This window comes from Muscardinus avellanarius, assembly GCF_963383645.1.
Source record: "Muscardinus avellanarius genome assembly, chromosome: 5".
Classification (NCBI taxonomy): domain Eukaryota; kingdom Metazoa; phylum Chordata; class Mammalia; order Rodentia; family Gliridae; genus Muscardinus; species Muscardinus avellanarius.
In genome coordinates this window covers 131,970,838-132,101,868 of record NC_137790.1, presented here as the reverse complement: position 1 = coordinate 132,101,868, position 131,031 = coordinate 131,970,838, and the positions used below count along the sequence as shown (strand labels likewise).

Genomic DNA, 131,031 nt, shown 5'->3' with positions numbered 1-131,031 from the left:
ACATTGCTGAGGCTGTCCTCGAACCTGTGATCCTCCTGTCTCAGTCTCCCAAGTACTGGGATTACAAGCGTGTGCCACTATGTCCGGCTCCCCTGTTTCTTCCAATGCTTATTTTCTTCTAGTATCTCTTGGCCTTGAACCTCCAACAGCTTCTGTTCTTCAGTCTACCTCAAGAGCCTCTATTATCTCCACCACTGCTCCTTCTCTTCCCTGGGTCAGTGTGAAGGAAAGGTCCACAGAAGTCACCAGTGTTCTCAGATCACTGCAATATCTTCTCCTGGGATGGGGGGGTACAATACACACATAGTTATTCATATAATCTGAAGACTCATGGAACCCATGAAGTGCCAAGCTGATAACGTAGAGTATTCAAATTCAGTAAACACTCCCAATTCAATAAACACTTCCAGGTTACCTATTATATACTAATAATCATGTAAAGTTCTTGGGGGTGGAGAGAGAGAGAGAGAGAGAGAGAGAGAGAGAGAGAGAGAGAGAGAAGGAGAGAGAGAGGGGGGGGGGAGAACTTGATTTGCTATATCTTAAAGGTACCTAAACTTACTGTGATGAAAAAATTACAAGAATACAATATTTGTCTTCACAAAACATATCTAGAGTGAACACCCTTTGAAAATCTTTATAAAATCATTCTACCTGTTTAAAAATAAAATCGGGAAGATCAAATGAGCTGCATTCCCACTGTAACTGTATTCCAACTGTAAAGGACATGGGAACTAGCTCCAGATTTTAGTGGCTGGCAGCCCCCTGGTCAGACAAGTGAAGAATGAAGGACACGGAGCAGTTGGACTGCAGGGGTCGCCAGTGCAGACCTGCGCAAGAGGCCCCTTCCCACACCCTGAAGGCTGCAGGCCACGTGCCCATAGAGCGTCCAGGGGACACCACGGAGAAATGGGAACTGCACACTGCCACGCGAGAGCCCTGGATAAGGAGGAACATCCCTCTTGCTTTTGGCTTTAGGGGAGAAGGCAGAAAGGCCAGAAAGTTAGCCACATCTTCCAGTCAAGACTGTAACAAAGATGGCTCTTGATACAGCTGCGGGAAGTTATTTACAGAACAAATACATCTGCTGTCTCATTCTCCACCACTCTCAGTTGCAATATGCTACAAAGCTCATGTAGACAACAAAACCGTGTGTAAAATTCACCAGTGAGACTGAGTGAGTGCCTTAGCCTGGGACTACAGAGAATTGTATCCATCATTTAAACTTAGACACACTCAGCCATTTGAGCTAAAAAAATTAAAAACAACCAGTTCCTCTCTATTTTAGGGTGAGAATAAGCAAGAGGAGACTTTATTTTTCCCTCCCAGTTGCGTGGACTTTCCATAATGTCAACCTGTTGCTTGACTGGATGAGATTTGGGGGCTTAAAAATAGTTCCTTTTCCTATCACATGACCTGAAAGGCAAAAATCGGCATTATCTAGAACTTAACCCAGGAAACAATAAAAATGCCCATGTTGAACTTATGACAAGATGATTGCATATCATTCTCCAGAATGGCCCATCCTAAGGACATTTTAAGGGTTTTTCTAAATTATAATTATGTACGATATGACAAATGTAGACCCCAAACTTTGGTCGTATGACTCTGATATAAATACAAAATATATCTTTTTGCTGTTGAGAAAGAACAATCTAGACAACTGAGTGCTAATTTAGGGCGTTAAATGGATAGCTTACCCGTGAAGAATCTTAGCTTGGCTGTTTCTCTTCAGTGACTACGGAGGACTTATTCTGGGCAAGGCGCTGTTAGACGCCCCATGGGTATGGTAAAGCTTCCTGCCACTCAAGAGCGCCCTCTGCCTGTGAGGAGCACTACAAAGATGATGTAGCCAGAGACAAAAGGGACACAGCGGAGGGAAGGAGGGAAGGATTCCGTCTGCCTCAGGAGAGAGAGGAAGGCTTCGTGAGGAAGAGGCTTAAGGAGTAGAAAGGTTTAGAAGACAGAAGAGCAGCCTTTGGTTATCATGTGTGTCAGAGTGTGATGCTCTCCCCTCAGCAACCCTGAGAGTACCCAGCGTTCACAGACAGGAAGTCTAGTAGTCACCAAGGTTACATAACTCGCCAAGGGCCACAGTGTGTGCTAGAGCTGGCCACAGACCCAGGTGGGCGTGGTAAGGCTATATGGGTAATGCCAAGTAGGCTCCCCAAAGGCTCCATCAGTACCAGCTCCCTTCCCGTCTTTCTATATTGTATCTCCTGTAGCACCTCACTCAGCCAGGAGTGTCTGATAAGAGGGCCAAGGAGAGGGCTAGAGGGTGGAGTTGAGGTGCTGAGGGCAGGGAACTGGGACAGATCACAGGCTCTGACGACCTGGCGGGGGACTGGGTACAAATCCCACGCAAAGGTTCTTAGCCTGTCTTCTATTGCCATGAAGTTGAAAATAAGGTCTTTACATGGACTCAAACTTACTCATGGTGCCCCTGACTGCTTACTGATGGATTTCCAGGAAGCACTAATTTTTCTTAGAATATATATTTCTTTTCTTTTTTTCTTTTCTCTTTCTTTCTTTCTTTCTTTCTTTCTTTCTTTCTTTCTTTCTTTCTTTTTTTTTTTGCAGTACTGGGGAATGGAACCCAGGGGCATTCTACCTCCGAGCTACACCCCCAGCCCTATTTTTATTCTTTATTTTGAAACCAGGTCTCACTGAGTTGCAAAGGGCCTCACTAAGTAGCTGAGGCTGATTGCGAACCGCGATCCTCCTGTCTCAGCCTCCCAAATGCTGGGATTACAAGTGTGCACCACCACGCCCGACTTTTCTTAGAATATATATTTCTTAGAACTATATGTATTCTTGTGTGTGTGCATTTATGTCATTACCACTATAAACTACATTATGATGTGAGGCTAGAAATATATATATATATATATATATATATATATTCTTAGAAACATATAGGAATATATGTACAGAATATATATACACACATATCCATACACATATATCTGCATGTGTATATAAAATAGAAATAGTATTATGTGGATACCCTATTATGTATAAAGTGAATTGGGTGTCACTGTGGGCGTTTTTTCCACCGTGCTAGGTGGAGTCCATTGCTTTGGCTGCCCGGCACACCTACCTGTTTAGAGAGTTCTCCATCCCTTGGCTTGAGAGTGGTTACAGCCCATAACACGCTTGCACCCGCCCGAGCTGGGGCTTGAGAGGCAGGCGAAGTGGCGGTGATGTGCACAGAGTCACAGCACCGGGCACGTGCGAGGCAGCAGTGAACAGCCACCAGAGGAGAGGCCCCGGGGTCACTGGCGCCCTCTCCCAGGGGCAGTGCTGAGCACACACACCACACAGTAGGATCATGGCTGTGTCTGACCCTCCAGCCAATGTACTGCTTTTCCAACATTTCTAATTGGTGCATTATCGGTAAGAGTGAGATTTGTTGTTATATATTCATACATGCATGTAACATAATTGTGGTCAATTTCATTCCCCGGTACAAGCTCGCTCCCTCCTCCTCTCCTTCCCTGGGGCCTCCGTCCTTTCCTCTCTGGATTTTTTTATATTTTCGTGGGATGCCCCCTTTCGGCCTTTTTTCTCTCTGGTTTTCACATATGACAGAAAGCATTCGACCCTTGACTGGTCTGGCTCATTTCTCTCAACATAGTGCTCTCGAGTTCCATCTATTTTCCTGAAAATGACATAATTTTATTCTTTATGGCCAAATAAAGCGCCATTGTGTATATAGACCACACTTTCTCTAGCCATTCACCTGTCAGTGGACACCTGGGCTGGTACCATTAACTTGACTCCTGGCATATACCTTTAAGGCTTAAGTTTTCCAGAGGGAGAGTTCACTGTTTTCAATCAAAAGCTCCCCACCTCCAGCGTAGCCCCCCGTGACCTGCCCACACAGAGGAAGATGTTATGGTGTTGTCAGCGGTGGTTTTGAAACCTGAAGGAAAACTCCCCAATCATACTGACTTTAATGCTAGCCAGAGCGAGGCTGGGATAGCCAGCAGCCACTCCAGGTTGGATTTGGGTTTGGTTATGGCGCACGGCAACGATGCTCCTTCTACTCTCTATATATGGGCAGCGAGAAAGCAGTCAGCATCAATCCTTACACCTCTCCTGACCCTCCACTCTGGGTGGCTCGGCTTGGTTTCCCGGCTCTTTTCTTATTTTATAGAAAGCCAGGTCAGACTCTCCAGGTGGAATGTTCATAAAAACCAAAGCTTTGGCGTGCACATTTCCTTTAAGGTCAGGCTAATTTACAGTCTGTCCATAGATGCTCTCAGAAATGTGGGACGTGCCCGCAATCCACAATGCGCTCCTATTACCCGTCCCTCCTATTAGAAATTGATTCTGGCACCATTGCTTCAGGTGCAAAGTGGCGCCGTCAGCAATCTCTGCTGCTTTATTTTCACACATTGGGGTCCCCTCCCCCCTGAAGTATTAAAGTCTCTTTAATGTTCCTTTAGGAGAGGTTAAATACAGTTATCACCAGCATTTGGAGTTTCATATCTGCCTGCTATTTCTACCTCGCTTTGCTCCCTGGGTAATTAGCGATCATGTGGAGTAGAAGATCTTTTCTCAAAATTATCTGAGCTTGGCTACTCTGTGTGCCAGGTGACCCCGAGGGAAACACTGCTAAGCAAGACACTTATTCCGGGCCGTGGTTGGCAGCCTGCGTCTTCCTTTCCTCCTCCCCTGTAGGTCTCTCATACTTTAGGGGCAGATAACGCTAACACCGTCACCAGATTATTTCTGATCCTTGGCAGGTTGACTCTGGACAGGCCCAGAGAACATGGCGCTCTTCCTTGGATAAGTCAGAGCTGACAAAGAGAAGAGACAGCTCATCTTTCTACTTGGCCGTCTGAGTTCCTGTAACTTTCGGGGTACTGAGTAGTGCCTCCTGATAGCACTCACGGTGCTGAATTCCTAATACAATGCTCTCCAATCCATTAAAATTTATGCCCCCTTCAGCTCACTATAAAAATTCTCCTGTCCCATACGTCGAACAAGTGCATCTTTCGTAGGCTCCCAAACATTAAGTAGCGGTTAAGCTTAATTTTCCTTAAACTTATCATTCACTTTGAAGTTTCCAAATATGAAAGCCTATTGAATATGCCTTTAAAAATGAAATGAAGCCAGGTGTGGTAGCACATGCCTGAAACCCCTAGTACTTGGGAGGGCAAGGCAGGAGCATTGTAGGTTTGAAGCCAGCTTCGGCCACTGAGTGAGACTCTGTTTCAGAGTAAAAAATTAAAAAGGCTAAGGGCATAGCTTGAAAGTAGAATGCCCCTGCCTGGGTTCAAACCTCAGTACAGAAAGAAAGAGAGAAAGAAAGAAAGAAAGAAAGAAAGAAAGAAAGAAAGAAAGAAAGGAAGGAAGGAGAAAGACAGAAAGAAAAAAAATAAAATAGAATCCCTGGAAATCTGGGTCGGCTTATAGAAGGACACCCTCACCCCACCCCGTGATTATGGCAAGCCTGCAGTGTGATGGCTCCAGCAGTCCTTCTTAGCCTTCTTTCCCTTATCATTATCTAAAGCCCACTAACTTTTCCATATTTCTTTGCAGTCAGGAGTGGGCTTAAGACATAATTGTTGTGGAACTGCTTTGCAAGTACACGTCTGCTGGTGGGGATTCTGGAAAACCTTTGCTTACCTTATAAAGAGGACCGACATAACTGGCTCTGCCTCTCATGCCTTCTGGACCTGAGGAAGTTCGCCATCTCTAGAACTGTGTATTTTCAACAAAAAAGGATGTTGATATTAAGTCATGGATTGCTGTAAGAGTTATAAAGATAATATACTTGAGATGAGGTTACCTTTTAAAAAGCATTATTAACCCCATTTTTTGGCACCTGGATTTTCCATTTACCCTTTTACTCCCCTCCCCCCACCTCATACCCTTACTCATGGCCAACTATTTTATAATTATTACCCTAGAGATGCAATATACTGATACAAACAGTTATATAAGGAATCCCTTGAAGTCACTCTAGGTGGGGGAAGAAGGGACTCAGGACATAGACTAGAGAATTCCCAATGGTTCAAGATGTTATAAACTTTGCAAAATCAGGACTTGACTTTCACTTACAGGACAATGGAGTAGATGTAACCTCCCCATTCCTCTCCCTAAGCATGCAAAACCAGCCAGGGGCCTCAGGAACCAAACTATGACATAATAATGAGTTATCTGGGTTTTCTTTCTTCATTATATATTGCAGACTCAGAACTGAAGAAGTTACCAATGACCACAAACAAAAATGGCTCAAAGACGACTCTCACTAACCAAGGGGCCACAAAAGGGGAAGCCTAGCAAAACAGAAACGTTTAGATAGTAGTTACTCTGATCCAGAGACGCATCATAGAAAACATGCTACCTTACCCCACTCATGCTAGCAAAGACCAGGTAGTTAGCCCAGATTTCCACCCTCACCAGACTGGGGTGTTTCAACCCTCCTTCTGGGGAGGTATCAAAGAAGGCCAAGTAGAGTGGGACCCAACCCCCATAGGATGACGGTGAGGCCCCTCTTTTTTGGGTGGTACTGGGGTTCCTGGAAGCCCTTCTACCTCCGGGCCACACTCCCAGACCTATTTTTTTTTAATTTTTGGAAACAGGGTCTCTTAAGCCAGTGCGGCTGGCTCAGAATCAGCGCGATCCTCCTGTCTCCACCTCCCAAGCGCGGGGATTACAAGCGTGCGCCACCACGCCCGTCGAGGCCCACTCTTAAACAGAGTCAGAGACCAAGCGGGAAGCCTGGGATTCTACCCCTATCTGTCAGTAATAAAATTCTGTATCCTACTAGGGCAGGATCAGAGAGGGTCTGGCAGTAAGAAGGCCACCCTCTTCAGTATCCCCATAGCACCAGTAGAGGCCACACAGATAATGAGGCACTCCTACCCATCCCATACCAACCAGGTAGGTATCAGTGGTGGCCTAATGGGAAGATGAGACTTATCTTCACCTGGTAAGTAATAAGAAACTCCCTCATCATGTCCTAAGGTGTTAATAGAGGCTGCGGGGGAACCAAGACTTCTACCTTCAATTGTCAATAATGAGATGCCCTTCCTCCTAACCTTCTACTGCTGGCGCGGCATGAGAGGAAGTCATCTAAGACAGATCGTTCAGATAGCGTAATAGAACACAGTGCCCCAAATGCGTAGGTTTCAACTGAAAAAAAAAAAAATCACTCATCATATCAAGAACTGGTAACATTTCAAATGGAATGGAAACAAAACATTAGTCAACAGACGTCAACAGCAAGATGGCAGGAATTCTAGAATTATATGACAAATATTTTAAAGCAGCCATCATAAAAGTTCTTCAGTGGAGATGATGAGTATACTCAAAATGAAAGGAAAGTCTCAGAAAAGTAAAAAAGAAAGCATCAGGAAAAAAAATATATGAAGAATCAAATGAAAATTTTACAACTGAAAAATTCTATAAGTAAAATTTCTAAAAAAAAAAAAAAACTTCAGTGGCTGGACTTAACAGTAAAATGGAGGCAGACAGAGGGAAAAAACACAAGTAAACTGTTAGAACATTATAGGTTACCCAGTCTAAATAGCAGAGAAGATAGGCCGAAAACAGAATGAACAGAGCCTCAGGGATCTCTGCAATTATAACAGAAGATCTAACGTTTATGCCTTTAGAGCTGTGGAGGGAGAAGAGAGAAAAGAAATGGCAGAAATTTCCCCAAATTTGACAAAATACATAAACCTACATAAAATACATAAACCTACATAAAATAAGCTGTGTGAACTACAGAATAAACCCAGTGAATCTCATGCCAAGACTACATTATAGTGAAACTTCTGAAAATTAAATTCAAAGAAAAGTCTTGAAATCAGCAAAAGAAAAATGATACTTTAAAGCAATTTGAGTTACACCAGATCTCCCGTCAGAAGCTGCAGGGACAGGAAATAACAAGTAGTAGTGAGCGCTGTTTTTATTTGTTTTTTTGTTTTTTGCGGTACTGGGAATGGTTTGTCAAGTGCTGAAGGTTTGAATTGTCAACACAGAATCCTATACCCAACAAAAATAAACTTCAGGGTTCTAGGAAAAGATCAAGACATTCTCAGATAATAGAAGTGTAACGAATTTTGTCACCATCAGAACTACTCTAAAAGAAACGCTAGTGGAAGTTCTCTAAACACAAAGAAAATAATAAGAGAAAAAAATCTTGAAACACTAGGAAAGAGAAACACGGTAAGCAAGTAAGCAAAAATATGGTCACACTGGAGATCACTAAATTATATTTGAAACTTGAAGCAAAAGCCATATCACTGTCTGATATAGTTCTAAATGTATGTGAAGGAAATATTTAAGACGATTATATTATGAGCAAAAGAGGAAAAATGTAAAGGGAGGTTTACAATCGCTTAGAAGTTAAATACTTAGGTGTAAATGTAAGAAAACATGTACCGGACTTGTGTGCTGCAAACTACATAATGCTATTAAAGAAAATCAAATAAGAGCTAAATATCCAGGCATGATGGCGTACGTTTGTAATCACAGGACTTGGGAGGCTGGGACAAGAGAATTATAGGTTCAAGTACAGCCTCAGCAAGTAGGGAGACTCTCGGCAATTTAGTGAGGTCCTGTTTCAAACTGAGAATAAAATAGGACTGGAGGTATAGCTCACAGGTAATATGTCCCTGAGTTCAATCCTCAGTACTACACACATGAACTGAAGACACACACTCACACACACACACACACACACACACACACACACACACTCACATACACACACCAAAAACAAAAGACCTAAATAAATGGAAAGACATACCATGTTAAGTAATGGATTGTAAGACTCAGTATAGTAAAGGTGTCAATTCTCCCTAAATTGATATATAGTTTGAGGGTCATTTTTATAAAAATTCCAGCTAAGTGTTATATAGATATAGACAAGATTATTCTAAAGTTTATATAAAAAGGAAAAGGAACTGGAATGGTTAGAACAGTTTTAAAATAAAGGCAATAAATCTTCCTGATTTTAAGGCTTACTATGTAGCTACAGCAGTCAAGATTATGTGATATTAAAAGAAGGATGTGCATATAGATTATTGGAAAGAATAGAAAACCCAGAAATCAATGAAGACAAATATGCCTGACCGATTTATTTTTATTTTTTATTTATTTTTTTGGTACTAGTAGTGATTCAACCCAGGTGCATTCTACCTATGAGCTTTACTCCAAGTTCTATTTTTTAATTCTTTATTTTGAAACAGGGTCTCACTAAGTAGGTGAGGCTGGTCACAAACCTGAGAGCCTCCTGTCTCAGCCTCCCAGGTATTAGGATTATAAACCAATACTTGGCTTGTGCCACCATGCCCGGTTTGCCTGACTGATTTTTGACAAGGCACATAATTAAGTGGGAAAAAAATCCCAGGTTTTAAAGGAAATGATACTGTAACCGTTGGCTATCCATAGGTTAAAAAAAAGCCACCTCACTCTAAGTCTCACACTTTGTTCAAAAATTATAATCATGAACTTAAATGTAAAATATAAATTTACAGCACTTTTAAAGAAACAAATATAAAATCTTCAGATCTAAGACCAAGTAGGAGGTCTTAAAAGCATAATCCATAAAGCATCAACCTAAAGCGTAATCCATAAAGAAAAAAATCAATACATTGGACTTCATCAAATTTTAAAACTATTGCTTTGTGAAAGACTTTGTTAAGAGGATAAAAAGATATGCAGCCAGGCGTGGCGGCACTTGCTTGTAATTAATCCCAGCGTTCAGGAGGCTGAGACCAGAGGATCGCGGTTCGCGGACAGCCTCAGCTACTTAGTGAGGCCTTCTGCGACTCAGTGGGACCCAGTTTCAAAATAAAGAATAAAAAGTAGGGCAGGGGGTGTAGCTCGGAGGTCGAATATTCCTGGGTTCCGTCCCCAGACCCACAAAAAAAAAAAAAAGGAGAGAAAGAAAGACATGCTATAGACTAGTAGACCACATATCTGAGCAAGGACTAGTAACCAGTGTGTACAAAGAATACTCAAAACTCAGTGATGAAACAACCCAGTTCTGAAACGGGGAAAGACACAGAGAGACAGTTTATCAGAGAGAGAACACAGAAGGCAGATAAACGCATGAACAGGCTCAGCATCATGGGCACTGGGGGAAGCCACCGCATTGTGTATTGATCAGAGTAGCTAGAATACCGACAAGGACATGGAGAATCTGGACTGCTCGCGTGTTGCTGGTGAGCATGCAAGCGTCGGCCGCTGTGGACAACGATCTGGCCACTTCATAAAAAACTGAAGACGCAGCTACTGTGGAACTTAGCACTTGTTCTTCTGGGTCTCCACCGCAGGGAAATGAAATGACGTCTGGACAATTCTCTGTACGTAAATGATAATATATAGATTGAAGGTCATTTTAATTAAAATCCCCTGGATACAATGAAATATTTTTATAATAGCAAAACCCTCCAGAAAACAAAAGCAAAAATGAAAAACCTTAGAAACCATCCAGATGTACTTCAGCGGGCGATTGTGCAACCCGCGCACGTCTGTACCTGTGCCAAAGGTTGCTCAGCATCATTACAAGGTGCTACCGTCGTGGGAGACTGAGTAAAGGAGCTCTGTGCTCTTTCTTAGAAGTGCATGTGAAATTACAAAAAGCAGATGTGTTAAAATACCAATGCTTTATCCAAATAGTGCATTTTACTCTATAGAAAGCAACTGATATTGTGAACAACTGCCCCGGGGGGTTAAGCAAGAGATTTAAAAAACCTTTTATTTTGAACTATTTTCAGACTTACAGAAAATGTGCAAAAAAGGTACCCTCCCAATTACTAACATCTTGAATAAACAAAGTACCACGACCAGAACTAGGAAATAAATATCGGCAGCACAGTGCCATCACCAAGTTCAAGATCCCACTCAAACTTTACCAGTTTTTTCACTAACTTAAAAAAAAAGGGGGGTCCAGGGTCCTGTCTACCACAAACACTGTATTTAGTGGTCACTTCTCCCTGATCTCCATCTCCAGTTATTCCTTGACACCTCTGAACATCAGGTGTTTTGTTGAATGTCCCTCATGACTGACCTGCCTAGGGTATTCTTAGGAGTGGACTGACCTCTTACATGCTGAAAGCCATCTGAAAGTTTCCAGCTCCTGAGATAAGTTTAGAAAGGACGTCCAGGAAGAGGTGTGGGGACGAAAGTCACAGCTGCCTCTGTGTTTTATCGCATGGGGATCTTTCTCTTCCGGAACTTCTATGTATACCCTGTAGGGAAAGACCGCAGGATCACCAAAGGAACCCAAATGTAACAGGGACCTCTTCCTGGGGGCAGGGAAAGCTCTGAATTACCCAGAGAGCAGTGTTTGTGGTAGACAGGACACCAGAGCTGGCACAAAGGACATGGGAGAATGATTTTCTTCGGGTCAGAGATGGGGCAAAAAGGTCTTTAAAAAAGCTCTTGAGCTGGGAACGCGGGGCGTTTCCATGGTGAGCTTCTGTACAGATGGGTCAAGGTCTCTCAGCTTGGACAGGAAACATCGAGAGCACTGGTCCTGCATCATTCTACCCCAGACTTTAGATGCAACCCAGAGTATGATGAGACCCTTTCATGGCTACCCCCCAGCAGGACAGGGGCTCAGACCAGAATCTATTTGGAATGGTAGAAAACTGTTATACCTCCTGTGCACCTGGGCTCTTGCCTGGGGTTCACACCTACGGGTGAGAATTGAATAAATGAGAGTAAGCATTATGAATAGAGCTGTGTGTACCTAGGAGTGTGTGCATGAGCATGAGTGTGTGTTTGCTCTTGGCAGAAATAGCTGCATGTTCAAAGCCTGGAGATTGGAGCGAGCACACGTGTTTATGGGGGGGACTGTGGAGCACTCACGGGAAAGCGCACCGATTGGCTGTATTTGTCAGGTTGGGTTCCCATTGATGCTGTTCTGTGCACCTTCTTTCTGCTACTCAGGGCCCATGAAAAGCATCTTTATATGAAACACCACGGCACCACATCCGTGACGGTGCCGTGTGACAGGTGCACAGCACAGGGCATTGCTGTTAGCCAGGGAGGGGAGGCCCCAGCCTGGATGGAAGCACGTGGCTCTCCATCCTCAGATGATGAACAGGCTTTGAACAGCTCAGCCACTCACCAGTAATACAACTCCCAGACACTCTGCAGTCCTTCGTAGGACCACATCTCTGGGTTTTCAGGTTCACTGCCTGGTGTATTGTGGACATTTCATTATGTTGTGTGGTCTTCTGAGAGAGCCCTCTCCCAGGAAAGCACGATCTGCCCCTCCAGCTCACCAAAATCTTACCTAACTTTCAAAGCCCCGCTCAAACACCTCCTGAATTGACCTCTCTCCATGGCCGTTCTTGTCAATACAAGTATTAAGCAAGTATTGTCTGCTATGATTCGGATCTGGAATGCCCCCTCCCCCGATGCCATGTGTTGAAAACCTGCAGCAAGAGTCAGGGTCACTGGAGGTGTGGCTTTGGGGACTATGTACATCTCCAGATCCTTCCTCTCTTTCTCTGCTTCCTGGCGACTATGCCGTGGATAGCATTCTTTCACCATACACCTGCCGCCACAGTGTCTCTGCCTTGGAGCCAGCTGACCGTGGACTGAACCTCCTAACCCATGAGCCAAAGAAACTTTTGCTTCCCTAAGTTTTTCTTATCAGGCATTTTGGTCACAGTGACAAAAAGCTGATTAACACATTGTCTAAACCCTTATTTTCAAAGATTCTTCTGTCAGCCCATTTTTTTTCTTTTGCAATTAATTCTCTTTTTTAAAAAAAAGACTTAAAAATTAAGTCTTTTTGTATAATATTACCAAAAAAATAACACCCCATGAAGTTCTTGAGAATAGGCATCGTGATCCGTGCCTGTGTTCCTCCAACAGTATCAGACACAGTGCCACGTACCTGGTAGATAGATAATAACTACTAGCTGATTTGACACCGCCGGTGCAAGGTCACCGCAGTGCTGTAACGCGGGAAGGCTACCAAGGCTGTGTGTCCATGGGCAAGGTGCTTAAGCTCTCGGTTTTCTCATCTGCAACATGGGATAATGATACTAGTGTCTTGTGGGACTGACAAAGGGATTATGTGTGTGTGTCTGTCAAATGAAATATATACACATATGTATGGAGAAATATATATGTATATATACATATATATGGAGAGAAGGGAGAGGGAGAGGGAGAGAGAGAGGAGAGGGAGAGGGAGAGGGAGAGGGAGAGAGAGAGAGAGAGAGAGAGAGAGAGAGAGAGAGAGAGAGAGAGAGAGAGAGAGAGAGAAACACACCATAAGTTCAGTTGATGGCAGCTACTACTACTACTAATGTGCTGTCAATTATTGAAGGTCTATTAAATTCTATAGCCTCCAAGGAAAACTTTAACAAATATAGCCATCTTGGCACTTCACAGAGAGTGTTAGAGCCTAGGCAGGATCGTGTGAGTAAATTCCACGGAAACTCACCTACTCTTGCCTCAACCCAACTCCCACACAAACAGCAGCAGAGACACAGGTCCTGTGTACCATGGTGACGTTTATTTGATGCACAAAGCTTATGTGCAGCTGTCTGTGTATGTATATGTATGGGCAGGGCACCCCCCCCCAACAAAACAAAACAAAACCAAACCCCTAAATCAAACAAGCATTTTGTCCCAATAGCTATTAGCTATATTCTCTCCTTGCAGAAACAATTTCAACCACGAGGCGGCGCCTTCATTCTTCCCTTGAGCAGCGTGCCTGCTAGTTAACACCAGGGAGTCAGCGCTAAGTCTTTAAGTGAATCTTTCTTTCCCAACCCACTGCAGAGTGTGCAAATCATTTCTTCAGCTGATTCAGATGTATTATGATGTGCTGGGAAACCTGAGCCTTCCCTCACCCTGTGGAGATTAATTACCTTGAAATATTCATTGGATTAAATGTATTTAAACATGCACTGTTTAAAGCTCAGTGCTGCAAAATGCCATCCTCAAGATATATATTATGGGCATTAAATAATTAACTTTGGTGAGTGGGATCGAGGGAGAGAGAGGGTGAGCGAGGGAGAGGGAGAGTGGAGGAAAGAGAGAGCATGCCCTGCTTATTGTGAGCTTAGCCGGGGGGAGGCGGAGAGCAGCCAAGTCTAAAGCTTTCCACAAATCAGCAGAATCCTGTCTTCACCCATTACCTGAACTCTGTGACCTTGGGCTGGATCTCTCTAAGCCTCTTCGTCTGTGGAATGGGAATCCTACTGTCTCAGGAGTCGGGATTTGAGACGGCAGATGCCCGGGAAACAGAGCAGGCACCTTCACAAAGCAACACTGAGTTTTGTTTTCTCTAACACAGAGATGGAATCTTGGTCCTGGCTCTGTGCCATCTTCTTCCCAGCACCAAGGGGCTATCACTCGGCTCTGGAAGAGGCAGCTGGAGCACGGGTATTAGGTACACAGACTCTGTAGCCTGGCTGCCTGGTCCAGTGGCCCAATTCCACTACACACCAGCTGTGTACTTGGGCTCCGCCCTTCCTTCCTTCCTTCCTTCCTTCCTTCCTTCCTTCCTTCCTTCCTTCCTGGTACCGAGGATTGAACCTAGGGGTATTGTCCCTCTGAGATACACTCCCAGTCCTTTTATTTTATTTTATTTTATTTTATTTGAAACAGGGTCTCACAGGTTGCTGAGGCCGGTCTTGAACCTGTGATCCTCTAGGGCGTAGGTAGGGTGTGTTGTATCCACGACCTGTCTACATTCCCGAGCAGTTGCCTGCACATAGGAAGTGCTCAGTAAATAACCGTGACTCTTTGAAACTTTGGAGACTCTAAACTTTAGTTGAAAGTCATGCACCTTGAATAGTGAGATTTAGAATTTTAGAATGCTGAAAGCAAGGGATTCCCAACTATGTCCCTGAGATCAGAGTGGCCAGGGGGAACTTCAACTCCACTTACACACACACACACACACACACACCACACACACACACACACACACACACACATTGCAGTACTGGGTACTTAACCAGGGCATTCTACCTCCAAGCTACACCCACAGCCCTATTTTTTTAAAATTCTTTATTTTGAAACAATCTTGCTATGTTGCAGAAGGCCTCATTAAGTAGCTGAGGCTGGCTGCAAACCTGTGATTCTCCTATCTCAGCCTTGCAAACACTCCCAAGCCTCCAAGTACAAGCGTGCGCCACCAGGCCCAGCCATAGAGCTATATTTTTTAACCTATTTTAAAATGACTTTTGACTTACAGAATCTTAAAATGCAGAGAGTAGTCAAAGACCTCTAGCTCAGTTTCTTTCTTAGCCGGGCGTGGTGGCACACATTTGTAATTTCAGTACTTGTGAAACTGAACTGTTTCAAAATAAAGAATTAAAATAGGGCTGGGGGGGGTGTAGTTCATCAGTAGAATGCCCTGGGTTCAATCCTTAGTACTACAACAAAAACCTTTTTTTCTTTTTCTTTTCTTTTTCTTTTTCTTTTTTTATTTTTGGTACTGGGGATGAAACCCAGGGGCATTCTTCTTCCGAGCTACACCCCCAGCCCTATTTTTTATTCTTTATTTTGAAACATGGTCTTACTGAATTGCAGAGGGCCTCACTAAGTAGTAGCTGAGACTGTTTGTGAACCGTGATCCTCCTGTCTCAGCCTCCCAAATGCTGGGATTACAAGAGTGCACTACCACGCCCAGCTCTTTTATTTTAATACTGGGGAATCTCACTAGGAGTTCTGCCACAGAACTGCATCCCCAGCCCTTTTATTTTTATTTATTTATTTTAAACTTTTTATTTTGAAACACAGCCTTCCTAAATTGCTGAGGCTGTTCTCCAGCTGGCGATCCTCCTGACTCAGCCTCCCGAATAGTTGGGATTAGAGCCCTGCACCACTGTGACCTCCCTGAACGTTAATATAACATCCTACGTTACCATAAAGCAGTGATGAGAACCATGAAATGAACACTGGTACTACTAATGTTATTATTAACGCTATTAATTGCCATCAATTAAACCCCAGGCCTCATTTGAATCTTTACCAATTCCTCTGCTGATGCGTATCTCGGATCACATTGGACGGCTCTGTCTCCTTAGTGAGCTCCAACCTGTCCCTGTTGCCTGGTCTTTTCTTGTTCATTATGACCTTGCCACACTTAAAGGAATGCTGGCCAGTTATGTTGCAGAATGACTGACTGTAAGTCAGGCTTTATTTGATGTTCGTTTGCTGCTGGACTGTGTTGTGGACAGAAACGCCACAGCCTCGTTGCTTCCACCTGTCCTTACTGGTGGCGGTCAGCCTTGGTTGCTTGGTGATGAAGCCTGGGTTTCTCTACAGTCACGATTTCTCCTTGTATAATTAATAAATACCTCGACGGAAATACTGTGAGACCACACAAATGTTCCATGTCTGCTCACACTCACTCACAGTAACTTGAGCATCCGTTGGTAGATTTTGCCTGCAATAACAAATGAACGCCACAGAGTTTGCCTAATAAGGATCTTCCAACCTTTTCTCATTCCATCGACATTTATTAACTGAAATCCCTCTGTAAGGAAAAAGCTGTCGGTCCTTCTGCATTCATATCAGTGAGGAATTGCTGTGGTCTAGAATGTTCCCCCCAAAGCCTCAGTCCCGCGTGCAGAAGTGTTCAGAAGTGGACTTGTAGACAGTGATGGGGTCGTGAATGCACCAGTGGGTTAAACCACTTGATGGCGTCAGCATATGAACAAACTCTTGGGCAGTGGAAACTGTGGATGGGGCCTTCTTGAAGGGACTGGGTCCTCGGGGGTGTGACCTTTTTGTATTTTATTTCTGTCTCTTTCTCTCCCCGTTTCCTGGTTACCATGAGATAAGCAAACCAAGCTAACCTTAACACTGTACTAAGGTTAAGCTCTGGTGTGCCAAGCCCTTCGACCATGATGCTCTGCCTCGCCACGGGCCCAGAAACGATACGGTCAGCTGACCACGGACTGAACCACTGCAGCTGGATCCCAGGTAAACCCTTCCCCCTCTGCACTGTTTTTCTCAGGTGTTTGGTCACAGTGCTGAAAAGCTGATTGACACAGGAGTCATGTCAGGTGTTTCCTGTGGCCCAGGCCCTGCACAGTTCCCCACCCAGCAGAGCTTTGTGTGCTAGGCGGGGGTGCTATCCTTTTTCAAAAGGAAATCGTTTCTTTGGACCCAGCTCCATGCTCTCTAAACTGGAGGTTTCAAACTCTGCCCAACCCCACATCAGTCTCAGCAGCAGCTTCCAATGAATGGTAACACTTGGCCACGTCCCATCTTCTTGAATTTCTGGTTCTCAAAGAATATTGCTCTGTGATTCCCATCAAATTCCAAAGCAATTTAAAAAAAAACCTAACTTTTTAACTTCTCTGTTGCCTCCTGGAGAGGTACCTGTTTCCACAGTGGGAAACGAGCCACTGGCCCCATAGGGCCCACCTTATGTCTCTGGGCCAGCAGCACATTGTCGGGGTGGTAAGCAAGGGCGGAGAAGCCACTGTCAATAAACACTGTGGCTTCAGCCTCCAACACAAACCTTTTTGTGCAGGAGACTGGGCAGGATCAGGGGAGAGAGCCAAAGAAGCCCTCACCTCCCAGGGTGGGTGGAGGGTGTTTGGTTTCAATCCGAGATACCCTTTCTCTTCCAACTGTGATGCACAGTAGTTTCTGAATTGTCCTGTTGCCTGAGCCCTAAGTTCTAGACTAGCATAAAGATATAGGCCAGGTCAAGATCATCGGTGCTACGGCTTATTTTCCTCTATTCAACTAAAATTTATTGGATAGGAAAATTAATTAATTGGCAGCTTGGTTGGTGCAGCTTCAACAAGTCTTTATTACAAAATCAGCAGGAAAGAGAAGAAAAAGCAGCATTCAGGCACCCTGGAGGGCCTGGAAATGAAGCCCTGATCCTTCCCCAACCCTGGCCTTTAAATAGATTTTGTATTGGTATGTTCTTATCAGCGTTACCAAGGCAATGGGCTAATAACTTATTTCTTAGCCAAGTGGCATCTCTTTGCCTCCAGACAGTGCACCCAAGAATCTACCTGGCTTCCACCTCTATTGTATTAGGCTGTATTGGTTGCTCATCAACTATGGGTGCTTTGAAGCAGCACAGAGAGTTTACCTTTCCTACACCCAGGCCAGGGCATACAGAAGAGGAGGTGGACAGAGGTGCGGATCGCCTCTACATATTTTAGGGCAAAAGGCTTCAGTTGTCTTTAAGGCTTAATTTCCTTCATCCTTACTATAATACTATAAGTTAGTCATTAATACAAAGGAGAGAGAGAGAGAGAGAGAGAGAGAGAGAGAGAGAGAGAAGCACTGCAATGTAACAGCTGCCACCCCTCCCTGCCAGAGTGCCCGCACAGCACCCAGGCTCTGACTGCATTTTTGCATTTTGGAAATTAATACCAGGGCAATTTTCCTAATACCGGCATCGTGGACACTCCTTAGATAATGATTCTTTCTACAATTGGTTTTAGGGTCTGCCACCCAGAAAAGGGTCACACATACCACACAGTTTTGGATACAAGGTTTATTTTACTAGGACCAGCAGTTCTCAAAGTGTGGTAAGCCTGCTGGCCATCAGTATCTGGAGCACAAAACTGTGATCTATACACACGGTGGAATTCTATTCAGCCATAAAGAAGACCAAAACGAGGTCATCTGCAGGAAAATGTATAGAGCGAGAGGATATTATGCTGAGGGCCATTAGTCATCTCAGAAAGCAACAGCTGTCTGTTTTCCCTCATATGTGAAAGCCAGAGAGAAATTGGGTAACAAGACAGATTTAAAGGCGTAGAGACTCCAGGAGCGATGGAGGGTGCTGGGGGAGGGAGGGGACGGATGGAGAGGTAATGAAGGCACACGTTTAAATAATCTATGTACACATAGGAAATCATCAGTACCAATCTCAGTGATATGTATGGGGAAGAGGAGGGCAGGGGTGGGCTAGGGAGGGAGACACACCTAGTGCCGTGTGCCTGTATACTCTCCTATCACTCCACATCTCATTATGATGCAGAATTACAACGCGCCAATAAAATATATACATAAGAAAAAATGCAAATTCTCAGGTGTTACCTTTGTTCTCCTAAATCAAAAACTCTAGGGTGCGGCTCCACTAGCTGTTTTTAATAAGGCCTCTAAGGTGATTCTGAGGCACACCGGAGCTTGGGAACAACTGTAGTTTTCTTGGTAAATTCGAGCTAAGAGAATTTAAGATTGTTTAGTATAATCTATTAATTGATCTCACTCTATGCACCAAATTTGACATACTGCAACTTTCTTCAAATATATATATATTCATGATTTGCATCATTTCAAAGCTGGTGAGATGAATATATTCTAAATAATATCTACAGTGTATCTACTCGGTTATACCTTCTTAGTCAGCATTAGGATGCTTTTAGCACCAGATAACCGAAGATTTGGACTGAAACTGGCTTGAAAAGTAGGAAAATATATTAGCTCTTATGCAAAAAATTCCCCAGGGGTGCATCGTGAGCAGTTCCTCGGGGCGCTGGGCTGCTCTGGGATTCTCTGTGTCTGCGTGCGTCTGTGTGCTGGCTTATCCTGGGCAGGGGCATGGTGGCTGCAGCTATTCTGATATCATACCCAGACTGGATAAAGCAGCTGATTTTTTTTGTGTGTGTGACTCTTTCAGTGTGTGTGTGTGTGTGTGTGTGTGTGTGTGTGTGTGTGTGTGTGTGAGAGAGAGAGAGAGAGAGAGAGAGAGAGAGAGAGAGAGAGAGACTGAGGATTGAACCCACTGGGATTACAGGCATGTCCCAGGCGTGATTCTGTCTTTAGGAACCAGGAAGCCTTTCCCATAGGATTCTAAAAAGCTCCCTATCAACCCTCATTGGCCTTTTATAAATGATCTCTCTCCCTCCAAACCACAGACCAGCAAAAGAGAAAGGCCACAATTGGTTCATATCAGTCTTTGGGGGTTTTATGGGTTGAACTGTCTCGTCCCTTCTGCGTGTGCAGAGTGTTATGTGAAGAGGTCCTAATCTCTGTGCCTCAGATTGGCCTCATTTGGAAACAGGACCATTGCAAGTAAGTGTGTAGGACGAGGGCATACTGGGTAGGGTGGACCCCAGATCTAATCTGAGGGGTGTCCTTATAAAAGGGGAAGGCTTGGCTTGGGTGTGTGGCACACATGTCTAATCCTAGTACTTGGCAGACAATAGGGTCGCAGGTTGCAAGCCAGCCTGCAACTCAATAATATCCTTAGCAACTTAGTAAGACCCTATTTCAAAATAAAGAATAAACTTAAAAGGGGGGCTAGGTTGTAGCCTCAAGGTAGAATGCCTCTGGGTTCAATCCCTAGTACCAAAAACAAAACAAAAAAAAGCAAAAACCCACAACAGCAAAAATATGGAAGAAAGGAAGGAAGGAAGGAAGGAAGAGGGAGGCTGGGATGCTGATACTCACAGGAGAAGATGTCATGTGCACATGAAGCCCAGCAATGTCAAATTCTGAGAGTGGCTTTTCCCCCAGAGCCCTTGGAAAGAACCAATCTGCCAGCACTTCTTGTCTCAGATGTCCAGCACCTAGAGTCCTGAGGCAATGATTTCTTCCTCTTTGTGGTTGCTTGTTATGTCATCCCCAGCAGATCAATAGTGCAAAAGTAGATTCTGTGCTGGAAAATCAGTCATCATGGCACTACGTCCATTGGATAGCGACTGTAGGAGTCTATCCACTGCGATGGATATGGAGAGGGCATCGGCCTTGTGCACTAGATGCCCAGGCATTGGAATCGGGGTTTGTGCCGCATCCCAGACTGGCCTTGGGACTCCCTGCAGGTCTCTGAACCACGCAACTGTGAGGTCCACCCCTGAACTACGAGACAGGACATCAGCGATTAGCATGGAGGTTTTCAGCGCTGCCCCCATCCCATCCCACCACAGAGGACACGCCCCGGTTCTCTGTTTTCCTTTCCATCCCTCCCTTACTCCTTCCCACCACACACCCACAGCAGGAAAGTTTGGGTTCATTTCTGTAGAATGAGTTGCATGGTGTAGAGAAGACCAGTTTAGCCCCTAGGGCAGGCGGTTATCACAGGGCAAACGTGAGAGGGAGGGAGGGAGGGAGGGAGGGAGGGAGGGAGGGAGGGAGGGAGGGGTGAAGCGAGAAGGCGTGGGGTAAGGGGAGGGATGTGGGGAGGCTTTTGGCTAGTGAGGGGCTTCAGAGACAGTGGAATAGAAGAGAATTAGGAAGGAGAGAAAATAGATTTCCAAGGAGACTTTGTAGGAATTGTGGGTCAAGACCCCTTTTACATTTTTTCCTTCCTTCCTTCCTTCCTTCCTTCCTTCCTTCCTTCCTTCCTTCCTTCCTTCCTTCCTTCCTTCTTACCTTTTGTCCTTCCTTTTCTTCCTCCCGTCTTCTCTCCTCTTCTCTTCTTTTCCTCCTCTCCTCTCTTCTTTCTTTTTCGATGCTGGAGATTGCGCTCAGGGCCATTCTATACCTCCAAGCTACACCCTCACCCCTTTTAATTTAAAAACAGTCTTGCAAAGCTGCTGAAGCCAGCCTAGAACCCAGGATCCTCTTGTCTCAGCCTCTCAAGTAATGAGACTCCGGGGGTGCACCAGGGCACCCAGCTCCCTTTTTTTTTATTTTCAAAAGGGTCCAGTGAAGAATGGAATTCCCTGAGCTCTGAATAGAGAATAAAATTAGATCACAAACTCATCCTCCTAGAATACTTAGTGAAAGAATAAATTAAAAAAATTTTTAATTAGAACCAGCACCCCACTCAAAAGCTGGAAATCCAACAGGTACAACTTACTGTTATAAAGTTCAAAAAGTAGTGGTCAGAGGATGGAACAAAGGAGTCTGGCACAACTTGTGAGCTTCCCAATATACCATCATGATGGAAGAAGGTAAGAAAAAAGAAAACTGGGAATTCCCATGACTAAGTCCTAGTCTGGAGAGCCAGGAACTAAGATGGGCTGTCAGCGTAAATTCAAGAGGACATAGTTAAATATTAAATTTCAGAACTGGGAGTGGTGGCGCACGCTTGTAATCCCAGCATTTGGGAGGCTGAGACAGGAGGATCGTGGTTTAAGGACAGCCTCAGCTTCTTAGTGAGGCCCTTTGCAACTCAGTGAGACCCTGTTTCAAAAGAAAGAATAAAAAACAGGGCTGAGGGTGTAGCTCCGAGGTAGAACCTGGTTTCCATTCCCGGTATCACAAAAAATATTAAATTTCAAATAACAGTTATCTAGAGGATGTCCTGTGCAATATTTGGGACATACTTATACTCAACAAAAATTATTTGTTGTTTATCTGAAATCTGAATTTACTGGAGAGTCCAAATATATTATTATTGTTGCTGTTATTTTGGTTGCATTTGGCGACACAGACTAACTTGCAGACATTCTGTAGACAGTGAAGAAGCACAACAGAAAGGCCACAGGTGAAATTCCCTCCCTACTCTTTAGAAAGGCCCTGTTAGAAGCTGGGCCTGGTGGTGCATGCCTGTCATCCCCGTACCTGGGAAGCTGAGACGGGATGCCTGCAGGTTTGGGTTCAGCTACTTAATGAGACTTGGTGGTGTAGCTTGGAGATAGAATGCCCTTGGGGTCAATCCCTAGTAACAGACAGACAGACACACACACAGACACACACACACACACACACACACACACACACACACACACACACGTTGGAAATGGGACTCCCCATTCCTCAGGTTGTTTTCTAAAGCCTCCAGAAAGCTGCCTGTGGGCTTTAATAAAACTAGTAGAGAGATGGCTAAAGCCCTTCAGACTTCATTACTTAGTAAGAGTTCTGCTCTCTACTGCACCCAGGGCTACAAAACATTGGGCAGATGTGAATTACCTCTGCCTCTAGGACCAGGGGAGAAACGCTGAACACAGCATGATGGAGCCCATAGAGCACTTTCAGAGCCATCATCTATAGCCTACAATGAGCAAAATGCAAAGGAATGTATCCCAATCATGAAGGCCAGCAGGTCGCAGGTCGCAGAAAGCAGGGGACTGGTGAAGGACCCCACCCGGGAGAAGACTCAAGGAGGGAAAGAAAATTCCCTCTGGCCCTTTTGAGGAAGCTGTTTTTGCCCCCAATTTTATAGCAGGGAAAGAAAGGAAAGAAAAATCCCCAGATCTCTGATGAATTCTCTACTTTGGGGAATTCACAGTTAAAGAAGTGATCACAGAAGTGCAAGAAACGAGCAAACAAAATCTACATATGTTCAGGGATGTTTGTTCTGTGGTTTGTAATAGGTAACAAAAATTGCATAGCCAGGACCGGTTGAATAAATGGTAGAAATTCATACAGTAGAATAGCATGCGACATTAAAAAAAGAAAGATTTAGATCTGCAGTCTCTATTTCTGAGTGAGAATAATTAGGGTCTGCAATAGCATGGAAGGGAAAACTCTTTAGATATTGACCTGCATACCTAGTTTTTGTCCTTATATATTTTTTTGTCTTCTAATTTTTTGCATTGAGTTTTTCTTTTATGACAAATATGTATTCTTAATTTTTTAAATTAAAAGCTGTGTGTGTGTGTGTGTGTGTGTGTGTGTGTGTGTGTGGTACTGGAGGTTGAACCCAGAGATATTCTACCACCTCTTAGCTACATCCTCAGCCTTATTTTATTTTTGCAAAACTGGGGATGGAACCCAGGGGCATTCTACCTCTGAGCTACACCCCCAGCCCTATTTTCCCATTCTTTATTTTGAAACAGGATCTCACTGAGTTGCAAAAAAAAAAAAAAATCAAACAAGAACCCTTACGTATCACTTACCTTCCTTGAGCTAGGGCACTTTTGTGTGTGTGTGTGTGTGTGTGTGTGTGTGTGTGTGTGTGTGTGGTACTGGGGTTCCTGGAAACCCTTCTACCTTTGGGTTACACTCCCAGACCTATTTTTATATATTTTTTTTATTTGGAAACAGAGTCTCTTAAGCTAGCGCGGCTGGCTTCGAACCAGTGCGATCCTCCTGTCTCCGCCTCCCAAGTGCGGGGATTACAAGCGTGCGCCACCACGCCTGGCGAGCCAGGACACTTTTGAAGAGCCTAAAGCATTCAAGGATGATAAAGACCACAAGGAACCAATATGAGCCACGTCTGCGTTGGTACGGAGTAGCCAGACACCTTGCCTGGCTTAGGGAAGTCTGAGGCCTGGAGCCTGGGAATATTTCCGCACTGGCTGCTTGGCCTGACCTGACCGTGACCAACTGGGCGGGCAGATGATGGGACATTGGAGTTGGGGCCGCTGATTGTCTTGAAAAGCACAACGGGGCCGCGGAAGAGAAAGAACCCAGCAGCTTGTCAGTTGGCCAGGAAGTCGTGGGTAATTATCTCTCTTCCCCGGCCTTAGCTCCCTTGCTCATAAGAATGGAGTTAATGGAACATGTATTATGGGGCCATTGTGGGGATCAGATAAAATAAGGGATGTGAAAGGCACTCAGTAAATACCACTTCTCTCTTCAGTGTCTTTCGTTTAAGATCACGCTTGCATTTTACGGATGATGGGGCCGTGGACGGAGGGCAGATTTATTTGGGTACCCGTCGTGTGCTGGAGGCTCTCTCTGTCCTCACCCTACCCACACGCCTAGCCTTCAGCAGCTGTGGGAGGGTTGGTGAAAGTCTCAGGAGTCCACTGTTTGTTTCTAGAACTTGATTCCCCTGCGCATTATCTCATTTGCTATGTAAGAAGCAAGAAAAGGCGACTGTAATTTCCATGAATAGGACATGATTAAAGAGGTGTGCAACTATGGGGAGGAAGGGAGTGCTTCGCGCCCCCCCCAGGGCAGCAATCAGCAAAGACAGGGCAGAATGGCATCTGTCGGCTGAGAAGGAAATACGGTTTCCATTTCTCTGTCGAGGTGACAGTTCCCAGCTTTTCAAAGAGTGGGGTCAGCCGGCTGCTCTGGAATAAACACAAACAGAGCACACGTGGTTGCTTCCGGTTTATTCAGAGCTGCGATTTAGATTTTAGAAAATAATTAGGATGAGTTAACCAACCGGGCCTCTCTGCTCTTTCTCGGAGGGACAGTTTGTCCTCGGGTCTGGTGAAATCATTCTCTCGGAGGCCAGTTCAACGTAGAAACCCAGCAATGTGGGATTGCGCAACAGATTAGAGTCTCCCAAACAGCATTTAACACAAAACATCTTTCGTGGCAAGGAGTTACCAAAGCGAGGGGTTTGGAGAGCTAGGTTCCAGCTCAGGCTCTAGGTTTGCGGCCGCGGGATCCGGGATTATATTAGAGCAAATAAGTGTCTATAAACAGTCCAGGTAATTATCCCTCAGGCGATTTTTGTGTTTCTTCTGGGGGATAATGTTGAAAACCAGTTGGCTATGCAAAGGGCATGTGCTAAGGCCCTGAGCTTCAGAATTTAATGATGAAGGAAGAAGCCAGGCATGGTGGTGTATGCCTATAATCCTGGTGTAACGTGTAACTCGTCCGACGCAGCACAAACACACGGGACGGTGGGTCCAATATGAGTGCCACTAACCTTTATTAGTATGGCCCCCATCCCCGGGGATGGAGCAGAAGAGACGGGGTCTTCCTTTTAAGGAGGGGAGGGGTTTACTCGTGAAAACGGCAATTCTCGCGGGGTACTTCTTGGGAGGCGGGCTCTTCCTGCCTCTGGGCTTCCGGCCCCTCCCCCTGCACTCGCCATGGGACCCAGACTTATCACCTAGTACTTGGGGGGCTAAGACAGGAGGATCACAGGTTTGAGGCCAGCCCCAGCAACTTAGCAAGACCCCGTTTCAAACTAAAAACAATTTTTACAAAAGGCTGGGCTCAGAGGTAGAATGCCCCTGGGTTTGATTCCGACCCCCCCTCACCCCCCAAAAAAGAAGAAAGAATCATATGTAACTTTCCCAAATCAGAGTCCCTTCTGTCAGAGGGGACATACAGGGAGTTGTCTCCTCTGTTAGAGTGGTTGTGTGTGGGCCCAGCTTGACAACATCTGGGCCCTCACAAGCATCCTCTGGTGAGAGAAGGAGACCGAGGAAGCGTCTAGAAGCCATGTCATGGGTTAAACACAACCAGGAAGCCACAACACAGGTGAATCAACCACCAAATGGTCCAGAATTGAGGCCAAGCTCTGCGCCATGTTGGTCCCGGTAACCATGGAATTAGCCACCTGGCCCACCTCTGGAGTGTCTGTGTACGCACACAGGCGCTCACACATATGCACACAGGAGCTCACGCGTACGCACATGAAGTGCAGTAAGAGCAGGAATGAAGAAGTCTGAACAATCGCCCAATTAGCTGTCCTCGCAATTACGGGAATGTGACATTCAGTTAAAAACGCAATGATCATTTACAGAAAAATTGCCCGTTTTGAAAGCATCCTCCTGGCTCCGTCGTCATGCCAACTGGCTCTTCGAGAGGTGAGCTACAATAGCCTCCCTACACCAAGCCCGGGCGGGCTTCCTTAAGTAACAAAGTTGAAACCAGGCAGGGGAAGGCTGGGAGCCTGGGGGGAAGTGGGGGTCTTGGCCAGAATTCCTTTTGCAGGGGTTTCTCAGGCTTGGGGGTGGCTGGCCTTGGGGTTGCATCTAAAGAAATACTGCAGGCAGGGGGTGGGGCCGGGCAGCGCTGGGGCCGCTGCCGGAGCTGGGACATAACCTGCAATTAGCTAAAGGTCTCTTGGCAGATTGGGCGCATTGGGGGTGGTGAGTGTGAAAGGACCCTTTTCAAAGCAGATTGATGCATGCAAGGAACGACCAGACCGACAGTGAATAGGGCGCAGTGGTAGGTTTCAGAGGTCCGACAGCATTATTAATTGAGGGCCATCTGGATTCCTACCAACATTTCTTGGTGGTGTCCCGAAACTGGAGAGGGGGACAGAACTTAAAAATATTCCCTCCTCTTTGTGTTCAAGTGTCTGATGGCAGGGACTGACCTGCCCGCCCACCCAGGGCCCATTTCCCGGACACACAGGAACCTCAGTTCTCTTTCTCTTACTCACTCCTGGCTCCGAGCCCACCCACTGCCCACCCATAAAGACACGACAAGCTTGGATACAGTGCGCCACTGTTCCCACGTGCGTCATTTGCACTTGCAGAGCTGAGGACGGAGGGGTTTCCAAGGGCCCTGGGGCTTGCTCTTGAATGGGCATCTGCCTCCAGCAACTTGTGGGTTGAGCCCTGAGAGCTCCAGAGAGCTGTGCCCCAGGGAATGTAATCCTAGTTCTTAGGAGACTGAGACAGGAGAATTTCAGGTTTGAGATCAGCTTCAGGCAATTAGTAAGACGCTCAGCAACCCAGTGAGACCCTGTTTCAGAAGCAAGAAGTAAAATAGGCCTGGGGGTATAAATCGGAGGTAGAATGCCTTTGGGTTCAATCCCTAGTACCATAAATAAATAAATACAAAATGCTCGAGAGCTTTATTGAGGTGTCACTGACGTGCAGGAGGTGAAACGCCAGGGCCTAGCACTGACTCCTGCCCGTCTTCTTCTGCTTCTTGGTTTAGAGAAGATGAAGCTGTTTTCCAGCTCATGTCTGCAGTTTACCAGACCTTTGCCCCAATTAGGGAAAACTGCACGATTTTTTCTAATTATCCTGACATTTCTGACAAGGTCACTGTTCCTTAATCCTAACAGGGTTTGCAATCACTCTAATCTGCCTGGGTTACATCATATGGCTTCCAGGGTTCCCGTTAGCTGCGAGGCCATTAACATTCCCCCTGAAGTTCATAATGGGGCTAAGAAGAGGCCTCCAGGCCTGTGATATGGGAGGGAAGGGACTTTGAAAGGACGATCATTAAATAATAGCAAGGCAATCTTTGGAACCCTGACATTTCCTGCAAAGAAGCAGGCTTGAGCCAGTGAGACTGGGGACCTGGGGGGGGCTGAGCTGAACAGGGGCAGCACCCCAAAGAGGATCTCTGAAGGAAACCTCATGGGCGACGGCGACTGCCCGAGTCTCTTAAATTGGGGTGAAGAAGATTTATCCTACATTTGGGTTACAGGGAAAAGTCTCCCCCCCCCCCATTTATTCCAGGAAGACATCAGCCGTGTGATCAATCATTCTGTACCCACTAAAAATAATGTTCTAAGAGAATAGCTAATGACCCAAGAAGAGTCCCCATTAGATCCATTTCTCATCCTTGGTACTACTGAAATCTGTGGCCCGAGAATTCCTCGTGATGGGGGGGCTGTGTCATAGGGGGCGTAGTAGCAGAATTCTTGGCGCTTACCCGCTAGATGCCAGTATCGCCCCACCCCCAGTTATGACCATCAAAAGAAAAAGAAAAAAAAAAAAAGACTCCAGACATTGTTGAATGTCCTCCGGGGACAAAACCACCCCTGGCTGAGAGACGCTACAGCCAGAGTACTATGGTCTCATTTTTTAAAAAGACTATTGTTGTTTTAGTCACTATTTATTATGTCACTGTTATACGCTAGGCATTGTGTTAAGAACATTACGGCTAAGCTCTCATTTATCTGTGGCTAGTGGATGACCAGGGCTTTTTATTTTCTTTTACGATGAGACACACCTACAGCAGAAGGGCTCTTGATTTCTCTAGTTAATTTGCAGGTTCTTCCTCTGCCTCTTGCCCTAGCCAAAAAAGAGGAGGGGCAGTGCATTAGTCAGTTGTACGTGACTGTAATGAACTATCCAGGGCAGGGTAACTTAATAAAGAAAAGAGGATGAGTTAGCTCACAGATCCGGGGGCTGAAAGTACAAAGGCATGGTGTGGGTCCTGGTGAGGGCCCCTGTTGGCCGTGTTACCTCATGGGGGGGTAAAGATGGTGTGAGCAGTAGAGCGCAGCACCAAATAGGAAGTCAGAGGCCAGAGTCCAAGGGCAGCTCCCAGTTATCCTCAGTGCCTCCAAATAGGCTCCACCCCTTTGTTTTGCTTTGTTTTGGGGGTACTTGGGATGGAACCACCTCTGAGTTATACTCCCAGCCCTATTTTACTTTTTTGTTTTGAGGCAGGGTCTAAGTTGCTGAGGGCTGTCTTCAAACCTGTTATCGTGCTCCTCTCTCAGACTCCCAAGTTCTGGGATCACAGAAGGACACCATCATGCCCAGCTAGTCCCTGCCTCTGCAAGGTCTCACCCCCAATATCACTACACCGAGGACCAAGCTTGCAACACATGAACCTATTGTAAAGTGGGGGCAGGGCCGAGAGCTAGGAGGTGGAGCCTGCGATTCCGGGGACCAGACCTCCCGGCCCGGAAGAAGAGAGTTCAGAGCAGAGTTCAGAGAGGACCGGGAGAGGGAGGGAGACACTCTCCTGCTGGCCACCGGCCCCCGCGGCCACGCGGGGGCTGGGGGGTTGACCCCCCACGAATAAAGCCTCTCGTAACTTATTATGGATCTCGGCGTGTCTCTATGCTAATGGGGCACAACCCGCTTTCACTTAATCTTACACCTATGGGGGACATACCGAAACCATATCCAAACCAGTCAGAGAAAAGTGTTTGATGTGCGGCTTTGGGTATTCTGCTCACTCTATGAGCCTAAATTTTCTCATTAATAAAATGAGGATAATGATTCCTGCCTTGCAGGGCTGTGAGGCTGAAAACCAAAATCTACGAGGAAAGAAAACGTGTCTGCTTTGTCCATCCCTGTCTCCCCAGTTCCTGGCAGCCAGGCCTGGCATTGTAGAAGATGATAAATAAAAGATCCTGGAATGGACAGGCTGATGATGCGTGGTCAGCAGGTCACTACCTTGGCTGTCTGGTGTCATCAGTGGGCATCGGACGCAATGGTAAGCAGGGCAGTCTGGCCCTTGTGGAACCCATGACTCAAGGGAACAGGGAAATAGTCGGCAGCTACGAAGCCATGAACAAATATAGGTCCTCAGAGTGGAAGTTCAGAGCCACCCACGTGCTCTCAGCTGGGGGCAAGCACACCCGGCCACTGTCAGGTGCATTCAGGCTTTGGGGTTGCGGTTAGGCCAAAGACCTGGCCTCCAGAGACATTTGCATTTAAAATAGTGCCTTTGAGGCTGAAAACCATGAACTTTAATAAAGGAAAACATTTCCATCGACCCTTTCAACACTTAATAAGAGTTAAAAGTAATTAGGCTAATAAAATAGTCTGTTTGGTTCCAACTCAATAAATGCTTTCTTTCATTAACTTCATTGTCCTTTAAGATTTGGACTAAGGTTTATCTGCATTTGGAAAAGGTCACATTTGCCCAGAGATGGATGGATGACTAAGAAGGCGGCCACTTGCATTGCCGGATACCGGCGAGAGATAAGACTCTGAAAACACGTTCCAGCTCCGCCCAGCCTGGTCCTGGCTGTCACCCCAGGCACGTGTGTCAGACCCTGCTATGTCTCAGTGTCCTCACTGTAAAGTGGGGATAGTACCACTGTGCAGATCGTGCTGAGGACCCAGAGAGCCAAGCTTATATGTAAACACCTTCAATATCATGTGGTACGGGAGGGAGGTGCCAACGGATGAGAAAGCCCTCCCTGATTTTTTTTACTACAGAGGCTGCTTCTCCAAACCACACATTCTTTTTCTTCTGTACCTCCCTCCCTTTTCTTTCTTTTGTACTGAGGATCGAACCCAAGGATGACATTTTACCTCCAAGCCACATCCCAGCACTTTTAATTTTTTCTTTATTTTTTTTTTAATATTTTTTGTGGTACTGGGGATGGAAACCAGGGGCATTCTACCTCTGAGAAATATCCCCAGGCCTATTTTATATTCTTTACTTTGAAACAGGGTCTCACTGAGTTGCAAAGGGCCTCACTAAGTAGCTGAGGCTGTCCTCGAACCACAATCCTCCTGTCTCAGCCTCCCAAATGCTGGGCGTTGCCACCCAGCCTGGATTTTTTTTTTCTTTATTTTGAAAGAGGGTCTCACTAAGTTGCTGAGATTCTTTCTCATTAAGTTACTGAGGCTGGCCTCAAACCTGTGATCCTCTTGTCTCAGCTGCCCAAGTACTGAGGTTACAGGTCACCATGTCCAGGCTTTCTTCTTTTACCTAAGGCCTCTAGGCAATTGCATACTAGACCAATGCTCTACCATCCAGGGACAGCCTCAGCCCCACTTGCACTCTTTCAGACTCAGGTGACGGTGCTAATGGAACACCTTCTCATTCTGAGCTGAGCAGGGGCCCCTCTGCCTTTAGATTCCCACAGTCCCCCTTATGCATCTTTGCTATGGTCTGTCTGGCACTCCTTGAGGGCAGGGGCGGGGCCCACTCACCTCTGTGCCCTTCGGTACCCATTTTCCAGCAGACATCTGCCCTTTCCTTTCCTGTTCTGCTCTATAATGCAGGAAGCTGTATTTCTGAGGATCCTGGGCAGCAGCAGGCTTCTGGGGGGGGGGAGGCTCCATTAGTGGGGGCAACAATAAGAGATTGGAGAGTGGGAAGAAAGGTGGAGCCAGGGTGTTTCTCTGACTCTTCCATTTTGGGAGCAATTTTTTTGCAGTGGTTGTGTTTCCTGAGAGCCCCTCGGCGTGGTCAGCCCTGCCTGGCAGCCCTGGCTTCTGGGTTCTGATAATATCATTTTCCTTCCCCATGTGCCTGAATCCCTAGTAGTATTGGTGGTTTCCTGTTGGCTTCTCAACACTTTCATATTCTGGAAGAACTTTCCAAACATATTTTTAGCTTACCATCTCCTTTTCAGAAAAAAATGTTACTCAGCACCCCCTGGAAAGATGCAGAAACAAATTTGTTTTCTTTTATGTATCTATTTTATTCCTGCACTCCAGGGGATAGTATCATACACTTTGGGAACCGACAGACCAATCCCCTGGATTAAATTCCTTCTGTGTGAAATGCCTGGCATGGTTTCTCTTTCCTTCTTTCAGGATTCAGACTAACACATTTGCTCTCTCCCAGCGTTGACATAGCACCCAGCCCATGGTAGGATCTCAGAAACTTTTTGAAAAAAAAAAGTAATTATTTAGTTAATTAATCTAATAAGTTAAAAATTTTGGCTGAGTATAATTTTGTCCACCTTTTCCAGGATTGTCCCTTGACCCCCCCCCACTTCATAACCTTAGCAATCTAGAGGCCTGAGGAGCAACTAACATGGAATCTAGCCTCAAAAGTCCATGACCAAATCTTTAACTTTCTTGAAAATTTCAGCTAGTTTATTTCTATTTCATTTTCTCAAGTCCCAGTTTCTAATTGTATCTGTCTATGTAACTAGTGTAATCAGTGAGCCAAAATTAAATATCTCCAACCTCTGCCCTTGACATCAATCACAAATCCTGAATGAAAAGAGTGGGTTTGAGTGGAGGAATCAGCTCTGGGAGGCCAGCTCTGTCAATCCAATCTGTTGGGCTCTGCACTGAGGTAGGACCTAAACCCCCAGTAAGAGAGAGAGAGGGAGAGGAAGAGAAAGGGAGAGGGGGAGAGAGAGAGAGAGAGAGAGAGAGAGAGAGAGAGAGAGAGAGAGAGAGAGAGCAGAAGAGAAGGGAAGGGAAGGGAAGGGAAGAGAAGAAAAGAGAAGAGAAGAGAAGAGAAGAGAAGAGAAGAGAAGAGGAGAGGAGAGGAGAGGAGAGGGAAGAGAGAGAGGAGAGAGAAAGAGAGAGAGAGAGGGAACATGAGTCATGTACAGTGCCATCCTGTCTGCTTTGGAGTCAGCCTTGAAGGAGACTTAGAGTGAATACCAGTGTAAGGAAAGTAAAGGCTGGTTTCAGATGGCTGGGAAGCAGTGGGATTAGAGGCTCTGAAGATGGGAGAGTCTGGAGGTTGCTGTGGAAGGTCCGCCTTCTCCCTATCACAGTAACCTCCTGTCTGGAGGGCCCCACGCTCCGGAGACAGACCCTCGGGGGTTCAAATTCTGCCTCTGCTACTTCACAGATATGGAGTCTGAGGTGAATGCACAAGTTTCAGTGTCCTTATCCGTAAAGTGGGCACCTGCATCATAGTCCTGGAAAGAACGCACATAAAGATAGAGGAGGTGCTTGAGAAAGGATGGAACCCATTACCTGGGTCTGTTCCTTGCTGGAAGACCAAGGCTCCTCAGAATCCAGAGCTCTCCCTTATTGCCCAGCTGTATTTACATGGAACGTCCTGTGCTTGGGGGAAGCCAACCATGAAGACTAGAGAAAGCCCCCCAGCCTTGCTCAGTTACCCTCGCGCCGGCTGTGGTCCCACGGGTCACCTCTGCTTCCCTTCTCTGCATTCGCTGGCGAGGAGCGGGCTTCTTTCCTAAGCCGCTGCTCCTCACCTGTCTCGCTCCTACCATTCTTTTCCTTTCCTCTTTCTCCTCTTCTGTCCATCCCTTGCCCCCATTCCTTCGCTCCTCTGTGCTTTCTCCTTCTCTCTTCTCTCACGGTCTCTGCCCTCTACCCTTCCTCTTTCCATCTCCTTCTCTTCCCTCTTCTCTTCCCTTCCCCTCCTTTCCTCTGCTCTCTTTTCTCTCTCCTCTCTCCCTACCTCCCCACCTTTCTCCTCCTGCTCTCTCTCCTCTCCTTCTTCCTTTAGTTTCTCGTTTCCTCTATTTTACTCTCCTTAGCCCTGGGCACATTGTATTGCTTGACCTCAAAATTACCAGTGGCTTCCTGACACCCTTCATCTCCAGCCTCTGCCTGGCCTCCTCCCTCCAATGGAGGCTGACGGGCTCCGGGGGGTGGTGGTGACATGTGGCCATTGGAAGGTGGAGGGTGGGGGAAAGGGACTGCTGGGCTCGGCAATCACCGCTTAGTCACCTCGATGCAACAGGCCTAAGCCAAACCCATGGTGGTCCCTCAGCATCCTGCTCACCTCAGCATCCTGAGATCTTCCCTCAGCATCCTGCTCACCTCAGCATCCTGAGATCTTCCCTCAGCATCCTGCTCACCTCAGCATCCTGAGATTGTCCCTCAGCGTCCTGCTCATCTCGGCATCCTGAGGCTGTCCCTCAACCTCCTGCTTACCCCTTGGAGCTGCGTTGAGGACCAGTCTTCACCTTCTCCAGACAGACCCGTGGCCACCTCTATTCCCGCCCTCCCATGCTAGTGCAGAGGCTCCTTCAAGCACCTCTGTCCTCTTTTTTTCTTGCGAACACTCCTGACATGGGCCCCTCACTACTTTCCCCCTGAACTGCTTGAACCTGAGTCTGTTGCCCACTTCCGTCTGCCCGCCCACAATGGCTGGACCGCTTTCCTGGTCCGTGTTTTGGATTACATCACTCTGCTTCAAAGCCTGCACAGGTTCCCAATGCCCTCCGACTGAGGCCCGGCAAGGTGTTCACAACCTGCTGACGTCCGTGATAACCTCGCTGGCCCGTGGCCCTCCTGTCTCCTGTCTCCTGCCTGGCGCTTTGCATGTGTGGGTTTCTTCTCCATTGTCTCCCGTCTCCATCACCTACTGCCATTCTCCGGGGCCTAACACTTCCCCTAGGACAAAGCTGATGCAAAATCAGCAACGTCACTTTTCTTACGGGACTCCGCTGGCTCAGCAGGGCTCGGGTACCACACCGGCAGAGAGACATTTGCCGGCCTTTGGGGACGGCATTGCTGATGGCTTTGCTGGAGGATGTGCCTGTGTGGATGAGGGCGAATCCATGTTCAACACGATCAGGTTCTAAATGAATGAGGAGGCTTTGTCAGGATGCCTGTCCAGACCTGCAGGGGACTCACCTGGACGTACCAATTCCCAGGTGTCATCTGTGCCTTTAGAACTAGAACCCAAGAGGGGCAGGAGCAGGAATCTGTTTATAATAAGTCCTCCTGGAGATCTTCAGGTTTGAAAATGTCTAGAGTGAAGGACCTCAGTGTTACAGCTTTCAGAAGGCAGAATTTTAACAAAGGGAATAACTATCTCATTATACATGAATGTAGCAATATGTGGGTTTACAGAGGACTGTGTATATGTGTAATTGACTCTCCTTGCAGGTACTATGCTAGGATACTGTTCAACCCTTACTGTCTCCCTTGAAGCAGGTTTTATAGTCCTTATTTTATAAACAAGGCTCAGAGAGGAGAAATAACCATCACATAACCTCAGTGATATCCACAGCCCTGTTGTGCCAGGGTAGTGGGGTAGGTTGTAGATAAGCCAAAGAAAGTGCCCAGAGACAGCACAGGAGACATACGGTTTATTGGGGAAAGCTTGTAAGAGATCAGTGACTGACCCAGGAAGAGCTCAGTGGTGACAGCTGACAGATGACACTTCTGTCCCTCATGGTGTTGTGTCCAGTGGCGGCTGGCTGGATGAGTGACACAGATCCTCTCTGCAGAGCCCTCAGTTCCCTGCCTGTCTCCACTCAGAGAGGGGTTCTACAGGTCAGGCTGTGGAAACACTGATGCCATCAGCACCAGCTCGCTGAGTTTGCTTGTATGACCAGCGTCCCAGAAAGCATTGGGCCTGGGGCACACGCAAGAAAGCAGCTTCCAGCTGGGCATGGTGGTGCACACTTGCAATCCCAGCATTTGGGAAGCTGAGACAGGAGGGTCGTGGTTCGCGGACAGCCTCAGCTACTTAGTGAGGCCCTTTGCAACTCAGTGAGACCCTGTTTTAAAATAAAGAATAAAACATAGGGCTGGGGGTGTAGCTCGGAGTGCCCTTAACTTGGCTAGGTCAAGAGATGATGTCCATATCTGGAGAGTGGTGGCAGGATCCATGCTTGGACAGGGGTTGATGTCATCGTCTGTGTTCTGGTTGCTTCCTGTTCATGAGCTGGGGTTTTCATGGGGCAAGTGTGCTTGAACTTTCAGGAACAGATCCCCACGGTTTAGAGCTTACCCCAACATATCTCATGACAGCCCTTGGAGGCAGGGGTTTTGAAGTCCTGAGAATCCCTCCTACTGTGTCCTCTGCTCCTCAGCAAAAACCCCACCTGGTATCAGAAGGTAACCACTCTTCCACTCTGTTCCTGCAAACCTTGCTGGGGCCACAGTGTGGTTTCGAATAGGCGGAGGGAACAGAAACAGGAGGCAAGGGACCTGCTCCATTCTTGGTGAATGCGGAGATAGAGGGGAAGCCCTGGCCACAAATATCTGACCTGACTTTGAAAGGGGACCACAAATCTACTTTTTTTTTTTTTGGTGGTACTGGGGGTGGAACCCAGGGGCTTTTCTACCTGTGGAGTTTACTCCCAGACCTATTTTATACTTTATTTGGAAACAGGGCCTCAGTAAGTTGCTGAGAGCCTCACTAAGTAGCTGAGGCTGGCTTCAAACCTGTGTGATCCTCCTGTCTCAGTCTCCCAAGCGCTGGGATTACAAGTGTGTGCCACCACGCCCGGCTCACAAATTCTACTCTTTTAAAGTTCAGACGCATCTTTTCTAGAAAAGAATCATCAGCAGAATGAACACAGCCACTATGACTCTTTTGAGCACGTGTATACAAATTCATCCGCTCGCTTTTCTTTTGTGGGGAGAATACGCTGAGAATATCCCATTTGGAAGATGACAGTTTTCCATTCTATTATTTGTTATCTGTCATTGAAAAGTGGTGCATGCCTTTAATAAATGAGCATCGTGCTTCTCCTTCTCCTTCTCTTCCTCCTCCTTCTTCTTCTTCTCGATACAGGGGATTGAACCCCGGGGCATTCTACCTCTGAGCCACACCTCCAGCCCTATTTTTTATTCTTTATTTTTAAACTGGGTCTCACTGAGTTGCAGAGGGCCTAAGTAGCTGAGGCTGACTGTGAACCGCGATCCTCCTGTCTCAGCCTCCCGAAAGCCGGGATTACAAGTGTGTGCCACCATGCCCGGCTATCCAGTCCTATTTTTTATTCTTTATTTGGAAACAGGGTCTCACAAAGTTGTGGAAGGCCTCACTAAGTAGCTGAAGTTGGCTATAACCCTGTGATCCTCCTGTCTCAGCCTCCCAAGTACTGGGATTACAAGTGTGCACCAGCATACCCGGCTCAGCACCACACTTTCAAGGTGTAGAGCAGAACTCTGTTGGGTGGCAGGAGTCCATGGCTCAAGGGCTCATGGCTGCAGGACTTCTCTGAGCTAATCCTCACTAAGAATCTCTTGGAAGGAGATACGGTTCCTCATATTTCTGGAGCTCATCTGACCTTGAACCTCTTACAGAATCTTGTAACATCCCTTAAAATATACTTTGCTGAACCCAGGATTAAAAAATATTTAATAAATACTGACCCTTTACCTATACAGAATACTTTATAGCTAGTCCCAGTGGACTTCAGACCCCATCTCATTCAATATTCTTCCTTCCTTCCTTCCTACCTTCCTTCCTTCTTCTTTCTTTCCTTCCTTATTTGTTCTGGCACTCAGAATTGAACTCAGGGATATTCTACCTCTGACCTACACCCCCATCCCTATTTAATTTTTTATTTTGAAACAGAGTCTCACTAAGTTGCTGACGGTCTTGCTAAGTTGCTGTGGTTGACCTCAAACCTGTCATCCTCCTGTCTCAGCCTTCCAAATACTGGGAATACAGGCATGCCCCACCATGCCCAACTTTAATAAAGTTTTCTTTAAAAATTGTTTTTGTATGTGTGTGGTACTGAGGATGGAACCCAGGAGTGTTCTACCTTGGAGTGATCACCCCCAGCACTATCTTATTTTTTTTAATTTTAAAATAGGGCCTCACTAAGTTACTGATAGTTTTGTTATATTACAGAGGCTGCCCTTGAACCTTTAATCCTCCTGTCTAAGGCCCACAAATACTCAGATTACAGGTGTATACCATCATACCCAACTTCAAAAGGATTTTCTTAAGGGGGAGCTTTGTGTGTAGGGGGGCAGGACTCCTGCAGCAGCTCTGGAAGTTGGGGACAAAGGATTCTCTGCAGTCCCTTCACCCAGTCCCCTTCTGCCCAGCAGATGGGCCCTGTATCTCCCTGGGAGGCTCACCTGCCTCCCTAGCACCTCTCATGGGCTTGACTGCAAGGGCTCCCATGGGCGGCGGGAGCCCTGCCTGCCTCTCTGGCTCCATGGTCCCAGCACAAGGCTCCAGCCAGGCCCTGTCTGGCTTCCTTGCTGCAGGTTGAGGGCAAGGTTTCTGGGAAGCACGGCTCACTAGGAAGCCTCTGCATGTTCAGAGCTTGAGCTCAGGCTGGTCCTGGGCTGCAGGGCTGGATCTTTAGCTTTCCTTTCCATCATCCAAATCCCAGGATACCCAGGATCAGTGCAAAGACTGGATCTCTAATGGTGGAATTCCAGGCTCTTTGCAGAGGATTGAAGATGGCTTCGACCCTCCATGGACCAAGCTCCTTATAAATGATGTACCATAAATCCATCATTCACTACCCTGTCCTTCCAGGTACACATGATTCCATTTGTATCTGGCAGGAAAGTACAGTTTTGCTCTGAGCCACGAGCCTAGTGTTATGTAGGCAGCAGGGGGCTTTAGAGGTATTGACCTATCGCTGCTGAGCAGCCACTCACCCGGCCTGAGGGAGCAGCTTAGATGAGCCCCAGAGTCAACGTGGATGGAGCTTGCCCCGCACCGAGGCCTGTGTGTATTACCTGGCTTAACTGGCACAGCAAGCCAGTGGAGAAGATGCTATTTCTGTCTTGTCCAGTGATAAAAGTGAGAGAGGAGGTCAGAAAGACCACATGATGTGCCCTCGGTCACCCAGCTAAGAAGTGGACTGATAGGACTTGAACTCAGGCCTCCTGTCATGGAGCCTGCAGTGCCCTGTGTGGGACAGTGGAGACCGGTGGTCACGTGCTGATCATGGCTGGAGGGCGGAGGGCCAAGGGCACCTGGCACCGCAGATCTGCCGGGCTTTTAGAGCAGCACTCAGAGGTAGAAACTAGAAGGCGTGTGTATCTGAAACAGAGGGTTGGAGAACTAAGGCATGCCCAAAGGAATGCCTTTCAAATGGGAGATGTTTAAGACTCGGTAGGGGATGTCGCTTTGGCCAGAAAGAGTCCCCTGCCACCCCGCAATGAGCAAACTAATGCCAGAGAAACAAAACGCACTAAAATGAAACAAATTAACAAACCACAAAAGGGCCATGCCAAAAAAAAAAAAAAAAAAATCACACGGTCACCTCTTCTGCCTGCAGGTAAAACTGCCGGCTCCAGCAATAAAGAGAAATGGGTATGCCGGTGTCGACGCATGGGAGTGATTTCCGTTTTTCCATTTAATGCCAGGTTTCAAAGGGGGAGGGATACACCTGTCATTCGGTTTAAAACCCATCCGGGTGTCTTGCTGGGGCTCCGTGAGAGGGTCCCAGTGCCGCTTGCGGAAGCCAGTAGAGAACTCCGTTCACTCAGGTCTGCGTCACTTCTTTTTGAACACCTGGCGGCACACCTGGTCACCGCAGGTCAGCTCCTGCAACATAAGAGAGGGTGTGAGTGCCTAGCAAGCCAGGGCTCCTGCTGCCCAGCGCCCCGCCCTCGTGGTGTGTGTGGGGGAGCAGGGGCTAGGGTTGGGATGGAGAGCGTACGTCGTCATTTTGGGCAGAGTGCATCTCCCAGACCCCATCATCTGGCATGCCCTGTGGGTAGCGGTAATTTGATTTTGACACTTGAATTGAGCTCCGACAACTCTAAAAATGAAAAGATGTAAAGAAATGACCCTCTTGGGTGGGATTGCTCCGACTCCCGTGATTAAAGCAACATCGTCTAGTTTATAAAAGGTAGAGGAGTCATGAGGAAGGCGAGGGTCTAGTGTGGAGAAGCTTCTGGAAGGTAAGGGCCTGGGAAGAGACTGTCTGCTGAGAGGCGTCTCCTGAGGGCTTTCTGGGCTGGCAGCGCTGGCTGGCAAGGGCATAGGAGATGCAGCAGGTACTGCTTTTCATCCAGATAGAGAGAGCCACCTGCCGACCCTACAGGAGGAGGCAAAACGAGCCTGAGGAAGACCACCACGCTCCTCAGCTGACCGCCAATCTGTCGTCCTAGCCACAGGCACCAATGGGGATGGTACTACAATTAAAAAAATCCATCATCCTAACCAGAGCAGGTAGGGGAAAGCCAGTGAATGCGTTTCATAGATCATCAGCCGACGCTGCCTCTGAAAATAAAGATCTCGGGTGAAGCCAGGCTGGCTCTGAAGGGCACCATGGTGACCTGAATACCAACACCGCAGCCCGCCCCAGCCTGACTCCGCAGGTGAATGGATGGATGCACGGAGACCCCCTTCATTTAACAAATGAGGGGCTGAATGCATGGAGGAGCGAAACATTTTTCACTCTTTCAGTGTGGGGCCCATAAATTGCCTTATTGAAGAATGAAAAATCAAGCTGTCTAGACAGATAGAGTTTATTTAAGGATATCAGCCAGTGTTCCTGCTATTCTATTCCAGTACCAAATTAACCCAAAGTATTTTGGGGTCAGGCAGATATACCTCATGGTGAGAGGTCAATGCCTGGGGCCTTTCCTAGACCCAGCTGCCCCTCCCCGTCACGGCACCCCATCCCTCTCCGTCCCAGGCTCCCGTAATGAGGGACGGCATGGTCCTTTTCTCCTCCAGGGCATCTTAATTCCACGCTTACATTTCTCCCCAGCTGGTCTTTAACAGGTTCCCTGCATTTCTCCTTGGATCTTGGCTTCCCTAACTCAGCATTTTAAACTTTCTCTTTAATTGCAGTCGTTCACAGAAAACAGCCATATAGATTTCTTCCTGGAGTCCCCTGAGCCAAATGGGAACGGCTTCCTGACTGTATGACCATATACACTTGGTCGGAGCTCAGGGGACAAGCACAGAGCCATTTTTCTTCTGAGAGCACCTGGCCAGGTGGCCAGGGGGGCTTGTGGAAGAGCAGCATGGGCTCCCGGACTCACCAAGTACAGCTTGTCTCCCTCCACCCACTGCTTCCAGCCCCGGTTCTCCTTCTCTCCCTTCTGCACAGCCACGAGGGTGCTGCCTTCCCATGTGATCAGCGTCTGCAATGACAAGTCCGGGGAAATTAAAGGTGTGGTCTGGAGAGGCCAAGGAAGCCTACAGCTAAATCTGCGATTCCCGACCGCCTGGCTCCTGCTCGCCACGGGGCCAAAGCCCGGACTCTGGGATCCAAGATCCTTCCAATCATTTTCCACACATACCCTCCATTCCAGCTAAACCATATATCCAGGTTCACTCTGTTCTCATAAGGAGCACTAGCCTACCATCTTGTCATATGGGAAAGACGGCATTTCAAGTCAGTGGGGGATGAGATAATAAATTTGACTGTTAACAACATAAAATTTCAGAAAGGGGAAATACCTAAAAGTCAACACATTAAAAAAAAACAAACACCTGGGAAAATGAGTTGTAGCATAGCAGTAGAGGCCTGATTTCCTTATATAAAGGGTTCCTGGAAATCAATAAGAAAAAGACCACTAAACTAATAGTTCATGTCAACATAGGACATGAACCAACAGAGGGGAAAACACCTAGCAGTATGGTTGTCAAACACAAGAAAGCTATTCAACCTCACTCATGATAAGAGAAATACTAGTAAGACCACTGTCCAGGTATAATTGGTCATGAGGTTAAAGGTCAAAGACTTTGGTAATCCACTGAGTTGGAGAAGGTGTGAAAATCAGATACCCTCACACATGGCAGTCAGGGTTATGTATCATTTTAGGAACAATGATATATTATCTTTCAAAATATAAAACTGCATATACTTTTTGACCTAATAATTCTCCTTCTGGGGATTTTTCCTACAGGAGTGACACTGTGAGGATAGTCCACTGTAGGATGATATGAAGACAGGGAAGTTCCCTAATTAATCAGGGAGCTGCCTGGTAGCTGCGCGCCAGCCTGCTTATCTGGAATCAGGAGGGAGCATCTTCTCCTGGTCCTTGGTTTCCTCCAGGCAGTGATGTTGGCCTGTCAGTGTCCCAGGGGCAGCAGCAGAACTCAAGACGGACAACCAAGCTGAGCCTACCAGCAGGTTGGAGAAGCCACAGGCTTGCTGAAACCAAGAGCACCACACCCCTGTGCACATACTTATGAATTATGCAATCACCTTCTCTTCTCCACTTCCCTCCTAACACCCGCCTTGGTATAGTCTGCAGGATCCCCAGGTGGTCCTCCAGGGCATCTGCACCTAGACTAGGCTTGCTCGTGCACCTGCTGGGGTGATTATGTTCTCCACCTAGGGAAGGGCTGCGTACCTGTGTTGTCCTTTGTCCTTCCTCAGGAATGACCCTAATGCTAGCTGGGTTTTTTCCAAGTATGTACAAGCCATCGAACGCCTCTCTGTACACTATTATGTAAAGGACCAGATGTTTGCTTTCCTTTATATCTTGTAAACCCAGTTGGTGATAAACTGACCTATGGGTTTTGTTCTTTTCTCCACCATCCTGTGCATTTGAGTCTGTTTTTTTTTTTTTTTTGGTACAAATCTGTTTTCTACACACTGTTAAATCTACCTATTTCTAAAATAATAGTTGACCTTGACCATGTTATATGCTTTATGTACAATTTTATTCCTCCTAGTTTCACTCCCCAATGCGTTGAAGCGTTGTTTGTTACAGCAAAGGATTGGAAGCTTCATAAATCCTGTCAGTGGGTGGCTGGTTAAATATGGTGTGCTTCTTCTCTGTTCTGTAGTCATTGAGAGGGTACAGCCACAGTGCATTATTTCCGTTTAAAAGAGCAAGGTGCAGAGCCACGCGCGTACCACAAGGGAGTTCATGGGGAGTGCGTAAGCATGCATGCTTTCTGCAGGGAGACATCCTTAGTAGTGATTTTCCCTGAGGATGGACTGAACCAGGGAGTTAGGGTAGGAAGAAAATTTAATGTTTTGCATGTATAATATTCAGAAAGAGAAGGGACATATGTTTCCTCTAATATGCCCAAACTAGGGAGCCTTGGGGATACCAGAGGGACTCCAGACAATGGAGGGGAAACCTCAGCAAAGCTAGAATGGAAGGAGAGGAGAGGAAGAAGGCTGAGGTTGATTAATGAAGGAGCTATATCCGAATATGTGTAAAAGTATGAATATAGCATGGTCAGCCTGGACACTCATTGTTGGGAGGGGAAGGGGAATGGGGGGGGGAGGGAGAGGGCACCAAGCACAGTCTGAATGTATGCCATTTTCAATATATTCCACATATAAATAAAATTTTAAAAAATTAAAAAAGTCCCTCCAAAGTAATTTAGACATAAAACTAGACATATTTTCTACAGGAAGAATAAACATGCCCCTTCTTCTGAGCCATCCTAAGCCTCCCGTCTTTAAAGTCTTAGAGAGTTCAAGTTGCAGGTGGCTCTCCTCACTCTTCAGGAAGGAGAGAAAAGTCTGAAATACCCATTTGCTGTTGTCCATCATTGGCCTTGGACTCTTGAGTTTCTTGCCAAATAGATGAGAGAGGACTCTAGTCTTTCATACAGGGTGAGGCTGTTTTTTCTATTCTCCCTACTCCCATATTGCCTTACAGCTGATCGACCCATGTTGGTAGAACTCATGTCTGTTTTTCTCCATAGGCAATGAGCTCCATGAAAGAAGAGACTACATCGCTGTTCATTTCTGCAGCGCCGGACTCAGCACAGTGGCCAGCATTGTTGAATAAATCTGTGATGGAGTAAATTGGTTGAAGAGACCCTTGGGGGCAAATCCACCTGCTTCTTTAACTTAGAGGAGGTCTCCAGAGCACACACATGCCCAGCAAGATGAACACTATTGATATACCCGATGTCCCTCTTTTTGACTGTCTTCCCCAGTAGGCTAGAGACCCCCGAGGGCAGGAAAAGGGGCTTTGATTCACCATTTTTATCTCTAGCCCCTGACAGAGGCCTGACATGTAGTAGGGGCTTAGTGAATCTTGCAAAAAGAAGAAAGGAGAAAAATGTTAGTGCAGGAGGGGCCTGTCCTAATATTTTATTTTAATAACTCATATTGGGCAGCGGGATTAAAAGTTATTCTGGCCCTAAAGTAAATTGGTTACCAATGAATCATGGCAATGCTTACAATATTATAGCCTAACTCCTACATAAAACAGATGATGAGAAGCAGAAAGAAGAGGGTGGCTAAAGTGGACTAAAATTCTCTAATTCAATTTGCTTTTAGTTGGTGTCCTTCATCCCAATGTCAGAGGAGGCTGTAAAAGCAAACTCACTTGCTTTAAAAGATCCTGAGGTTGCAGAGGAATGGAGTGAGGGCAGCCATTGCTTCTCAAGCAGGGGATGAAAAGAGGGAGGGAGGGAAGGAAAGAGAGAGATAGAGATAGAGATATATAGAGAGAGGGAGGGAGGGAGGGAGAGAGAGAAGAGAAAAGAGAGAAGAGAGAAGAGAGAGAGAGAAAGTGAGATCTCCAAGGACAGGCAGGTTTGCCCAGAATGATAGAAGGCAGCTGAGGCCTGCTGGAATTTTCCATCTCACAATGTCCAAAGTTAATATTAAAAACAGCCCCTTCTGGTAAATGAGATATAAGTAGTATATCAGTATGCAGTTTGTAGAAGCTGATAACTACGCTGTGGATATATAAGAGAATATCTTAATTCTTCATAAGTACCTACTGAATCATTTAGGGTGAATGCATCAGATTGTTCAGAAAACAATGTATATCCCAGGGAGAGAGACGTGCAAATGGCAAGGCAAACGGGGCGGGGTGCTAGCGACGGCTCACTCCTGGTAACGAGTAGCCAGGTGTTCCTTGTCATATTCTTGTAACTTTCCTGTAAATCCAAATCACTCTCCAATGAGTTCTTTAGGAAAGGAAAAGAAAGCTCTTTAAATTGAACACAGAAGGGTACTGTTAAGGAGCTCTGACGCGCACCAGTCCACCTGTGCTTGTGCAAACATTCCACCCACCATAGCAGGACCTGCCCTCCCCCAGCAGACCTGCCCGCCATGACCTGCTTCCCCCTTTCTGGGTGCCCCTGTCTCCCCAGCATCACCAAGGCCCTGTTGGCTCTAACCCTACTATACACTCCCTCTGTAGCCCTTACAACCCGCTCCAATTTCAACTCCTTATTGTAGTTAATCGAGATATAATCTCCCAGTCATAAAGAATTCACCCTCCTAGAATATACAATTCAATAGTTTCTTATAGGCACTATATTGTATAACTATCCCCAGTATTTAAACCTGGAATAATTTTTTTTTGGTGGTACTGGGGATGAAACCCTTCTACCTCCGGGCTACACTTCTAGACCTATTTTATATTTTATTTGGAAACAGGGTCTCTTAAGCCAGCGCGACTGGCTTCGAACCTGCACGATCCTCCTTTCTCCACCTCCCAAGCGTGGGGACTACAAGCTTGCACCATCATGCCTGGTATAAAATCCGGATTTTTTTTTTATCACCCTTCCAAAGAAAACTTGCACCTGTTAGCAGTCACTCCCCAGTCCCTCTGTTGGAGGTCACTGCTCAGTCCCTTTGTCCTCACTGTGACCATGTTCTGTCTCTGAATTCACCTTTGTTGGCTATTTCCATAAACCACACGATCGTTAGTTTTTTGTGCGTGACTTCTCTTACTCAGCGTGCTTTCCTAGCCCCTCCACATTGTAGCACCAGTCAGTATGCCTTTCTTCTCGTGACTGTGTGAGACTCCCTTGTATGGATATGTGACTCCTTTGTAGTTTATTTCTTTTAAGGCAGCTTCTGCATTTTTGAAAGGGGCTTTAAACCCTCTTAGAAACAAGTCAGAGTTGGGATGAAGGAACACACGTGGCCCACAGGAAGGAAGGCGGGGGTCGCCGTCTGCTCAGAAACGAATCCACCCAGGATGATTTTACTGCTTCTCCTCTGGCCTGAAGCGCTCCTGTTAGAACTCTCCCACCTCTTCTCCAGGGGTGGGGCACTTTTCAGAGGGTTCCTGGGAGGGATCAAAAGTTGTGAAGTGGAGCCCTGGAGAATATAAGCATGAGGAATACATGTACTTGCACACACATAGCTCATGTGTGTAACAGGCATGACACTGGAGATAAACGTCCCCATCCCTTGGAATCCCCCTCCAGCTGAATGGCTCCAGTCCAGTTATGGGAAGGAGATAGTGCTGTGATTCTCATGGGATGGACCCCTGTGACCTTAGCTCAGCAGTCTCGGGGTATGTGTGTGTATTTCTGTGTGTATATTTCTGTGTGTGTGTGTGTGTGTGTGTGTGTGTGTGTGTGCGCGCGCGCGCGCGCGTGTGCGCGCACGTGCATGTGCGTTAGCCATGCTTTCTGCTGCAGGGAAAGAGGAGACCAACCATGGAGAGTGAATGCGTTGATAGATATGGAACCCTTTAAGGGCCATGAAAGGCTGAAAGTACATCACTGGCTTCAGGAAGAGCCAGCTCTTCACAATCAAACGTGATAAAAGACAAGTCAGAGAGGACAGGCCTAATTCAAAGAGCCCATGCCCCAAACTTAAAATGGAAAACACAAATGATTTTGAACCCATTTGCTCGGGAATGCAGAGTGATGTCAAAATTCACAAATTTTCCTAGCAGTTCTGGCACCCGAGGAAGTGGCTTTTCAGCCATAGTTCAGAAGAGGCTTGTAGGTCCAGGTCTGTCATCCCCTCGGGGACAAGTGACATTCCAGGGCATATCCTCTCTTGTTCAGGACTGCTCTGATAGAAGGTTTTCCAAAATGCTTTCTGCCCCTGCCTTTCTTTAGCAAGAAGCACTAAATATAATTTGACTTGATGCCTGAGATCATCAGTGCTGCAGGACAATGCGATGAGATGTGTCCTCTCTCCTGGCTTTAGGCTCGTCACCAGGGAGCAACAGCTTCTCCTCCCACCCCAGATTAGGTCCCTTGCTTTGAAAAGAGCTCTTGGAAGCCCAGGGCGGCAGCCTGCCTCTGGAAATCGGGGTCTCATGGTGGAAGGGAAGGGAAAAGAGGAGGGTCCTGCATCGCTGGCTGTGGCATCCCGAGATGCTGGTTCTTTCTTTGCTCAGCGCGGGAGCCACCGCGGCGCCTCAGTTAGCACTGAGGGAAAGGATGTTATGTATCTCTGAATTCCTGCTTGGATGAACTGCATGGTCATAGACCATGAACAGTCAAAGGTACAGGATGTAGGACAAACCAGTAACCCTTCCAACCACATAGATGATGGAGTGCCCAGGCTTCTTTACGGTGCTAATGCCGGGGTAGGGACTCCCTAAATATGACAGAGACTGGATTTCTTCCTCTTCCTCTTTGGAGGGGACTGACCAGGTGTAATTTGATTTGGAAAACTAGAGGCAGGCACACAGAGTGTATGTGTGAGCATCCTGAGGACGAGCTGCTGGGCAGTGACGCTGGGGGACTGCTGTTGGCCCTGCCTCCCACCCACCTCTCCCTGCAGCTTAGTGGCCTCTGGCTCTTTTTTTTTTTACAAACAGCTCCTAGCTCTTGGGCTTTGAAATACGTCTCCCACTCTGCTCAGCTCTGCTTTCTGCTTGTCCCCAGAGCCCCGCCTATCCAAATACAGCAGTCTCCCCTCACTTATGGCAGGAAGGTCCAAGATCCCCAGTGGATGCCTGAATCTCAGATAGTACTGATCACAGTGTACGCTGTGATCCCGTATATGTGCGATCAGTACTATGCTATGTGACCAATGTGACTACCAACCGACTAGCAGGCAAATACTAACGCAGTGTAGATACACTGGGCAGAGAAATGGCTCACACGGCACTGGCCTTGTGAGATAGCATTCTGTTACTCAGAATGCCTTGCACTTTAGAACATACGAAGCATATTGTCCTACAGTTTCCCATGTACTATTTTTGGACTGTAATTGATGGCAGGTAATTAAAACCATGAAAACTGAAACCTCCAGTAAGGAAAGACCACTGTGGTTCCTATAGCTGGAAGTTTGACCTTCTGATGCAGCACGAAGGATTATTATTATCTCCTCCTCCTCCTCCTCCTCCTCCTCCTCCTTCTCATCCTCTTCCTCCTCCTTCTTGTCCTCCTCGTCCTTGTCCTCCTCCTCCTCCTCCTCCTCTTCTTCTTCTTCTTCCTCTTCCTCTTCCTCTTCCTCTTCTTCTTCCTTCTCCTCCTCTCCCCCCTCCTCCTCTCCCTCCTCCTCCTCCTCCCACCTCCTCCTTTTGTTTTTGTGGTGGTATTGATGATTGAACCCAGGGACACTCTACTTCTGAACTATACCCCCAGCCTATTTTATTTTTTATTTGGAAACAGGGTCTCACCAAGTTGCAAAGGGCCTTGCTAAGTTACTTAGGCTGGCCTCAAACCTGAGATCCTCCTGTATCAGCCTTCCGAGAACTAGGATTCCAGGTGTGTGCCATCATGCCTGGCTCCTATTCAGTTTTTCGATAATTGCTCTTTGCCAGCATCAGGAAGTCCATCCTGGTCCTCCTTTCCTGATCCTCCTCAGATAATCATTCATTCATTCATTTATTCATTCATTCATTTTTATTGTGAACCCAAAAGATTGTGCTAGTGAAAACTCTTAGCCTACACATACCTTCACGTGCCGGCTGTCCAGACCCTTTGTGTGCTCATCAAACTCCACTCCAACAGTGAAATCCAGATCATAGTTGCGGAATGTGCTGTTGGTTTTCGTCTTGAAGCTGTCGCCGTTCTGCTCGATGATCTTTGTCTGAGTCAGACGCACTGCGATCTTGCGGGTGGCAAAATCAATATCTGTTGGCAAAGGGAGTCGTGGAGGTTATGATGTGTTCAGCCAGGCTCATTCATTTATTTAACAAGGCCAGACCCTCAGGACCAGAGATATGGATGAGGGACAGGCCACATTTCTTGGCTTAAGTGGGAAACAAGAGTTGTCTTACACCTGCCCAGGCTGGACACCTCCGCCAACTGCCAGGAAACTGAGGGGTTTCTTAGCATGTTCTCAGGGGCCCGGTAGGAGGCAGAGGACCTGTTTGCAGGCATGGGCATGCATGCATGTGTACACACACACACACACACACACACACACACACACACACACCACATATCTTCTATCTTCTCTCTGACATATTGGGTTTTTTCCTAAGAGGGAATTGTAAAGATTTTATGACTTAACAGAAAAAATACTTTGAAAATCACCAGTCTTGGATGATGGAGGAAGATGAAACTTTTGTAAATGTCCACAGCAGGGAGGGTGGGTTACAAACTTCCATTGTTAAAGTCCATCAGGGGCTTTCCAAGTTGGGCGGTTCTGCCTCAGCTGCAGCCCCTAGTAGAGGTTCAGGTATTCTAGACAATACGCACTAGCTCAGAAGTTTTCTTTTGCTGTTTTAAAGGGAAAGCTTAATGAAAAGCTTGGAACAAATCAAGACAGAAAAGTACAAGGGCTCCCATATACGAATGGCCCCAACTCAACAATCCTCACGGGCTCGCCACATTTACTTCAGCTATACTATTTTTGCAGTACTGGGGATTAAACTTGGGGCCTGTGCGTGATAAGTAAACAGCTCTATCACTGGGCCACATTCCTAGCCCTGTTCTTATTTTATATTGAGATATGGTCTCCCTAAGTTGCCAGGCCTGGCCTTGAACTTGCAATTTTCCTGCCTCAGCCTCACAAACAGATGAATTACAGACATATGCTACCATGCCTAGCTGGTTGCTTTCATATTTTAAAGAACATTCTATTCATTTCTTCAGTACACAATTTCCTTGCGGGATGAACCCAGGGGCATTCTACCGCCAAGCTATAACCTCAGCCCTATTTTACTTCTTATTTGGAAACTGGGTCTAAATAAATTGCTGAGAGTCTCACTAAATTGCTCAGACTGGCCTTGAACCTGCGATCCTTCTGTTCCCAAGTACTGGGATTACAGGTGTGCTTCCTCATGCCCAGCTCTTCCTATTCATTTCTTAGCAAGGTGGAGAGGGAGCATGGCCTTGCACAGGAATAGTTAATTTCCTAAGCTCTGCATGGTATAAGAAGAAATTCATATTTGAGCCCCGTGGCCTGTGAATTCTCCAGATATTTTTGGATGTCAGTTTAAATCTTTATTTTTTCCCCCAGAAAAATCCACTTACAAGGTTTCCCAAAACACAGAGATCGATTCTGTTATAACTCAAGGAGAATAATGGCTCCAAGTGTTGGAACAGTCCAATTATGCTAAGCGTAGATTAACCAGACTCAGAAAGTCAAGTGTCGTATGTTACCTCCCATGTGTATGGAAGCTAGAGAGAAAGAAAAAGGAAAAAGAAAAAGAAAAGAAAAGAAAAGAAAAGAAAAGGGAACTCACAAGAATAGGAGAATCCAGTAGACCAGAGGGAAAGGGATCAGGAAGAAAGGAGGGGAGGCAGAGGGGGTTGTGGGGGAGCGGATAGAGCAAATTATGCATTGTGCAGTATGACTATCTCACAGCAAATCCTCTTTTTTTATGTATAATGACAAGACACCAAGAAAAAAAAGAGAACAGTTTCAAATATCTTGAGTGCTGTTCTCTGAGAATTCCAGCTCCCTCTTTCTGGTAAGGAGTGACTGAATTTCAGATTGTACTCTCCAGAATGGGATAAACGCTGCCCTATGCTCATGAGAGAGGTCGACAGATATCACGAGTTTGGGGCGCTACTGTCAATGTGGGGACTTAACACCTCTGCTGCCCCTTCCCTCCCGCCGTAGCCAAGCATCATGTCTGTCTCCTCTGCCCCTCTAATTCCTTTCTTGCCCATCTTCTTTTGGACTCCTCTGGTCACTCTTACCTCTCTTCTCCCAAAGTATCAAGGCAAAGAACATTCTTGTCACTCCAACCTCACTTGGGGTCGGTAGTTTGACACAGCTCACAGCTCACAACAGAATCACATCTACATGGAGGGGGACCCTGGTTCGTCTTTTGGACCCTAAATGGTATGAAATCAGATTTGACCCTAAGTCAATAATTTTAAGTAACATTAGCTAGCCTGGGAAGTAAGAAAATTGCCTACCTATAACTTAAGTTGAAAGAGAAATAGATTGAAGTTGACATGAGGTAGTTACCTGTCATTCCCTACTATTTAGGGAGTACTTATCATGCCTAAGAATTCACCAATGAGTCCAAACCCAGCCACCATCAAGGATCACCTGCAAAGATGTAAAAACGGAAGATTTCTGGCTCCTATCCCAGGCCCGGAATCCCTAGTGGTAGAGAGTCCAGTGATTTAAGATCTTGGACTTCCTCAGGGGAGGCTGTTTGCAGAAACACCTCCATGGTTTAAAAAAATTGAAAGTCGCCGGGCATGGTGGCGCACGCGTGTAATCCCCGCACTTGGGAGGCGGAGACAGGAGGATCTCGCAAGTTCGAAGCCAGCCGCACTGGCTTAAGAGACCCTGTTTCCACGTAAAAAAAAAGTGTAAAATAGGTCTGGGAGTGTAGCCCGGAAGTAGAAGGGCTTCCAGGAACCTCCAGTACACACACACACACACACACACACACACACACACGATGGAAAGCCACTGTTTAAGCATGTACCATGTTAAGGTCGGGAGAGGCAAGGACTTATCCAAACATACAGCGCAATCTCAGGAGCTGGTGACTGGGGCAATTACGACACTCTCTGGAACCTGCCAGGAATATTGTCCCAGAGTAGGGCCTCCCTTGGGAAATCTCACTCACTGCATTTCCGAAACAAACTCACAAGTGTTATCTTTATTTTGCCAGTGAGGAAACTGGCTCAGAGAATTTGTGTCTCTTGTTCCCGGTTTTCCAATGAGGGGGCAGGGTGGTTGAACCCGGGACAGTCGGCCTCTGGAGCCATCTGGAGCTACACAAACTCTAGAAGGTACCAGTGAAACCACTTCCCAAGATACAAGTAACTCTGATTTCTCGTGAAAGTTCTCCCGGAGGTGCGGGGACATTTGGATTCAGCTGGCTGGGCCTTCCTTCTTTGAGGCCATTTGTTTTTCAGACTCTTGTATACTGTTCGCTCCCCACCAAAAAGCAATTGTTTTTTAGGCCCCGGGTGCTATAATAAGTCAGAGCTGGAGTAGTCACACTCCACTCCCAAACATTGTCTGACAGCTCGTTTAGCTGCGGCTCCACGGTGTATGGAATTGTGCGAGAGTACATCGGAGCCCGTGAGCTCAGACCATGGGACACAGGGTGAGATCAGTGTCCTTCCTGGTGTCCTTGGGCTGTGAGCACATCTATGCTTCTCGGCCAGCACGCGCAGAGCCCAGGGCTCCCCGTGTGTACACCGCAGGGCTCAGTTCCATGGGAAGTTTTAATAGTCAAATACATGGGCTCTCGACTGGCTGATTTGGGGAAGTGAGGAGTTAAAAACAAAAGGAGTTGGTGTGTGCACTGAGGGACACTATGGGGCCTTTGATACAGGGAAAATGCTTTCTAACTCCAAGAGAAGGGAGCGGGTGCAGGTTCCCACAGTCTTATGTGGCCATAGAGCCCCTCAGTGGCCACACATCTTGCCTGCTGAGCACTCCTCACAACACGATATGGAAGGCTGGCAAGACCCTTCCTGAGGCATTTATCTCGGCCACGTTGGCACTGAAATCATGGAGATGTCTTCTGTTCAATTTTTCTCCCTTCCAGTCCACTTACTACTGGCCTGTGTAGACAGTACAAAGCGATCAAGCATTTCTTATCCTTTTTTGTGATACTGCGGATTGAACACCGAGGGGCCTTTCTACCTCTGAGCTATATACCTCTAGCCCTATTTTTTTTTTTTTTTGAAGCAGGGTCTCACTAAGTTGTTGTGGCTAGCCTCCAACCTGCAATCCTCCTCCTGTCTCAACTTCCTAAGTACTGGGATTACAGGCATGTGCCACCAGGCCCAGCCCAAGTGATCAAACATTTCTGACTTAAAATGAATCTCCAAGCGGGGCATGGTGGCGCACGCTTGCAATCCCAGCATTTGGGAGGCTGAGACAGGAGGATCATGGTTTGCAGGCAGCTTCAGCTACTTAGTGAGGCCCTCTGCAACTTAGTGAGACCCAGTTTCAAAATAAAGAATAAAAAATAGAGCAGGGGTATAGCTTGGAGGTCGAATGCCACTGGGTTCCATCCCCAGACCCGCAAAAAAAAAAAAAAAAAAAAAAAAAGAATCATCCATTTGGGTGTGGTGGCGCATGCTTGCAATCCCAGCATTTGGGAGGCTGAGACAGGAGGATCGTGGTTTGCTGCCAGTCTCAGCTACTTAGTGAGGCCCTTTGCAACTCAGTGAGAACCTGTTTGAAAATAAAAAATAAAAAAATAGGGCTGGGGTAAAATAGGCTCTGAAGTAAAATGCACCTGGGTTCCATCACCAGTACCACCAAAAAATAAAAATAATAAAAATAAATAAAACTAAACTAAAATGAATCCTCCTTTAAAATTGCTTAAAGTCACTGAGGACCATCCTCCACATTCTAGTTAGTGTAAATATGTCCTGTGGGAGGGGAGCTAGCAAGAGGCTAATATGTCACATCCGCCTCCTATTTCTATCCTCCCCCACAGACAGTCTAGCAAGTCAGGTGATGGCTCTGGGTTTAATTTTAGTCACATGGCTGGGCACGTATGCTTAGATCCCAAAGCAGCAGAGAGCAGTAGCCATGGTGGAAGTTCTACTAACCGCATCAGGTGGTTTTGAGGGTTAAAGTTGGCGGTGTTTGTAAAGAGCTTGGCCCAGTGGCTGGCGCTCCTGGCGATGGCTCCACAAAGAGTGGCTGCCACCATAAGAATCGTGGTCGGTGAGTCTGTGATCTCCCAGGTGAGCGTCCTCAGAACCCTCCAGACGCTTCTCAAATGTTCATTCCCTGAATCCTCGCCACTCTGCTCCCAGCTCTCCCATCTCATGAGGACCAGCCAGCCTTGCCTCCCACAGCCTGCCTGGCCCTTCTTACCTGTTCCTCATGGGCTATGCAGCCTGCACAGTTTTACCTCCTGAGAACACTTACCCAGATTTTTTGGGTTTCACTATTCTGTTCACTCTAGTCCCACCCTTGTGGGAACTAAGACAGTGCTGTCCCTTTGCTCTGTGTAGGTCCTCAAGAGCTATCATGGGAGCTGGGTGTGGTGATGCACACTTGTAATCCCAGCATTCAGGAGGCTGAGATAGGAGGATCGTGGTTCACGGACAGCCTCAGCTACTACTTAGTGAGGCCCTTTTCAACCCAGTGAGACCCTGTTTCAAAATAAAAAATAAAAAATAGGGCTGGGGGTGTAGCTTGGAGGTAGTTTGCCCCTGGGTTTCATCTCCAGTACTGCAAAAACAAACAAACAAACAATCCAAAACAAACCTATCATGGACTGATTAACAGAGGCAGCATGGTCCAGGACCCTGGTTCTCAAAGCTCCTTTGGTAAGTGTTACAAGGGCAGCTTCCTAGGACCCACTCATGTCTGAGCTTTTGAGGAGCAGCTCTGCAGCTTGGGCCCTGCTTCTTCTCCCGTCTTCCTAAGAGATTCTGTACTTGCCAGAGTTGAGAACCACTGGTATAAAAGAGCCCTGGCAGATTCGACCTTGAGTCCGCAGCCAGGTGACCTTAGCCAAGTTCCCTCTCAGAGGCCCAGTTTTCTCATAGTAAACCGAGGAAGAGGATGTTGGCCAAGGAGCTCCTCCACCCTCAGCCTTGTGTATTTGGGTTAAACAGGGATGAGATCAGCACTCGGTCCAGAGGAGAAATTTCAGGTGATATTTATGCATTCCTACAGCCACCTGCCACTGGTATATGGCGGACGTAGCTACTGCCCCCATGCTGCTCTGCGCACAGCCTTCTGGGACCTTTCTCAGCCTGATCAGCTTCCTCCCCCCAGAGTGCGGTTGATGAGAGCAGCTCCTGATCCAGGCCTCTGTGCTGAAGTCCAAGCTGTGCTAAGGCAGCTGCTGAGCCAGAGTGAGGGAACAGGGAATGGAAACCAGAGGTTGTCTGTTAACCGGATGAAACAAAGTGAAGGCCCCCAGGCAAAACACGAAGAACGAATTGGAAATTACAGAGCAATTTAGAACCAAAGTGTTCCTTAGCAAACAAGCCTATTTTCACTCTCTAGATGTGCAAATTGAGGCCCAGAGACGGTAAATGGTGGGTTCAGAGTCACTGGGCTAAAATGGGGCTCCCAATAGCTCCCTGACACATCCAGTCTGCTTGTCATTCACAACTAAGGTTCCCTAATAAAAGATCATGGCTTGGCCCTGGTGGCCCGCGACAGCAGATTGTAGCTACAAATGCCTATTTCGGAGAGAACCGGTTTGTCCTGGAAACGCCATCCCTACTCCATCTTTCTGACCTGTGCCGGGGGAATCTTATTAGAAGGTCCATGCAAATAGAATCAAGCATCGCTTCTCCTCCAGATTGAAAAATGGCTCGGCCTCTCGGCCACCCTGTAGCATTTGCTCAGGCCGGTTAATCATGTTACCTCTGCTCCACCCTAGAGAAGGGAGCCAGATATCCTGCTGGTTGGGTTTGTTGTTGGGTAGCTCTAATCAAAAGGAATTAACTTTGGCTGTAGAACCCACATGCACATGTGTGGGACACTCTCTCTCTCTCTCTCTCTCTCTCTCTCTCTCACACACACACACACACACACACACACACACACACACATTACAAAAACACTTCCTCTTTGAACTTTGCAGAGAAAATTATTTTCCTGGTGTGGTATTTTTAACACCAGGGTTATCAAGCATGTTTTATCTGCTTTTCTGGCTTAAAGGTATCTGTGAGCCTGATTTATAGCCAGGTGAAATGAATTTCTATCTCCGAAGGAAAGGTCCAAAGGCAAGCTATTTCTGAATAATATATATATGGCTTATAGCAGCTGCAGAGAAAAAAAAACAACACCGAAGTGACTTTATTAAAGCGTGCTTTTCATAACTGCATTTTGAACAATACAGGCCATAAAAGTTGAAATATGAGCCTGCTACTCAACATTAAAATGCTTTTGTAATATGCTTGGGGAAAAAAAAGCTAAAGTTGCAGGCGCAAAGGGCAGGCACTCTTTATAAATTAAAAGAGCAGGCAGGCTCACGTAGTCATCATAGGAAATCTGAGAGCCATTCAAAGTGCAGCTTCTGTGGGCTTTGAACCCAGGCGCTTTAATTCTCAAATCATCGGCCCTCTCAGGCAATTTCGAGAAACGGAGTGGAAGGGCAATTTTTTTCCTTTTTTCCATACCATTTCCTCCTCCAGAGAACACATTTAGAGAGGAATTAGGATGGCCTCCCGCCTGCGTCCTCCTTTCTCTCCCTCCTGGACGGCAGAGGCAGGCTGTAGACCCTGGTACAATACCTCTCCTCCCATCCAGAGTCTAGTGCTCACCATTGCCAGGGGGTCAGGGTGGAGACACCAACACATTCAAGGGAGCCATAGGGAGGGACTGTGTTAGCCGTTGTCACCTGGATTTTACCATCTCTCAGCTCTTTCCATTTGAAAGTCCATTCAGGAGCTGGGCATGGTGGCACACCCCTGGAATTCTAGTTCTTGGTGGCTGAGCCAGGAGAATCACAGGCCTGAGATCAGCCTCAGCAACTTAGTGAGACCCTGTTTCTAATAATAATAATAATAATAATAATAATAATAATAATAATAATAATAATGATAATAATGAGCTGGGAGTGTAACTTGGAGGTAGAATGCTCCAGGATTCAATCCTCAATACAAACAAACAAAAGAAAAAGGAAAAGAAGAAAGTTCAGCCACAGGGTCCGAGGCAAGGTACTGTGGTTCAAATAAAGCCTTTGACGTGGTCTTTGTCAGTCTTTGTTGGCTTGTCAGCATGAGTGGGAATTTAGATTTTGTAAAATAAATTCACCCTCGGGTCCTCAGATGTTCATTAACTCGTGCATTCATTTTACCCAGGGGCTCGGATGGACCCTCTTGTGATATTTTTGAGGTCTTGCTCTTCTTCTCCGGAGGCTCCATCTAAAGAAGAAAGCCTGGAGCTTGTCCTCCCTTAGCCATGTGCTTAGACCCCGACTAGGAGAGTGCTTCAGAAACAGCTTGGGTGTTAGAAGAGAGAGACTGGGCTCCTGTCTGGCCCCTACCATTTCCCAGCCACACGTGGCCCCAGGCGAGTATCTCCACCTCTGTGGACTTCATCTTCCTCATCCCATAAAATGGAAAGCATTCCTTCTGTCTGCATCCCGGACCGCAGCCTGAGCTCTAAATCTTATCCCAACACGTCACTTCTCAGACTCTACTTGATGTACAGTGAGCATCTGAAACCAAAGTCTGCAAACTGGAATTCTTAACGCATTCCGCCTAGCCTGTGACCACCCACCCAAACCCTCTCCTTCCTCCTCTCTTCCCCATTTCAGACAATGGGATCACCGTCTTCCCAGTTAGACGGGTCTCTACCTCAGAGTCAGTTTTTCTCCTCCATTTCCTCTCACTTTGAATTCATCTGCAAGCTCCCTCAGTGTTACCTCCAAAATATGTGCTGGGCCTGTCTTCTCTTCTCTTCACCAATCCCACAGGCACCGCCCTCGCCCAAGCCATTGCCATTTTCTGCCTGGAGGACACAGGGGTCTCCTAGTGGGCCTCTCTGCTCCCTGTCTCAACCTCCTATGATTCACTGTCTGCACTGCAGCCTTAGTGAGCCTTAAGGAATGTAAAGAGGCAGCCAGGCACGGTAGCACATACCTGTAATCCCAATATTTGGGGGGCTGAGACAGGAGGATCACAGGTTTGAGGCCAACCTCAGCAACTCAGAGAGAAGCCCAGTAGTTTAGTGAGACCCTACTTAAAAAAAAAGTATCTGGGGGCATGGCTCAGAGGTAGAATACTCCTGGGTTCAAAAAACAAAGAGGAACAGTACCATCCTCCCATCACAGGGTTGCTTGGTTTGACGTTATGTACCTCTCCATCCTTATCCTTTTCTTCCTCTTCCTTCATTCTCTGCATTCCCAACACCCTCAGCATCCCATGAGTTTGTCTTCCCGGCATGTCCACAGCCTTTGCGCTTGTTCCCTGGAATAGCACTGCTCACCTTAGGGCCTTGGTTCCACTGTCACCTCCTCAGATGGCCTTCCATGTCCACCCACCGCTCTCTATCCCACTGATCACACCTAAAATCCCCTTAAGTCTGTGCGTGCTCTCTGTCTCCCCTACTAGCAGTACACGCCATGAGGGCAGAGGACTCGTCTCATTCACCACTCTGTCATCAACGCCCAGAGCACTTCCTGAGAGTTTTAGGCACCTGATGCATTTGTTAAAAACAGAAACTCAAACAAAGTAATGATTTTACTCCAGTTAGCATGGAAACCATCAAGAATACAAATGATAATAAATGTTAATAAGGATGTGGGGAAATAGGAACTCATGCACTGTTGGTTGGTTGTAAATTAGTACGGCGGCTATGAAGGTTGGTATGAAGGTTCCTCAAAAGACTAGGAATGGAACCACCAGATGACCCAGCTGTAACACGCCTCAGTATCTTTCCAAAAGAATTAAAATTAGAATACTATAGTGACTCATATATGTTCATGTTTATAGCAGGACAATTCACAAGAGCCAAAGGATGGAACCAAGCCGGGCATCCACCGACAGATGAATAGATAAAGAAAATGGATTCTGCTCAGCCATGAAGGAGAACGAAATTATGTCATTTGCAGAAAAATGAATAGAACTCAAGGATGTTATGGTAAATGGGATCAGCCAGTCTCAGGAAGTGAGGGGTCATATGCTTTTTGCCTTCTGTGGAAGCGAGAGAAAAAAAAAAAGGAAACAAATAAATGAGAAATGTGAAGGTTAATCAGTAGAATAGTGGAAGAGGGTTGGGAGAGAGAGGGAGAAGCAGAAAAAGGAGGACAGAGGAGAGAAATAGTTCAAATAATACTATGACAATATATAAAGATATCACTACCAATTTCACTAACATGTATAGCAGAGGGGGAGAAGGAAATCGGGTAGGATATAGAAGAAAACTCGCCAAGTGCTGTGTGCATGTGTGTCTGTATCACATGGAACCTCACTATGATATATAATTGCAGTGGACTAATAAAAGCATATAAAAAGGGAGTAATGAATACAAATCTCATCATACAAGCACATGCGCATCACTGCATGAAGGTGTGTGTTTGTGCTCACTGCTGATGCTAGACTCCCAAACAACCAGGGGCTGGGGTGTGGCTCAGTGACAGAGCACTTGCCTAGTAAGTATGAGGTCCTGGGTTCGATTCTCAGCAGCAACAGCAGTAGCAGCAGCACTAGTACCACCCTCACAACAAAACCAATCAGGATGGGATGTGCACATTATGATGTTCCTCAGTCTCTAATGCTATCACTTTCTTTGTGGAGCTTTCCAGAGACCCACTACAACTGTTTGCAGCTCTTTTGAGTCAGTACACATTACTTTCAGTGAAAAAAATATGGTCTTCATAGAAGATGGTTTTCACATTTTTGTGGATTAAGAGAATAATGGGGTTTTCCCCAATAGCTAATAGATGCAATAAAAGATGATCTAACTTTAACAATATCTAAGCAGTTTTAGAGACACTTCTCCTAATAGATGTCACTATCTTTGCTCATTAAGGTTCCATTTTATTATTATTTATTATTCATTTCATATGATTATTTTGAGTGTGTGGTACTGAGGGTGGAATCCAGAGGCTTTCTACCTCCGGGCTATACTCCCAGACCTATTTTATACTTTATTTGGAAACAGGGTCTCACTAAGTTGCTGAGAGCCTCACTAAGTAGCTGAGGCTGGCTTCGAACCTGTGCGATCCTCCTGTCTCAGCCTCCCAAGCGCTGGGATTACAAGTGTGCGCCACCATGTCCGGCTTATTATTTCATTTTGAAACCTGCTCTCATTAAATTGTGGAGGGCCTCACAAGGTTGCTGAGGCTGGCTGTGAACCTGTGATCCTCCTGTCTCGGCTTTCCAAGTCCTGGGATTACTACACCCGGTTCTACACCTTGTTCTTCCAATGTGTCTTTCCCATCCCCTCATCTGATCTGAAATAGGGCTTCAGGACAAATTCCTTGGGTTGAAAGAATTCACCAGCTACTTTCTTCAGTGTCAGGGAAGAGTCTAGAGATTTAAGAAACCAGTGGCCAAGGAGACAGGAAAAGGGGTGCCATTTTCTGACCCTTGGCCCTTGCTCTTTGAACTCTTAATTACTTTGACCATTTATGGCAAGCCCAAAGGTTGCCATGATGTGTCATTGTGCTGAGGCTGGTAGCTGAGCCCCGTGGGGAGGCTAGGGTGTGCGGTGAGTCATGGAGCCAGCGGCAAAGCCGGGCTGCTGCCCAAACCCACACCATAATAGAGTTTTTCCGCCTTGCTGAGCCAACAGCCAGTCCTCATAAAAAGCCAGCTCCCTGGCACTGGGGGTTAAAGCCTAAGAAAGCAACACTTCTTGGGCACGAAATGGTGCCATTCTTGGTGGTATTTACACACCTAGGCATTTGCAAAGATCTCCTCAATACATGCTCTTTCCAAATGCCAAGTGCCTCAGTGCTCAAAAGGGCAAGGTAAGCAGCTTCACTGACATCTCAGGGTTGGGAAAGCTGCCCTGCCTGGCAGCCTGGTTGTGCAGGAAACACAGACACCAGCTAGGTTGCGATTATCACGTCAGATCGCGGAGGCGACCACACCTATCTGCTTTGGCTGAGCCTCTGGAGATATACCTTCAATCAATGCCAGTGTTGCCCTGCCCACATTCCCATGGGCGGGCGAGAGAAATCCGATGCCCCGTCTCCACGGTGGGAAGGTGTCTCTGGCCCAGGCATTTCTGCACAGGGCATTGTGAACTTGAGATGGGATTGGGTTCCTCGGGCTCTGAAGCACTGTCGGGGGACCAAACACAACCATAGGCTGTCCTTAGCTGCTGTTGTTGCTGCTGCTGCTGCTGCTACTACCACCACCACCACCACCACCACTACTACTACTACTATTACTACTACTACTACTATCTCTGGTATTAATCTCATTTGGCAAAGTGCCAGCTACCCCTCTATCCTGTAGAGACCCTGGGACTAAGAGGTGAAGCAGTCTGTTCATTAGAGGGAGGTCAGTATGATGGGATGTTAAATTAGAAGTTTAGACTGAAGCTTTAAGAGACAAAGTGATATTAAGGAGAATGAGAAAGGAGAGCCGAAAAGCTTATGTGATGGAGACATCCAAATACCACATCCATGCCTTGTGAGCCCCTTGGCCACAGCAGGGTGCATATAAAGGAGTCCAGAGGAAGGCTGTTTTCAGAGAGGATTTTTTGAGGAGTACCCTGCAGCATCGCTTCTCTCCAGAGGTTAAAAAGGGTGGTAGGGAAGCATGCCTCTCACCTTAAGCTTGAGTGAGGAGACAGGCTTCAGCAGCTCACCCTGCAGGGCCACTGATTAAACTGACACTAGATGTTCTACCTAAAGTCACCGTCCAACTTCTTATTTACGTAAGCAAAAACTGCAAAGTCACTTTCTGATGATATTCCATGAGTCCAACTTGTTACCCACACTGCTAAAACCTTGCAAATTCTGAATAGCACTTGTTAGCATACTTTTCCTTTGTTCAAAACCACAGCTACACCCAACATCGTCCAGAGAGACAACCAAGGCCCGTGCTATTATTCCTATCAGCCAGATGAGAAAATTGAGGTTCTAAAAGGTTAAAAATATCAGTTCAAGGTCACAGAGTGAGTCCTGGGCCCTGCCCCAGCAATGCTGACTGCTCTGGTTTGGCTTCTGCATCTGTACAAGATTGTTCAGAATTATAGTTCTGGACTCTGCTCCGAATCAATCAGAATTCCTTTTTCACTGAGCACACATGGTACCAAAAAGCACAGTGCAATGGGAGGGAGTCCTGAAATAGGATTTCTTTTTTTAAGATTTAAAGAAGTTTATTAAAAGGATAGAAATACAGAGGTTAGGTACAGCTCCATACCAGACTGGCATGGAGGGGTGACTCTAATGAATACACCCTGAAATAGGATTTCTGTTCTCCCCCTCCATGCATGTAGAAGTAGAATTCTAATAGACAGGAGGATAAGCAGGTTATTCAGTGCCAGACACATGTCTAACATATATGAAGGGAGCCCTAAGCTCTGTAACTTAGAAAACATATCAGTTCTCCTTGCTTATTTGCATGGTAGAAATGTGCTGCAAGCTAGAAGTTAATTGCACAGAAAACCCCATGGTTTACATCCTAAGAGAGACCTCTCACCATCGTACCCAAATTGTTGGGCCTCTCACTCCGCCCGCAGCCATTTTTCTCATGCTGCTTGTGTGGGAGTTTCCAGTGAAGTAATTCTGTATATAGAAAAGATGGTAAGAAGGTTGGTTTAGGGAAAGAAAGAAGACAGGCAGTCAAAACTCCCTGGCCAGATATTGGAGCCTGGAAACAGACCGGCAGCTGAGATCCCCTCTGTGGACCCACCTCTGCTTTCACTAGAGATGAACCAGGATATGAGTGTCCGCCAGCCCCTCAAGAGACCCACCCTGTGTGTCCTCAAGTCAGGACACACACTGATCAGCAGCCCATGGCCTGGAGCCCAGTTCAGAAGTCAGATAAGCCATGGGTGGTTTGAACCATGTGACAAAGGCCTCTGTCTCCTAGCCTTCTGTGGGCCTGGTTATCTCCAGGTAGAGAGACTTGCTAACCACTCCTTTTTCTTTTTCCTTCATTACAAGGCTGACTAGAGTCCATTAAAAGCCATTCGGGGTCATTTATGTATAATGCAATATCAGATACAAATGGTAATTGAAGAGATAGTGATTGTAGGGAAAGCAACCCAACATTTTAACACAAATGTGTGTGTGTGTGTGTGTGTGTGTGTGTGTGTGTGCATGCTTACTGTGTCTTCACAGTAATTCACAAACACTCATAGCCTTAGCACAATGCCAAGGATATTCTAAACACAATCTCACTTATTATTATTCCCAATCTGTAGATAAGGGCTCAGAGCTGCAGAGGATTTGCATGACTTGCCTTATTTTTTGCAGCGTAAGTAAAGAGTAGGATTTGCACACCAGTCTGTGATATGTCCAGAGGGCCAGAATGATGTCCCCCCTACATCCCCTTTCCTAGCCACCGTCCCCCTTACCCAGAGCCTTCATGTAGCCTTCAAAGTTGTCATTGCGCTCCATCTCCCAGGTTCCATTCTGGTCCTTCGTCATGGTGGCAGCCCCTGGTCTGCTGTGGGTGTGTGGTGAACGTGGTCGGAGCGTCGGCTGAGGGAGAGCGTGTTGAAATGAGGCGCTTTTATAGCTCAGTAGGCCAGGTTTAGGGCTCTGAAGATAAGAGACCCAAAGGTCGTAAGTACAACTCAGAGGAACTTTCCTTTCCTTTGCAAAGTCCAGTGGGCCCGTGAGCAACCCAGGCACAAAGTCCTGGTGTGGCCAGGCATGTGTGGCCAGTGACCGCCACCATATGCAGGATATTGGAGCAGAGCTAGTTTTTGGCTGGCAGGGCTCCCACAGAGCCCCTGACCCCAGACAGAATAGTCCATTGAGTTCCTGTGAGAAACAAACACCCAGTGTCTACCTTTCATGTACTGAAAGCCACCAGTAAGCCACTGAAAGCCTCTGACCTGGAGCCTGCTGGACACACAGCAAACAGTTCAGACAGGCTGGAGACACTAAAAACACGCAGCTTAGACTGGTGGGGCTCTAATTTTTGCTTATCAGAGCTCTGTGCATCAAGTTTAACCATCCTTGTTTAAAGATGAGGAAGGCTCAAGGTAGTTAACTCACATGTCCACCGATGACTTGTAAGTGATGGACTCAGGATTCAAACCCTGGCCCGTGTGGCTCCAAAGCCCTTCCCTCCATACTGAGCTAGGCCAGCTTGGGGAAGGAGACTGAATTCTCACTTGAGAGCCTGACTCTCCCTTGCTTCCCAGCAAGGTATTTGTGGCTTTCCATGGGGCAAGGTTCCGGGATACAGGCCTGCTCTAGAAACTGGAGCCCAGTGTGTGCAATCTGGGCCTGCAGGGACCCAGCTGGGAGGCATGGGGCAGTGGGACTCTAAGACCCCAGAAGCAAAGCAGGGATGGTCTGAACACAGGTGGGGGTGCCGCTAGCATTTGAACAAGAATCTTTGGTTCAGTCTTGTTCTCCAAGTTGGCTGTCCAGTGGGTCAGAAAATGAGATGCTTTATGGCTCTGAGAAGTTGGGGTTTCAGAAAGACCCAATGCTCTGAAGAATGAAGTGTGGGCTGAGCTGGGCATGCCAGGAGTCTCCAAAGTGAGACCCAATTGTGAGGATATTCTGGAGCTTTAAGTGATGAGTCCTTAGGCCGTGAAATCTGATTAAATGGCTGTGACTGTGTGGTTTGAGGGATGTAAAACAGCGCATTTATCTTTCAGCAAATATACCGTGGTCAGGGAAGACACCAAATGAAAAATGGCCCAGCTGATGTCAGAAGGCTAAAGTGGGATAAAAGGATGGGGGTGGATAAGGGTTAACTATCACAAAGAAATGGAAAAAGCTTCAGGGCAGTAGGAATGGACAGAAAGGGTGCACTGGGAATTCATCCTCTGAGGTCCGGCTGGAAGCTGGTACAGGCTAAGTGCTCAGTGTTCAGCACTGAGACTGTAGGTCATCTCCTCAAGACTCAAATTGAAAGACTTTGCTTAGATTCTTCTCCCCCCAATAGAATACACCATAGGAATCCTCTGTAAGAGTGTAAAGAAAAGCTCGCCTGGAGGACTGGGGACAAGGGAGGGGTTGTTGATTGCAGTAAGCCAGGGACCTGGGCTTTAGGGTGCATAGAAAAAAAGATATTGGTCTTGGCATAAGGCAGGAAGTTGAAACCTATATGCCTACAGAAAGCCCAAACTTTGTGTGAACTAGTCAAAATACGCTCAGCGCTGACAAGAAAATTTATTTATTTATCTTGGAATCTACACAGGTTAAAAAAAAAAAGTTCTGCTCTGTTTGGAGTTTGAATTTATGCTTTAAGTCTAGTCAAAGGCTCTTTAAAATAAAGAGTCCTGAGCTTTTGATCTCTTTGGGCTATTGGTTCAAAGTAAATGTAAAAAGTTGTCTGGAAGGATACACCTTCAAATCAGGCCAATCAGAATTCTCTGTGATAAAGCCATGTTGATTAGAAGCTGATAATTGGAAAATTATAAAACACATATGAAACTAGTTTGCCAAGAGCAAACACTAGCAGAAACACACAGTTAAGTTAGATTTTCAAGAGCTTCAGATAATAAAATAATCAAGAACAGATTATAAACTGTGTTTAAAATGGTTGAATACTTTTTTTTTTTTTTTTTTTGGTGGTACTGGGGTTCCTGGAAGCCCTTCTACCTCCGGGCTACACTCCCAGACCTATTTTTACATTTTTATTTGGAAACAGGGTCTCCTAAGCCAGCGCGCGCGGCTGGCTTCGAACCTGCGCGATCCTCCTGTCTCTGCCTCCCAAGCGCGGGGATTACAAGCGTGCGCCACCACGCCCGGCATAAATGGTTGAATACTTTTAAAAAGCACTTACAAACTTAAGAAAGCAATAATGTTTAAGATATAGATTAAATAATGAGAGAATCATTCTAGAAATTAAAAATCTAGTTGTTAAATTTTTTTTAAAATGGCTGGGCATGGTGGCACACACCTGTAATCCTAGTATTTGGGAAGTTGAGACAAGAGGATCGTAGGTTTGAGACTTGTCTTAGCAAATTTGTGAGATCCTGTTTAAAAATAAAAACTTCTGGAGTATAGCTTGGAGATAGAATGCCCTTGCATTCAATCTCCAGTAACACACACACACACACACACACACACACACACACACAAACACACACACACACGATGGTCTAAAACCTGATTAAACATAGTTAAAGAGAGAATTCATGAAGTGAAAGAGTTGAGAAACTTGCTCAGAAGTATATTCATCAGAACATACTGTAATGAGAATTTAGGAAAAATAACAATAACTTTCTAAATCCTCTAAACAGAAAAAATTCACAGACTACCTATAAATGAACAATACAGTAATCAGGTTGATAGTTAGGATTCTCAACAACACGGGTGGAATACAATGAAATATTACTTTACAACGAAGAGTGAAACCACTTTTGAGCAAGAATTGTAAAACATGCTGGGCATCATTCAAGTATGAACTCCAATCTAGAAAGAAACCAGGCTTTGACCAATGAGTTGGTGAATAAACAAATTCAGTATATTCACACAATAGAATACTACTCAGCAATAAAAAGGAACCCTTTCCTGGTACACAAAACGACATGGATGGCTCCTGTAGACGTTCTGCTCTGCGAAAGAAGCTTGACATGAAGGACCATTTAATACACAGTTTCATTTATTTCAAATTCTAGAAACTAACAGGTCTAATCTATAGTGATATGGAATAGATCAGTGTTTGGTGTGGATGGAGAGCAGAGGGAGGTAGCCTGGAAATTAACACAAGGGAAATTTCTTGGGGTAGGGAGGTTGGAAACGAAATGTTCTATAGTTTGATTAGGTGATGGTTATATACCAATCGTCAGAACTGACAGTTTACACTTGAGGCCTGTGCCTTTTATTGTATGCAAATTATACCTCAATTAAGTAATAAACAAAGTCTGCGCTGATTGTTTATACAAAAAAGATGTAGTAAGACTCAAACCAATGTCCTGTGTGATGGCCACGCAAGCAGTCAGCTCCGCACCGTGCAGTAAGTGCGTGCTAAGGGGGCCGTAACTGTTGATGGACCAGATGCTTGCGAGAAAAATAAATTTAAGTATCATCTTGAAATTTTAAGAGTTCCCTCTGGAGCGGTGGTTTTCATACTCCAGTGAGCACCAGGGTTATCTGGTGGGTGGGTCAGAGAATAGGTTGTTGGGCTCTAACCTTAGGGTATCTGGCTTAGTGGGTCCAGGATGGGGCCCAAGAACTTAACATTTCTACTAAGTTCCTGGGTTCTTCTGCTGCTGGTTCTCCAGAACCACACTGACTTGAGAGGTGCTGTTTGTTTTATAGTTACAGAAATAGAAGAGGAAAATAGTAGAGAGGAAAAGATAAAATCTTAAAGATTTGGAGTCAGCCATGCCAATTTTTGAGTCTAGCTGTCACCATTTTCTAGCAGGGGACCCCTGGATACTTTACCTTCCTTGAGTCTCACTTTCATTCTCTGAGTCTCAGGGTCATTGTAAGAATGAAAAAGAGGAAAGAAACATAAATCTCCTAGCAGACTCCCTTAGGACATACCATGTGTTTGTTTCAAGAGAGTAGCGTGGATATAGGGCTGTGGATCAAGCCCCTACCAAGCCCTCAAAAATGTAGATGCAATATCCTCTTCCATCCCAGCTCTGTGTGTAGGGGATGCGGGTGGTACTGGGGTTTGGAGGTAGAAACAGTGGATGAGCAAAAGCAGTGGCCACTCAACAGCTCAGCCAGAAATGTCCTTTACGCCTTCCATTCAAAGAAGACCAGCCATTCGAATCAGCAGCAGAACTCTCACTTAAAAAAACTCTGTCCCAGATGCCCCTAATTCTGTCCGCCCATGCAAACAAACCAGCTACCCAAGCCACTCCATTTCTGATTTACTTACTCAAATCTTTGCCAAATACCTCAGGTGACTCTTGAGCCCGGGACAAGTTATCAGTTACAACCAACCTTTCTAGGTTGTGAACACCTTTCTGGGGACCTCAGGAAAGTGGGCAGGTGCGGATCTCCTAAGAAGCTTGGTGCTGAGATCAATCAGCAGAGAGAGCTCAGCGGAGGTGGCCAGGCCTGTGTTCTGGCTTCAGGGGCGTCTGACTGGCAGCAGCTGGGCTCACAGCCAGGCATCCTCTCCCAGGCCCAGGCCTGCCCAGGAGCGCCAACCCATCCTGCTTCCTCCTCCTCTTCCTTCTCCTCCTTTTCGTCCTCTTCCTTCTCCTTTTCTTCTCCTCCTTTTTTGCCTTCTTCTCCTACTTTTCTTTCATTTCTTCTTTCTTTCTTTTCTTCTTTCTTCTTTAAGTAGTAGTAGTAGGTATTGAACCTAAGTGCATTTTACCTCCAAGCTACAATCTCGATTCTTTTTATTATTTATTTATTTATTCATTCATTTATTCTGGTACTGGGGATAGAACCCAGAGGTATTCTACCTCCAAGCCACACCCACCAGCCCTATTTTTTATTGTTTAATTTTTTAAAATAGGGTCACACTGAGTTACAAAGGGCCTCACTAAGTAGCTGAGCCTGTCCACGAACTGTGATTCTACAGCTGAGGCTGTCCGCCAACAGATCCTTCTGCCTCAGCCTCCCAAATGCTGGGTTTACAAGCTGGTACCACCCATGCCCGGCTTTATTTTTTATTTTATTTTGAAATAGCTCTTGCTAAGTTGCTGAGGGTGGCCTTGAACCTGCAATCCTCCTGTCTCGGTCTCCAGGTGGTCCAAAGCCCTCTGCTTGTTGCTGCCCAGCTTCCTCGAGGTGCGTTCCTTCCCCTCCCCTTGGGAAATGTCCCCATGGCTTGTCAGTCTAGTCCAGCTACTTTTATGTTGGACTTGATATTTATTCCAACAGTCTGCCTTCATCCGTAGGCCCAGGAAGAAGAGGCCCTGGGATGTCCTCCAGCCTCCAGGCCGTGCTGGACTCTGCTTTTGTTTTTCATGGAAATTGAGCCTCTTCTCCACTTTCCAGGCCAGGAGGAAAGGAAGATGGTCATTAACCTTCATTTCTCCCTGGGCCCCAGGGATCAAGTTGTTTTGGTCCAGGAAGAGACCCTTGGTTGCCCTCTTCCTTCCTCACTGACAGGCAGCAGGAGGTACTAGTGATCCAGAGAATGTCTGGCATTTCCCAGATGAGGCAAAATCTGTTTGCTTACTTTAGGGAACGCTTTCTGTTTTGTTTACCACGTTATTATCCCCACAGGGCCAGCTGAGGAATATTCCGATGCTTCCGTTATGAAGACTGCTTGTCTAGAGTGTGAGTCGGGAAAGGCCTGTTTTTCTGCATACTCTGGGGCTGGAAGGGCAGAAGGCCTTTGATTACCAGAGACTCTATGCGCTACCAGCGATTCTACTTTTCACAACTTCAGATTGAATGAGAACATTGGTGAGTTGGTCGATAAGATATCGGTCCATATACTCTGCTGCCATTTATCAAATGCCATTGTGTGTGCTAAAATCAATGTGATGTGCCTCTTCCCAAACTTTTATTACACAGTGTTTTGTTTTCGATAAGTGGTTTGGCCCATGGTTAGAATGACAGTTGTGACCTCTGTGGAGCGTGCTTGCTTTTGTCCTGGCTTCTCATTGAGCAGCCTCGGTAACCTTCCCAGGGAGGGGAAGTCCCTGAATTCTCACTTTAAGGGTGATGATGAGGTTTAGAGAGGCTGAGTCACACGGCTAGTAAGAAGATGGTGGGTGTACCAAGTGCGGTGTGCATGTCTGTTACTATCACTCTGACTTACATTACGATGTGAGACTATAATGCACCCATAAAAGTACCTATCAGGCAGTTTTGAGGATTACTTTGGACCGTGCTAGAAGAGTTTATTGCAATGCTTCTCTAACTTGGGTCCCGCCAGAACCATCCGGCGAACTTTGTAAGAACACAGGGGCCAGGCTGGGTGCTACTTCAGGGATCCTGGGCCACTGTGTGCCCCGTTAGCTTCCCAGGTGATTCTGAAACCCACCAAATGTGAGAACCATTGCCACGGTGCGTTCCATATGGAAAAGCCTGCAGGAGCTGGAAAGTGAACAAGCCAATACAACATCCCCGTGAGGCCCAAGATAAAGGTACGAGCAGGGAAAGCATCTGTGTTGAAGGGACCAGAAATGGTCCTCAGTGTCCCACTTTCTTCCCCTTGGCCTTTGAAAGGCCAGGCCCCAGCGCCAGGGGTAAGTAATGGCCATGCCATGGTTGCCCTCATGCCCCAAGCCATGGCAGCCACCAGGGAGCGTGTCCAATGCGGCCTGCCAGTGTCGGGCACCTGGTTGTTCTGCTCTTGTCGGGGAAGGCTGCCTCCCAGCCAGCCATGGAACCCAGTTTCCCAACCTGACCCCCTTATGAGGCCATCAGAGCCGCGGAAGTCTGTCATCCTTGCCGACAGACGTGGAATACCAGATGTGGGGACCTTGTGGGGGCCCCGAGTAAAGCATCAGGGCCCTAAGGCTAGGTGGGACACAAGCCATCAGGTGTCTTCACCCAGAGACCCTGGGGGAAGGACAGCTGGGGGTTCCTTCAGGTGGCTTTCCTGTTACCAGGCAGGGCTGGGCCTTGTCTTTCTTAGTTTTCTCTGTAAGTTTTGTTCCTTTTTCTTTAATGCTTCTGAAAGGCAGAGCAGGGAGGTCACACACCCTCATCCTTTGGCCAGTGCAGGCTCCTGTCCTCCCTCCTCCGCCCTCCTAATAACACACAGGAGCAGGTAGTGAGCCTGCAGGATCCATCCAAACCACCTCTTCAGAGCCGTCTCTTCTGTTTCACGATCCCTGGAATGCCCTGGGGAATCGATCCTAATGGGAACTGCTTCCAACCGACCTTTCCTTCCACCAGACCAAAGGGATATTGGATATTCTGCCTCATTTGTCATGAGAATGCTTTCAGGTCAAAACACATGATCGACTTCATTCTTATTTATTTGTCTGTCCATATTTTATTGTATCTTTGAATAGGTAACATATTTATACAGGTCAAAATTCAAGTAAAGATGCAAAGATATACAATAAAATTTTGGTTCAGCTGTGTTCAGTTTCTGTCCCTTTCAAACAGGAAGCCATTTATATTCATTTCTTGTGTACCTTTTCAGAGATTATTTTTGCATATGAAATTAAATATAAAGCTATAGTCTCCTTCTCTCTCTTTCTCTCTTTTTTTTTTTTTTCATTTTGTACATGCTAAGCAAGTACTCTACCACTGAACTACATCCCAAGCCCACCCCACTTTTCAGTACTGGAGATGGAACCCAGGGGTATTCTACCTCCAGCTATACCCTTAGCCCTATTTTTTTCTTTTTTATTTTGAAACAGGGCCTCACTGAGTAGCTGAGGCTGGCTTTGAGCTGTGAATCTCTTGTGTCAGCCTCCCAAATGCTGGGATTACAAGTGTGGCCACCACTCCTGGCTCCCAGCACTTTTTATTTTGAGACAGGGTCTTGTTAATTTGCCAACAAGGTTAACCTTGAACTCTTCTTGCTCCTCCTGCTTCAGCCTCTTGGCTCCTTGCTTTTGTATCCAGAAAACAAAATACAGTATGTTTGTTTTGTGCTGCTAAAACAGAGTATCTGATACTGCGTAATCTCTTACGAGTAGACACTTATTCTCTCACAATTCTGGACGTGAAGAAGTCTAAAGTCAAGGCTCTGGCAACTGCTGAGAATCTCTTGCCACATTCTCATATGTTAGAAGGCAGAAGGGTAAGAAGAGAAAAGCCACTCCTGCAGGTTCTTTTCTTTTCTTTTCTTTTTTTGTGGTCTTGGGGATGGAACCCAGGGGCCTCTAGCTCTAGGCTATGCCCCCCACCTATTTTATACTTTATTTGGAAACAGAGTCTCACTAAGTTGCTGAGAGCCTCACGAAGTAGCAGAGGCTGGCTTCAAACCTATGCGATCCTCCTGTCTCAGCCTCCCAAGTACTGGGATTACAAGTGTGCGCCATCATGCCCAGCCCTGTAGGCCCTTTCAAGGCCCATTCATAAGGACAGAGCCCTCACGACCTCAACACTCCTCAAAAGGCCCCACCTTGGACAAAAGGAACACTGCTACACTGTTGGATGGGATTATAACTGCTATGGAGATCAGTACAGAGGAGGTTCCTCAAAAGACTAAGAATGAAACCACCATAGGGCCCAGCTGTACCACCCCTCAGGGTCTTTCCAAAAGAATTAAAGTCAGAGTACTAGAGTGATACGTGCGTACCCATATTTATAGCAACACAATTCATAATAGCCAAGCATAAGTATCCACCAAAAGATGCATGGATGAAGAAAATGTGCTATATACACACACTGGACTTTCCTCAGCCATAAATAACAAAATCATGTACCTTGAAGGAAAATGGATGGAGCTTGAAAGAGTCATGTCCAGTGAAATGAGCCAGACTCAGAAGTCAAGGGTCATATGTTTTCTCTCATCTGTGGAAGCTAGAGAGAAAAAGGAAAGGAAAGGAGGGCATCTCTTGGAAGTAGAAGAGTAGCCCCTAGGATAAAGAACAGGGACCAGGGGGAAGAGGATCTCAGGGGTTACTGAAAAAAGAAATTGACCGGATTATGTTATGCGGATGTATGAATATGTCACACTGAATACCATTATTATATATAACTATGTTACACCAATAAAAATTATTTTTAACACTTCTCAACACTGTTGCATCAGAGAGAACTATTTCTCTGGTTAATACTGAGATTTCCTGTCATGACATTACCTCAAGTTTCATGAAGATGTCTTCTTATTCCATGTCTCAAAGAACTCTTCCCAACAAATGGTAAGTGAGGAAAGAGAGAAAAAAGTTGGGGAGAAAGAACACCCTCTTTTGACATATGTAAATGCATCGTTTTAATCAATTTCATGAACTCCTCAGGGATTCACTGTCCTCATCAGCGGGTTGGGGGTAATAATGTTTATCTCACAAGATGATTACAATAGGACTGTTTTAGTTGCAAGTAACAGAGCCCTAACCCATACTAGGTATGGAAAACTAAAGGACCTAATTCACTCAGAAGTAAAATCATCATCATCACCATCATCATCATCATCACCACCACCACCATCATCACCACCATCACCACCACCACCACCATCATCACCACCACCATCATCACCATCATCACCACCACCACCATCATCATCACCACCACCATCATCATCACCATCATCATCACCACCACCATCATCATCACCACTATCACCATCGTCATCATCATCACCATCATCATCATCATCACCACCACCACCATCATCACCACCACCATCACCATCACCATCATCATCACCACCACCATCATCACCATCACCATCATCACCACCACCATCACCATCATCACCACCACCATCATCATCACCACCACCATCACCATCATCACCACCACCATCATCATCACCACCACCATCATCATCACCATCATCATCATCATCACCATCATCATCACCACCACCATCATTATCACCACTATCACCATCGTCATCACCATCGTCATCACCATCACCATCATCACCATCATCACATCATCATCATCATCACCACCATCATCACCATTAACATCATCATCATCACCATCACCACCACCATCACCATCACCATCACCACCATCACCATCATCATATCACCATCATCATCATATCATCCTAGGGCTGAGACTAACTTCAGATAAGACTAGACTCCCCCCCAATGATGAAGCACCTCTTAATCTCTACTTTTCTTCATTTAGGGTTCATTGCAGAAAGGCTCCCTCTATGTTTTGGCTCTCAGCAGCTCCAGGCGGACACTCTATCCCTTTAACATCCCCAAATGACAGAGAACATCTTTCCTCTAGTAGTTTAAACTAAAATCTCCAATGTTATGTACTTGTCCCTGGTCCAGGGACCTTGAGCTTGATTTACCCTGTCTGTATAATGTGTCCAGTCCTGGAACTGCTTGAAAGAGAGGAAGGTCAGTCCTATTTAAGCTGCATGGACAGTTTTGGTTGTTTGTTTTCTTTTTTATTTATCTACTTTGAACACTCATCAATTATGCCCCCTAGAAAAGAGACCATCTCTGATATCTGAAATGGTGAATCCTGTCTGCCTGCCTCCCTGCCTTCTTCCTTCCTTCCTTCCTTCCTTCCTTCCTTCCTTCCTTCCTTCCGTACTGGGGATTGAACCCAGGGACATTCTACCTCTGAGCTACACTCCACAGCCCTTTTAATTTTAATTAAATTAAATTAATTATTTATTTATTTTGCATTACTGGGGATGGAACCAAGGGCCATTCTACCTCCAAGTTGTACCCCTAGCCCTGTATTTTATTCTTTATTTTGAAACAGGGTTTCACTGAGTTTCAAAGAGCCTAAGTAGCTGAGGCTGTCTGTGAACTGCGATCCTCCTGTCTCAGCCTCCCAAGTGCTGGGATTACAAGTGTGCACCACCATGCCTGGCTATTTTATTTTATTTACTTATTTTTTCTTTTTGTGATACTGGGGGCTGAAGCCAGAGGTATTCTACCTCTGAGATATACCCCCAGCCCTATTTTTTTATTCTTTTTTTGAAACAGGGTCTCACTGAATTGCAAAGGGCCTCGCTAAGTAGCTGAGGCTGTCCGTGAACTGAGATCCTCCCGTCTCGGCTTTTCAAATGCTGGGATTACAAGTATGTGCCACCACAGCTGGCTTCCCAGTAGCCTCTTAAATTATGTATTCACCAATGGATTAACCCATCCACAAGGCCAGAGCCCTCCCGGCCCAATCACCTCCGGTAGCCTCATCTCTGAACACGGCTGCACCAGGAACCAAGCCTGTAGCTTTTGGAAACATTTCAGATCAAAACCATAGCACCCTTCCTCCATGTGTGGATATGTATTCCTGGTCCTAGAGGGTGTAAACAAAATGGTTTACAAAGACTTTTAAATTAATAGAACTTTTCCTGATGGGTTTATAAAACAAATGTTGGTAACTCCTAATACATCAACGTGCTGTAACTATGTGCTAAAAATTGTCCTTCTTGAAGCTAACTTAGAAATCTTTAAAGAATCCAAATGCATGTAAGCAGTGTAAATGTGTGGCAGACACGAGGGGTTTATTAATGTAGGTTTAATAGAAACAAATTTGTCTGCTTTAATCTGTCACTATTATTTTTAATAAAAGCAAGCAGTTCATTCTACCTAGTACTTTTTTTCTAAACCTTTTTTACTCATTAAGTAAATTAACATAATATTTAAGAGAGCGAAAAATGCAAATTTATATTCTACTAAATTTAATCGTTATTCTGACAAAATTTTTATTTCAACAGTAATTATGTTTCATACTATGTCAGACTGAAGATAATTTTTCTTTATTATATTTACTTATAATTCCCCAGGTCTCTAGGTAACCTAAAACCTTGAGTTGATATTATATTAATTAATGTGTAATCAATGAATATCTAGGCCCTTTCAAAGTAGACTAGAACATTGACACATTGATTTTTTTTTAAGGTTAACTTTATGCTTAAAGCTATAGCAATGGTTCATGTTAATGAAAGTTATTTTTGCCACACAGGGATACTTAGGATTGTAAAGAGTTGGATTGCGAGCTCTGTTTACCTACGGGAGTACTTCAATATGACAGGAAGTTCTTCCTTATATTTTTCTCCGCAAAATAGGAGTTAATTACTTCAGTTAAAAGTTATAACTAATATGGGTGGTTGCAGCCACAGTGGGAATAATAGAGACAGAGAAGTACAACTGAGAACATGCTTTTGCTTTTCTGTAAACTTTGGTTTTGGGGTTTTTGTTCTTTAGATTGCTCCATACTTATTTATTGAGGACTTGAAAGCGCTTTTGTTTATGTGATTACAACTATTTATGTTTACTATATTAAATATCAAGACTGAGAAATATTTAAAACACTTATTCATTTGAAGATCACAACTTAATGAATATCTAATATGGTATCTGTGTGTGTGTGGTATACTGGGGACGGAACCCAGGTGCATTCTACCTCCGAGCTACACCCCCAGCCCTATTTTTATTTTTTATTTCGAGACAGGGTCTCACTGAGTTGCAAAGGGCCTCACTAATTAGCATAAAAATTTTATTTAAAATTTCTCTGGCCAATGGGCTTATTATCTTTGCTTTTCCTGCTGCTGATCAACCAGCCCACCTTCCTTCTTTGTTGCGTTATTTTTATTCTACTTTTTTCATTGTGTAGATGTGTCTAGGCTGGAAATCACTTAGATAGCTTTCAGATCATGTCAGTGGGCTGGATTAGAATTTCCAGAACTCTCTTTAGTTGAGAAACAGTTGACTATGTATACCAAATTACCTATAAATGACAATACTTTTGTCTCCTTATCCCCAATTTTTGTACATTTTTTTGTGATTCCAGGGATAGAACCCAGGGGCATACCGCCTCTGAGCCCAATTTTTTTTAATTTTTTTTTTTTTTTTTTAGCATTACAGGGGATGAAACCCAGGGGCATTCCACCTCCAAGCTAAAGCCCCAGCCCTATTTTTTAGCCTTTATTTTGAAACAGGGTCTCACAGAGTTGCACAGGGCCTCACTAAGTAGCTGAGGCTGTCCGTGAACCACGATCCTCCAGTCTCAGCCTCCCGAATGCTGGGATTACAAGCGTGCGCCACCACGCCCGACTAGTCTTTATTTTGAAACAGGGTCTCACTAAGTTTCAGAGGGCCTCATAAGTTGCTGAGGCTGACCACAAACCTGTGATCCTCCTGTCTCAGCCTCCCAAGTGCTAGGGTTACAAGCGTGAGCCAACACGCCTGGCTATTTTATTGCTTTTTGTTCTCCAACTTTAATGGCCAATCATACCAGAAAAGTATTAAATAATAACAATGGTATGAACAGCCTTGTTTTTAGTAGAAATGTTTTTCCTTCTCTCTCTCTCTCTCTCTCTCTCTCTCTCTCTCTCTCTTGTGGTACTGGGGTTCCTGGAGGCCCTTCTACCTCTAGGCTATACTCCCAGACTTATTTTATATTTTTATTTGGAAACAGGGTCTCAAACCAGCGCGGCTGGCTTCGAACCTGCACGATCCTCCTGTCTCCGCCTCCCAAGCGCGGGGATTACAAGCGTGCGCCACCACGCCCAGCCAGTAGAAATGCTTTTAATGCTTAGCCAATGTGATCGATTATTTTTAGTCTCATATATCATGTTAAGAAGTTTGATAGCCATATCTATTTTACTAAGATTTTATTTTTAAGTTTATATTAGTTTGACATATTGACATAAAGAAACACATTGAAATTTCCTTATATGCTCACAACACCATTGTCCATGATATATTTTAAAAGTATTCTTCCTGATTATATTGGGTCATATTTATTTAGAATGTTTGCAATATATATATATATATATATATATATTTTTTTTTTTTTTTTGCAGTACTGGGGATGGAACCCAGGAGCATTCTATCTTTGAGCTACACCCCCAGCCCTATTTTTATTCTTTATTTTAAAACAGGGTCTTACTGAGTTGCAAAGGGCCTCACTAAGTAGCTGAGGCTGTTCTTGAACTAGGATCCTCCCGTCTCAGCCTCCCAAATGCTGGGATTACAAGCATGCGCCACCATGCCCGGCTTATATATATTTATTAATGAGGTTAATATGTGTTTTTTTAATTAATGCTGAACTGGTTTGTAAAATGAATTTGGAAGATTTTCCTTTTTCTTTCTTTTCTAGATTAATTTACATAAGAAGTGTAGGGGTTGAAAGACTTAAAATTGTCACTATTTAAGGTGACATAATTGTTCACCCAAGGAAAATCAGAATCAACCTCAATCTGTTATCACTGATAAGAAAATTCAGAAATTTTCCAGATATAAAAATAACCGCCACAAATCAATAGCATTGCTCTATCTATGGCAGCCATAACTTACTGCAAAAGATAATTTAAAAAGAAGAAAATGTTCACAAGGGCAAGAAACCTACAGTTGGTCTAGGAATTAGCAGAAGCAAAGCACACAAGATCTTCATGGAGAAATGCTAAACCCTCTATTAAAGGACACAGAAGAGGACTGCATAGAGGGGAGGTGTTCCACGCTCTCAGACTGGGTGATACAGCATTGTAAAGTTTTCTATTCCTACCAGTTCATCTACAAACCTTATTTATTCCCGAGTGAAGGTCCAGGCAGATTCTTTTGGAATATGATAAAATTGCTCTCAAGGAATAAAGGTCCATCAATAGCTAAGTGTTTATAAAGAACAGCGAAGGATGGGGCTTTGTTATACAAGATATTAAGATACGCTGCAAAACCAAAGTAATAAATACACTGTAATATTAGCTCAAGTTCAGATAAATCAATGAATGGAGAAGAAGAGAGAGGCCAAGGGCCTGCAGAGCTCATGCACAGACTCCTGTGAACATGGTTAGTGGCCCCACAAGTCAACGCAGAAGGGACAGAGGGAGAAAACTAGTTCACTACTCAGAGATAACAAACCAGGCGTCTCCCCAGGGTCTCGCACAAAAAGTTACTCTAAGTAGATTAATGATCTTAATGTGAATGGTAAAGATATAAAATTCCACAAGAAAATGAAGACTATTTTTAACCTAAGAAGAAGACTTAAAACTTTAGAAGCACAAACCAAAAGGCAAAAAAAAAAAAAAAATCCATTACATACAAATTAAGGATTTCTGTTCAATAGAGGATACAGTCAACACAGTTGATTTATAAAGACATAGCAGAAGCTATTTGCAATATCTAAAAAGTGAATAATATCTATAATATCTAAAGAGTTCCTTCGGGTCAATCAGAAAAACAATCGCAACTCTAACTTTAAAAATGGGCAAAATATATATACTAAAACTTGTGCTAGAAAGAGAAAACTCAGTCTTCTAAGAGACACATGAAGTAGTATGCAACCTCTTTAGGAATCAGAGAAATGTGAATCACATAATAATGAGATCTCACTGGGCGGCAGTTAAACCGGACGGAGGTAGACCCTGGGTAATTCTGAGTGTGGATGGTGGTACAGGGGCTGGAGGATGGAGCAGCTTCAGGAGGTGTAGACGATGCAGCCAACTTTGAGCACAATCTGGCCCTATTCAAACACATGAAGTCCACCCCCACTCCACACACACACACACACACACACACACACACACACACACACGCACACGCACACGCACACTCTTCCATTTCTCTTTCTGGGTGCGTGTCCTGGAGCACTTCTCATGAAGATCCAGGAGAGAACTGCAGAAAACCTGTGTTTCTGGGAAGATGGAGAGAAAAAAATGTGTTGAATATGCACCATGAGAAAAGCAATTAGAAGTAATTAGAGAAATGAATACGGAAAAGGTAAATGGAGGAAAAAGAATAAATAAATGGTGCACAAAAAGTGGAAAACAAAACACAGTCTATAAGATCTACCATTCATGTAACTTAAAAATGTGGTACCATTGCCGGGCGTGGTGGCGCACGCTTGTAATCCCCGCGCTTGGGAGGCGGAGACAGGAGGATCGCGCAGGTTTGAAGCCAGCCTCACTGGCTTAAGAGACCCTGTTTCCAAATAAAAATATAAAATAGGTCTGGGAGTGTAGCCTGGAGGTAGAAGGGTTTCCAGGAACCACAGTACCACAAAAAAAAAAAAAAAAAAAATGTGTTACCACAAAAAATGTGTATCTTGTGAAAATATGTTAACCCTAAACCTATTAGAATGGTTCTTTATAGGGGAGAAATGAGAACACAAAGATAAAAAAGACTAAAATTGTGTGTGTGTGTGTGAGAGAGAGAGAGAGAGAGAGAGAGAGAGAGAGAGAGAGAGAGAGAGAGAGGGAGGGGCGAGGAGAAAGAGTCTTGAAAGAAAAAAAAGCAATAGTATTATTTGTCCCTTGAAGATTTGATAATTTGCTTATGAAACCATCTGGACCTAGTGATTTTATGAGAAAGGCTAGGGTTTTTTTTTTTTTACAATGTTTCCAATTTCATTCCAAAAATTGGTCTCTTTAGATTTTCTGTCTATTCTGGAGTCAGTTTTGGTCTTTCTCTCTCTCTCCTTTTTTTTTCTTCTGGGTTTGGGGATGAAACCCAGGGGCATTCGACCTCCGAGCTACACCCCCTGCTCTATTTTTTATTCTTTATTTTGAAACAGGGCCTCACTGAGTTGCAGAGGGCCTTGCTAAGTAGCTGAGGCTGTCCGCGAACCGCGATCCTCCTGTCTCAGCCTCCCGAATGCTGGGATTACAAGCGTGAGCCACCATGCCTGGCTGGTCTTTCATTTTTTACTTGAAAATATCTTTCTTCCTTCCTTCCTTCCTTCCTTCCTTCCTTCCTTCCTTCCTTCCTCCCTTCCTTCCTTCCTTCCTTCTTTCCTCTCCCTCCCCCCTCTTTCTTTCTTTTTTCTTTCTTTCTTTACTAGGAATTAAATCTAGGGGTATTCTATCTCTGCACTAGATCTCAGCCCTATTTTATTTTTTAATTTAAAGCAGGGTCTCACTAAGTTACTGAACACTGGCCTTGAACCTCTGACTTTCTGTCTCAGTTTGCAAGTCCTGGGATTAAAGGTGTGTGTCGCTGCACTCTCATCAATTTCTAATCATTTTGACACTTAAGTTTTGATTTACAGTTTAATTCAAAAAATTTTAAGGGGATTGATGGACCACAAAAAGAAGAAAATCTATTAATGATACAAGGTCAAGTCTGGAGAGATTACCCAATGTTAATGGGTTTTTAGCTGACGGTTGAAAAATAGGCAGGGCTTAGGGGGAAAAAAATCTGAGAGTGATTACAGGAACCTTGAGGGCTATCAATTAGGGGCTATAAAATAGTAACAGTCGCAAAGTACAAAATTGCAGAAAAAAATTTAAGACGTCTCCAGGCATTATCTTAATACCTCATGAAGCGATACAACATCCACCTCATCTGGAGAAGAGTGCCCTCTACGAGCTGGCCTTTTCTGTGGGCCAAAGGTCCCCACCTACTGCTGCGTGGCAGGAAGGTTTCTTAACACGGTCTGGAGTCCCCTTGGAAGGGCCATAAATTATGGCACAGTCAAGGTTGGGCTGATAACCATTGTGTGTGAAGTTTGGGCTATTCATTAACTCACCTGTACAGACCAGTACCCAGTAACTCAGAGACGACACGATACAGCAGACAGTGGGAGGAGAGCAGCACAGGACCTCGCCTTCCTGGAAGGAGAGCGTCTGGCGGAAACCACGGAGTGATCCAATGAGTTAGTCTCCTGGCCTGCTTGGCCCTTCTTGCCCGGGTCATAGCAGCATGGGCCCAATCCAAATTGAGCAGAATTAGGAGAGAGTCAGTCAAGAAAGGCCCACTGGAGCAACACCTTTAAAAGGAGCAAGTTCATATGAATTTGCTAGAAAGGAGAGAACCAGGCATTTTTTTAAGGGAAAATCGGAGGAAAATGTCATGAAGAAATCATCTTACTCATTTTGAGAGAGAGGCCTGGCTCACACACAAAGGGTGTGTCCAGGAGCTTCAGGAACGGGAACAGAAAAGGGGCCTAAAATCAAGATGCCACAATGTGCTCCGGCAGCTCCCCAGGCCCTCGCCCCGCCAGAGCCCGAGACACTGACGACAGTCTAAGATCACGTCTCTGGATTAAGGCATCACCCGCTTCAAGTTTAATTAGAAGCAAAATGTCTGATGATACTTGCTCCCTCTGGTAATCTGCCCACACGATGGACCAACACCCAGGGCTTCACCTGGACTGCAGATCTGCTCCTATGAGAAATGTCCGCCCTCTTACCTTCCCGAGCATCCTCCCAGCTTGGCGGGGTCTTGTAGACACCTGCACCCCACCTGCTGTCTGCCTGCCAGTGAGCTCCTCCGCACTGGCCATGCGGGGCGCGATGCAGTGTCTCCTGGGTAGAGGGCTCAGCTCTGGCCCTGGTCCTGAGCAGGTGACCAGTGCACAGTCACAGTGGAAGGAAGGACACTGGGGCACAGCTCAGCTCTCTAAGGCCATTTTGAAATTGTCATCTAATACTGCATCATCCATTAACTATTGAATTTCATTGGTGTGGTTCTTTTGTTTTGTTTTGTTTGTCTGTTGGATTAACACAGCAGGAATTTATTCTCTAAGTTCAGAAGGCTGGGAGTTAAAGAATCCAGGTGTTGGCAGGGCTGATTCCTGCTTTCCGGAAGGTTCCAAGGCAGAAGTGGTTTGGTGTCTTTTTCTTGACTTCGAGAGGTTGCCGGCAATCTTTGGCCTTTGTCTTGTAAACCTGTCACTTTGGTTTTTATCTGGACAGTCAATTCATCTTCCTCTGTGTGTATTTCTTTCTATCTCCTGATCATCTCACTGGATCACTAGGCAGTATCCTCCTCTTGATTTCTGCCTTAATCACACCTTCCCTGGGTTTCTTTTACCTTTTTGATACTGGAGATTGAGCCCAGGGGCATTCTACTTCTAAGCTACACCCGACCTTTTTATTTTTATTTTTTTGAAACAAGGTCTTGCTAAGTTGCTGAGGCTGACCTCCGTTCTGCAATCCTTTTGCTACAGCCTCCCAAGAACTAGAATTAGAGGCGTGTACCACCACAGCCAGATCCGTTGGGTTTGAAGTAATTCAAACAAAACAAAACAACAAGTTTCTATCTTACTCTATCCCTCGCTTTTTGGCCTCTTTTGGGTTCAAAGAAAACCTGCTGTTCGTTAGCTATTCCTTCCATCTCTGCTGCAGTATTCTAACTCCTGGTACCCAGATTAAAACTCAGCCTTAAGGAAAGAGAAAAAGCCTTAAGCATCTCAAAGACCCAGAGGCCAGCCAAGTGTGGTGGTGTGCGCTCATTCTCAAAATACTTGGGAGGCCGATGCAGGAGGATCGCAGGTTCAAGGTCAATATCAGCAACTTACCAAGACCGTCAGCAACATAGCAAGACCCTGTTTCAAAAAAAGGGGCTGGGGGTGTAGCTCAGAGGTAGAGAGCCCCTAGGCTCAATCCCCAGTACAATAATAATACAAAAAGACCCAGGTGCCAATCCCAGTGCTGCCTCTTGGTTCTACCTGCAAAGCCCATAGAACAGAAAGGATGTCTCACCACCAGCTCATTCGTCATATATATGGAGTCCAGGGGACCTAGCATAGAAGTCCCTCATGGTTCCCATGGACACACTGCCGGTTGCCACAGAGACCACCCCCATTATGTATCTGGAAGTTCCTGTATTCCTGATTGTTTTGTAACAAATTATCCTAACACTTCCTAGCTAAAACAAGACAAACATTTTTGTCTCACAGTTCTACAGGTGAGGGACTTGAGAGTGGATTTGCTTTAAAGGTGGCTCACAGGCTGTTGGGAGAGGCCCAGTTGCTCTCTCCACAGGGGCCTCCCCATAGGCTGCCCAAGTGCCCCATGACCTGGCGGGCTGGCCTCTGCAGATCCAGGGGTTCAAAGGGGAGAGTGAGGCGCAAGCTGGATCCTTTTATGACCTGGCCTCTGAGGTCACATGCGTCAATTCTGCCACCAGTCCACATTCAAGGGAAATTAATTAAGCGCCACATTTTAAAGTAAGGTGTGCGAAAGTCGGGCGTGGTGGCACACGCTTGTAATCCCAGCATTTGAGAGGCTGAGACCGCAGGATTGTGGTTTGCGGACAGCCTCAGCTACTTAGTGAGGCCCTCTGCAACTTAGTGAGACCCTGTTTCAAAATAAAGAATACAAAACAAAACAAAACAAAAAACAGGGCAGGGCGTGTGGCTTGGAGATCAATGCCCCTGTGTTCCATCCCCAGACCCGTAAAATAATAATAATAATAATAATAATAATAATAATAATAATAAAGCCAGGCATGGTGGCACACGCTTGTAATCCCCGCACTTGTGAGGCAGAGACAGGAGTATCATGCAGGTTCAAAGCCAGCCGCGCGCGCTGGCTTAGGAGACCCTGTTTCCAAATAAAAATGTAAAAATATGTCTGGGAGTGGAGCCTGGAGGAAGAAGGGCTTCCAGGAACCCCAGTACCACCACTAATAATAATAATAATAATAATAATAATAATAATAATAATAAAGTATGGTCAACCCTACGGGTTGTTTATTCTGGAGAATTCAGGCTGCAGGTGGGTGGTGGAGCTAGCTAGCCTGGATGGGGAGTCATAGTGCTGGGCCCATGTTACCTCCCGTAACCCTGGAGACCAGAACAGCTGCGAGCTGAGCAAGGCCAGGTGGCCAAGGTGCGCTGCAGCTTCTGAGGCTTCACACCCAAGCAGCTTCTGCCTCCAAGTCCCACAGGAGGAGGAGAAGCCAATGGCTGTCTGCGCTTTCATCTACCTGGGAAAGCGTCAACCAGCTCTGCCGGGGTGCTTGTAATGAAGCCAGATGGAATTTGCTTTTGTGCAGGCTCATTTGTTTATTTTAAATTTTATTCATTTCAGGTAGTTTTTTTTTAAGTTTCCATCACAGGACATTTCCAACACCTGGACGTGTAGACAGACTAGTTGAATGAGTCCACAGACACATCACCCAGTCTTAACAATGTCCACTTATGGACATTCTAGTTTGGTCTCCGTTCCTACTACTTCTTTTCTCCTCAATTTTCTTGAGACAAATCCCCTCTCACTCCCCCTTTTGATTTATAAGCTTTTTAGTGTGTATCTTTGGAAGATGAGAACTTTTAAAATATTTGACCAAAATGCCATTATCACACCGGAAACTGTAGCAGTATTTTCGGTAATAGCAAAAAATCCAATCAGCTTACAAATTTCTCTAATTATCGTGCATATTTTTGTTTGCTTTAGCTTATCTTGTTTTTACAGTTCATTTGTTTGAATTAGGATTCAATAAGAGCCATACAGTACAATGGGTTGATATGTCTCCTGGGTCTCTTTTAGACTGTGGGCTCCCTCTCAGTATCCTTTTTTTTGGGGTTGTTTCTGGAAGTTTATTTGTTGAAGAAACTAGATTGTCTGTGCTATCGGGCTTCTTCTGTGTCTTCCTGATTGCATCCCTGCAATGTCCTCCAACTTGTCCTTCTCTCCCTGAATTTTCTATAAATGTGCTGCTAGACCCAAAGTCTTGATCAGGTTCGAATTGATTTCTTGGCAGGACCACTGAACCGTGATGCTGTGTAGCAGGCACAGACACCACCCCCCATCTCTGTTTTGTGATGTTAACATGGCATTGATGATCATTGCCGCGACTCATTAATTAATTAGGTGTTTCTTACATTTCCAAACAATAAGAAGAATATACTCTCATTTTAGAATAATATATAACATGATATAAAAGTAAAAGTCCAGTGTTATGCTTTTCCTCCTGGCCTTTCGAGTTTTTCTCTTTGTAGGTAATTACACTTAAAAATTATTAAGTGGAAGGCTGAGTGGGGAGGATCACAGGTTTGAGGTCAGCAGTGTAGTGAGATTCTCAGCAACCTAGTGAGAGCCTGTTTCAAAATAAAATCTAGGGCCAGGCATAATGGCACACGCTTGTAATCCCGGCACTTGGGAGGCCGAGACAGGAAGATTGCAGGTTTGCAAGCACCCTCAGTTACTTAGCGAGGCCCTCCACAACTTAGTGAGACCTTGTTTCAAAATAAAGAATAAAATAGGGCTGTGTGTGAGGGGTTGTAACTTGACGGTAGAATGCCCCTGGGCTCACTCTCCAGTATCACTAAAATAAAAATAAAAATAAAAAAAGGGCTGAAGGCATAGCTCAGAGATAGAATGCCCCTGTGTTCAGTCCCTAGTACAAAAAAGTTATTATGTGTATGCAATAATTTAAAAATTGATATAATTACTTCAGTAGGATATATTGCAGATATATTGTTATTGTGCCCCTCACATACAAACTCATAGGATTTTGTACAAAATGAATCTATTATATAAATGTATCATAAAACAAAATATTATTATATTAGTAATTCTAAAGCCGTGTGTGGTGGCACACACTTGTAATCCCAGTACTTGGGAGGCAGAGACAGAGGATCAGGGTTCGTGGCTAGCCTCGGCTACTTAGTGAGACCCTGTTTTGAAATAATAAATAAAAACTCAGGCTAGGAGTATAGCTTGGAGGTAGAATGCCCCTGGGTTCAATTCTCAGTAACACACACATTCATTCTCATTCTCTCTCTCTCTCTCTCTCTCTCTCTCTCTCTCTCTCTCTCTATATATATATATATATATATATATATATATATCATAGTAACTTTAAGTGTAAGTAAAATAATAGTATTTTACTCTGCTGTATAAGTAGTATACAGTATTTTACTTATACAGACATCATAGAGAACAATAGCAATAGCAATATAAGATAACCGTCTAAGGAAACCTCACGAGATTTTCCTTGCTGCCAAGTGAGTGACTATTTTATTTATTTTATTTTATTTTATTTTTTTGCTGTGTGTACATATATTTTGAAAAAACTGAGGAAGGAGAGAGGGGCGAGGTCCCTCTCCTGTGAATTCCCCGGGTCCTCCTGCTCCCCACCTCGCTAGCTCCATTCATCAGACCACGGTGCTGATCCGGCTGGGCTTGGCCTTAGGGTTTGCACTGGGTGGATTGGTGGTGCCAGGGGGCCCAGAGGCGTGCAACGGGCCGTGGGGAGAGGTGGGCGGCAGAGGTGAGTGAGGGTTGTGGGGTGAGGGTGGGGGCAGGGGTGGGTAGGAGGGGTGGGGTGGGATGGGCGAATGTGGCGACAGAGGTGATTGGGGGTGGTGGGGGTGGGGGTAGGAGCCCCCTGGTGGCCTGGACCCTGGGCCCCCAGCGGCGCCCCCTGCTGGCATCATCTGTGGGTGGTGACTGAAGATGAAGTGTTTGGGGCCCTGTTTATGGGCAGGAGGGTGCTGGGGGGCAGGACTGTACAGGGGTAGTGGGGAGGTAGGCTGGTGCAGGGGGTGGCGGCCATGTGGAGCAAACTGAGGGTGTCCTCCAGCCCCTCGCCTGGCAGCCCTGCCTGGCCGGCCCAAGGTGTAGTGCTGAGGCCCTGGGACGGGGCCATGGGCATGAAAGTGGCGGTGTGGCCCTACAGGCGGGGCAGAGGCCGGTGGAGGGGGGATGGAGCCCAGTTGGGGCAGGGGTGGGGGCTGCTGTGGGGGCGGGGGCAGCGGGGGCTGCTGGGGCGGGAGGTAGGGCGGCGGGGCGGGGCCTGGTCCTTGGCAATACTGTGCATGCAGGGCCTAGAGCTTGGACGGCCCGTCGGGCAGCACCCCTAGGCCACCGTGGCTGTGACCGTGGTGATGGTGGTGGTGGTGATGGTGGGTGGAGGAAGCAGACGAAGAGGAGGCCGAGGCCTGGCCTGTTGGCGGTGGTGGCATATGGAAGGGCCCCTTGTCCCGCTTGCTTCCAAATAGGGAGCCCAGGAAGGATGAGGAGTTGGAGACCGGCCTCTGGCTCTTGTACTCCTCTGGCCGCGGGGGTGGGGGCGGAGGTGGCATCCTCTGGTGAGGGCGCGGACTATTTTAAAAAGCTTCTTTGGTTTAAAGTAACAAGACCTCCCTAGCCTAAGCTGAAAAGAGAAATGAGACCAAGGCTATAGGAACATGTCCTGGGGTTTTCAGGTGGGAAGTGTTTCTTGGCATGACAAAGGCTTATCGTTTGCAAAATCTGAAAAACCCCAGCAACAGGGCAGCTGCCTCTCTAGGCTTCTCTCTGCACACTGTCATTTTCCCTCTCTGCAGGCCAGCTTTCCCTGCCCTCCCATACCTCTCAATGTTCCTCTCACATCTTTCCTGCTCTTCCCCCAAGCTCTGGTTTCCCAAGTCAGGCAACAGCAGTGACCCACCAGCACCTCTGGATCCCAGTTCCAGGTTCCCAGGAGCAATCATCTGATTGGCCCTCATAGGTCAGGTGTCTATCTACCTTTTGTCCAATCAGCTATGGCCAGGCTGGAAAGCACTGAGGTAGTAGCAGCTCCCTCCACCCCTCACTGCCGTGAGGGGCTAGTCTTACAGAAGCAGTGGAGGTTGCAAGTTGAACAGATATCCCATTGTGAGCTTCAGTAGAAATAATTTATTATGGCATCTTTTTTTGTGTGCTTTTGTTGGTGCTTTATACTATCACATCATACTGTAAATCATGTTGACAATGGCAGGCATGCACACAGCACTTGGTGCCCCCCAACTCACCTCCCCATTTTCCTTTCTTCCAATACAGGGTACCCAGACTGACGTTGGTAGACACTCACTTGTATACACGTCGTCGATGGTAGTATTTCCATTAATGAACAGTCTTCCTCCTCCTCTACCCTTTTATCTCCCCCTGGCTCCCCTGAGGTCCTCCTCTATTATCTGGAGTCTCTCTTGTGTCCCAATTACTCCCTATACTGCACATATTAGAGAAAACATAGGACCCTCCACTCTCTGTGCTGGGCTGATCTCACTTAACATGATGGTCTCCAGGTCCTTCCATTTTCTTGCAAATGACAATTTTGTTCTTTATGACTGAGTAGAATTCCATTGTGTGCACCTCCCATAGTTTTGTAACCCGTTCTTCTGTTGCTGCACACCTAGGCTGGTTCCATAATTTGGCTGTTGTGAATTGTTCTGCTATACACATGGGCACACATGTATTACTATAGTTCTCTGGTTATTATTACAACATCTTAAGCATCCTACAAGTCTGTAGGGTCGAGCTTGGGAGCTCCACATCAGAGAGTGATGCCATCTGCAAAGCAGTACTGCTGAGTGTCCACTGCCAGTGTAGACAGTGCCCATGATGCTGGACACCAGGAGCCAGAAGTTCTGCCGTGGTGCTTCTTCTGCCACTACCTCCAGAGGATCGGTTTCATACGATCAATCCATCTTCCCAGCATGGTTCTCTTTCTAAATCTTTTTACGGGAGTGTAGCAAGTTGGGGGCACCTTGTCCGTATGCCTGGAGCATGGTTGCAAAGCCGCCTGGGGAAGTGAGTTCTTCCTCCTATCAATATACCTACAAAGATGGAATTCCTAAGGCAATCCCAGAACATGGGAGAATTGCTCACAAGATTGTGGGCAGCCACAGATATGACCGTTGCGCACTCGCGGTGTCTAAGACAGTGATAAGACTGAGAATTGAGTGGAGGGGTGGGTGGCTGGGGAGAGATAGGCTAATGGGTACACAGTTAGAGAGGAGAAATATGGTTAACAGCTTACTGTGTATGTCAAAACAGCTAGATGAGAGGATTAAAATTTTATTAGTGCATTATAATTGTACACAATAGTGAGATTCATATGTGCACATAAAATTATTTGGTCTATTTCCTTCCCCATACCTCTGGTTTCCCCGGTTTCCCTTTCCTCCTACCTCTCCTGGTCCTCTTTAATTACTCTACTATTCTAGAAGGGAGGATTTTGAGTGTTTCCAGCACAAAGAAATGATAAAAATGAGGTGATGGATATGCTACTTAAACTAATCATCATACATTATAGTCATATATTGAAATATCACACTGTACCCCCCAAATACTTATAATTATTATATATCTAGTTTTAAAAGTCTGACAGTCAAGTGTTAGGAGTCTGAGCAGGGCACACAAAACGGTGTGAGAGAAGGGGACCATCTGGCCCAAATATCACATTCATGAAGGGCTTTTCAACTTTTGACATGATTGTCAAATGAAATTCCAAATGGGGTGGGGGCAGAGAGCCAGCGAGAGGAGGGAGTGAGTTCATTCTCCATCTTTAAATCTGTGCACCATGACTGGACCAGTCTGCCTCAGGTACACCATGAATCCATCCACTTTATAGACACTGCAATTACCTTGGAACTAGCACTACTTACCCATACTGCATTGCAACTCTGTGTACAGTTTAATTTGATCTATATAATTGTGCCAGCCAGATACCCATCTTGAAGGCCACGGGCTTTCTCTCATGCACGTGGGAAATTAGGCAGGCTAGTGTTGTCTGTAGGAAGCTGCCTTCTTGTGTGTGCACCAGGAGGCTAGTCATACAAGCAAATCAGCGAGCTGGTGCCAATGATGTCACTGCGTCTGCAGCCTGACACAGAACCCCTCTCAGAGTGGGAACAGGTGCAGAGCTGAGGGCACTGTGGAGAGGACGCGTGTCACTCGTCCACCTGGCCGTCTCTGGACAAAAACACCATCAGGGAGAAGAGGCACTGTTTGGCAAAACTCTGTGAGGGATGGAAGTCCTACCTGTCGGCTGTCACCATTGAGTGCTTCTTGGAGCTGTCACTGGTCTCCTGTAATCTTTCCCCAATAAACCATATGTCTCCTGTGCTGTCTCCGGGCACTTCCTTTGGTCTGTTCGCAACCCACCCCACTTCCCTGGCACAACTGAGAAGCAGTCATGTAAAATAATACAGATTTATTTTGTAATTTTGATCTGCTATTTCTTTATTAGGGTTGTCTCAAAAAGGGGCAATGGCCAAGATCACCGTTCAGAGGTTCAGTTTCAGAGAAGATGGAGGGGTTCTTGGGAGCTGGCAGAGAAGGACTGGTAGATTCATTGTGCTTATGGGAGTGGGGGCTGGGGAATTTCATCATGGTGTGTGTTCCTCTCAGAGTAAATCAATTCCTCTTGGTATAAAAAAATAGCCATCCTATTTTTGTCTCAAATCTCTGGTAAAAGAAAGCCCAGCTGTGGTACTGATGATCAGCAGGTCCCCTCTGCCTTTGCCCAGCCCTGCGGGTAGGTCCCCGGCTCAGCTGAGATGTGGGGCTGGGCTGAGGAGGCAGAGAAGCCCCTGGGAACATGGGGTTCTGAAAGACCGAGGTCTGCAAGTGGGGCCTGGTGGAGTGGGAGGATTTCTCCCATCAGTATCGTCATGCATAAGGGACACTTAGGAGAGTGGAGCAGAGTTTAATTGCAGCATGGTGTTGAGCTGTTCAATTTGCACCTGTTAGGCATGGGAGAGGTGTCCTCATTAGCTGAGACAGAGATTATAAATTAGGGCTTCCGGATAGGTCCTTGGGGTTCACCTTGTCAGACTTCTCTGGTAGCAAGGTTTGGAGGCTGCCCGGAGGATGACATCTTAGGGACCTTGAGGGTTTAGGGTTTGAAGTTTCTCCTCTCACCATCCCTGCAACTGCAGGTCAGCAAGTCTGTGTGGCAGAAACTCCAGGATCCCAATCAGCAGTGTGTGTGTGTGTGTGTGTGTGTGTGAGAGAGAGAGAGAGAGAGAGAGAGAGAGAGAGAGAGAGAGAGAGAGAGAGAAAGAAAGAGAGAGAGAGAGAACGAACATATATATACCTGGGTTTGTACCCCCAGTTAGTCAGAGAGGCCCTCCCTCCGCTGCTGAGGCAGAGTTGGGGGGCTCCCTGCTTTCCATGAGCCGCCCCTTCTGCTGTCTGCGTCTCTCTGGCTTCCCCAGACTTCAGCTCCTCCTCCTCTTCTCACTCACTCCTTGTGGGCAAAAAGTTATGCTGATTCCAAGGGATGCCTCTCAGATTCTGTTTATTTGTTTAACTTGCATACAAATTAATTTGTTATATGCTGGGTACTGCTCAAACTGCTTTGCAAATAATTAACTATCTACCTATCATCTACTCTAAGTTGTTTACATGCACTTAGATTCATCTAATTCTCATGGAAGCCTACGAGGTATCATTAGCCTTGACTGACAGATGAGTGAAGAGACTAGAGAGGTTGCCTGGCTTCCCGGACCTCACAGAGCCGGGAGGCAGCAGAGTGGGGATGCTGACCTGGCCACATGGCTCCAGAGTTTGGCGACTCAGCCACTGCACCTTACCCACCTTCAGCGAGGCCTGCCACTGCCCTGGGCTGGGCCTCCGGCTCTCCTTCCTGAGTTGCTGCCTATTTTTTTTTAAAGATTGAAGTTTCATAATATAAATATATAATGGCCTCATTTAGAGCATATTTTGGAAACATTGGAACCTCCAGTTAAAAAAAAAGAATGTCTCCAATTATGTACTTTTTTCACCGTGGTAGACCCCCACCCCACTTCCTTAGCTCACTGGTACAGGGGAGCTGGAGCTTTGTCAGTCCCATGAGCACCTCAGCTTTGTCACTATTTTGTAAATTCAGTGGGTCGTCCCGTTACTAGTGCCTACCTATGTCACCAGGCACTGTTGGAACTGAAAAATCCTTTTCACACCCCGTGACAATGCCATCCGAGTTTTGGTCAAGGGGCTCGCAGCAGCACTCCAAACATGGAGCTAACATCAGCAGCTTTAGACTGGAGGGAGAGGTGCCCGAGTGCTAGGAAGAAGGCTGGACAGCCTCCACGCTACACGCAGCTGCCAGTCAAGGAGCGAGACCACGACACGGCGTTGGAGATAGAGCTACGAAAATGAAAGGCAGCATTCAAGCCAGAGCCCGTTGCTGTGGTTATAGGATTACATGCAATAAGAAACATTTCTCCCGCTTTACATGCATTTCTTTGGGAAGATTAGTCTCCTCTGAGGCCAACTTTGAATTAAATGTGATTGTCCTGTGCTAAGCTCCTGACTGGTACTCCTCTCTCTCTTTCTGATTTCTGTTGAGAGAATGGCTGTCAAATTGATTCTGCTCAGAGGCTGATTGGGTCACCACCTGCTCAAAAACCTCCAGTGGCTCCGCTACTCCCCCCCAAAATGGGTCTTGGGATTCAAGCCATTCAGTCACCATGAAGCTGAGACTCCTCATGGGACCAGAGGTGCCTGAAGGTGGGGCCCTGTATGACAGGCACGCTCATGCTCCCAGGGCCATGCTTTGGTGCCTGCTATTCACTGTTAGGTGAGGCCTTCATGTATAGTGAGCGGGGGCGTCTCCACCCCTGGAACAGAATGGGAGTTCAAGGTGTTCTAAATATTCCCGGATGCCTAGCAGGTGTTATATTACACGGCGTCAGGCACATAATAAGCCTTTGTTAAATACTAGTGTATTTGCATATACAAATATGCACAAGTTAGATACATGCATGGTCTTTGCCTTTGAGTTCCTGGACACCAGGGACGGACACTGAAGCTGCAAAGATGGAGTCTCCAGGGTCTTAGGCAATTCTAGATTTGCATTTCCTTGGTCTAGACAGAGAAATGACCTCTATGATAAGCATTGTTTCTAAGGCAACGTCTCTGAACCTCATCAGGATTGACCTTTGGGGCTGGATACTCCAGGTAGTGAGGGCTGTTCTGTCCCTGTAGGATGTTTGGCAGCAGACCCAGCCTCTAACCAATAGATGCTGGGGTAACACCCCCCACTCAAGTGGTGAAATCAAATGTCTCCAGATACCACACCCCCTGGAGTGGGGCAGGGGCTGCCTTACCCCTGAGAACCACTGGTCTAGGACAACCATCCACCGTCCATTGTCCTCAACTCCAGTTTCATATTAGAATCACTTGGGACCTTTAAAAATGTAATGATGCCTGGTGTTTTGCGAGATTCCGATATCAGTGGCTCTGGGGATGGCCCGAGTAGAGACACCCGAGAGCGCCCCAGGTGGTCTAAATGTGTAGCCAGGTTTGATAGCTGCTGGTCTGGCCGTCTACAGGCTTCACAGCCTCCCTGTGCAGTGGGTGAGGCAGGCTGTGACTCTGGTTTTCCTGGCTGGAGAGGTGAGGTTGCCTGTGTGTGGTGAAGCTGGGATGTGAACTCAGCTCATGTGACTTCTAACCTAGCACTGTTTCCAAGGAATAGGGAGAAGCTGGGAAGATTGTTAGGCTGACCAACGGATCCTTCATGGAAGTCTTTCTTTTTCCTCTTGTCTTCCCTATACATGGCCTCCCACCTCCTCATTCCTTCTTCAGTTCTCCGTGTTTCTTTGTGCAAGGGCGCGGCTAGCATTCATTTCCACTCCGGTATGTGTTTCAGTCATAGTTCAGTGAGTATTTAGATCCCATACCTGACAACACAACTTAGATGGAGAAATGTTCATTTGGAGGCTTACAAGTATGAGGTTATAGAGGTTTTAGTCCATGTTAGGCTGGGTCACACCCGTGGAGCTCAGGGAACGCAGGCAGGAAGCAGATAGGGAGAAAAGAGCACCCAGGGACATACAGAGTCCCCAAGACCACATCCCCAAGGACCCGCCTCCCCCAGTCAGGCTCCACCTGCCTGCTTACATCATCACGCAACAAATCTATTCAAAATTTTAATACATCAATAGCTTTATCCACCAATGAGATTAGAACCCTTGTGGTTCAATGATTTCACCTCTGAACATTTTTGCATTCCTTATACATGAGATTTTCCGGGGAATATTCTATTTCCACACCGTAACAGTAAGAACATGAGCGTGTACTCTATATTCTAGGGGGATTTTCAAGTTAGGCCTCATGGAGAACAGTGAAAAGAAAGGTTTTACATCAGCCCCTAGGTGGGCTGGGGATGGTCTGGAGGTGAAATATGTGTCCGTGACACCTCTGAAATCAAATCCAATAGCTAATTGTCTTTGATTAAGGTTCACCTCATCCTAGCTGAGGAGAAAGTTCTAGTTCTACTTCATTCACAAATAATGTCGGAGCATCTCTTTTGTGTGTAGTGCAGATGTGAAGCCATTCTCTGTGGGTCAGACCTCCTGCCTAGGCCTTCTGCTCCTGGGCTGGAAGGTACCTTCCACGCCGTGGCTCTCACTACACTTTGCCTGGACATGGAATGTCTTAGGTACTTAATACATGATCAAGTGTTAGGCCATGCACAACCCAGAGCCTAGTCTGTGCCCTAGAGAAAGACATGCACAGCTGCAGCCTCTGGATTAAGTCTGCAGATGCATGCTTCAGGCCAGGAGTAGCACCAGGAAATGCTGGCCTCAGAAGCCCTGGGGAAAAGTGAGCACTGTGATGTATAAAACCTCTCCAACACAGACATCTTGAACAGTGATCACTTTATTAGAATGGCTTTGTTTTATGAAAAGGGAAAGAGACAAAGCAAAGAGACAGACTCTGCTAAGAGATGCCTGGGGTAGCCGGATGCCATACAGAGGGGGATCCTGCCCATGGGTCCAAGCCACTCGCTCCTTGGGACCAGGGTCCTCTGCCCGGGCCTCAGTGCACCTTCTTGAACACTTGCTTGCAGACCACACCCTGCACTCTCATCTCCTGAAACACAAGCAGAGGCTTGTTGTTCTCCAGAGGAAGGTCACACGTGGGGCAAAGTTGGACAGGATTCTAAGCTTTGACTGCACACGGGAGGTATGGAAATGTCAGGTCCCATATTTCAATTTCCTTCTGAAGAAATTTGCAGCTCTTTTGAGGGCTAAATAAAACAGGCCTGTGGCTCCAGATGCGCCATGTCTGGCAGAAAGCCACAGATCAATCGAGCCAAGAGGACAATGAAGATCCCGTCATCTGCCCTCTCTGCTCTGCATTTGAGGGAACGAAGACCCGGGAGGAGATTGGTTCCAGGTTGGGCCCAGGGTCTCTGTGTTGAGCTGGCTGCCTCCAAAGCAATGCCCTCGCACTTCTCCTCAGTGCTCACACTTCTCCAAGCTCTCGAAGACTAGAGAGCTTTACAGGACACCCATGTGGTAGAATGCTATTAAGCAGGCAAGAAGGAGGAAGAGGAACTGACCCCAAAGGACCTGATGAGCGGCCTGGAATTAGAACTTGGGCCACCTGGAGGCTCCTTCTGCAGAAGGTATTGGGGGATTTCTGGGTGGAAAAGGAGTAATCGGAAGTGTCCTCTTGGAAAACATGTGCTCTGTCGGTGCTCCAGGGTCTAGGCCTCTGCTGTAGTTCTGCGTAGGCTTTCCCCAGACAGAGCACAGAGGCTTTGACCTGAGGTCCTGGGAAGGGGGCGGGGCAGGTGAGTGGGGCAGGTGAGTGGGGCCTGCCCCTGAGATGGAGGGGAAGGCTTTACTTCCTCCTGCCCTAGACTGAGATCATGCTCTGGAGAAGCCTAGGGAATTCTCCCTGCCTGCCACCATTGGCATATACATCATTTGGGAACAACAGTTGGTTCTTCCACTATCTAGATGTGCAATTTGCACGTGTTATCTAGCCTTTTGGGGCTCCGTGTCCTCATCGCCAAAGTAGGAACCATACTCTTATTCTGAGACACTAAAAAGAGAATGAAAATGGGCTCAGCTCAGGGCGATGCCTAGGAAATACATCTACTCCCTGTGGACAAACAGATCAGCCTTGGACTTGGGAACGTGCTGCATGGTTTTAGAAGTCGTTTAAGTATCTTCTCCAGGCCTTTGGAAGCTTCAGAGCAGAACCAAGGCCCGGCTACAGGTGCCTTTCCCAAGGTTCATCCAGACCTCCATAGTGATGAAGGCCCCTGGGGCACAGTCTGGTCCCACCTAGGTACCTACCAGGTGTAGCTCATCACCCTCGATCCACTGGGTCCAGCCGCGTCCCTCCTTCTCGCCCTTCTGCACACACTCAAGCTTGTCCCCGTCCCAGCTCACCGTGGTCTGCCAAGCAAGAGGCAGTGTCAGTTCTCATGTAGCCCCTGGGGGCTGGGAAAGGGGCATCCTTCCTCCATTCCATCCTGAGCAATCCAGGACGCGCTCACGGTCAATCTTATTATAGAAAAATTTGTAGGCTAATACTCCCTGCCTACCGCATGCTCTTATTAAAGTGTGCAAATCAGTTCTAAAATTTATGAAAACAGTCGTAAATTTCATTTGAAAGGGTAATTAGGAGGGAAGGTGTCATTGGACTTGGGCTGCCATTGCAAAGACTGGGAATGGGGGCCGGGGAGGAGGAGCCTCTGAGGGCTGAGCACAGACCTGGGATGGGTCTAACCATCGAACTAGGCTGAGACTGTTTTCCTACATCTTGCTGGTGAGGGGCAGAGCCCTTGGGCCCTGCCAATCCCCAGAACACCTCTCTGTTGCTTCAACCTAAGAAAACCTCTGTTTGCTCAATCCTAGGACATCAAAGACTCCGCTCCTGTCCTCAGAGAACTCTATCTCACAAGAGAATGATCGTGGGTATAAATAGCAGCAGTAGGTACCAATGGCAGCCGGTAGCCACCTGTCTGCTCCGCCAGCCCTCTCTGTGCAGTGTCTAAATCCTCATGACTCTCCATGTGGTGTGTGAATTAACATCTCCTTCTTATAGACAAGGTTAAAGGACTTGGAAGCTTGCTAATCAGAACACGGGCCAGTGGAATTTGAAAGTTTCCCTCCCCACCAAGCTACACTGCCTCTGCAGAAGCCCTATTTCACTAGAGTTTCTAGCTAGCAAGAGCCTGTAATGGTGGAGTCCAGGGAAGGGGAGCCCTGGGGAGGAGGGGGCACCAGGGCTGGATCTTGAAGGAGAGGAGATGCTGAAGGAGATGTTCTTGGAGGAGCATCATGGGATGAAGCCAGGATGGGACGGTACCAGGTATGTAGACTCAGTTGCTCATCAGGCAGCCACCAGTGAACAGTGGGAGAAGAGGAGGGTGGTCCTATTGCCCTGCCTAGGTTGGTGGGGCCACCCCTCAATCCCACACCCTGCCTCTGAGCCTTCACCCATCACCTGAGCACTATGTACGCTTCTAGGTGAAAAGCATACTGAAGGAAGATAGTCAGGAGTGCCTGGGAGATTTCAGGGTCTTGTTGTGGCAACAAGAGCCCACCCAGGAACATGGGGCTCCACATAGTGTGGAAATTCAGAGGCGAGACCGTCCTGTCTTCCTGGTATGGTCTTGACTGGCATGCATGTCTCCGGACTGGGTGCACAGAAGGGTTGGTGTGCTACCCACCTCCTTTCTTCTTTCTTTTCTTTTCTTTCTTTCTTTCTTTCTTTCTTTCTTTCTTTCTTTCTTTCTTTCTTTCTTTACAGTAATGGGGATGGAACAGTGGTATTCTACCTCTGAGTTACACTCCCAGTCATATATTTCTTTTTTTTTTTTTTTGTACTGTGGATGGAACCCAGAGGCATTCTACCTACGAGCTACACCCCCAGCCCTAATTTTTTATTCTTTATTTTGAAACAGGGTCTCACTGAATTGCAAAGGGCCTAAGTAGCTGAGGCTGGCTGTGAACCTGAGATCCTCCTGTCTCAGCCTCCCAAGTACTGGAATTACAAGTGTGTGCCACCATGCCTGGCTTGCCCACCTCTTTTTGACTAATCTTTCCTTGCGGGGCAACTCCTCATATGAATCAGGATTCATATCACTGCACCTCCCCGGTGCAGTGGAAAATACTCTGTTCTTGATCACTGTATGGATATGAGCAAGCATATCCCTTCCCGCACCCTACATCATTCCCATCTGTCATATGAGGCCAGAAACTCCTGCAAAACAAGGTCCCTACAGAAGCAGTGTAGCTTGGTGGCAGGGGACTTCAGAGCCCCACTGATGGCTGTTTTACCATGTCTGTGAGCTTGCAAAACCTGCTTGTAACTCAGAAGCCTGCACTACAACTTAGAATATAGGTTCTAGGATTCTTGCATGCATGCCTGGCTCATCTGAGACTCAGAACAGTCAACAACAGCCTGGTCCAGGTTTGGGAAGAGGAGAAATCTAGGAAGTGAGAGTGGAGTGAGTGGGGTCTCTACCTGGAGGACCACCTCCCCCTTTCCTCTTCACTGGCCACTCCTGGCCCCACCAGCCTCTTTTCTGCATTTGTTGGTCACTACTGCCCTCTGCTGCTGGGCAGAAACTGGGAGGGAGGCAGGGGGCCAGGTGTGCTTCCCAGCTTGTGTAGGAATGAGTGACCTCTGCTCCAGGAGCCTGTCCCTAGAGGGAGATGGGACACAAGAGGACTTGGGGACAGAAAGATCATAGGTTGGAGCCCAGCCACAGCAACTCAGCAAGGCACTCAGCAACTTAGTAAGATCCTGTTTCAAAAAAAGATAAAATAGGGCTGGGGGTGTAGCTCAAAGGTAGAATGCCCTTAGGTTCAATCCCTTTGTTTTTCTACCAACACAGGCATATGTTTTTGTTTTTACAAAATTAGGATTGTATCCTTAATGACACTTTGTATCCTCATTTCTTCACTTATTAGAAGCAATTTCCCCACTTCAACAAATACTCTCCATGAGTGTTATTTTAATTGTAATATAACTAAGAAAATGACTACATAATTTGCAAGGTCCTGTGTAAAATGTAAATAAGGAATCCTTGCTCAAAAATGATTGAGATATTTTTGTGTGTGTGTGGTACTAGGGATGGACCCCAAGGGTATTCTACCTCCAAGATATGCCCTCACCCCTATTTTTTTTTTATTTGAACCAGGGTCTCACTGAGTTGCGGAGGGCCTTACTAAGTAGCTGAGGCTGTCCGTGAACTGTGATCCTCCAGTCTCAGCCTCCCGAATGAGCATGCACTACCACGCTCGGCTGATGGAGATTTTTGAAGACAGCAATAGCAGAGCATCTCGCCAACTGAGAAGCCCTTCCTAGAGACGGTCCCTGAAGGCCTACACAGTTGACAGGTCCACAAAGCTGGCCCTGCTAGTATTTTATTGGACATACATACCATTATTTAGCTGCTTACCAATTCTTGGCCATTTAGGTGATTTATAACTCTGTGCTACCATAAACATAGTTTCCTTGTGTACATGGCCGAGAACACATTATTTCCTTAGACTCTATGTCCTGAGAAGTAGTTACTGCATCAATGCGTGGATTTTTGAAGTTCTCGATGAGTAACCCCACCTTGAGCTCCAGCAGGTTCACACCTGTTTACCCCCAACACCAGTTCCAGAGAAACAATCAAGAAAGAGATGTTCATTAAGTGGTAAAGCAGGCTTTTGCTCCTGGGCTACTGCGTCATCCTTTCCAACTCGCTTGGCGTCTTTTAGCCAAGGCCATCTGGATATAAACAATAATAATACCTTAGCCTGAAAGAATGACAGACGGCGAAATATCAGCCATCCTGGTAGCTAGAGGGGGGACAGGGAGCAGAAACCAATTTGGGTGTAGAGAAGCCTTTCCAACATCTTCAAGGGAAGAATCACAATTGCCTGGCACCACATCAGCCTCCAGGAAGCCCTTTCCCAGCCCCTGGGTCCTCTGGACCCTGAAGACAAAGCAGAGATTATTCTTGTCTCTTGTGGATGCAGAACTGGCGGCTGTGCTCATAGAGGTTATATGACTTTATCAGAGCCACTCAGATCATGAGGGGAAGAATTTGGCTTTGTTCGACTCAATGCCCCTCATTCCTTGCCCAGGGCAGGGCACCTGGCAGGCGCCAGGCAAACACCTGCTAAAGTCTTTGGGGTCTGCAGAAAAATAAAACACAAAAACACACGGGCATTGTGCTAGGATTCGGAGCAGCTCCTGGAAGGACTCCCTCCCATTCTGTCTGACCAGTGCTGGGTGTGGGTGCTGGGAGTCAGAGAGGGGTCTTAACGGCTCCTGTCTACAAAGAGCTGGCAATAGAGTAGGGCAGATAGAGACGTGCCAGGCTGTCACGGCCAGAGAGACAGAGATGCTAGGATCAGGGCTGGAGTGCCCAGGGAGTTTTCAAAAGTGTGAGGAGTGTTCTGGGCAAATGGAAAAGAACCTGCTGGGGCAGCAATGGTGAGGGAAAAATAATAAGCAAGCCTTTCTGAACATCAAGCAGAGGGAGGGACATGGTGGGCAGATGGGACCACAATGCCAGACTCAAAAACTCAGCCTGTGACCTGGAGCACATTTTCATGATGTCTATGGATACATTCCATGTCCTCAAAATGGGTCTGACCTGCTGGATGGGACCAGCAAAGGAGGGAACTCACTAGATGGTCCAGGGAATCTGTCCAGTCATCCTCTGGGTTAAAGAGGCCAGCATATATGGCTCAGTTGCCATAGATACCAGGCTCCTGTTCCTCTCTCAAACTGTACCCCCTCCTCCTATATAAAGTCAATTTGGTATTGGCAGCAAAGGATGTTCCCTGTCATCAGACGAAGCTGGTTCTCTGTGGCTATGTGAGACGACTCTGGGCAGCTGGCTGAACCTCTCTGAACCTCAGCGTTCTCAACTGTGATGTGGGCTAATCATGCCCATGGGTGGTCCACACCAAGCACCCGACATTCAGGCCCTGGGCTGGGCCTGGCCATGTGACTTGCTCTGGCCAGTGGGACTTTAGCAAGCAGAGTGCAGGCAGGGCCTTCGTCAGTGCTGTTCCTCTCGGAGCCCTGCCCTCCTGAGCCCTGCTCTTCTGCTGCAAAGCCAGGCCGTGTGCATGAGGAACAGAGAGGCCACTTGCAGGACACCCGAGCAGCCCAGCTGAGCACGCAGCTCAGAACTGCCCAGTTCATTCACAGTGCCATGACATGCTGGTTGTTTTATTTTATTTTATTTATTTATTTATTTTTTTGGTGGTACTGGGGTTCCTGGAAGCCCTTCTACCTCTGGGATACACTCCCATGGGCTACACTCCCAGACCTATTTTTTAACTTTTTTGTGGAAACAGGGTCTCTTAAGCCAGTGAGGCTGGCTCCGAACCAGCTCGATCCTCTTGTCTCTGCCTCCCAAGCGCGGGGATTACAAGTGTGCGCCACCACGTCTGGCTGCTGGTTGTTTTAGATATTAAGTTGGGGTGCTTTTTTTGCATGGTATTAGATACTTGGCCAAATCATCCTGAAGGTTAGAGAAAATATACCTAAAATGCATAGGGGCATAGGGCTGGCTTTCAAGAGGCACTAGGAAATGGTGATCCTAGTGCCCAGAGCTCAGACAAGGATGCGATTTGCATGGTGAAGATGAACAATGGCCAAGATTATATATATATATATATATTTAAAGCAACAGTGATAAGACATGCTATTCATCGTGGCTGAATTTTTTTTTTCTTTTTGAAGCTCCTTCTCCTTCCAGGAGCCTTGGATCCAAGAGGAGACCTTGCAGTGACAGCTGAGCCGGCCCTGAGAATTCTGCATGCCTGCTTCCCTGAGTTCTATCTAGTTTGCTTAAGCAGACAATCTACCATGAGCTCCCCACCAATGGCGTGAGGACCCAATCCAGCAAGGCGGCCTTGGTCTCCCACTTCCTTACTCCATGTTCACTCTTCCCTTTTAAGCTTTGTAGACAGTGGGAATAAACCAGCCCTTTCTCGGAAGACCCGATTTAGCCTACGTGGACTGGGGTGTATAGCTCAGTGGTAGAGTGTGTACTTAACACAAGGCATGCTTGAGGCCCTGGGTTCCATTCCCAGCATCATGAAAAAAAGGGGAAAAAAAGAGGCAGATTTATTTAACAATAGTAAAGAGGGATGAAGAGTCAGGAAGGAGGGCAATCACTCAAACACAAATGAAAAGGAAAAAGAAATAAGAAATGTCTCAAGGGGAATGGGTCTTTACAAAGGTAACTTGTTTTCTTGCAATGCAAAATGCAAGTTCTTCTAAGAGCTTTCTAGGAGACCCAAAACTTCTTTGTGGCTTTTTTTCTGAAGTCAGCAACCAGCTACTGTTACTGGGTAAGAAGCAGCCAATGGTCTGTGACCAGGATTCAGCCTTAGCTGAATGTCTGGTTTGAAAGAGGTCATTTGACCAGGCAGAGTGGCACATACCCATAATCCCAGAACTTGGAAGACAGGAGGATCGCAGGTTTGAGACTAGTCTTGACAATTTAGCTGGACTCTCAGCAACCTAGTGAGACTCAGTTTCAAAAAAAAAAAAAAAAAAAAAAAAAAAAAAAAAAATATATATATATATATATATATATATATATATATATATATAAAAGGCCTGGGCATTCAGAGTCAAAATGTCCCTGTGTGTCCTTATAGTAACAAAACTATAACAGTCATCTGGTCCAGTTTCTTAGATTGTCCCAATTAATCAGGGTCTAATGGGGGAGTTCAGGCAGAAGGACATTCCCAATGCCTTTCAAGTCACCAGCAGAGGGAGGGGATTTTGTGAGTAGTGGCGTTAGACATGAAACATTACTGCCCCAACCTCTGGGGCCCTACCTTAGAGCCGAAGCCAAATCAATCCGAGGACGAGGAGGGAGACAGCCACCTTCAACTCCACTCCTCCACTGGAAATCCTCCCCCAGGGACCCCAGGGACTTACAGATGGGCTGAAGTCCAGGGCGGCTGCTTTTAAGCAACGCTGGCCTAACTTTTCTATTAAAAACTAATAATAACTTCGTCACTTCAGCTGCATCAGCAGATTTCCAGGAGATGAATGAAGACAGCTTAGACCGCTATGACAGAGGGCTGTCACTTCAAAAGCCATTATGCAGCTCCCTTGACAATTTACAAACCCCAGCCGGCACGGCTGCACGGGGCAGTGACACAGAAGGCCTGGCGCCCACAGGCAGCCCGAGTGAGGACACGGTTCCTGGGGACACGGTTCAGATGACTAGTACAGGTAGTGACAGACGATTCCCACTAAGTGGAAACAGTGCTTGGCAGTGACCTGCCACGACCCACAAATGGTGGGACTCGATTTGGCTGTCAGGAAACTTGTATTAAAGATCCCATGAGCTCACAAACACTCTCTCTAAAGAGCAGGAGACGGTGGCTACTCATTCCTCCACCCCTGTCCACCACGCTCCATCAGGCCCTGGGTGCGTGGACCCACCTCTGCAGGGTGGAACTGAAGATCTTGCCTCTGTGGGTCCAAAGTCAGGTTCTGAGAGGCGAGGCCTGGCTGGAGCCAGGATTGACCCTGCTCTGACTCCAAAGCCCAGGTTCTGGAGTCAAGTTAAAATTTAAGAGTCAAGTTAAATTTAGGAGTCAAGTTAAAAAAAAAAAAAAACAGACAGGGGGTACACACTTTGTGTACTTCCTGTGAATTGCTAAAGGTCTAAAGTTACAAACTGGTGGGGCGTGGTGGCGCATGCTTGTGATTCCAGCACTTGGGAGCCTGAGACAGGAGGATCCCAGGTGGGTTAGTGAGGCCCTCCGCAGCTTAGTGAGACCCTGTTTCAAAATAAAGAATAAAATCAGGCTGGGGAGGTAGCTTAGAGGTAATATGCCCCTGCGTTAAATCTTCAGTACCACAATAAATAAATAAATAAATAAATAAATAAATAAATAAATAGTTGCAAACTGGCCCTTCCTTCTGGAGAATGGTTTTAAAATGTGTTTTCCCACTGGGCGTGGTGGTACACTCTTATAATCCCCGTACTTGGGAGGCAGAGACAGGAGGATTGCACTGGTTTGAAGCCAGCCGTGCTGGCTTAAGAGACCCTGTTTCCAAATAAAAATATAAAGTAGGTCTGGGAGTGTAGCCAGGCTGAGGAATGAGGCATAACTGGGACCCAGTTCCCAGCTTCCTCGAGGTCAGGCTGGCTGGCTGGGTGGTGGTGGCTCCTCTTCTCCTGTTCCCTTCCTGGGGGCTGGCAATTACCTAAAATCAGCACATTCAAGGGGAAAGCCAGTTCACTGTAAAAACAGATTAAAACTAATTAATATGGCCTTAAAATGGGAATGAATAATTAGAGACATAAAAGCTGTTAAAAGCAGCTACTGTGAACCAATACAGCCACAACAAGGCCTTTGTGAGTAGGAAAGAAGGCAATCCCACCACCAAGAACGTAACAGCAAATGACAACACAATTCTTAGGACTAACAAAATAAGAAAACGCTCACACTAACAATCTTGCCATTATGTTTCCCCCTTAATCATTGCAGAAATGATTAAGAATCCATTCAAACTACCAAAGTGCTCAGGCCCTAAAGAGGCCTTGGCACTGGATGGGGAAGGTCCCAGCCCTGTGGTACTCAACGCTGCCCAAAGGGTCAGGGAAGGCTTCCTGGTGGAAATGATGATACCATCATCCTTATCACTGTCACCATAGCAACCTGTGGATGCTCATTATGCACCAGGCAAGGTATTCAGCAAAGCCCAGATCACATCAAGTTGATCTTTAGAAACTCCTGGAGCACACAAACTGCGGTCACCCTGCCATGCAGCGGAAAGAAGAGATCTGACCCCGGAGCCCATGCTTGTGGCTACTGTACTCTGTAGTTTCTTCATTTTAGCAGTCCCTGGAGGGAGCAGAAGTTTGCAGCCTGGTTCTGCGCAAGCAAACAGCATCCAGCAACCATGAGGTCCCTACCTGCTGCACACCAGCCGCCAGTGCTGGAGAAAGGTGGTCCTGCTTTCCAGGGCTCACAGACCACCGGAGAAGGCCAGCAGGCAGAGAATTCCAGAAGTAGAGAAGTAGAAAGTCAGAGGCCTCCTCAGCCTTACAGACAGAGGCAGAAGCCCATCAGGAAAGGCTTCCTGGAGGAGGCGGGCCTAGAAGTAACACAGGAACTGATGCCAGGGGATGCCACAGAGTTAAATTGAGAAATATAAAAAGAGAAACAAGGGGATCCCAGGCAAAGGAACCAGCCCAGGCAGGCACAGGGAGGTCAGGAAACTCACAGGAAGCTCTAAATAGGCTCTGCTTGGATGGACTTTCTCGGCATAACCTGCATGAAGCCGGACCCTGAATGTGCTGGGGAGTTGGCCCACAGCCTCCTTCCTCCTCACTTCCTGTGTTTGTGGCTCCAGCTGGCCAAATCTGGTGCCATGGAGAATCTGTGCTCCCTTTAGAGGCCATTGCTACTGGCCCCGTGCAAGAAGTCAGCCTGTAATCAGCTCCACCAGCAGGAGGTGGTGTGTGGAGGGGAGTGGAAAGATGGGGAACAGGAAAAGGGAGGGAACATCCTGCCAGAGAGTGTCCTGGTGGGGAGGCCTGGCCTCTTCCTTGAGAGTTTCTGGTCTCTACTTTTTATCTTTCAAGTGAACAGACAAACAGCTCTCACAAGATAAGCGGTGCTATGTCGGTGACCCCAGCACAGTGAATTGGTCAGGATCTGTTCTTGGGGTCTGGGAGCCGTTTGCTTACAGTAGGATACCAGCTGTCACCTCTGAAATTCAAAGCAGAGAAAGTGCACAGCACAGTTTGTTAAATAAATAAATGGCAAAAAGAACAAAATTCTAAGAGCACTCCTAATTTTTCAGGCAACGAACCCTCTCTTTTTTATTGCGGTACTAAGGATGGAACCCAGAGGCTACACCCCCAGCCCTATTTTTTATTCTTTATTTTGAAACAGGGTCTCACTCAGTGAACCCCCCTCTTTTAAGACAAAATATCCCAGGCAGTGTGGATGCCCATTCTTCCATAAGTCGATGATGCAGAGACTTGCATGAGCCATGGGAGGGCTTTGGCCCCGAGTGTCTGCAAGCTTGGGCATCAGACACAGGGCCTACAAGCCTGTTTAAACCCTCTACCCGACTCCAAGCCCCAGCCTGCCCACTATTGTCACGTGACCCTCTTCAGTCACCATGGGGAGGTGGTTACCTGCACCTGGCAGGGCGGGTCTGGCCCAGCCCTGGAGCAGCAACTTCCCTGCCCAAGTTGGGTACTCGGGAGGCAGCAGGGGAGGACCTCTGGGAGAGGCTGGCCTACGCTCCTGTTCCTCTCTACCTGTTTCTAGCTGGATGACCTGGAGCAATTTTTTCTACTTTTTGGTGCCTCCATTGCCAGTCTGTAAAATGGGGCTATGAGCCCTGCCACAGGGCACGGGCCATCAGAGGAAATGGAAGGGGGCCCATGGACCTATTTCACATAAAATACTGGGCAAGTGCTAGGTGCCCTCTGCTCTGGGCCCTGCTGGCTATTCTCTGTGGGTGCAGAGTGGCGCAGCTCCTTTATATGCCTGCCACTCTTGCAACCTGCGAGCCCCTCCCCGATGGTCAGGCATCCCTTCACCTACACAACCGACTCCAGAATTTGTCTTCTGAGGTGACCACTTACAGGACGAATGTGCGCAGTGACACCACAGTTGCCCAGCTGGTTTTCCCATACATCCCTCATCCTCTAATCCTCAGAGCAAAGCAGGTGTCCCCTGCTTTCTAATTTTCAGGCTAGTGGACAGAGCCCAGAGACCTGAAGCCACTTTCCCGGGGCCACGCAGTTGGTAAGGGGCAGAGGTGAGGTTTCCAAAGAGGACCTGAACCTGTAGGGACTCAGTCAGACTGCCGGGCTCCTGCTGCAGACAGTGTCAGAGCTGGTATGTGAATATGTCCCCAAAAGCTCAGGTGTTGAGGGTTTGGTCCCCAGCTGGTGGCGCTATTGGGAGACGGTGGAAACTTTAGGGGCAAAGTTGGAAGAAGCGGGTCACTGAGGCTGTGCCTTTAAATGGGTCTGTTCTGTCCCTTGATTCTCGATGTTCTCTCTCTCTCTCTCTCCTTCCTGGACACCCCGGGGTGAGCAGCTCTGTTCTGCCATGTGCCCTCCGCCATGATGTCCTGCCTCACCAAAGGCCCAAAGCAACAGGGTAGAGCGACCACAGGCTGAAACCTCTGAGGCTGTGATCCCAAACAAACCTTTCCTCCTTTAAGTTGATTTTCTCAGGCATTTTGTGACAGTGACAGAAAGCTAACTAGTGCAGATGGAGCTGGGCCATGGCCAAGCACGAGGGCCAGGAGCAGCGGCCTGCCTTGAATCTGGGTTCTCGGCCCATAACACGGCCTCCATTTCTGGGAAGAACATGACACAGGCCAGACTGCACACCCCAGCAGCAGATGACTCCATTCCACAACACCACCACTTCATCTGGGGGCACCGCATTTGGGACGCTGAGATGGGAGGATCGCGGTTCGCGGCCAGCCTCAGCTACTTAGTGAGGCCCTTTGCAACTTAGTGAAACCCTGTTTCAAAATAAAGAGAATAAAATATAGGGCTGGGGGTATAGCTTAGAGGTAGAATTCCTCCCCAGTACTGCACACACACACACACACACACACACACACACACGCACACACACACACAGATTTTAAAAGCCTTACAGAAAAATCAATCATGACATCCAAGCCCTTGGAAAAACAACAGTCACATCCCTCCGTGCTAAGGATGTTCAGTCAGGCCACTCCAGTTCAAATCCTAGCTCCACCAGCCAACAGATCTATCTGTTCTGTATTTCATTTCCTCCATATATATCAAACAGGAAGATTCTGGGCACCTTCATTATAAAATTGTTGCGTGTATTAAAAGAATTAATGCGCAGAAAGTGCTTAGAAGAATTCCTGGCAAGGGGGAAATACCCGACAAGCATTCACTCTGATTGAACTGGATTAAAGTGGATCTTGGAGTGATCTGGTCAATGAATGCCTGTTAGATAGTTTTGCAGTTTCTACATAACAGTCATTTAACAAACACGTTGGAGCCCATTGTGGGAGGCCCAGGAGAGCAAAGATGTCAAAGGCATGAGCCCCTCGGTCTAGAATCTGGGATGCGCTAACAAGCTGCCCTAACAGTAGCCCTTGCAGAGAGTGACCTTGAGGCTAAAGGAAGGGGAAGGGGGGGATCAGAAGAGACCAACAGAGAGACTCCTGCTGGGCTGGGTCCCTACCAAGAGGCAAGGGAGATTACCCCAGGGAAGTGAACCGAGGTTTCAAAGAAGGCACCACCACAGGTGGAATGGGGCTGGAGAGGCCAGAGGGGCCATGTCCTGAAGAGTCCAAGGGCTGTCAGCACTGGGGCGACCCTGGGGGTGCTGATGGTGCTGGGAGCACCATCATATTCCGTTTTCAATGCGTGAGGGATGGGATGAAGTGTTGAGGATGGAAAGGATACCTACACAAAGATACTGTGGTAATTAAATGAAATTACCCACAGAAAGCGCTGAGCTTGGCGCAGGGTAAGTGCAGGAGATGTTAACTGTTATTATTATTGTTATTATTATTACAGGCAAGAGTTATTCTGAGCTCTGGAGATGAGGAAAAGGGGAAAGAGAGGCTAAAAAGCAGAATCCAAGGAACTTGTTGACTAACTGCCCAGAAACGCTTTCTTTTATCGACACAGTTATCATTTGCATGGCTAAGTAGTGTTCTATTGGAATTAAAACGTGACAGTCTTTCTCACTACCCATTGGTGATTTAGCATTTAGGAACACCAGCAGGAGTCAGCCTGAACTATAAACCCTGGAGAGTCAGGATTCAGAGGTTTATGAAGTCAAAACTTCGGGCAGGGAGACCAGGAATGTGAAGACAATGAGGAGCCAGTAGTGTGACCCTGGCTGGGGCCGTCAGTTCCCAGGCTAGGACCTGGGAGGGTAGTGCTCCTCCCAGGACTGCGGGAGGGTTAGCCAGATAGGCGCAGACACAGGGCTTGGGCAGGGCTGCCGCCCGGAAGGCCCTCAGGGTGGCTGTGTGTCTGTGGGCTGTTGAGGATTACTATCACAGAGTTACACACAGATGCTTTTGTGCAAAGAGAGGGGGAGTGGTTTTCATTTCTTTTGAATTATTTCCCTAGAATAAAATCTCATGTGTGGGATCTCTGAGTCAAAGGGTGAGATGATTTTCTGACTCATTGTACAGTGTCAGACAGGACTTTTGTTTTCTTTCTTCTTTCTTTCTTTCTTTCTTTCTTTCTCTCTCCTGCCTTCCCTCTTCTTTCTTTTCTTTCTTTCTCTCTCCTTCCTTCCTTCCCTCTTCTTTCTTCTTTCTTCCTTCTTTCTCTCCTTCCTTCCCTCTTTCTTTCTTTTCTTTTTTACTCCTTCCTTCCTTCCTTCCTTCCTTCCTTCCTTCCTTCCTTCCTTCCTTCCTTCGTGCAGGGCCGGTGCCACTGTCAGGGTGGCAGAGATAGGTTTGGGGGCCTGTCTTTGCTGGCATCCCTACGTTCATGCCCATCTTGTTTGGTCATTTCCTGTAGCAGCACCCCTATGTAGTCCTTGGGCCCTCAGTTCAGGGAAGAGGAAAGGGATGGGAGCAAAGATTTTGGAAAGGAGAAAAGGAGGGAGGGGAGAGAAAGGAACAAAAAGGTAAGGAGAGAAGGAACGATTTATACTCTCCTTGTGTTTGTGGCGGTACTTTAAGGTGTTTGCATATTAAAGGAAACATCTCAGAAGTGTCTGAATAGTGAATCAATATAAATGTACTCTAAAGGTGGAATTTCAGAAGGCATGATGCACACCTGGGGCTTCTCTTTGGAGGACAAGGTGTGTGTGTGTGTGTGTGTGTGTGTGTGTGTGTGTCCACGCGTGTGTGCATATTTTCATACACACAAGTACAACTCAATTAGCTAAAAAAAATTGTTAGCAAGGAGGGCAGCTATTGCAATTCAGGCACAGTCCTTCCTTTCAAAGACATTTTCATTCAATTCTAAATAAAATACCAGGAAATTCCCGAGTCCAAGTGAACTATTTGCGGTGGCACCTAGGCCAACAGGGACCGCTGTCCAGAGGAGGACTGGCTGCTATCCTCTGAGCAAGACTGTCCAGAGAAAGGCATAACCTCCTTCCACTGTCTTTTCTCCTCCAAAAATGGAGACCCTTGCAGTGATCATCAGCATCTTCCGGGTTCCTGGAGGGCTTCCTGCCTGCCTACCTCCTGCTGCGTAGCACCGTGGAGCCAGGGCTCGGGGCCCATCGTGTCCTCTGAGGCTAGGACGGTCAGGCCGGCATGGAGGCTGAGGCTGGCAAGTGACTCCAGCCACTGTTCTCACCTGTCTGTTGGGGACTTTGAAGGGAAGGTGCAAAGGGTGAAGGTAGGGCTAAAAGTGAAGGCTGGGGCTACCACCCCAAAACTGCAGGTGTGCCACAGGACTCTGTTGTCTCCCATTCAGCCCACACACCAGCCTCCCATGCTGGGCCACAGAGACATGGCTCCACCCCAATCACAGAGGACAAGCTTGGGCAACAACCACTGCTCCTCCCGACACTCCCCATGGTCCTCCACAAGATTAATCAAAAAGAAAACAGCCCAGTCTTGAGGACCTTCAAAGGTTAGCAAAGAATCCCCTTCCGAGCCCACTGAGCTCTCTTTGAGGTTTGGGCACTGTGGCCACAGCTTAGCGCACATATGGCACAGAGATCTTTCCAACAGCATCTTCACCCCGAATGGTCTTCTAGGACCTTCCACACCTCACTAAGACGCAGATCCTGTGTCCCCTAGAAGGCAGGTGGGCGGGCCTTTGAGAAAGCTTTGACCCACAGAGCATGGTAGACCTGTTGGTATATGCCTGCTGTGGTTTGTGTAAGTGTCCCCCAAAGCCCATGTGTTAAGGGCTTGGTCCCCAGACTGTGGGGCTATTGGGAGGTGGTAGAACCATTAGAAGTTGGAGCCAGCCAGGTGTGGTGGCACATGACTCTAATCCCAGCACTTTGGAAGCTGAGACAGGAATACAGGTTCAAGTCCAGTCTAAGCAACTTAGCAAGACTCTTAGAAACTTAGACTCCATTTCAAAATAAGAAATAAAATAGGGCAGGGGGTCTAGCTTCGAGGTAGAATGCCACTGGGTTCAATCCCCAGTACCAAGACAAAATAAGTATTGGAGCCTAGTTGGGAATCTTCGGGTCATATGAGGTATGCCCTTGAAGGGGACCTCAGTCCCTCCTGTTCTGTTCCAGCCATAACGTGAATAGGCTTCCTTTGCCATGAGTTCTGGTCTGATGCTCCACCTTGCTACAGGCCCAAAAGCAACAGGACCAACAGATCATGAACTGAAACCTACAAAACTGTGAGCCCAAACAAACCTTTCCTTCTGTAAAGTTGATTGTCTTAGGTATTTTTTCTTTCTTCTTCTTCTTCTTTTTGTGTGTGTGTGTGTGTGTGTGTGTGTGTGTGTGTGTGTGTGTGGTACTAGGGCTGGAACCCAGGGGCATTCTCCCTCCATGGTATATCCCCACCCTACTTTTTATTCTTTATTTTGAAACAGGGTCTCATTGAGTTGCAAAGGGCCTCACTAACTTCAGAAGCTAGGAAGCTCATAAAGACATCACATACTTCTGCCTTGTTCTCTTGAGATGCTTGTTCTTGGAACCTAGCTGCCATGTTGAGAGGAAGCCCAAGCAGCCAGTAGGAGTGAGTGTGACTGAGCCTCCCAGCCGACAGAGCAAGTGGCAGGATCCAGCCACCCTCTCTGAGCCTTTTTAAAATTGTAGATTTGTGAACAGAGTAAATGATTGTTGGTTCAAGGCACAGGTTTTCTAGGTGATTTGTTACAGAGCAATATAAAAAACCCCAAATAATTCATCTCCACATTTAATTCTCACAACAATCCCATGAGGTGGGCACTACCACTGACTCCTGTTTACAAATGAGAACACACAGACGCAGAGGGATAAAGGTCATTCTCTAAGAGGACACAGCTAGAAGGGGAACCAGGATTCAAATCCAGGTCCAACTCGAAGCCAAAGTTCCTGACTTCTCTGCCTGTTAGCCACACAAACTGCCATGTTGTAAGGAAGCCCAAGTAGCCAGTTCGCAGACAGCCTCAGCTACTTAGTGAGGACCTCCTCAGCTCTTTCAAAATAAAGCCTAAAAAATAGGGCTGGGGGTGTAGCTCAGAGGTAGAATGCTCCTGGGTTCCATCCCTAGTACTGCAAAAAAAAAAAAAAAAAAAAAAAAAAAAAAAGAAGTACTGCTGTAATTACTTATGTGCTTAACCCCTGATCTCGGGATTCTGCATGTCTTGGGATGTTTTGAGATGCCAGGGATAGGAAACTCGTCCAAAGAGCTCAAACGGAAAGAAAGGGAATGTACTGGCTTGGGTACACAGAAAGCCATATTAGTGTCAGAAACCCCAGTAACCCTTCGATGTTGTGCTCTCCCTCTCTTGGCTATGTCTTATTTTTTTCTTCCTTCCTATTGGAATTTTTCCATGCAGCCATGGAAAGTAGGGGAGAGGGACTGGCTTCAGAAAGTCCCTAGCTGACGTCGTACTAGTTTATCCATCTCTAAGGGAAGGACGAGAACTTACCTCTCTCTCAGGATCCTTAAGTTCAATCCTAGGAAAGGTGTGATCGGTCCAGCCAGAGTCACACACACAATCCTGTGACAAACCATGGGACCCTGTGAGCAGCCCGGCAGCAGGCGCTCACGCCAGGAGAGGCAGTGAACTATGACTGGCAGGCCCACCGGGACCTACAAGGTGAGCAAAGTAACTCCCACCCCAAAAAGGAGATGTTTCTCTGGATGGGGAGAAAGGACACAATGTCTGTTAGAAAATCAAGCAGCCATGACTCATTTAATAAAGTTATTAAGATCTTACCCATCCTAAGTAAGCCTTGCTCATCACTCTGGGGTAACAGAAGAGGCCCCAGCTCCATGGTGCACAGAGTATGGTGCTGCACTATCTGGGCACTATCTCCGTGGTTCTCAGACTTTGTTTGGGAGACAGGCAGAATGGCAGTCACAATGCAGTTTCCAGATGTAAAAAGAGAGGCCGTGTTGCTATTTGGTTAGAGTCACCCAGGCAAGCAGGTGACAGAGAGGATTCGAAACCAGCTTTTCTGTCTCAAATGCAGCAGGCCTCCCACTCACAGCGGGCCTGCGGCGGAGAGCTTTATAACACCCCAGTGAGAGTCCTTTCTCTGCCGCCAGCTCGCTGGGGAGCTTGGGCTAAGAAGGTGCGTTCCCCTCTCTGAGCCTCAGATTTCCAAGTGTAGAGTGGATGGGATAATACCCACAGACACCATTTGTAGTGGGGACCGAAGGAGAAAAAGTACTAACAAGCACTTGGGCCAGGCCTAGGAGAGATTCAGTACATATTATTTTCCTTTGTTCCTGCCTTAACAAAACCCCAAACCTAACAAACCAGCGTGATTTTTTTGAAAGCTGCTTTGTGAATTTTGTTTGGTTGCTTTAATTCTTCTTTTCGTAATCCTCAAAAGCACGCTGCCGACACTGATTTCAAAGGTCAGAGAACTTTAGCTGGGACATGAAAGAGGTCCTGTGTTTCCGTCCTGAAAGGGCCTCAGCTGAACGCCAAAGCCTGATCCTTACAGGGGCGGCAGTGGCTTCGAAATCCAACCTGCAGCTGGGGGAATTTTGCCATTGGCATTTTGTTTGTGAATATAAGAGCCCAAAGATCTCCTTAATGGGTCAAGAACAGGATCTGAAAGCTGGCAAGAGTCTACACTCAAGTGTTAATGACAGCTTGGTGGATTTCATAGATTAAAATCTCTTTTTGTGTATGTGTGGTAGTCAGGATTGAACCCAGGGGCATTCTACCTTTAAGCTACACCCCCAGTCCTATTTTTCATTCTTTATTTTGAAACAGGGTCTCACTAAGTTGCAGAGGGCCACAGTAAGTGTGGGGCTGGCTGCGAACCTGCAATCCTCCTGTCTCAGCCTCCCAATACTGGGATTACAAAGGTGTACCATCATGACCAGTTGTATTACCATTTTTAATTAAATGGCTGGCTGGCTGGTTAGAGAGATGGATGTAAATAAGAAAGTCAAGGAGGGATGGGAAGGGACCATTAAATAGTTAAAAAAGAATTTAGAAAATCTACATGTGCTAGTATGGAAAGATGATCAAGAAATATAATTAAGTAAAAACCTATGTGCAGAAAGGTGGAAGCCTGTTTTCTTCTTTCTCTCTCTCTCCCTTTCTTTCTCCTCCCTCCTTTCCTTCCTTCTTTACTTCTCTCCCTCCCTCTCTCCATCCCTTCTTTCCAGCTTTAGATATAGCTATTGGCCAGTATTGAGGAGGGGTTCTGGAGAGACGAACCAGGAGCTGTAATAGTGACAACCTTGGGGACTGGGAATCTGCCAAGAAGGGGAAGGGGCCCTTTCCTCTCCAGTCTGTATTCTGCAGCCATTTGAATCCTTTTTTTTTTTTGCAATAAAAACAAAGAAAGCCTCCACTGCAGGGAGGGCTGGAAGTGGAGCAGGCCTTGGCGGGGTCATCCTGAGTTCAGAGCTGGGAGGAGAGACAAGGCTGAATCCAGGGGGCGGCACCAGGCCCTTGAACAAAGCACCATCCTCCAGGGAGACCTGTAGTGCACTGTGGGATGACAAATGGCCCTTCTGCCACCACCATGCAGAACCAGGCTCAGGGCCGTGATTCTTGGTGGAGGGGCTCCCTTTCTCCCTCCAAAGCAGCTCACTCTGGAGGAAGTCAGGGACAAAGAATGACTTGGAGTCGGAAACACTATTTGGGGTTGAAGACCATCTTCCCATCTCAAGGCCTCTTTTGCTGTTTCTGTGGGGTTCCCCCAGGGCCTGATACTTCATTTTTATTTTATTTATTTATTATTGGTACTGGGGGTTAAAGTCAGGTTCATTCTGACTCTGAGCTATACCCTCAGCCCTTTTTATGTTTTTCAGGGTCTCGCTAGGTTGTGGAAGGTCTCACTACGTTGCTAAGGGTGGTCTTGAACCTGCGATCCTACTGTCTCAGCCTTCCAATTACTGGGATCATAGGCATGCACCATCAAGCCCGGCCTGATATCACACATCAATGGACGAGGGTGCAGGAGACAGCGGAGAAGAGGCCTGAGCCTGTGGGGCCTGTGTCTGTCTACCAAGATCATGGCCCTTGCCACCTGTGGGGCCCATAGCGTCTGGATAACCAGAAAGGTAAGCTGAGTGGTTCAGGGCTGCCCAGATCTGAAACCTGGGCCCCTCTGCTGTGGAGAAAACAAAACCCAGGCATTTCAGGTGTTTCTGGGCATGGACTACAATATCCATAGGGGTCCAACCATGAACTAAAGGACTGATGGCCCTAACTGTATAGTTTTCCCACTGTTTACAGAGGCTCGGGTACAGAGAGATGTTTCCTGTGAAGCAGTGGTTCTCCCACTAAGGCTAGAGAGCCATCCATTCACAGTCTCTCACTCCGGAGGCCAGGCTGACGATTTATGTTTCTAAGAGGTTCTCTGCGCTTCTGCTCCTGCTCCCTTTACCCTGGGCTCACGGCTTCAAAGGAACACAAAACAATGACAAATGACCACTTGATTCCAGACGTCAGGGGAGGAGGTGGGTGAGGACCGAGGTAAGCTGAACAACAGCTCATGGTTATCAAGAAGGAGCAACGGTGGTGGCCAGCTCAGCAGCTCAGCGAGGCCCTCCGCATTTAGCAAGACCTTGTTTCAGAATAAAAAAATCTTTAAAAGATGGGTGCCCAGTATCTTCAGCTCTTTTAATTTTTTTTTAGTAAGAACAGTTAGAAATATGAATATTTTCTATGAAATCTTAGGATCATTGGCAACCGGCTCTAGGATTTTTTTCAAATGTCACATGGGCCAAACAAAACATATATGCAGGCTGGATTCCACCCTCTGGCTGCTGTTCCAGAATACAGATAAGGTTCCCAGGGATGGGAGGCAGGATCATGAGCCCCGTGCCAGCCGGCCTCTGGCCTTTTGTGGAGGAATGTCAGCCTGGCCTTGCTCGGGAGGCGAGGACCTCCCTCTTCCTGTGTCAGGGTTGCTTCTAGGCGCCCATCTCTTCCCCATAACTCTCCTCTCCCCTGCCACACCCCACCCTCCAGCCATGCCTAAGTCTCTGCCCAGTGAACATCTCTCATCCCAAGAGCATCCCTGCTTCAACTAGGCCTATTTTGACTACTGGGCCTTAGGGTACATGGCTGTCCTGAAATGTTCTTATCCCTTCTCCCGATTTCCTAATTCTCGCTTGTCCCCAAGCCCCTGCTCAGCTGTCACCTCTCGGGACCTTCCCTAAACACTGCTCCCACCCCAGCCCTGTACCCTCCAGCCTGCCATGGCCCCATCTTGGACTAAGCTGCAATGCCCCCAAGATGCGTCTTTCTTGTCTGCTGGCCTGGGCGTCCAGGAGGGCCTCTGTGTCCCCAGGGCCTGGTGACAGACAGACGTGAAGTAACACTCACCAGACACTGTTTCTTGCCCTTAGTCTTCCTCCTATCCCCTCCCTGTGTGCCTGGCTACTTCCTGTCTATCTTTCAAGCCTCAGCTCTGACTCATTTCTGGGGAGCACTGTCCCTGACCTCCCAGGCCCAGGAGGGACGCTTCCCTGCCCCGGTCACGCTGAAGTGTCAAGGTTGACTTCCTCACCTACCGCCCTTCCTCGGAAGGCTACAGGGGCAGGAATCATCACACTCACAGAGAGGCTGAGGGACAGAGGGATCCCCGGGAGGGCGGGAAACTTGAGGGACTCAGAGAGGACTGGACAAACCCGCTCGTCTCCTTCATAAGCCCTGGGCACCGAGCTGCCCCAATTTTCTTATTCTACACCTGTCCCCAGCATCTCTCCACGGTTGTCCCAGGCTGTAAGCCATCACTGTAGGGAGCCATGGGAAGGCCACGCTGAGCAGAGGGCCAGGGTCATCCCACCTGCCGGCAGCCACTGACCTAGGTGTGTGGCTGTGTACTTGAAAGTGGCCCTCCCCAAGGCCCGGCGCGGCAAAGGTGAGCATGAGACCCAACCCATCTCATCTCATTTGTCCCCCATCAGGTTCCTCCTCCGCTCACTGACTAATGGGTTGAAAAAATAAGGTGGCCAGCCCACTTTTATTTCCCAGTTAAGTGTAGAAGTGCCCTCCTCCAGGTACTCTGCGTGGTCACACTGCCCTGACCCCCCTCCCTTTACCGTTAAGCACACCGCAGTGTGACCGCGCGTCTGTCCCCACCACAGAGCCTGTGCGTTCCTGGACACCAGGGACTAGGGCATGCTGTGATGTCCTGAGCCTGGTGGGGTGACCAGCAAGCATGACAATGGCTAGCTCAGACTGGCCACTTAGCGACCCGCCCAGGGTCACCCAGCAAACACGCCTGCCTACAAAAGCCGGGTTGAAAAGGTCCTGCGAAGGGCAAGCGAATTACTATAAAATTTGAACAGCATTCGGGATGTGAGTGGTCAATGAATGTTCACCAGTGTTACTAGGTGATCAATACGTGTTTCATGTGTTAATAGATGATGGGAGGGAACGAAAGAGTGAAGATAATCAGCCCGGCACAGGAGTCGCAATGACCCCAAAGAAAGACGTTGGATGGGTGCTGACGGTACCCCAGGGTGAGCTGGGGCCGAGCATTATCCTCATGGAGCCTCGCAAGAGAGAGAGAAAGCAGGTCCAGGGCAGTAAAATAAGGAGGGTCTGGAGGTCTCCTTTCCACTGTGAGTGTATCTGGCAGATTAAGAAGACCTTGAGGCTTTTAAAGGCGCAAGACATTTCCCTACAGCAGTAGGATTTCTCCCACCCCTTGGCCCTCCAAGGACACTCCTTGCTGACTACTCCCTCTTCCAATCATTCCAAACAGCAGACTCAGACACAGTCCTGACTGCCTGCTCACCAATACGCCAGGTGGGGGGATGAGCTGCACAGGAGGCAGTGCCCTGGTACCAGGCATGGCACCCCTTTACACGGGCTGCAGGAGCTCGGCTGCCTTGTTTGCAAAGGCCGTGGGTTTGACAGTGAATGGGAGCGCGGTCTTCAACAGCAGAAGGCCCGCCTCTTGCAAGTCTCTGCCTCAGTTACTGAGTGCAAGGCCATCATAAAGACCCTCTTGCACATGGTAGAGGTCACCCTCAATGAGCAAGGCAGCCCCAGGGATGAGCATAAGCCAGCACGGAACCTGAGCCTCCACCCAGCGGGAGTGCTAACTGGGGTCTCCAGATCAGCAGCTTGCTACCCCTGGGGAAGGAGAGGCACTGGTCTCCCCCGCCCCTGCTCCCTCTGGCCTGGGCTGCAGGGGCAGGACCTGCTGGGCAAGTGTTGGCAGAAAGGTTCAAAGGAAGCTCAGTGGGCTGTGGATGGTAGGGTGGGGCAGAGGATGCCTGGGAACCAAATCCCAGCTTTCAGGAAAGGATGGGCGGGTCAGAGGACAGGCAGGACCCTGCTCCCTGGGGGACCTCACACTAGGTCCTATGGGAAGCGTGGGTTTCAGCGGGTGCTGGGTGTTCCTTCTTTCTTTCCTCCCTTTTCCTTCTCCATCAGCCCAAAGTCAGGAGCAGAGACTGGTGACTTGCTTGGGATTCCAGCCCCCACCTGCTGTGCTGATGTAGACACTGTTTCTCATCTGTAAAACGGGCAAACTCCCATCTCCCTGAAGGGTTCTGTGGAGCTTAGCTGGAGCACCTGGCAAAGAGCCTGGGCTCAGCAGAGACTCAGGCAAACCGCAGCCTTGATAACTACACCATCCAGTCTGGACAGCTGCGGGGGTGGGTGATGAGCGGGTGGTGCCTACCCTGGGGCTGGGAGTGGAAAGTGTGCAGTCCCTCACAACACCAGACACAGCGTCAGCGTGCGGGGCCTCGCCTGAGCAGAACCCAGGGCTCCCGTGTCCTCACCATGCACTTGCGGTCATCTATGCCCGTCAGGTCCTCCTCAAACTCCTTCCCAACCTGGAAGTCCATAATGTAGTTGCGGAAGGTACTCAGCGTGCGGATGATCATGTGGTCTCCGTCCTGCACGATCTCTTTGTCCGGCTTCAGGAGGTTGGCGATTTTGCGCAAGGCCACGTTGACATCTGCGAGGGGCGCAGACACCGAGTTGGTGGGGGAACTGGGAGGCCGGGCTCCTTGAGGGGGGCTCTGCCCAAGAACACTGCTGGAATTCCCCACAGCTGTCCCTGGGCGCAGCCTGTTTGTGCATTTTTTTCTTTTGACAACAAAGTTTTCTGACCTCTTGCTAACCCTTTAACAACAACCAAAAGAGAAAAAATAAAATACTAGCAAACCAAGCCCAGCTTTCCTAATTAAATTATCCGTGTCTACAGTCAACTAGCAGATACTTGCTACCAATTAACCCTTACAACACGGGGGCCTCCAATTTGCAGCCCGCTGGCCTCTGTGGCCCTTCCGGGCGCCAGGGAGCTCCGGGCAGCTGCTGGCCCGGGCGGAGGGAGGCAGGCGGGTGGAGGCTGGGGGACAGAGGCTGGGGGACTCTGAGGACCGCGGGCCTCGCTTACCAAGTGCGCGCAGATACTCTTCAAAATTCTCGTTGGCCAGCATCTTCCAGTACCCGTTGAAGTCGACTGGCATTTCGGGGAGAGACGGGACGGCCGGCCACGGAGGGGCAGGAGCGGCTGGGCTCAAGGCTCTGCAGGGACCGAGGCTGCCGAGGCGATCTGGGTGGTGGGCGGCCCGGAAATGCGCGCCCTGGGGGCACAGGGGGCTCGGGGGCGGCGACAGCTGGATTGCGAGCTTGCACAAAGCCCGCAGCGGGATCCATTGTAGCCAGCGCTCCTCCCCCTGCGCGGGGCGGGGCGGTGCTGGAGGGTCGGGTCGTCCCGAGCCCGGGGCCACCGCAGTCTCAGGCCTTCCTTCCCCCGTTCCTGGGACAGGCGGTGAGAGGTGCGGGGTGTCTCGAGCGGTCCCAGCTCTCTCGATCCCCAGGAAGTCAGCGGAGCGCCGTGAACTTCACACCCGAGCGGCCACTTGCGGGACTGGAATGGGGCTCCTCGGGTGTGCTGGGGTGATCAGGGGAAGAGGCCCCTTACAGGCCTTTGTCTAAATCCCCCCATGCACTGCGGGGGTCCCAGTGTCCGGCGGCCAGCCTGGGGACAGCTGAGTCCTTAGGCTCTGGGGAGGAGAGGGGCGTCTATCTCCACATCCCTGAGGGGTGGGGGGCTGGGTTGATGTCATTTTAAGTGCTTGCAGCTAAAGAGCAAAGCCCTGCAGGTGGTTTTGATGCAATCAGATTAGAGACCTCTGCTTCATGCAAATGTAAGCAATTATCAGTAAGTTTTTTTTTTTATTATTGTTCTTTCCTTTGGCAGGCAGCACATGCTCCGCTGACTTCTGGCTTCACCTTTTTACCTTTTCATTTTTTTTTTTTTTTTCTGGTGGTACTGGAGATGGAACCCAGGGGCATTCTACTTCTGAATTCCACACCCAGCCCTATTTTTTATTCTTTATTTTGAAGCAGGGTCTCACTGATTTGCAAAGGGGTCTAAGTAGCAGCTGAGGCTGTTCTTGAATAGTGATCCTCCTGTCTCGGCCTCCCAAAGGCTGCGGCTTTACCTTTTTACCTACAGTATTCCGGGCCCTTTCCCCTCCCTGGGCACTGATTTTGTCTCATAGTTTTTGCGGCGTGGCATTCGTTCCTCCGTTTATCCAGCCCGGGCCCCTCTTCGTGGCCATTTCTTTGGTGTCTGCGCCTTGGCTATTAGAAGCCTTGCCTCAGTGGAAGTCTGGGCTCATTTCTTATTTGCTAGCTGCGGGGGCCTGCTGCAGTACCTAAAAGCGGCTGCCTTTGTCACCAAGGAGGTGACATAGTCACATCGGTTGACTTTTTGACCCTCTATCAAAGATGAAATTCCTCTTTTGAATTGCTGTTAGCAGTCATCACAGCCCCAACGACAGCAGGTGCATTTTCTCCAGCAGACTCCCTGGGAGGGGATGCACAGAGGCTGGCAGTGGCAGAAGCCGCAAAGCACACAGGGTTGCTAAAGAGGAGCCTTAGGAGTGAGGGGAAAGTGGCCCACGCCTGTCACCCAGTTCTTGGGAGCCTGAGATGGAGGATAGCAGGTTTGAGGCCAGCCTCACAACTTAGGGAGACTTTGTTTCAAAATAAGAAGGGCTGGGGGTGTAGCTCAGAGGTAGACTGTTAATGGGTTTAAGCTCCTGTACTCCCCAAGGGAAAGGCAAGGAGGGGACCCTGCAGCTGATGTGCACCCCACCCCCACCCCACTGGGCCTTAAGATCCGTGCAGTGAGTGCAAGCAGAACCTGCTATGCAGACGCATCGGCTGCCCTCATGGTTCTGCTGTTAGGATATAAGACATAAGTAGGTAGAAAGGAGACAGACAGGAAGAAAAAGGAAAAAGAAAGTACGACTTTAAGATAAGAACTTGGTGCCGAAGCGCCTCAACCTTTACTCCCCAAACCACTTCTCTTTCCCAGGCCCGTCTCTCCCAAATTTCTGGGAAATCTGTAGATCCTAAAGTTAGCTGAAAGAAACGATAGTTGCCCTGTGTGTTGTTAGCAAAACAGATACTATATCTTGAGCAACTTAAAATCTAAATCACTCTCCAGAAGTGTTCGTTAATCTAATAAAGACATTGATCGGCTTGCGGACCCTAAGGATGCTCAGAATCCAGAAGCTGCCGGGGATACTGGACGAAGGCCGCCTCACCTGCCTCCTCCAGCTGCCTTCAGAAAGCCCCCTAGGAGTCCTGCGCTCCCCAGATCTCTCTCCTTCTTGAGATGGGCCGCATTCTCCCTTGAATGTGTATTTCCTACTTTCCTAAATAAACCTCTTCCATGTCTCTGGCACCTGCTGAAATGCTTTTCTGTCACATTACCCTAGGGCCCTGCGGATCCTGGCTTCCTGAGTGGAGGAATGGCCGTCATCCCTGATAGCTCTTCCTCCATTATGGTTGATTTAATTCATTAACCAGAGAGTATTTTCTGGAGCTTCTCTCTGTCGGAGGTGCTCTTTCTCGGGATGGGTAAGGAAGAAGAAGAGCAAGTCAGGAAGGAGGGTGTGAAGGAAGAAGGAGGCCTCTTGGGGGCCTGTGATTCCTGAGGGCCCTGCCTGGGAGGTGAGCCTCCAGCTGGGTCTTTAGGGCAGCTAGGATCAGAGAGGTGAGGAGGGGGTGAAAGTTCAGGGGAGAGAGGAGACAGGTAAACACAGGAATGCAGAGGAGGGAGAGGCGGGCTTGTTAATGATTGGTGTGTGCGGAGGTGGTGGTGGTGTGTGTGTGGTAGGTGGTAAGTAATTGTGCTTGTTTTATTCGCTAGCCTTAAAGAAGAACAGGGGAGCTCGTGACCAATTCTTGGAGGCCCACGGAGGCCACACGAGAACCAGGCCAGTCACTGCACAGTGAGTGCAGCCAGGAGTGGCGATCTCAGATTGGGAGGGAGGAGGGGGGAGGCGTAGCGCCCAGGGCCCCAGGACGGATGGGCACCAGGCTCTCCCTGGGAGGACTGGAAGGCAATGCGCCTCTTCCTTCTTTACTCATCAGTTGACTCCTGGGGACATATTGGAGCTCTGGGAGACATCTTTGCAAAGGCATCCCTTGTGAGGTGGGTGGTCCTTTCTTTTAGCCCTGACAGGACAGGCAGTGACAGGGGCCATGGGTTGGAGCAGAGAGGCCTGTCCTTTGTCAGATGTTTCCCTCAGGAAGCTGGGGTGCTGGAGGGAGTCCTAGCCGCATCCCACCCTCTTGGCCAGCTCTCCCACATCAGGACACTCCCTTCATGCAGGGGACAGTTGCCCTGGCACAGCTATCTTCATTGCACTGGCTGCACATCCCTGCTTCCCCTCTCAAGGGCTTAGTTATTTTAGAGACTTGTAAAACCTCTTCCTGTGTTCAACCATGTCTCTGGAGATACACTCCGGAGAATGACCCCGCTCCAATATCCCAGCTGTCTCCCCTACCATCTGCAAGGTTAATGTCCGAAAGAATGAGCTTGGCCCAACCCAGCTGCTTTCCCGTGTCCACTGTGTTGGAGAGCAAGTCTAGCGGCTACAGGGGCTGAGGGGCAACGAGGTCTACGGAGGACACTCTTCTCTGATGGGTTCATGAATATTCAAACATGCAAATGATACACCTTGTCCACGAGTTCCAGAATCTTAAACCCACTTTGGGGGATGACCTGTGGATTTATTTCTGTGTAGAAAATGGTTCTGCAGAGTGGCTCAGCTACCTTCCATTTGTCCCTTACCCAATCACACAACGATTGTTTCTATAGATTAACGTATGCTGCAAGGGAAGGGTTTCTTTCTCTCCCTTTCTCATACCTCTTCTTCCTTCCTTCTTTTACTCTGTTTATTTCTTCTTTCCCTTCCTCTTATTTTCCTCCTCCTTTTCTCTTTCTTGCTCTCTTAGCTACATTATTATGGGAAAATGTAAGCCTTTATAAGCACAGAGAGAATAGTATCTTGAATGGCCATGGATTCATTACCAGCTTCAACAACTAAAACCCATGGCCAGCCTTGTTTAATCTATACCACTACCTCCTCTCTAATTTCTAAGATTACTTTTGGGTAAATATATCATATCATTTCAAGAAGTAGCTCTAAACGGTAAGGACTTATGTTTTTAAAGCCTAACATAACACAGATTTACTATCTTACATTTCCAGAGTCAGAAGTCTTCAGTGGACTCATGTACTAAGATTTCCTGAATTTCCAGTTTCTATGCTGACCACATTCCCTGGATCAGGGCCACATTATTCTGACTGTTGCTTCCTTGCTCACATCTCTGAATCTCTTGCTGGTTTTATAACTACATTGTATGATTACACTGTACCCATTCAGATAATCCACAATAAACCCCCATCTACAGATCCTTAATTTACTCACACCTGTAGAGGCCCTTTGGCCATGAAAGATAACTGTGTTCATCAGCTTTCTGTCACTGTAACAAAACACCCAAGACAATGAACTTATAAAGAAAAAGGGTTATTTGGGCTCTTAGTTTCAGAAGTTGAGATGGATGATCAGGCAGGCCCACTGCTTTGAGCCTGTGGTGGGCATGTAAGTTGGTGAGAAGCAAGCTGTGTTGTTTAAGAGTCAGGGAGCACAGGGATGAGTAAGGAAATAGTCTCACAGTCTCCTTCCAGGGCACGCTCCGATGACCTGACCACCTCCCAGAAGGCTCCACTTCCTAAAAGTTTCACAACCTCTTATTAACAGCACCAGGAGGACCAAACCTTTAACACACGGGCTTTTGGGAAACATTTATCCAAACCATAGCAGGTCTTGAGATTAGCACATGGACACCGTTGGAAGAGCCATTATTCTTCCTAGCACATCGAGGAATAAGAAACATCTCATTCCAGTAATAAAAAATGTCAGAATAATAAGCAAGACCTTAATGTCATCCCCAAATTCTTTGTCCCTGAAATTATGACTGGGCTGGAAACCTGTGGGAACCTATTTTTCTACATTTTTCTTCTCTTGTATTACCTAAAATTCCTTCCTTCCTTTCTCCTCCCTTCCTTCCTTCCTTCCTCCTTTCTTCCTCCCTCCCTCCCTCCCTCCCCCTTCTTTCCTCCCTCTCTCCCTTTCTTTCTTTTCGTATTCCTCTTGTATCACAGAGAGTGGGCAGTGAGCCTGGGCGGGGAAGTTCATACTTGGTCTCCACTGTAACAATCTGCTTCTGGTTCTCTGGCTCTGGGGTAGGTGTGTTCAAAGGTAGTTTCTTTCTTCGAGGCACTTCTGTGGGTCCCTCTGAGAGTATCTTGCTAAGAACACATCATTGCGTAACAGCCCACGGCTAATGCATTTTTTTTGGGATGACTGCTCTGAGAAGGACTCATATTTTTTTTAAACATAACCACTCTATCATTATCACAACAAAACAAGATTCCTTACTTTCAAGTACCTGGTAAGGGCGCAATTATCTCATTTTTGGAGTCTGTTTATTTGGGTTGGAATCCAGATAAATTCCATACCTTGCCATTGGCTGATATAACTCTTTGATGTTATAGTTTATCTTTTCATTACAAGATATAAATATTATCATGTTATCTACTCATACCACGCCTTTCTTAGATAAATGATACAGTACCATATTCTTTTTAAACTGAACAAGACACACTGAAGATTACTCCACAGTAATGCACAGAGAGCTCCCTCCTTGCCCTTTGTAGCTGCCCAGGGCTCCACTGTGTGGCTGTACTATAGGTTATTGAACTGGTACCCAAATGATGGACACAGGAGTTATCCTCTGCCTTTTGCTGTAACAGAGCCATGCAATAGAAGGGGACGTCTTTTTATATTTTTGCCAGTGTATTTCGGGATAGACTCCTGGACGTGGTATTGCTGTATTAAGGGGCAAAAGCTTAGTGCACTTTTGCTCTACATGGCTGAATTTCTCTCCACCGGATTCCATCATCTCACTTTCCCACCAGGAAGACACGGAAGCACATGCTTCCTCATAGCCATGCCAACCAATTATGTTGTTGGACTCTTGGGCTTTTGTTAGGTAAAAAAGGGTATCTCGTTGGGTGTGGTGGGACATGCCAGTAACGGGAGGCTGAGACAGGAGGATCATAGGTCTGAGACTCTTAGCAACCTAGTGAGATCTAGTTTCAAAAAAATTTATTTTTAAAGGTCTGGGAATCAAGCCGGGCGTGGTAGCGCACGCTTGTAATCCCAGCATTTGGGAGGCTGAGACTGGAGGATCGTGGTTTGTGAACAGCCTCAGCTACTTAGTGAGGCCCTTTGCAACTCAGTGAGACCTGGTTTCAAAATAAAGAATAAAAAATAGGGCAGGGGCTATAGCTCGGAGATTGAAGGCCTCTGGGTTCCATCCCCAGACCCGCAAAAAATAAAATAAAATACAATAAAAAATAAAGGTCTGGGAAATCTGGGAGTATAGCTTGGCGGTAAAATATCCCTGGGTGCAATTCCCAGTATCACATATACACAAAAGGATATTTGGGGTGGCCTGCATTTGTCTTTGAGGAGGGTTTTGATACAAAGAATGAGTAGTCATTTTCTTATTTACTCATTTTTTTAAAAATTGTTTCTTTATAAGTATGTATAATTTATTTGGTCATTTCTTGTTCCTTTCTGGACCTGTGCATGACCATCAGAATGGGAGAGAACTACTGAACACAAATGGACTTCTGGTTTTGTTCTGCTAAATCCTATCCACAGGAGATTCCAAACAAAGCCCTTATGCCGGGCGTGGTGGCGCACGCTTGGGAGGCAGAGACAGGAGGATCGCGCAAGTTCGAAGCCAGCCACGCGCCCTGGCTTAGGAGACCCTGTTTCCAAATTAAAAAAAAAAAAACAAAACTGTAAAAATAGGTTTGGGAGTGTAGCCCGGAGGTAGAAGGGCTTTCAGGAACCCCAGTACCACCAAAAAAAAAAAAAAAAAAAAAAAGCCCTTATTCCCGGATGTTATGGGATGTGAGTGTCTGCCCAGTGTGATAAGCTTCCAGAAGCATTGTAGCAAGCAGGTTCAGGGCTCTGAAGAGGCCGAGATCTCCTGAGATCTGGGGCATTAGGAGGTAGTCAAATGGGCAGCCGTATCTGTCTACCATCTTGGTAGGCTCCCAGTGAGCCATGCCCACTTAGGGAGGAGAGCGTCACGTTCCACCTGCCTTTCTGCAGTTTCATCCACAGGCTGGTGAGGCAGACTCCTGGTTGTCATAGCTCCTGGGACACGTTGAGAGTGGAGGTGTAACAGGTGGGGTTGGCAAGGACCCTGCTCGCAGTGAGGACAGAGTTAGTGGCCGCTCCAAGAGACAACTGCTGTCAGTCATGGCTGCTTCTGTGAAGAACACAGTACTTTCTACTTTACTCAGCCTTCCTTCTCAGTCCAACATCCTTCTACAAAGATACCTGGGTCTCAACTCAGTCCTGGGGCTGGAGTCTGAATCGGTGTCTAGTTCCATCTGATCGCAAAGCCCAAGGTGTTAACCACCTATTGTCTCATGAATGAGGCAGAGATCTACGGGGACCCTGGCCTGCGGGACCTGATAAATCAACCTGCAGAAGGAAATCCCAGAGAGAGAATAAGTCTCCGGAGTCATCATTAACAAGGAAGTAGAACTCGAATCCCCATGTGAAATGAAAGCACAGGGCATATATTCTAAGCAGAAAAATCTATAGACAGTTAAAGATTAATGCCCCATAGTGAGGCTCTGGCCAGATTTAAAAAGAACAAATCTTGCCAGAGCAAAATTTTTGTGTTCTGGGGGCAGAATTATACAACGAAGGGATGAAAGGGAAGCAGCTGGTTAAACATGCACGGATTTCCAGGAAGCATGTGGCCACGTCCTCGAAGGCCTTCCTCGTGAGTGGACTCACATCAGGGCTCGGGCTGACCTGTGAATGGGGATACAGCGTTGTAGGGGTTGGCCAAGATCAGTAGTTCGGAGCTGGCCTGAAGGCCTCTGTCTATGACCTGTATCCTTAGGAGCAAGAGAGGGAGGGAAACACATTTCTTAGGTTGCAGAACCACCTGACATCCAACAAGAAAGGGGCTGGGAGTTCATTGACTCAGGAACAGAGACTGCAGTCTGGATAGCAGTACAGTATTTATGTGTGTGTGTGTGTGTGTGTGTGTGTGTGTGTGTGTGTGTGGTACTCGGGGTGGAACCCAGGGGCTTTCTACCTCTGGGCTATATCCTCAGCCCTATTTTATAATTTATTTGGAAACAGGGTCTCACTAAGTTGCTGAGAGCCTAAGTAGCTGAGGCTGGCTTCGAACCTGTGCAGTCCTCCTGTCTCAGCCTCCCAAGCACTGGGATTACAAGTGTGCGCTACCACACCTGGATAGCAGTCCAGTTAATTTTTGATAAGACTCTTCTCATCTGTGCCCTCCCTTCCTGTAATACCCTGCCCACCTTCTCTGGATTGACAGACTGCAGTGGAATGAACAGACCGGATTTCAGCATCACACTGGTTTTGCCCTGGGTCCGGTTTCTCCTGGTTGTGTGATCTTGGGGGGGTCATTAATGTCTCTGAGCCATCACCCTCACAGGGCAGTTGTGAGGCGTCTGGCACACATGTTCTCAGTAAACTCTAGTTCTTTCTCTTGCTTGTCGTCGGAGGCCTCAGTCCTCTGACCCCAGCAGGGTCCCCAGCCCTACCTGATTTCTGTCTTGTGTTGGTGGCATTGCCTTCTTTGCCTTCACAGCTCAGCCATATTCCTGTGGCTCCTCAGCTCACATTCTCAACCTCTTGTCCTTCTCCTCCACCCGTTGAAGTCCTCATGTCGATTTCTCCATCATCTCAAGAGCCCTGAACTCTCCTAAGCTTGCCGTTCATGTTGTCTTGAGTGGGCAGAGAGCTTTCCCCTGTGTGTCTGCCTGTCCACTCCTGCGCTGGCGGTCTCCACCAGACTGCCAATGCTTTGTGGCCGGTAACCGCGTCTCAGATTTCTCTTCTATTCCTCATAGCACCTGGTCCGGGAGCTAGACACGGCACCCGGAGCTCCATGGGCACTCAGTGAGAGACAGAGGGGAAGGTCAAAGTTGGGCTTGCGAGTCCTTTCACAAAGTACTTACTGAGAAGTTTCTAGGTGCCTGGAATGAGATTGATGCTGAGGACCAGCCGTGAGTGAGATGTGAAACTGAGGATTAATGCCAGTCACAGTCCAGTGGGGGACAGTAATGTAACAAGTAGACCTAAAGGGAGGAATAGACTCCAATACAATAATAGTAAGGGGCTTTAACATCCCATTTTAGCGGTAGATTTTTCTAGACAAAACATCACCAAAGAATAGCAGAGTTAAACCATAGCCTAGGCCAAATGGACCAAACCGACATCTATAGCACATTCCACCCAGCTGCAGAATATACGGTCTTAGGAGTCCACGAAACATTGTCCAGTATAAATCACATAATAGGACACAAAACAAGTTTCAACAACTTTTTAAAATTAAAATAACAATGAATATCTTTTCTGACCGCAACTCAATAAAACTAGAAATTATAGTAAGAACAACTTTGGAAGCTATACAATGCATGAAAATTAAACAGCTTACTCCTGAACAACCAATGTATCAAGGAAAATATTAAGAAGGAAATTAATGTATGAATATATCACTTGGAATTTCAGTATGTTGTATAATTACAATGCACCAATAAAACAAATATAAAAAGAAGGAAATTTAAAAAATGTCTTGAAACAAATGAAAATGAAAACATAAACATATCAAAACCTACGGAATTCAGAAAAATAATATCAAGCAGGAAGTTCATAGCAATTAACACCTACATAAAAAAAAATCCCAGAAAGACCTTAAATATAAAACCTATTGTCTCACCCAAAGGAATACAAAACAATAACAAACCAAACCCCAAATTAGTATAAAAAAGGAAATAATAAAGATCAGAGTGGGAATAAATGGCATAGACACTAAAAAATTACAAAAGCCCAACATAACTAAGAGATGTTTTTTAAGATAAATAAAATTGACAAAACTTTAGCCAGACTAAGATAAAAGGAAAGAAGACTCAAATAAATAAAACCAGAGGTAAAAAGGACACATTACAATGGACATCACAGAAACCCAAAGGGTCATGAGAGATTATCAGGAACAACAAAATTTGATAACCTAGAAGTAGAGAAATTCCTGACATGTACATCTTGACAAGAATTAAATCATGAAGAAATAGGAAACCTTAACATATCAATAACGAGTGATGATATTGAATCAGTAATAAAAAGTTGCCCATCAAAGAGAAGGCCAGTGCCGAATATTTTCAGTGCTGTTATGCCACATATTTAAAGAAGAACTAATACTAATTCTTTAATTGCCCCCCAAAGATGGAAGAGCAGGGAGTTCTGCCAAATTCATTCTACGAGGCCAGCATTAACCTAATACCAAAACCAGAAAAGGACACAAGAATAAAACACTACAGGCCAATATCCTTGGTTACCTAGATGCTGGAATCTCCAACAATATACCAGCGAACCAAATTTAAGAACACATTAAAAAGGTTATTCACTAGGAGCAAGTGGGATGGATTCATTCTTGGGATGCAAAGATGGTTCAAAATATGCAAATAAATAAATGTAACACACCACACCCATAGAGAGAAGGAAAAAACCCATATGAGCATCTCAATAGATGCAGAAAGCACATTTGATGAAATTTGATATCCGTTCATGACAAAAACCCTGAACAAACTAGGCAGAGGGAGAATTTACCTCCACATAACGAAAGCCATGTAACAGGCCCACAGCTAACAACACCTGGAGAGAAGCTGAAAGCTTCCTAAGCTCTGAAGAAGATAAAGATGCCCATTTTGAACACTTTTATTCAATACAGTTCTCTCTGCTAGAGAAAATGGTTAAGAGACAAAAGTAAGGGTCATTCAAATTGGAAAGAAGAAAGTGAAAACATCACTGTTTGCAAATGCCATGATCTTATAAACAGAAAACCCTAAAGACAAACGATCAGAACTCATAATAAATTTAGTGAAATCGCAGGATACAAGATCAACATATCTATATGCCAAAGAGCTAATTATATGAAAGACAGATTAGCACAGCCACCGTATTTACAATCGCTAAATCAACAAAAAACAAAACAAATAAGCCCGTGGGTAAATTTAATCAAAGAGGAGAAGGATCTCTACAATGAAAACTATAAAGCACTGATGGAAAAAAAACTGAAGAGGACCCAAGAAAATGGAAGGACATCCCATGTTCATGGACTGGAAGAATCCAGAGGGGTTAAATGTCCATACTACCCAAAGTGATCTACAGATCTGGTGTAATCTTTATTAAAATACCAATGACATTCCTGACAGAACAAGAAAGAACACTCCTAAAGTTTGCATGCAACCACAAAATATTTTCTATAGCTAAAGCCATCTTCAGCAAGAACAAAGAAGAAAGCATTACAGTACCTGCTTTCAATAATTACTACAAAGTCTGGTTTTGGCATAACAATAGACACATAGACCAATAGAAGAGAATGGAGAGTCCAGAAGTAAACCCAGGTATCTACAGTGAACCTCTCTTCAAACGAGGTGCTGAGTACATAAATTATGAAAAGGACAGTCTCACCAATGAATGGCGCAGACATACAAGGATGAAATTCTGTCATTTGTGTCAACATGGGTGGAACTGGAGGTCATTGTGTTAAGAGGCATGATCCAGACACAGGAAAATCATATACTGCCTGACCTTGCTCAGATACAGAATCTATAAATGTTGAACTCCTAGAAGTTGAGAGCGGGATGGCGTTTACCAGGGGCAGGGGGAAGGAATCGGAGAGGGACGAGAACACGGTGATCAGTGGGTACTCAATCATGGCTAGAGAGGAGGGAAGAGTTCTGCTCAGCATCACACAGTAAGGTGACTACAGACAATATCAAATACTTTATTTTTTGTGGTGTTGGGGAATGAACCCAGAGGCATTCTACCTTCTAGCAATACCCCAGCCAGATTCTCTTATTTGGAAACAGGGTCTCACTAGGTTGACGTGAGTCTCACTACTTGCTGAGGCTGTCCTCAAACCTGCGATCCTCCTGTGTCAACCTCCCAGGTACAGGGATTACGTATGTGAGCTACCACATCCGGCTCCAATACTTTATATTTAAAAAAATTTTGAAGAAAAAAGTTTGCATGTTTTCCCCAAAAAGAAATGATAAGTGTTTAAGGAGATAGATGTGCTTATCCTAATTTGAACACTACACAATGTATATATGTATTGAAACATTGCCTGGCACCCCACAAACATGTGTAATTTCCAAGTGTAATTTAAAAAAAGTAAAAAAAAAAAGCTTTAAGCACACAAGAATGTCAGCATGAAGGAAAGAAAGAGAGGAGAGAGCTGTAGTCATGGCAGAGCAGGGCTTTCGCGGCAAGCCAGCAGCCAGGAGGAAGAGTCAACTGTGGGGCGCGCTGCGCAGCAAGGTGAGCATTCTGCAAGGACGGTATGATGGCAGCACAAGGCCTTGCTCCATGCCATCCTGCTCCGGAACTGCCAGGATGAGAAGAAGACAGGAAAGCCACCTGCCCATCCACCCTGGATTCCACCAGCCAGCCAGACGACCCCCCTTCCACGGAACTCATCCGGCCCGCCCACCCACTTGTCTTTCTGTCCATCCTTCCAAACATCCATCCATCTTTATTTTAAAATAGGACTTTTCATTTCAAAACATAATTATATACTAACAGAGAGAGAGAGAGAGAGAGAGAGAGAGAGAGAGAGAGAGAGAGAGAGAGAGAGAAGCTGCTTGAGGTGGATGGTAGACCGCAGTCTTCTTT

At 46.8% G+C, this 131,031-nt stretch overlaps 2 protein-coding genes across 2 annotated transcripts; both read right to left on the bottom strand.

The window, feature by feature from the left end:
- Positions 1-39,045: 39,045 nt before the first annotated feature.
- RBP2 (retinol binding protein 2) lies at positions 39,046-62,615 on the bottom strand (the record flags this gene model as incomplete). The annotated part of the gene is made up of 4 exons (XM_080695928.1): positions 39,046-39,096; positions 40,548-40,649; positions 48,098-48,276; positions 62,543-62,615. 4 exons carry the CDS (start codon positions 62,613-62,615, stop codon positions 39,046-39,048), a joined length of 405 nt encoding a protein of 134 aa, XP_080552054.1.
- A 31,255-nt stretch (positions 62,616-93,870) lies between these two features.
- Positions 93,871-118,570, bottom strand: RBP1 (retinol binding protein 1; the record flags this gene model as incomplete). The annotated part of the gene is given in 5 exon segments (XM_080695927.1): positions 93,871-93,924; positions 95,142-95,243; positions 117,688-117,866; positions 118,308-118,516; positions 118,518-118,570. Coding segments are annotated over 5 exon segments (597 nt in total).
- Between the last annotated feature and the right edge of the window lie 12,461 nt (positions 118,571-131,031).